The sequence below is a fragment of the Chaetodon auriga genome, chromosome 3 (genome assembly GCF_051107435.1).
Source record: "Chaetodon auriga isolate fChaAug3 chromosome 3, fChaAug3.hap1, whole genome shotgun sequence".
In the NCBI taxonomy this organism is placed as follows: domain Eukaryota; kingdom Metazoa; phylum Chordata; class Actinopteri; order Chaetodontiformes; family Chaetodontidae; genus Chaetodon; species Chaetodon auriga.
In genome coordinates this window covers 15,188,973-15,333,151 of record NC_135076.1, presented here as the reverse complement: position 1 = coordinate 15,333,151, position 144,179 = coordinate 15,188,973, and the positions used below count along the sequence as shown (strand labels likewise).

Sequence of the window (144,179 nt, the reverse complement as noted above, 5' to 3'; positions counted from 1 at the left end):
CCAACCACTTGCATCCATATTTTGGGGCCATCTCCGATCCTCTGCTGGGCAGACAGAGGAGATTCATCATTATTACTGCAGCGACAGGTCTATTACCTCCAGAGACTAAGAAAACAAGAGGAGAAACTTTGCAAAGAAGCCATTGTGGAAAACTCATTTAAGGAGTGTGCCAAACTTTTCACTTTCCTTGCCTTTACTGTGATGTAATGCCTTACGCAACACAGTGAGCTTATTAAAGCTTCTTCTGAGCTTTTCTCTTCTACAGGTGCACTCCATTATAATTTCTAACTGGGTTTGTGAGAACATTGGTGTTTATGTTATTTTTTTAAGACTATCCTTTCATATGTGCAATGGACAGAAAGATGGTGCTAAACCCAAAGGTTGGAAAACAAGGGTTTTCTATTTGAAACCACAGAACTGCTGGGAAATTGCACTCTGTGAAAGTCAATGAGTGAGTCATGCTTTCTTTTCTCCATATAAAAAATTGGAGTGCCCTTGAGCAAGTCATTTACCCCTCAATTGGTCCAGTGGAAATTTTCAGTATGGAGTATGGTTTTTCTTGGAAGATCAGAGGTATGTGTATCTGCATGAATGTGTTAGAGGAAAAACAAAGTGAGGGTATCTGAGGGTGGGCAACAGTCGTAACTGTGATGAAAAATGTAACTATTAAAATAGATGAGGACCAGAAACCAAACTGTTATCAAGCCTGATGCCACCTGATTACAAGCTTACCTATCACACCCCAAGAAAACCATAGAGCGATATCTGAAAGACCAACCAAGGTATTTTGATCTTTTATGGCATGCTCCACCTCGCTTTTCCAATTTCCTTTTTTCTATCCTTTGTTACCCTGTGAGTGTCATCACTTCCTTATCTTCCCAAATGGATGTGGGGGAAGCAAGAGTTCACATCATGTACCACACTGATATATTCCTTTCCATTCAGGGCCACTATCAGATAGAGCATAGCTACTACGGCAAAAGGTTGTTTTCCATTGTCTCCAAGATCACATTTAACTGCATTGTTTTCACATTATTTGGCTTTGAAGTTACAACTCTGATTCCAAAAAATAAAAAGAAACTGTGTCTGCTGACAACAGTTTTACCAACAGTCCCTGAGTCCATGTAGTAATATCCTTCATACAATCATGTGTTCACAAAGTGAGCTCCATCCTCGCTTGTGAGCGACTGAGCCTTTCCAGGATGCCCCTTTCATACCCAATCATGATACTATCACCTGTTACCAGTGAACCTGTAAATGTTCCAAACAGGTGTTTTTGGAGCATTCCACACTTGTTTGAAACATGTTACTGACATCAAATTTAGAGTAAGCAGATATTTACAAAAATCAGTGAAGTTGATGAGGTACTGTTTCCATTTGAGTATATGTTAAAAAAGATTAGCAAATGATCACGTTGTGTTTATGATTTACGCAGTGTCCAGACCTTTTCTGCAGAATTGGGGAATTGTTGGGTGAGCTGTAAGGTCTGCTGGTACTTTATTTCTTGGGTCAAGTAATTGATAAATGTTTCTCTTAAGTGATTCATGTTCCTACAAGAGTATGTTAGATTGATAAAGGTACATTAAGTTAATATCCGTGACTGGAAATGGGCACAAGCCGCAGCTGTTTGATATTAAAAAACACTATGTACTGAAAAGGGAACATTTTAATTCTTTTTCATTCAAAATGCCCCATCTTGTAGCAGGTTTTGGGCTCATTGTGTTCTTTTTTTCTTAAAGTTTAAAGGAGCTTTGGTTCAATCTCTTTTGGATTCTTGTTAACAGTATTGACACTAAAAAACTTTTGGCTTTGTTGTTGTTGTCGACACACTTACTGCCCCACTTGCAGTGCCACTAAGACACCATGCTGCCATATCAGCGCAAGTCCCAACAGGGAGGTGATAGGTGGCACACGGCTGCACAGACAAACCTGGGTAAATGCACTGCTGGGAGAGGATCGAACAGCTTGTCCCGGAAGGGGCCCAAGCACCTCTGTACTAAGATGGCTGCCTGCAGGAATCATCCACGTGTGAGATCTTGACTAAACGGGAGAATCTTGCCGTGTAATGTCCTATCTTTGACGGGGCGAGGGATGCATGACGCACACTGGCGAAGAAGATAAGTGCTCAAGATGGGAAAGAGGTGTGACCACAAGATAAGCCCAGGCAGAGGCTGAGGGAAGGGGAGAAGAACAGAAAAGAAGTGAGGTGGGGGGAGGCTGGGGGTGATAGACTGAACTCGACCAGAGTACAGCAGAGTTACTGTGCCCTAAATTTTGCCTGTCATCTGATTCAGCTTGCCAGTTTCTTCTGAATCTGAAGATGTTAAACTTCTTATCTGTGTTTGACAGTAATTTATCTTCAAGCCCCCTGACTGACTGTATCAGAGCTGTATTTCAGTCTGCATTATATGGGTGAATGGGTGAAAATCTTATAGCACATAAAATTCATGTAACTGATACTTAAGTGTAGGATCATTCTTCAGCTCAAGCACATCACGTAGATTAAACAAAACTCCCGCAGCATAGTAATTCAGCTATGAAGTCACTCTCCTCATTGAAGACTTTATCAGTTTCAGCCAGATTGGAACAGGCTGGCGTTCTTGGATCCAGGACTACAGTACCTTAAGGCCTTGATCTGAGAGCCATCTGTGCTTACTCCACTCATGAGGCAGTTGTGTGTTTCATAAGTCTTCCACAACCTCATAGCTTTATTTATGTGTCCCAGTGCATGCTGACAGAGGAGGCATGAAAACAGTACACACCAGCTGAACATTGTTACTGTGCTTTGCAGGCCAGAATACAGACAAAAGGGAACATGGTGAAATAAATCATGGAGAATACATTCCTTGGATCATTTAAGTCCCTTACCACGAGTTTCACATCAGGAATCTTGATGAGGTTTAAGACCTAATAAGAATATCTACTATTAATATCTTCAGTCCAGTTGATGAAATATAGATTAAGACAGTCATTTTCCAAATGAATGCCTGCCATCTGATATGAGCAAATTTACAGTAGCTATTAGGCTATGATAGGGCTGCTGATAAGTGTGCGCAAGAGAGGTCCTCTCGGGCAAATAGAATTTGACATGCAGCAATTTGATGAATTTACTCTTTGTGGTTCGTGTCAAAGCCTTGTCAACTTTGCGTTCAGAATAGCAAATAGGCGGTGACTTGATATCAGTCAGTGTTGCATCCACTCAGAAACTGGTTCAGTGTACAGCAGTGCTGCTTTTTGTGCTCATTTGTATTGCCTGTAATTTGTTTAGTTTTGTTTATTGCTGGTATTTGCATAATTATGTTCTCTGTGAAGCACTTTGCAGCTTTGCCTAGATAAGTACTCAGTGGAACAAGTATTCAGATTCTTTGATTAAATGTGAGTACTAATATAATGATTTTAAAAAAAAAAAATCAGCACAGAAGCATAAGCAGCAAAATGTAGTCAAAGTATCAGAAGTGAAAGTAGCCGTTCTGCAGAAAAATGTCTTCTGAGAGTAATATATTATTATATATGACATTCACAGACTTTTAATACTGATGCATCAATATGTCAGCACCATTTTACTGTTGCAGCTTGTCAAGATGGAGCTAGTTTTAACTACTGTTGGGGAGTTTAATTTAGTGGTTCCCAACCTAAGGGTGGGGGCCCGACAGAGGTAGTAGGAAAGAAGAAACAAAACAATGTTCTGTTAGACATATTTGTATTTTTTCTCTTGTGTTTGCTTTTTTATATGAAATACTAGATAAGTTCATCTACTTCAAACAAATGAAACCACCTGGGAAATTTAGAGGGTTTTCTCTTTGATGGGATTGCTAACAATTCACAAACATCTGAAATGAGCCTGGAGGCTTCAACCAGACACTGATTTTTTTTTAATAATGGACCACAAGCCAAAAGGGTTGGGTACCATTAGTTGAATCTTTTAAAATGTGTGTTTCATAAATTTCTCATATAACTGCAATGTAAAATCTCAACTTGGAAAGTATCTAGTAACTATAGCTGTTAAATCAATATTGTGAAATAAAATATTTCACATTGAATTGTAGAGAAGTGGAGTTATAAAGTAGCATAAAATGTAAATACTGATGATAGCATGCCAAAAATGTTATATACTATAATATATAGAGAGGATACTCATACAAAACTACAGAGAGTAAAAATGTTGCTTTCAGTCAGTGGCACATCTTGACATGTTGTTTTGCATGAGGTCACATATTTAAGCAAATAAGCTAAAGAGTTCTCTTGCTGTCAGTGGAGTATCTTATAGAGTTGCATCTGGTGATGGTGTCTTATGCTAACACAAAACACTGGGGTTCCAGGCTTCAGTGGACTTGTGAAAATGTGTGTAAAGTCCATACAAGCACATACACTATTACATTATCTTAATCTGATAGGGCCACATTGTCACAGTGTGAAATGTCAACAGTGAGGGTTAAGTGTCTGAGTATTTTTATCTCGTCATCCTGCTCCTGCATGTGGGAGGTGACAGCTATCGTGGTGGCCTGCCATAGGCTTTCACTTAGCTGTAGCTTTAATCAATGCTGAGTGCAGCTCTCTGTTGTGGCAATGAGGGAGACCGTCTGGAGAGTCAGCTTTAGCCAGCATTCAGACTGGAGCAACTGTGTTGAACAGAAAACACCCTTGCATGTGGATGGAATCAGAGATGAGCAGAGCAGGACCACACAAGAGACTTTCAGACACTTAGACAAAAGTGCATGAGAATCAAGGCACACAACATTAAAGTCAATTTGATGGACTGAGAAAAAGCTTTTTATTTAATATGTAAAATCTGAGAATATTTGTTTTGTACAAGCTAGAAACTGGATGTGCTTCCAATGAAAGAATTGCAGTGTGAATTAAATACTATAATTAAACAAATTGCTTTAGTAAATACCACTGACCTGATGTCATCATATACAGTATGATGATATGAGTATCATACTCATATGACAATAGTAATAATAATAGTAGTAAATATATGCTTATTCTGAATGTGATGCAACAAGTTGGGACAGGAGCAACTAAAGACTGGTAAAGATGTGGAATGCTCCAAAAACACCTGTTTGGAACATTCCACAGGTAAACAGGTTCATTGGTAACAGGTGATAGTATCATGATTGGGTATGAAAGGGGCATCCTGGAAAGGTTCAGCTGTTTATAAGCAAGGATGGAGGGAGGTTCACCACTTTGTGAACACATGATTGTGTGAAGGGTTATAAATTATTGCATTCTGTTTTACACGGTGTCCCAATTTTTAAGGAATTCCAGTTGCAGAGAAAAAATACTGTGAAGGAACGACAGGTGGTTTTAAAATGATGGTCAGGACTATATATGTTTAATAAAAATGAATGTGCTTTTTTTTAGGTTCACATAATCTAAAATTTCAGCCTCGCTGTGCACTCACAGAATAGAAATCAGGGCACTGTGAGATATCCCAGTGACGCACGGAGGAAGCGAGTGGTGAAGTGATAAATTGGGGTACCTGAGTGTATCTGTTCCTTGTTTCTCCAACAACTGCCGCCAGTCATGAGTGATACAAATTACTTTCTGCTACAAATTAGTTCTGTTTGCACGTCACACCCTGGAGTTATGTCCATGTCTTGTACTTCTGTATTTTTTTTCTTCTTGTCTCGCTTCATTTTTCTCTGTCACCTGTTGCAGCCAATTATCGATATTGGCTGTGTTGTTGTCTGTATCCCTGCCAGGGTCGTGACGTGTTGTTGCAGTCGTACAAGAGAAGTAATTAATTAATGACAACTCCACACAGGACAGAGGTGCGAATACTGATGGATTTGAGCTTGTCTGTGAAGACTGGCTACTTTCTGCTGACTCATCCAGAGAAAGGTTAACATTAAATTTCCCATCCATCATCCTTCTCTGAGGGACAGAGATGGTGTAATTTTATGCTGTAAAATCTAGCTACATTGAATTTTTGCTGTGAAATCATAGCACTTGCATATTCATGCTCCTGGTAGCAGTAAAAGTGCCAACAGCCTCAAACAATTCATTTATCTGCTTGGTTACAGACAGCAAGTTGTTTAGTCCAAGTCTGGTCCAGGTCTGTTTATATTCTGCATCTGATTCCTCAAGTTTTTTTGTTTTGTCTTGGTTTTGTTTTTTTTTTTTTAGTATTAAGAGGTCATCATGGTCAAGATGGTCTTGTTGGTAATGATAATCAAGTTGGCGATGACTGAACTCACAACTATTTGTGACATTTCACACTTTTTCTGGCATTTCTGCTTTATTTTGATAGCAATAGCTGGACAGAGACAGGAAAGGCAGGGAAGAGCTTCTGGATGATGTGCAACAAGGGGCCCAGGCTGGAGTCGTACCCAGGCTGCTGCAGCAAGGACTAAGCCTTACTACATGGTATGCACTGCACCAGGTGAGCTACCAGGGCGCCTGACTGAGAGGAGTCAGGCAAGAGGACAAGAGCTCTAGAGATCAGAATCTAGCCAATGAAAAATAACATCAGTGAGGAGAATGAAGAAACAAATTGCAGTAGAAAGAGGAAAAATGAAAAACATGCAGGGTCAGAGAGAGGTGGAGGCAAGAAAGATGGAAAAAAGAAGAGGACAATTGCAATGCAGAAACCAGGATGGAAAGCACCAAGCCAATGAAGGTGAAACATATTGAATAAATAAAACAGGATAAAAAGGGGAGAACAGGATGGAACGCAGTATGTTGATGTGAAAGGAAAAAGAAAAGTAGTAAATGGAGAAAAGAACAAAAAAGTAGGAAAACAAAAGTAAAATACAGCTTATAGACAGCAAGAAAGAGATGAAGGAAGTGCGTCTGTGACAGGTGGCAAAGACAGAACAATAGAGCACGAAAAGAGATGAAAGAGAATACGTACTGGACGAAAAAAGGAGATCAGACGCAGAGAACGAGAGAGATGGAAGTACATGGGACAAGTAGCAAAGGACGAAAATGACAGAAGATAGGAAAGCGCAAGAGAAAGGCTGAGAGAAGGAGAAAAATAGAGGGGGTTTGTTCTGTTTGTCCTGACTCTGAGCCGCCTGCTAAGCAGATGATGATAAATGAGGCGGTGGGGAGGCCGGCTCCCCGCTCTGTTCGCCGGATGGAGAGCCGCACATGAGTCTTTTCTCCCTAATTACCTCTCACTTACCATTAGCACTGCCACAGCCACTCAGTTCCACCATCAGTTCCCTGCCCCGCCCGGCACACCATCTGCCATTGGTCCCCAGTAACCAAGCGTCTACAAGTGACTCCGCTGATTGGTTGTCTCCGCTCGGTTCACGCTCATAGACACAATGTGTGTGTAGACTTGCACGCACAGAAGGATGCACATTCATGGGGTCGCACGGTGTCTTTCATTGGGTCCACAGAGTTAAGAGAAATGGGAGGAAATTAAATGTTCTAAGCCTATTAGGAGATGCTCAACATCTGGCTATTACAGAGTCAGGTAAACTTTATTTAATTTTCTTATCATATTACACTTCACTGCACCAGTCAAAATAAGTCCCTGTGTCCTTGGTTGCTGGGTAACCCCGTTCTGAATCTAATGAATCACGATGGCTACTTAAGCGCTGATTCATGAGTCCAGTGTCAAATGTCATTCATCTTTTCTGTTTACAGCTGAGATTAACTGGAGGAGAAGGAGCTTTGCATTAAAATATCAGTCAAATCAATCAAATTTTCACTCAGCGTATAATAAACTGAGTCTTCCCAGAATGATGGATGCAGCTCGCTGTGCTTCACAGTTAGTGCCGGACTTCCATCCATCCGCCTTTTACTGTATAGTTTTTAATCATGCCTGCCACCTCTCTCTCCCAGTTTGCTAGGTCTTATTTTGCATAATCATGAGCAGGTCCGGGTGAACTCTGGTGTGGCTTATTTGTGATGCAATTTTAACAGGAAATATTATGTAAGACCCTTCTCTTCCATCCTGTTACTTATCTGTTATTATTAATGAGATATGAGGTCCAGTTGTTCTCATAATCAGTTATTTCTTAGCAAGTTCTTTGTGGCCACCAGAGAATATAAATTGACATATAAGAAGCAGCAATGCTCTGATTGACTTAGTGTGAATGGAATTACATTTCCCCCATGGATCTGGGATGATAATGCAGGATGAGTCACCGAAACAGTCTGATGAACGAGTTACCTGTCAGTCCCTATGGTGTCATGTTTCCTCCTCTTCGTTCTAACTATTTCTGTAGTTTGAACATGAAACCCACTAGAACTAAAAAGGCAATGATGTATCAATATATTCTTGGTCCAAACCAACTGAATTGAATCTCAGGTGTGAAAGCAACTTTAAAATCTCCCTTCAAAGGAAGTGTAGAAAGTGCAAGGTTTGATTATTTTATGTCCAACACACTTTGAGGTGTGATACAAGTTTCTGAAAAGGTAAAATCACGGAACAAAGTGAATCATTTGTTAGTATTGAGATACAGCTCCTCAGTCATGACAATTCTAGATTGAAGCAGATTAAATAATTTGAAGGGATTCAACATTGTCAAAGTTTATCAATGTCACAAATTGAAGACTGAAGCACATCGAGCATTATTAACATGTGACGCAGTACGTCAATGGCATTGCACAAATCTTCCCCAGTGACCAATTGTGACACCTGCTATTTGCCTCTGCTAACTCTTTCCCTCCAATGACATGAAAAATCTTCTTTCCTCTCCCAGATTGAGAGCCCCATGGACATTTTTCCCCCAAAGCTTCTCCCATCTTGGTACGGTTGTTATTGATTGAGGCAGAGGAGTCTGGACAGTCAGTAATTAAACGGAACGACTGGTGGGTGTAAAATTAGCCTTTGTGTCATTAGACTAGAACGACAGAGTGGGTAAAAGAACAAGTGCAGCCGAGATGACTGATGACTGAAGGCCAATTAAAAGGCAGAGAGAAGCAGGGATGAGAAGAACGGCTGAAGATGTGGCAGAGAAGCATATGGATTTGTCTTGGATAATGAACTCTTCAACTGCCATCGATCTGCTGGGTAAGAGACGGTGGATCAAGGATCCACTTTGAAGGAGCTCAGGGGAATCAGCAGATAGTTTGCCTTAGATCTCCAGATGAATTTGTAAACATTAAATTGGTTTCCTTTTAACACTGGGAAATTGTTCTTTTCAAGATAATCCAAACCACTCTATTAAGCGCAACAGACTTTCTTGACGTCTCAGACGTCTTAATTGAAGAATCTCTGGAGTCAAGATCATTAACATTGTTGAGGGTGTTCATCTCCACTTTTTGATGAATGGTGTGACCTTCAAGTGATCAGAAGAGTGCCTTACGCATTAGCACCACAAGCCCAAAGTTTTGTTCTTCTTAAAGTAACAGGAGTGACACTTTAGAGGACAAAATACATGTTTACAGCAACTTCAAGTTGGCAGACTTGGGCCTGTTCATCAAGTGTTATCAAGCTTTTAAAGGCATATTTCAGTATCTTATAATGCCAGACATGCTGTCCACGTTTTGGGTAATAACACTGCACTCACCTATTGTAGAGACATGAAAGCTCCTCTGGAAAAAACTTAAGAAGAAGCCCCATTTGACTGACTTTTATGCAGTTATAACAACATCCAGTCAACCATTTCTCGCTTCATTAAGACTCTAACTTTGTTTGACATCGTTGTTTTCTGATGTAAACTTAATGATGCTGTGCATACGCATTAACATAGCGGTGGAACCCGGAAGTTGGTCTGAAGTATGAGAGACAGCTGTAACAAATTAAAGCAGTAATAACATAAAACTTACTTTTCTTTTGACCTCGAATTAACTGCTTTTCAAATCTTAACTGCCTTTATGGGATATGACTTTCCTTGGACTCAATGGACCGTTGTAAAGCTCACTGTTGGTGTGCTACAGTGGTGGTGGTAGGTATAGTATTCGCAAGCTTTTCAACAGACCAGCGAGTCCAAGTAAAGACAAATCCCATACAAGCAGTTCAGATATTGACTGATATCATCCTCATCAAAACTACAACAACAGTGTTCCCCTTGTAAAACAACAGAATGTTTCTTCAGGCCAGCAGTCATTACATTTCTCTCGTTTAGGACCAAAGTAACGCTTTTTTGGTGAGAAACATAATAGATGAATTACATTTTGATTCTCTGTATATTCAAGTGTTTTTAGCATGAAATTTCATAAAATGAATGTGAAGGCCATTATTAGGCTACAGTAAACATATGGTAGAATCCATGTAGATGAATTGTCATCAAATAACAGAACAATGATGTGAATTATTTGTTTTCTTTTAAAGAGTTTGCATATCTACCACATGCAGTGGGTCATAAATATAAAATGAAGCATTTAATAGAGGAACAAATTCCAGCCCTGTATTTCTTTTCCTTTGAAAATGAGTAACACATGAGGTGCATTTCTGTAATACCCATGGTTAGGTGTTTGTAACATTTCAGTAAAGTCCCTTGTAAGCCTCCATTCAACAAAAGGAGCTCTCTGAAAAGGCCATGACATCAGCTCTGTTTGCGGGCTAATCTCTGGAACCAATACTTCTCCCTGGCATGGCTTCTTACCTTGGCTAGTTTGAATTAAATCAAGATTTGAGGTAAGGGGAAAGAAGAAAAAGTAGCTCTGAATGGAAATGAATTGCATCTCTGTTTGTTACAAGCTCTCTCTGATTTCATGTAATGGATCTGATAGTTTGTCACATTTACTGGATTTGACACAACATCTTGAGACTGGCCAGCCGTGATTCATTTAAAAAGTGGAGAAACATGCCGATGTGCAGTTTCATGCGTGTTACATATTCTGAGTCCCGATAATGGAGGCTGACAATGCCGTTAATGGAATCTGGGACTCTGTGTGAGGGCGTGACCTTGGGATTGGTAATACTAACAACTGACAGTTAAATTATCACATTTAACCAAATGCTTTGTGTCAATAAGATTGAATGTAAGTTCATCCTTGGTGAACTGACAATCTGTGCAAGTTCTGCTCCATCAAAGTCAGTCAAACAATCTTGAAGTGCAGTCCCGGGCGTCCACCTTGGATTCAAACAGACTGAATGATCGAATTCCGGTGTAGAGGTTACCATCAAAGGCAGAATGTCCTATGTTGTGACTGTACACAGGAATATACAGAATAAGGTTAAGTCTTGGAGACAGTGCTGGCTGATCGAGAAGCACAGACATCCATACATGCATTAATATGCAACAAGCTGATAATGAATTCTTTGCCAGGCTTTGACGCTCAGCTAGTGAATGATATGCAGCTATACGTGATAGACAGGAGAAGACGCTTGAAAAGTCCTTGCAGTGAAATGATTTAAGTGTCACGCTGGTTGTGAATCTTAAAGAACCTTTGACCTATGTTTCTGTAGAATACCCTCCAGTTAAAAAGAAGATATAGCACTCAGCCAAGACACAAGTACTGCAGATATCTACCCTGGAAAATACTGTAACCAGGAGTCACAGCAGAAAATACTCTAAGGCATCCCCTATTGTTATATATAGTACCATTTCAAATGACTACACCATCGTAAAGCATACACTAATGTTAGCTAGCTGGTCTTCACAATCTCAACTACATCTGTCCACTCAGTAAAGCTGCAGCAGACATGTGGTTTAAGCTTTCTAATATAAATTTAATTGAAAAAAACTCATAGTGAAAGATCCATACAAAAATCATTATATGTATTGTATTAAGAAACATTCAAGACCAGTACATCATTCTGCTGTTCTGCCCAATGTTGGGTAGTTTGGGGTTACTACTAAATATCTATCACAGAAAACTATGGGCCCAAAACTTCCACTTTACTCTAAAAATAATGCACATTTTAAATACTGAACAGATAGTATCTGTTAGCCAAACTGGCTAAACTGGCCAACCTGCTGGGCCCCAAAGCTGCTTTTTGATGCTACTGTCCATTTTTTGAAGAATACACATGTCAATCTTAAATATCTTGTTGAAAACTACATTTTTAATATGTTGTATGTAATATTAACTGACATTTGGTTTGCTATATGTATTTCTGCCATATGTATTTGTTAAGAAGCCATATCTACTAATTATGTGTGTTTTTTCAAGACCATTGTTTGTCAAACCTTTAATTAAATTGTGTTACGCTGCACTTCTTGCTTGCATTATATTTTCTCAAGGGCTCTTTGAGGATAAGTCACACTTTAATTCAAATAAGATTGGGTAGTAGGGCTGCCTCTCTACCACACAACGGTTGCATCAACTTAAATTTAATGCACTTTTCACAGTCTAAACTGTCTTGGTGCTCTCAGAGCCCCTTATCTAATACGATTTATCAGCAATGCACCACATGTGGCCTGAAAATTACAAGCTGGGAAGCCAGAAAATGTTTCTCATCAGTCCTTTCAAGTCATAAGTTGACTGACATTCTCGAGAACAACTAATGTTCGGGTGTCCCACTCGAACTTTGGCATCTCTCAATCACAAAAGCAGCTCAGGCAGCAGCGGGGAGTAGCATTTGGAGGAAAATGTGTAAATTGTTTCCGTACGTGTTGTGAAATAACCTTTGTTCCGTCTAGAAGTATCGATGGAAAGCTCCTTAAATGTTACCATGGAAACAAGAAAGTACCTTTTTCACTGTGTCAATTTTCTTTGATCAATTAATTCCTCACCAAACATTTTTTTTATCTTAAGGTTCAAAAAGTTTCTTTGTCCAGGTCTTAAATGCTTCTTTAGATTTGTGGTGAACAGGTAGGCGTTTGGTATTGCCCAACAGCAGGGTCAAAGCGGTCAGCGGATCAAACCTGTGACATTTTGTTTACATTCTAAAAAATAAATGTCAGTGAAAACACAACTACATGCATATACTCACGTGTAGAGATCCTGTCACCTCCACTGTCCTCATAATCTGAATCCTTAAATAAACCCAGCGCCCAAGGCTCTGAGGCTCATTAATATTGCAGCTCCGTCGGTATTCATTATGAATGTGAACAAGTGTGAAGACTCAGAACGGGCTGCAAAACAGCACAAGGCTATGGCTGTAACAATGCAGGTCACACAGATAATCAGCATGCCCCGCCAACCTCAGCTTAACTGACAGGCTCGCACTTGGCACTGCACAGAAAAACCTTGACAGATTTCTCCATTCTCTATAACGTGTAAGTAAAATACCTGTTAGCATAGCAGATGAATCAGGGAGAATGTTGCTAATCATTTTTTATGTCACCTGCTACAATACGGTGAATTTTAAAAAATGTAAATTGACGTTTGCATGAGACATTATGTAGGTACGGACAGTGCAAAGTATGATAGATTTTTCAGCTTCAGTGTCAAATAAGAAACATTAGTTACTCAATTAGGAGCTTCCTAAATGATATTAAATGTCAAGGTGTTTGTATCTATCTACTCTCTATTTAACTGTACAACTGCACAAACAGGGGGACCGCTCAGAGCTCCTGGAATGTCTCTTTATAAATAATTCACCTTTTTCCATTAAAATGTCCTGTGACATCTGTGACGCCTGACCTGGCTCTGGATCTGGTGGCAGTGGAGTGCCCCAAGGTGCTGAACCAGGTCCTCTCACACTTGCCCCTCGTTGATGTCAACTTGTGAGTCTGACAACTTTGGTTAAGTGCTTCCTGATTTAGATCCACCGGAGGGTGGGGGGAGAAAAGAGACATAAAACTGCTGTAGCTTGTGACTGTGAAAGGAGGAATACCATTTTAAAGGAGTAGTCAGATTTTTGGTGGTTTGCATCTCCATAACAGTTAGCCTGACTCTCTCAAGTGTTAAAACAGCTATTTACCAGCGCTATCGTAGCCTATCTTGTTTCTTTAATCCAGGTGAATCTTTTTACTTTGAAGGGCCCAGTGCTCACAGTCTTAATGCTAAGCTAACCTACTTGCCTGCTGGCTCTAGCTTCATACTTTGTGCCGAGGAGCGCATTTCACAAAATGTCAACGCACATAAAAGACTTATTATAGTTTAAATAAAACGTTGAAACTGATCCTTCACTCTGTCATGTCCTGTCACAGCATCCTGTCTCAACAGCAAACATCCAATTAAAGGAACAAGATTCTCTCATATTGCACACATCAGCAGTGTTGTGGTTAAAGCGAAGTGACATGTCACTGTTTCCACTGTTTCTCCTCTACTGTCATCCTCACTTTTACTTTTCTTACAAGCTATTTCTGAGCCTCAGCCTGTCTCGCATTTGAATATTCAGCAAACAGACGCACACACGGGCATGCCCATACACAATCTCCTCCAGTCTTTCGCCTTTTCTCTCACCTTCTTCCAACACTGACACACACACACACACACACACACACACAACTTCCTCTGCTTCTGTCACTATCTCTCCCTCCAGCACACATACACACAAACATACGCGCACACACACTCACCTCCATTCTCTGGTGGAGAAATGACTGTATCTGTGCTGCCAGGTGTGCTCTCAGCGGTGGCTGTGACCCCAGACAGAGATCTGCTCTCTGCTGCGCCATGGGGGATACAACGACAAAGCTGCTCCAAACATTTATTTTCTCATCTGTCCTCTCCACTGCAACTGTTATCACCTTTGTCAACTTTTCATGGATGGGAACAATGTACTGTTGACAGCCATTTTCCTGTTTTAGCACTTTAGTTTCACAGACTTCCGTAAGTTTGCAGGCTTTCTTGCAAACTTGCAGCAGTGGTATGTGTATACTGTACTGTACAGTGTACAGCTTATGAGGTTTTTATAATACAATTATGAGGTTCAGCTCATTGGTTAGCTGTCCAGCCCGCAACTTTACTGTTTTGCTTCACTCACCACTCTCATCGTTTTTCAGCCACAGCAGGCAACTGTTGTCAGAGAAAGAGCTCTAAAATCTCATTGTACACTACATGCTCTGCATCAGACACAGTTAGGGACTAGCTAGTGATGATGATGGAGCATTTAGCAACTAAAGAGCCAGATATTTCCCCAGGAGTTGGTTGGGACCAAAAACAGAGCTACAAGACAAGAGTATAAGCAGCTGTTTGCTGACACTAACACTAAATCAAGTCGTCACCAAATGGCGCCGATATCTCAATGTTTCGTTCACAACATGTTTCCAGTGCCCCAAGTGGCAAAAAATATGTCAATGCAGATTTAAATGTCATGAATAGAGAAATTGAATACTGTGTAACTGATGAATGTTCAGTACATGTTTTGTGTTTTCATAAAATGTATTCTACAGGCTGAAATAGTAAGGCATAGCTTTGCTTATGGCCTGTGGATCAGACTACAGTGGAAGTAAAGTAGAAATGGTAACTGAAGCCGCCTTTCAAACCCCCTGGGGACAAAATTGCAGCAAATATGGCATCTTTTTTCTAGCAACTTAAGAAAAATCTATTGTTGTAACTCCATTTAATTGTATTTGATGGCATTGCTCTCCAGGAGTCTGTAGCAAACATATTGCAAATAGTTTGTATGGTGAACTTTGCCAACTTGTATTGACTTCCTGAGGAGCCGTGCTGAGGACCCTTGGAAGAGAGTCAGTTACATCAGTTGATGTAGAACAGACAGCTCTGTAATTTTGTCCATGGCAGTGTGAACAATAGAAATACAAGTACAAAATTCAATCAGCTGTAAACATGACAACTGTATCAAACCACATCTTCAACTGACCTTCAGTCCAGTCCAAACCAAAAACTGATCCAGAAACAACATTTGAAGGTATTTATCTTACAGGGTGGAGACAGACGGACATCCAAACAGCATCAAACTTCATGTGAAAAATCTAATACAAAGCTGTTTCAAGTAAAGTGCAGAAAATCATTAAATGGTTTATCCAGTTTTTCTTGTCACACAGTAATTTTGAATTTTTAACATCAGTTCTGAAGTCAAATTTATACTGTTGTGAATCCTTCGTAGAGCGATAAAAATATACACTGAAGGAAAAGTGCAATTACTCCCATAAAGAATGAAAAAGGAAAAAGAAAACACACCTGGTTAATAAATAAGCTAATAAATTACTGAAAGTACAAGTTACTTTCCATCACAATATTTTTTGAATGTGTGGGTCAGTGCAAAATAATGAAAAAACAGCACTTGTCAATGACTTATGAAAAACGTTAACCACATTGAGGCTGAAGTGGGCCTTAACCCTAAACCCAACCTTACCTAACCCATAACCCTATCGTCAGTCTTCATCCTAAAATTTTATGATATACATAGTGGGGACCTGTATTTTGTCCCCACAAGTAAGGTGAGTCCCCACACGTGACCGTGTAAACAGATTTTTGTCCCCGCAATGTGATAAATACATGGGCATACACACACACACACACACACACACACACACACACACACACACACACACATTAGGTTTTCATCACTTTTGGTGACATTACATAGACTTACATTAATTTCCTGGAGAGTTAATCTAACCATAACCACAACCACTACCTACCTAACCCTAACCTTAATCCAAGTCTTTGATCTGAATGATTGACATTGTGGGGACCTGCATTTTGTCCCCACAATTACCACCAATTACTACAATTACTACAGGATAAGTCAATGTCATTGTCATATCAAAGATTACCTGTAATGCGTTATTAACCACCCTTGTAAACCACTTCATAATCCTCTGATCTTATGTTCATAAAATATGATAACACTAATAACAATAGTAGTACTTGTTTTCCCTCTGGGAATAAGCTTGGAAGTGTAGGGGAGATAATACAATGCTTGTATCAAAGATAGCGATGTATATCACAGCAGATACAAATCTGATGGTGCCGTATTTCCATTTCACCTTTCAAACATCAAAAGCTTTATTTTCTTCAAGCAGAAAAAGTGTAAAGGAAAGTCCCCACTGTAGCTTACATGCAGGGAGCTGATGCATCAATAAACAGTGCTACTGGCAGATCTCTCTCTATGCAACAGGTGTCTTTTACTACAGATTTGCCCACTGAATAATTCATCGGGCTCTTCCACCTTTAAAAAGACGCCCTATCTTATTCATTATTAAGGTGCTTTTCACTGTGTTGGGAGGCACCTTCAATTATTCAACAACAATATAGAACCTAGCAAGGGGTTAATAGGGCTTTTGCTGGCTGTGAGCGGTAGGGGAGGTGAAATGGGCGGTGGAGGTGGTGATGTGGGGGGGGGTGGGAAAGATTTATGATACAGGTCTAGAGTGGCGAGGTGAGAGATTGTGGCACCGGGGAATAGAGCTGTGAGACTGAGAGAGAGATCGAGGCGGAAAACGGTTTGTGATGATGGAGAAGCATCGGGAGAACCACACCGCAACTGACATGAGATATAGGCGAGGTCGTGTGTGTTTGTAGCGAAAGAAGGAGAGAAAAAAAAAAAAACCTCCGAATGTCAAAATATTTGGCTGTGTGACCTGAAGCTTAATGTTGCATGTTCAGCTGGACTCGTGGGTGATCCCTGCACGATCCCGATCCCTGTTTCTGTCTTTGTTAGTTTAGACTGTCCTAATAAGGTTCCCTTTTCTTTATTTGATCACCTGTTGTCTGTTAGATCACATGACTGCCCAGGCCGTTTGACTGACAGATGATCACTCGGAACCTGGGTACCACTTCACAACCACTGTTCAATCAAGTGATTTTCATCTGTTCAAGTATACTCTCACAAAATTCTTGAGACTAGTTAAACAGCATTGTCATGATGTCTCATGAGACTTAAAAAGAGTAAATTGCCTCTCAAGGCATAATTGTAGAGCAGCGGAAGAATCGGTGTAATTTAATGCAATTGCATGGTAATATAATAATCCCAAAAGGTGGAGACACAGAAGAGGAATTTGCTACGATGTGTGAATAATCTAAGATGTAAAACATCAGAACAAAGCAGGAAGACACTCTTGATTTGTGTTGAATAATGCTTAAATAATCTCCCCTGTTATAGCACTCAGGGTCTTCAGCAACAAGTAATGCAATATTCAAAACGCAGTCACTCCCAAAATATCTCCTGTGGAAAAAAGGAGGCAGAAAAAAGAACTGATCTCAGAGTTCATTTCAGTTTGCGTGTTCAACAAATTGCAAAGTGTCCCGACAAATTAGATCATTTAGTGAAAAACGCAGATCTCAAAGAAAAGGTATGAGTCTGCGTGGTTGGCCAGGAACACAGAAGACTTTCCTCACCACAAAAAACCTTCCTTGTAGTTTGAGTACTTCTCTCAAGATACCCCCTTTAGGTTTAAAATAACTTGGCTTCCGATAACAAAATGTTCTGGTTTCAAACAAATCCCTGTCCCTGTGGCCCTCAGCTCTGGCTTACTCTGTTGTCTCTGTTATCTCCTTCTTCGTGGCACTCATCACCTACTTCTTTCCTGCACAGCCAAGAGGTGAGAAAGGTGCTCTTGCCCAGGGCTCAGGCACTACATTTACCTGACAATATCGACTGATGTAGGTTATTCAGTACACATTCAGGACTAGACATAAAATGTGGATTCTGAGGGAGCAAATTTAAGGCAGTGGCTTTTTCAAACTTTTTCTAATTCGAACGAAATGTTTTATTCATGGTTTTATTCATTTTTGAAAGACGGGAACATAGTTTTGTTTTGTTTTTGAGTTATACAGTATATTAATCATGTAGCTTTTACCTCTGAAATAGCACATAAGTGACAAATATATTTCCCTCTAAAGGGGAAACATTAAAAGGAGTTGACAATCAAACTTAATTTGTATAGAACTTTGGTGGGATTCAAAGTGCTTTAATAATAAGATGCATAAAATCAATGGGAAACTAATGCAGACAAAGAAAAGAAAGAAAACACTTCTGCTCCACCAAACCTGACTCATATAAATTATGCTTACATACGTTTACTAACATTTGCATTCATATTTACATCGTGCTGACAAACATAATCACTGCCTGGTTAATGTTCAGAATCAACGTTACTTTGAGTGAATGAAAGACGACATTTTATGCAAGGTGCTGGAGCTGCAGGGAGGTGGTTGGGTTGGATGGTGGTCAGACAGAGTGTAGCAATGTCACACCAGAATCTAGGGTTTGCATCCAGACTGTGGTCAGGTTTAGCCAACAAAAGCCATTTGGTTCAGGTTAGGGAAAGGTAGTGATGACTGCTGATCTTTCCCTTACATTAACCAAGTGCTGTCAGTGCCTCAACATAACCATAGAAAAGATGAATATTGTTGCAGTTACTACAAGTGGATTATTCATTGCAAGACTGCCTATTGTGGTGTCTTACCAGGTGTGTTAATTTACATTTCCTCATAATGATAATAAAAAAAAAATGACCGGCATTACTTTTCCTTCAAAACATATTTGCTGTTTTTAATTAGTTGACTCGTAATTTCTAGGACACAGGGCTCGCTATACATATGTAGAAAAAGATAAACAATAAACGTGAACATAAATAAAATAATAAAAGTGTCATAATAAAAGCACAAAAAAAAAAAATATTAAAAAAAAACTATTAAGAAATAGATAAAAGGCCATTAAAACGAGCGCTTTTCCACCAAAATTATAGCCTGCTGAGGAATGAATAAGCTTTGGAGGAAAGACCTGAAATAGAGTTAACAGCCTGGTTCACTCTGAACGTACAACTTGTTACTGTTTAGATAATAATCTTATATAAGTTACCTAAACAGAGGGATACAGTGTCTCATTCAAGAACACTTTAACAGGTCACATGGCTGATCACATGCACATGTTCGCCTGTTTCTAGCATTGAACTCGTGACCTTTCTGTTACAGGACGATCTTTCTATCCACTGCACCAACCTGAACATGTGTTGCAGCGTCTCAGTTTGTTCCTGTCCGTTACCTTTCTGCAGGATCTAAGTGGTTGAAAACAGCCATCACATCCAGCTCCGCCGACCATTAATTCATTACATTAATCTGCACAGTCCACCCTGTAATTGATCAAAAGCTATCATTTTGCAATGTTATCGTTATCATCACTAATTGATTTGATGATCCATGCCTCCCATAAATAATGTAATAGATGGGAGATTAAGAATTTAACTGTCCATTGCCATTAATGTGATCAAGATGTAATAAATGAATGAGCTACATTTCATTTAATTTAATCAAACTCAATTTTATGCAGGCCAGTTTCAGCCCATATATCCTGCCAGCACACAGATATTAAATACTTGAGGTTGAATGATGTGGAAAGTTTTGAAATATCTTTTTGATAGACTTAAGTTTAGGACACTATATGGTCCCTCCATAGAAAATATGAATTCATCTGAGTAGTTTTTAAATAAATGAATATCTTTTAAAACACAGAGGTTGAGCACCATTATCCCTTTCGTCAGACAAATATACTTATTCTAATGTGATGTGATGACTTTATTTTGGAAAAAAAAAAAAAAAAAAAAGCTGTAATCACATATTGCCTTTTGATTTACAAGTAATTTAGAATAAAAGCACCATTTTAAGTACATACATATAGAAACCTGCTGAAGTGGTCAACCAAATCTCTCCCACTCTCTCTCTCTAATGCAATTAGAAATGCTGCAGCTCCCCCTATTGGCCTGGATAAGGTGGGAGATTTTAGCAGATCAAAGTTATGCAACTTTATCAAACACAGCTCTGTAATGTAACGGACACCGCAGCCAGGAAACCAGCCCTGACCAGCATTTGACACGTATGAAGTGTTTATCCATGATCTGTGCACTGCGCTTTGCCTAAACGGTACAGTCAGCGGAGCCGTGCCGGACATGTCATTAAGGCTTTCGTGAGTGTAATTAAGCATGCCTAATCTAAAATGTCATCAATAAGTGCCTCATTCTACAGTGCATCAGAGCTTATTCGCTTTTTCCTATGTGGGGAAATTATATCAATTTACTGAGATCAAACAGCAGCGGAAATCCTTCAGGCTGGAGTGTAATTACTGGTTTATTGAGACAAAAGCACCCTTTCTGCCTTAACAGTGGAATCTCAAGTGCTCTGCTCTTGAGCTCCCTTTGTCCGACTGTGCCTGTGACGCACATTCAAGATGTTCAGCGTGTTTCTTCCCCCGTGAAAACTGAGAGGTTGATGCCTCTCGCTTGACAGCTGGAGAGCAATAGACAGAGCTTGAGTGGCTCTCTGTCTTTTGGGCCTTTCCTCCTGATTTTGGAAAGCCCAGAAGAGTGCCACTCTTCATCTCATGCTACTTTCACAGCGAAGCCCCAACTGCCCCAGTTTGTCACTCGCATGTGATCGTGGTCTGATGTTTCCTAATCAGCGTGAACGGGAGAACAAGAGTTGTATCTAGACAGATGTTTCAGCTGAGTGAAACTTTAAAAGACTCATACCGTATGCAAAACTTCTAGGTACAAAGACAGATGTGATGTCATTTGTTAGTCTTCCCATGCGTCTTTTCTGCGACTTCGCACAGATATTGGATGATAGTCACATCGCTGAGTAAATAGAAATCAAAAAGAAAATAAAAGAAAGCAGCAGTTTGGAGTCGAGCACAAAGGCCTGCAGTGTGTGAACACAGCCTAAAATAATCAAAACTCTGAATTGATTCCCTCCTCCCTCCCCTCCCTCGCTTCTCCTTGTTGCTGAAAAAGCAGATTGAAATCCTTGATAGCGCCATACATCTGTCTGTCTGAATGTATATCTGTCAGCACGGAGAAAGGAGAAATGGAAATATGTCTGTGTACCATGGAGGAGGAGGAGGAGGAGGAGGAGGGCGTGTGGGGCTGGGTGGGTTGGGGTTGCCGGTAAGTAAAGTTTGCCCCAGGTGACAGTTTGCACAAACTCCCATGAAGTTCTGTGCTGAGAGAGTTGCATGCTGGGCCGCGCAGAAACAATGGACTAATTAAGGCGAGGCACTCGACGCAGGGTTCATTGCAAGTCCTTGGATCTCGGCTGGACGGCAGAATGAGCGGGGAGGGAGGGTGTTTTTTCTCCTGATTAAATTCAGATCAAGGGAGCTGACACAATCTGGCTTTGGTTCTGGCTTAATGAATGGCTCCAATTATTTTAGCTGCAGGTTCTATCTGCTTTGACTGCAGTGTACACACACACACGCACACACACACACACACGCACACACACACTTACATGGTGTTTGGCACCTGTGTAACTCAGTGGATGCATGGCACTATCGAAACCAAATCTCACGTTAAAGAGCCACAGTTATAAACTGCCCAACAAAAGGTATTACTATTGTCTTTTTCCACATTGTCCAAGCTTCCCTATGCCATACTGAAACACAGCACATGTATGCATTTCTAAAATGTCACATGCGTGTTGCTAAATTGAGCAAATAAAGCCCAAGACTCCATCTATGCCAACCATATCAAGAGGTAAGATGGGTTTGGAGAGTAAACAGGCGCATATGGTAAGACTTTAGGAATATTAAGCTTTCTTATGTGGCGTAGGTGTGGGAAAGGAGAGAGACAGAGTGTCGGAAAATCAAATTAACCAGGATCTGAATTCAAAAATAGGGAAAACATTAATGCACGGTTTTACCAACAAAGTCTCCCAGTGTAATTTTGTGTGCCTATTTTAATATCAGGCACAAAAATTAATGTACCGTAACTGTGCACGATATTCCACAAATTGAGGGAAACGGGAGACAGAGCTCACGTAACTCAAACGGGCAGATTGGCGCTGGACACTGATGCGGTCTGCTCGGAAATAGCAGGCATACTTTGACTTACCACGCACACACACACACACACATACACACATAAAATGTACCTCTTTATGTTCCAGCAAGGTGCAAAGGCTCTAAAAGGTTAAATAAAAAGAATTGTACGTTGAGTTTGTTAAAATTTATCTTTTTTTATTCAATCTAAAGTGATAAATTTTAGTCTAAAAAGTACGGTGTTCATGTTTTGTTCCAACTGTAGCACACGCTTGTTACCTCGCTAGCAAGGACGTAAGGTAAAGCTGGATACAATTCAGAGCCAAAAGCAGGCTCAAAATAAGAATGAATGCGATCCAAAGCAACCGTTGGAATTTCTTCTGGGCCATTCAGCCGAGCACAATGTGGTAAAAATCACAAAAAGAAGTTTGCTTTCAAAGGACTGCACAAGGGCTTGTCTTTGCTTTGGGATTTCATTCAATATCGCAGCCTTAATAGATGAGCGTGGGATGAGTCATGCTTTCTCAGCATCACGCTACGAAACGGGTTTGCTCTGCATTTAGTGAAGTGGAAGCATGTGCACCTCACAGTTCTATCTATAAGGGTGTCTGGCTACTACTTTACTTTCTCATATCAAACATTTTGTGTGATTTCAACAGTTTTTAAGAAATCATGTATGTTCCAGCATGGAGAGTTTCACCAGTCACAGATATGATGTTATCACAATGATGCTCAGAACAGTGAAAGGACAATATGATGTAAAACACAGTATATGCAGCACTAACATTGCATCAAAGCACCAGAGAGTCAATTTTATGCATCCGAACTTTTTGGTTAGAAGTGAAAATGTTTGAAATGTTTTATTGAATGAATAATTTATTTTTTTTTACACTTTATGAAAGAGGCACACTTATCTGCCTTTCCTGGTTTTTAGCTTTGGATTGAGGGATTTTATATTACCACATTTTCTGCCAAAATATGCAACTTTACTTGTCATAAATATACATTTATTATAATTATAGTCAAGCGTACTGAAACACTCCTCAAACGATCACTATCTCTCCTCTCTCTGCCACGGCTTTGTCGGGTTGTCGGGTTCTAACTGCATTCCTTAATAATTACATCTTTATTGGATATAAACAAATGTTACGATCCCAAACGTGTGAGTTTATTATTGATTGTAGTTTCATCTCCAGCTGGCACTCCTGAAGCAGCCTGCTGTATAGAAGCAGACTGCAGCCATGCTGGCTACCCGCCAGGTAAAGCTCCAGTGAAAAGAGTGTGAACTTTAGCGGTTCAACTATATCACTTCTTTGACGCTGTTGAAACGTAAGCTAAAATAAAAGCCTCTATGATTCGATGAGACTGATGAGGGCGGCCAAGATTCCTAAGTAAAACCACATTGGTCTGATTAGCTTAGAACACAAAGCGGGGCTGAATTGAGATGAGCTCCTCCTGCCTCCTAATTGAAACCTGCTTGATCAACACCTCTTTGCTCAAATGAGTGAAATCCTCTCCACAAAATGAAACTCATCCTCTAACTAAGAAAGTGGCCGTCCCCACACAGAGAGCTTGACTCGTCACATTTTGCGTCATTCTGGCGTCCTTAAACATAAAGCATCACAGGCAGATGTTGATGCAATCTGTAGCCGACAACACAATTAGCCTGTCCTTACACTCACTCAGCGTCTTTGTTAAACTGGTATTTCCCTTTTTCACACATAATAAGCAGCACTTAACAAATGAACTGTATGTCTCCAGTGTGAGGAAACTTAATTCTTAATTACACTGAGTGTGATCTGCCCACTGGAGGACTTAATGTGGCTGTTGAATGAGAAGCTATTATGATTAAGTGTTTTATTTGTCTTGCACTTTTTAACAATAGCTATTACTTTCTGCACGCAGACAGACAAATGATCAATCCATCCTCAAAAACTCAATCCATCACTGTTGTTTACTGACAGTTCATTTTTGGGTTTTAAGATTGTTTGTTCCAACTTGGCAGTGACAGCTGTACGCCGGCTTGACGAAGACTGGGAAACAAACACACGCCATCATCTGTCTGTCTGTCTGTCTGTCTGTCTGCATGCCTGGACTGTGAGGTTCCTCACAAGTGACAGGTTTCTGTACAGCAATCTGCCTCGTCTGCTGATTTGAATCAGGCTGTTGTTTTGTGCGTGTGTGTGAAACTAAATGTGCAAGCACTGCAAGTTTGTGTGTGCATATGGCAATCTGTGTGCATGTTTATGTGGAATGTGAGCGTGTGTGTGCATATGTCCAGCAGATTGAGTTTTAGTTAAACATTTTCAGATGCTGGCAACAGAAATAAGAACGTGGCTTTTGTGGCCAGAAAAAACACGACTTGGCTAACTAAAAAAAACTTGAGTGGCAGAGAAGAAACTACTTTATGGGCAGGAAGGGAGACGTCATCCCCAATAATTTCATATACTGTAAATCATTTGTCCCCCTCAATTAGGTCTATCAAACGTCCAGGACGAAGACAACTCCCCTCAGAGTGAGAGCGAGAACCAGATCTGAGAGAGGGAGACTTCGCAGTCAGCGGTTCACATGTCACATCCGTTCACACTTATGACAAACAGTGGTGACACACACGCAAACAAGACTAGCTCAGCTAGTCGGTCGTCTCACTTGCTGAGGTCAGCCAATACCCATGATGCATTTTGCTTTTTCAAATTACATAACCCCAGACACCGTTTCAATACTCGTTTACATCTACCAAATGTCTGACTGTGACGATACAACATAGCGTACAGGCAGGAATGTAGCAGTTGCCGCCCGCTGGTGGTCAGGAGAATTAATAACTCTCATCACTGCAGTGATAATGCGTGCAATGATAAAAAATATCTGACGGTTGCCTTGTCCCACACTGCGCCACAGCAACACTAAAATAATAAAGCTGTTTGCATTAATTAGAGAACTGGAGCAGACATCAAAAGCAATGCAAATGTTCCTTTCCGTAGTTACTAATTACTTTTATATGCAGTAATTGTTAAAGTAATTCAGTTACTTTTGGGAGAGGCACCTGGAAACTTAACCAATGACTGATTGTTGGAAACATTTTGCCTTCATATGTTAGTTAATCAACCAATCTGCAGTTTAAATCTTACTTTGGAGAATGTTGTTTGGTTGCCCAGAAATGAATGCATGTGCCCACATGATAAACAAAATCTCTTCCTATTTAATAGTATTGATGCATCTGTCTGGCTGTCTCAGGAGGTTTGAGGAGGAGAACTGCATTGCACTATGATTTTATTGAAAGTCACAGTCACAACATCAATTTTAATGTATTAGTCAATATACAGTATATCCCAAGCACAATACATTTAATGTGTTATAATGTGTGTCTACAAACCGCAGTGCAAATTATGCTGGCATCAGTAAATATATGTACAGTATAAACTTGAAAAGGCAAGACAGTCAGACAGAGAGAGAGAGAGAGAGAGAGAGAGAGAGGTGGGCCATCTTGCTCTGTAGTGACAGTTATATTTCCTTCCTAAATTGATTTTACACATTCTCCATCTGTCTGTCCTGGTTGCAGGAGAGCTGCCACTGAATGATCCGCATTTTCTCCAGTTCATCTCCTGCTGGTATTACTATACTACACCACTATTTAGTTAGCCTATATCTATATTTAATCTGGTGTATTTTTTAGGTCAGAAAATCCCATTTTCTACCGTCATTGTCAGTAAGCTAAACCTTGTTTGCCTGCAATTAAGTTTCTCAATTATTCTGGCTATGTGGGCGTGACATAGTTCAGTATAGTGGTCACACAACAGGGAAGTCACTGCAAGAGAAGAGTTGAGGAAAATGATGAATAAATACAATCTGTTCTCACTCCCAGCTTGTCAATACAGACAATATTTTCTCTTGCCCCCTACTCACAGAGGCACACAAGGGACCCTTTAGCATCTGTATGCGATGCCTGCCAGAAAACTGTTCGAACACATGGTTAATGGTTGCAGTTTGGTTAATGTTACATATGTGACATAAGTTATATACGTTACATAAGTTGACTTGCGTACGTAAATCTGGAAGTCACAAATGACTTTGTCCTGTCAGTCTCAACAGTTGGAATAGCCCCTACATGTATATTAGTACTTCACACAGTTATGCTTTCTTAGCTAGCTGTTAGCCTGTGTGAAAACAATGGCCATACAGATGCTATAGGTGTACATTGTGGGTCTGTATGAGAGACAGAGGGACGTGTCATAATGTCAGTGCTTGATGCTCTGAGAATGAGAATTGACGAAGATGAATAAAAATACTTAAATTGTGCACATGGTTTTCTCTGCAGGGGGAATTGTAATAGGTGCTTAATAAATTGATTTTGGCCCAGATGCTCCACAGTTCTGCAAGTGGTCCGACTGTCTATTTAGAAGTCATCCTGGGTGGTGAATTAAATCACTTGTTAAAACAGCAGGTTGTACTAAGTGAGGATATATTATTAATGTTTTTTTCATTCATCTACACAGCTTTAATAAATAATGAATGAACAATCAATAAAGCTGTTAGTTACAACTTTAATTTAATATAAGTGAACTCTTCCGCTCCTCTACACACTGGATACATGGTCAATCACATGCTATTGATACAACATTTCGAAGAGCTTTAACATAGACATCTGCTGAAGTAGTCTGATAGCCAGAAAATCTGGGGCTCTGTGGTTCTGTCCACTGAGGTTAGACTCAACCTGTGAGATTACTTTTTGCCTTCAGAGCAAAGTGTGTGTGTGTGTGTGTGTGTGTGCGTGTGTGTGTGTGTGTGTGTGTAAGTGTCCATGGGTTTTGAGAGAGTCAGAAGTGAAGCTGCTGAATAATGATCACAGCTCACAGATGACAGGCACTGCAGAGAGGAATCTGTGACCTTTCCGGCTTTTCTATATCAAAAATGTTTAGGAAGAGAACAGCTGTCTCTTCCGATCTGACTCTCCAATATGAATAACAAACATTATGGTTCCCCAGTGTCATCAGATAGCTTTGCTGGGAGTGCTGTGTGTAGCTGGGCGGTGGCAGCTTGGCAGTGTATCCCTTCATCAATTTGAGTTTTCTTGTTCTCCCACTTCCCTAGACAAAACAATTGAAGCGCTGTTGTCGTCGCCACATATTCTTTGCATTATGGGTAAGACGATACACACTGCAACCTGCTCAAAGCCAGGAGGTGCTGCATGGGTGCCGTCTTCTGAAGCTAAATGAAACATTTAGCCAAGGGACATGGACTCCTAGAAGGCAGCAAAAGCAGACAGTGTATGAAATGCTGCAGAGGGAGTGGAGGGAAGGTGGGAAAAAAGCGTTCAAACATTTCATGTAGTAAGTGGTGCCATCTTCTATGGCCAAACAACTCAATCAGCAATCTGTCGGGACATTTAGGAAATGGGATACTCCTTCAGTGATGACTGCAGGCATTCATTTCCTCTGTGATGGAGTGATATCAACCAATCCTCAGCTTTTATTTACCTTCGGCACTCCATCTCAAATTTAATATCATGTACTTCCACGTCTGCCCAGGCTAGTTTTTAATCAAAGGTCAGAGTTCTGTCATTAGAAGTCTATCATGGAAGAACAACCTGTTCTCATTCCCAGATCGTCAAATACCGACGCTTTGTCACAGCGTCTCATACAGAAGCACATTGTTCCATTCAAAGTCCGAATGAGGCGCACTGGAAGTTCAACTAACTCCAGTGTAAACCCATCCTCTGCAATGTTTAGACACTTAGAGCTACTGCTGCCATTCACTTCAATATGATGCTATAAGTTGCTGTGAGCCTCAGTCCCATTGGAGAACCATGGACCCATCGCCTGCAAGCGACCTCAACCCTTAACTCTAACCATAACCTGCCTTTGCTCTAAATTGCATCAAATCGAGTACCAATGGCCACATAAACAAGATGAGGACATTTGGTTGTCCTATTAACACCCATTCCAAACAAGTTTCAGACACTGTGTAAAACATAAATTAAGTAGAACGTGATCATTTGCCATTTCTGACATAAACTCAATTGAAAACAGTACAAAGAGAATATATTTAATATTTTACATCATCATTTCATTGATTTTTGTAAATATATGTTTATTCTGAATTTGATGCAGCAATGCATTTCAAACAAGTTGAGACAGGAGCAACTAAAGACTGGGAAAGATGTGGAATGATCCAAAAACACCTGTTTGGAACATTCCACAGGTAAACAGGTTGATTGGTAACAGGTGAGAGTATTATGATTAGGTATGAAAGGGGCATCCTGGAAAGGCTCAGTCGTTCACAAGCGAGGATGGACTTCACCACTTTGTGAACACAATTGTATGAATGATATTAACACATGGGCTCAGGAAAACCACAGTTTGCAAACGCAGTTAGTTTGCATGTGATTGCATTCTGTTCTGTCTGACTGTCTGTGTGTCTTCGTGTGTAGGCATGTGTGTGTATGTGTGTGTGAAGGGAGCAACTCCATGAACAGAGACAAAATCTGGTTTTATAGCAGGTATTGCAAAATGAACTGGCTTTGTCTCCATAGCAACGGTGGCTGAGGATCGTGAGCCTTCCACTATCCTAAACTGACGAAAATAAAAAAAAACTTTGTCCGAATCAAATAAGAAATAATTAAAAGCCACAGCCACAACATGAACCGATCGTATCGTTGAATTATCAAGAACAATTTGATGTTTTTGTGTTGCTAAAAGTTGACAGCATCATTAAAAGAAAATCTTAACATGGGAACCGACTGTGAGGAAAATACTTCTGGGCGGCAGTCCTCGGTTCTCCAATGGGACCGATGCTCACAGTGCCTTATAGCACCACGGTCGGCTTAATATTGTGAACGGATGAAAAGAAAGCCCTGTGTGTCTCATACGGATGCTTAAGTGTACCTTGTCCCTCTGTATGAGACATCTGTGACAAAGCATCAGTATCTGATGACCTGCGAATGAGAACATGCTGTGTTGGTGTTGCAGCCTCTGCCATTGAGGAGCCTATGGATTGTAAATGGGGTGCCGCACACTGTGGGAGCTGCTGCCATACAGATAGATTATGCTTGTCACTGCTGATCTTCGTGGAATGGCTGGCGATTACCAGAATGATCTCTGGCCGCATACAAATTCACGTTATATAAGCAGAGCCCAGGTGGACAATCGGCATGAGATAGATATTTGATTGAGACAAGTAGTGTGTAGCGTAGGCTACATTGTGAAAGACAGATGGCAACATGGACTGTAGTGAAGTGCTTGCGAATACACATGCACACACACTCACAAACTGAGACACATGCATGACACACCCATGTGCGTCCACTCACACACACGGTACACACATGGAGTCCCAAAGCAGATAAAGCCATCAGTGGAATTAATATCTGTGTGCTGTAGTGCATTGGGCCAAAGCCCTAACCGTAAACACATCACTCAAAGTGTAGCCAACCGGCCAAGGGATCAACCCAAGGGTTGGGAAGGAGGGGAAACGATTAAAGTGTGTGTTGCAGCTGAGCAGCACTAAAACACTAAGACAATAAGCTCAGAGAAACAGAGGTATGGTGAATATCTCCTTCCTTGGTTGTGACAGTTTTTTTTTTTAAACTGCTATATGAGTAAATGTGATTTCTATTAAATCTGCAATACAGAAATGGATAAGGAAAAATAACAATGAATTGATCGTTCTAACAAGTGTTGGCCTGTGCAGCCAAGGTCTGAAATAGCATGTTTCTCTGAACCACAGACCTCCATTTTGTACCAAAACAATTAAAAGCACATAAATGAGCCACGCGGTTCACACAAGCATACCAAATGTGTATCAATCCGTGGCTGAAAATAGTCCCTCAATTACTCTTTAAAATGTGGTGTTCCCTTAAAACTACTAGCCATTTTAGGCTTTTTTTTAGCATTTTTTTTTTTAAAGGAAAGTATGTCAATTTGTGACTTGTTTTTAAAGTGTTACATCTTTAAGAACAACACATAGCTACTAATAAGGTTTGTTGCCAATAACAAAAAAAAAAATCTATCATATCAGCAGCCTTATCCTATATCACTACAGTGAAACAAGCAGTTTTCTTGCACTGAGCTCTTAAATCGTACCACAGCAAAGATGTCTGCCTAGAGATCCTTTCACTCTTCTGCATGCAATCCAGCTTCTTTTAGGTCTTGGTGCAAGATTAAACTGCCTTTGTTCAATGGAAGATGTCTTGCTTGATTACGTCCCATATGAAATATCTGTATCCACAGAGAGGAGAGGTTATCATGTTGAGCTGATAAGAAAGCGGCGATGCCACTTCAAAGAGACCAAACCGATCTCTTTTTTTTTTCCTCTTGTGGTTAAAGATCCTGTCCCATAACTGCAGCTTTTAAAAATTTTGAGAAATTACAATTAGTGGGAAGATTTTATTGACTTACTATAGTTCATTTTATCCAACTTTTGCCTATCAACTTACTGAAAGGGTGGGGGCCATGGCTGGAAAAGACAGCAAGGGTGGATTGTGGGAAGGGAAAGAGGCGCAGTGGACAGGGGTGGGAGCAGAGAGGAGGAGCTGGGGACTGTATGGGAAGTTAGAGCGGTCAATCACCCAGACCTGGGCCTTGGCTGAGTGGGAGGTGGTGATGGACCAGCGTAGGTTCCCGTTATCAAGAAAAAGGGCACAGAGGGGACAAGCTTAGACGGGCAGGCGATGAGTGAACCCCGGCTGGACTGAAATAGATAAATAATTCCGGTGAATTTTTAAGGGGAATAAAGAGAGCGACAGAAAGGGAGAGGAGGGCTCCACTGTTCGGGGTCCAACATCAAACAGGACCCGGGCTGAGGAGACCTATTGTGTGTTATAGAGAGAAAGAGCAAGAATGAAAGAGAGGCTGTGAACGTGAGAGAGAGACTGTGGGTTTAGTACAGAGCACGGGAGATGGAGGATATCACAACAGTTTTAGGGGATACAAGACGAGGGTGAAAGATAATTGAATGGAACAGGGACAGCCTTTGTTGTCTCATTCTTCACGGCCGCTTTGTAAGCTTGATTACTCAATCTCTGCAACCAAAGGGAATGAGTTTACAAGGCCTTCTGTCGAGCTAAGTACACACAGGTCTGCCATATGTCTTAAAGTAATATAGAAAGCCAGGATCAAGGCACAATATAACCGGGATAGAAGACACATTTACAACTAATACATGGATCGAATCTAAGACTCGCAGAAAAAAAGATCAATGTAGTGATTTGAGGCTGAACTGTAGCTCAATATCATCCACCTTTTATTAGATACAAGGAGCAAAGAAAATCAGAGAAGGCATTTCATCCCCTTTGAGCACTTAGGGTTTTAAGCCACACTTTGAATCAGTACGTCAGTGAGGTTACCCAGCTACAGCCTCCTCTGGCAGCCATTTTGAAGCAGCAGGAGGGAAAGGTTGTGGACTTACTGTAGGCCGATACAAAACATCTGACACAGAGCTGACATTGTCACCACCGCTCTTTGACCTTTAGGGAAATACCTCACTTGACCAATTAGGATCTTCCACTTTATCTGTACAGCCAATAAGAGCCCACAGTTACAGGAAGGGCCTTGTTCTCTTCTTTTGTTTGAAAATTTAGCCAATTGCAACTGATTGTGCAGATGCCTGATGCTTTATATTGGCAATGAAATTTAAAAAAAAAAAAAAAAAAAAAAAAAAAAAAGAGGAAATGCTGTTTCAGTTGCCTTTGGAAGCACTTAGATGTACCATGACCTGGATGAATGACAATCTTCACAGACGTTTCAGTGGGTAGTTTACAGGCAAATCAAGGAATTATATGTAAATAGGGATATTACATTTTAACCAAAAATATTATGAATATATATTATTTCTAAATAAATAAATAAATAAACTTCTTCTTCAGCGTGTTCACACTTTTATTACTCAATGCCAGAAGCTGTCACAGTGATTCAGACTGCTGAGGATAAAACTTGAGTGTTACCTCTCAAAAGATACCAAAACTATTGATGCACTCTAAATGGTTTCAGGCCAACTTTCACTTTACTTTGAGTATGCCTTGAATAGGCATTTTAGGCTGATTTTACAGGAATGGAGGCTAAAGCACTCGAAAATCATCAAAAGAAAATATTAATTAATGCGTTTTTCCATCCACTGTCGTTATGTGAAAGTTTGGAGTTTGACATATTGAGATAAATAGTTGTTGGTGCTAAATCTCCAGCTGGGTGTCATTAAATTATTGCAATGGAGGAAGGCGCCATGAGCTAATGTAATTAAAAGTAAAACCAGTAAAACCGCAAAGAATTAAAAAATGTGAAAAACATGATGGTAATGTGGCATTTCTGTTTGTTTCATGAATTAAGTTGAACAAGATTAAAATCTCATCGTTCTGATGTTTTTGTCTGTTGCATTTTTTGCTCTTTTTAGTGCAGCAGAGGCTTTAATGACGTTTAGGTCACATTCTCCATGTATATCATGATTTATTCATTCAATCTCTTTCCATCACATTTTGTTTGTTTCGACACATGAACCTTCCAGCCAAGCCTAAAAACTCATTGCAGCTTTTACTTGTTTTCTGTGCAAATTGTAAATTAACATTAAAACTGGTGGAACTTCTGTTACGGTATGTGCGGCAATAAGCACGGCCAGGACCCAGGTTGCAGAGACAGAGTAATGATGTTTATTCAAAAACAAAGTGCAAACAAAAGAACAACGAAAAACACCGCTAGGGGAAAAGGCCATGGAGGCAGGGAAGCACTCGGAGTAGACAATAAACTAAACGAACTCGAGAAGGCACTGGAGCTGGAAGCGAGGAAGGAGACAAGGCACGCAACGTGGCGAGACACGTGTGAGCAGACAAAGAAATCTTCCGGCACTGAGCAGGTGGAGGAGCTGGCTGAAGTAGCCAGTGACTGACGAGCCAATGATGCTCAGGTGTGTCTCAGAAGTGGCCAGGAGATCGGCCCCGCCCCCTTCCACGCTCCAGCACTGCAGAGGAGGAGAGCGAGAGGAGAAGGGCAAACAGAGGGGGGGGGGGGGGGGGACACAGGCAGGGCGAGAGACAAACACTACACAAAACAATTCACAAGAAGCGAGACCACCACGACTTCAAAGACCAACTGTTGCCTTCAGTCTTTTCTAGAAGTGCACAGCTTTGCACCTCCACACCTGTCTGAATACAAGCATCCGAGGCTTTGGCTAAATCATATGACGTTGAGGTTCAATACCCAGCCTTGCTGTTTAGACTGCATGTGTGTATCAGTACATGCAGCAAACATTGCAGTGAATGTACCTCCCTTTAGTACTGATGACATATTCATGCTTCCTTTTAGATAAGGCTGACAAAGCACCTTTGTAGACATAAAAAAATACTGTACTAGCTTTTTTTCCCCCTGTTTCTTGCAGTTTGGAGTGTCACACTTAAAAATCCAGACAAAATTAAAGCATCTGTACAAGCACCATCATATGAGGAAGTGTCATGTGTGGGCTGACAACTGCTTCAGAAATTCACAGTGATTCTTAAGAACTGCCGAGAGAACGAAGGGGAAGCACAAGTTAATTATACACAAGAGCAGTTGAAAAAGACAAAAAAGTTGGGTTTGAAGGAGATTGCCTTTCCTTGCCATGTCTGAATCAGCTCCTTGTGAAACCAAAAAACATGGAAGCACAGCAGTTTCTTGTCAAACAATAAAAGATCTTCAACGTGCTAAAGCATGACAAGTTTCTGGCACTGGCCGCCCACTTACTCGCCTCCTGAAAAATGTGTGAACTCCACTGAATCACAGAGAAAAAAGTATGTGAAAGTCTAAGCACACAATCCATGCACGCACACGAGCAGTGTTGAACAGTGTTGTGCAGCACAAACACATGTCGAGAAACATTAAAAGTGATAAATTTTAATGTCCTTCATATCTAATCTGGGAAATGTTCTACACAGACAGTCTATCACTTCAACTTTCCTTTAAAAAAGTGATGATAGTAGGTCTGCACAGTGTTCCAACTGCTGCCTCCTGACACCCATCTGTAAGCGCTCACACACACACACACACACACACACACACACACACACACAGAGAGAGAGAGAGAGAGAGAGTAGATTGCCTCTCACACACCTACTCATACTTAAAGAAACTCCCTATATGTGCACACTTAAGTAACAAAACCCTTCCCACTGAAATGCATAGACATTTGAAAACCCCACACTTCACACACACACACACACACTCCATCCCTCTCTCTCTCTCCCTGTCTCTCCCTCTTCTCATCTCTCTCTCTCTTCCTGTCTCTCTCTCTCTTTCTCATGCTTCACCCAGGACGTCCGGATGAGCCTCTCTAACTCCTCAATACAGAAATGTCCCCTTCTCCCTTCACTTCTTTTCATGTCTCTGTTTGCCTGCTGCAGTGGGGTGGGAGCTAACTGCCAATAAAAGAGCAGGCTGTTTCTGGTTTCACAAAAAAAAAAAGGGACCAATCCATTCTGTGTTGAGTGGTTTGTTTTTCCCCCTCTCTGTGTACTTTGCTCCAGTTTTGGCCTCTTTTAATGCGGTCTTAATAAGATAGAGGGAATGATTTAATAGAATTCATTACCCAAAGCTGCCAGTTGCTGCTTGGCCGTCCAGCACAAATGTTTTCTGCACACACAGCAGTGGGATGTTGAAGTCTATAAAAGTCTATAAAAGCCTAAACAGAGATATAGTGTGTGGGGGGGTTTAATGACTATAGTCAAGTCAACATGTTCATTCAATTAGAAAGATTAATTTTCTCCAGCATGCAGCTGACGGCCTTGATTTGCAGTGTTGATTTGAACAAGCATGGACTAGAGATAGCAGCGGTCAGACGTGGGAAAGAACATGCAGAAACCTCCGTTGTTCAAAAATCAAGTTCGTCCTTTAATATTTTTATTGGAATAAAATATTTTTTTCTTTATAAAAAAAAGTGCATCAAAGATCGTCTTTCAACACCTGTAAATGCAAAACACACAAAAGCATTTACCATAAATTCATACTTTAAATTCATACTTTGGGAAAAAGGGCCATCTGTGCATCTGCTCTTGGAATCAAAACAGACACTATGGGATAACGCATACTCATACTCAACTCCAAATGTTGTTATACTCAAGGCTCTTCCTCCACCAAACACTGAACTCCTAAAAGTTCTGTGAATATTTGATAGGCGCAGGAGGCTTTTTTTTTTTTTCTTTTTTTTTAAACCATCATTTCATTGTTAAATCTTTCAGTATAGCCTATATAAATATTTATTTTCACTATATTGGGCTCATGAATAATTCAGGTAGGATAGAAGAAGGCTCTCAGGGGCTATGGTTGTTGTTATTGTTACCTTTTTGTTTGCTGTTATGGCACTCCTCTTGGCCCCAAGCTATACCCTCTCTTCTTACAGCAGTCCACTTCTTAACTGGCTTGTTTTGTTCAGAGGAAATCACTGTAGGCCCTTTTGTTTTCTCGTGATGAGTTTGTGTTCATTGTGTGTGTGTGTGTGTGTGTGTGTGTGTGTGTGTGTTTGCGTGTGCGTGCAGAGACCGGTGGAAACTGAACAGAAATGAGAGCAGCAGCCATTATAGTGTAGCTGGTTGCAAACATGGAGGTTTCCTGAGGTGTGTGATGGTGGTCAGTAACAGCCTTTTTTTCATTGGGCTTTTATTCTGTAATGCTCTTTTTTTCTGAATTCAAACCCTGCTATTTCGCAAAGGGAAGCTGTTGTTTCTGGTAAACAAAACTACGAGTCTACAGCCACTCTAGCAGCTCTGTGAGGTTGTACTTAGGCCCAGTGTGGTGTTTTGAGCTGAATGCTAACATAAGCATGCTAACATACTCACAATGGCAATGCTGAGATGCTGAAGTTCAGCAGGTAATTTCAAATTTATTATATCAAGTCATCTGGAATATCTGTACAAAACTGTGTGCCTATGCATCAAGTAGATGTTGTTCTGATGGCGCTGGGCGAAAAATCATGGGATCATCAAAATCACTAGGATTCATCATTTGGGCATCATGAATATTTGTACTAAATTTAATGCAATAACTGTTGAGATGTTTCGCTCTGGGACAGAGAGGTGGACCAACCCACCCATGACGCTGTCATACAAAGAGCCATGCCTCTAGGTGGTTAAAACTGTAGTGACGTGGGATACTTCTTTGTTTTTGTTGTTACTGTCCTAGCTTTCAATTAAGTACTTTACCAGCGTTTACTAAATCAAAAGGATAAATAAAAGAAAACATGCTGGCACTGCAACACCATAAAAGGCCTGCTTAACCCAGAGGGAAATAGTTCCAAATAAGCCATTTTAAATTCATTACACTCTGCTGATCACAGGTTTCTATTTGCAATTCAGACGGGGCTTATGAGTTTAACCCGCCAGCCTTCCATCACACCACAAGGGCCTGAACAATTGGCCAGATAAGCAATGCAACAAATACACAAAAGCAGTAAAAAGCTGTCTAAGGAAAAGCTCCATCAGATTAAGGTTAAGACGTCAGAGTTTCCCCTGCCTGCCGTCCTTGGCCTCTCACAGCTCAAATGCAGGTGGTATGGAGACAGGAGGGCTGCTGGGTCAGCAATCGGCACTCGCTGGTAAACACACTCGGGGGGGGGGGGGAAGGCAAGCAAAGGTACATTTTGAGAATTAAAGAGTGAGTGGTAAAGAGAAAAAGGGCAAGACAGGTGGGAAGCGCAGTGGGAGAGGAGAGGAGAAGGTGAAGAGGAGAATCTGCAGGAGCAGAAGCGAGATGAGCGACTAATGAGTCAGCATTTTGTTTAATTGGAGGAGTTTGAGAGCTTCACGGAATACAGACGTGTTAGTCAGACTGTCAGTGCAGCTGTGTGTACAGACAGAATGCAAAGCAAATTTTAGAGAAGGTGCAACTGCATAGAATTTGGAAAGATGCATTAGGCGCAGGTTCATTCCAGGTGGCACAAACAGAAGCAAAGACACAATTGAAAATGTTGAAAGAATTATGTTATGATGATGTTTTAGTTCAGTAGATTAGGGCATGTGGAGAAAAAGACTGAATGTTCAGAAGTCATGAATGGATGGTGGGTTGTAATGAGTAACTGATGCAACATAACCCACCAAACAGATGCCAGGAGAGCAAACATGGAGATTTTTGCAGAGGGTTGTACCTCTCTGAGGTTTGGGAACTTCGCCATCCACCCTTTTATTCTTAGAATAAAACTTCAGCTGTCTACATCAAGAGAAGAGTGTGAAACCAAAGTCAGAAAGAGGCCTCCAAGTCCTGCAGCTACAGGTGAGTCTAACCCGTTTCCCCTCCAGCCAGAGAAATTTAATTCACACACAAGGGACAAACAGAAAATCCTCACGTCAAACTCGCACCACACAGGGCCAAGCTCTCAGAATGTGGACAAGTTAGGAGGCTTGACCACTTTAAAAGTTCTCACAGTAGCCTAAAGTTTTGCTGCACAACATTTTTTTAAAGCAGAAAAACTGCACTTACCTTAACTTTACAAGACTACTTAATTAACCCAGACAAGCGGAAAAATTAGGAAGCTTTGAAGAAAAGAATTGGAGGAGAATTTTGGAGTCGGCCCAGGTGAAGGTGTCAGACACGCTAACAGTTGGTGTGTGTGTGTGTGTGTTCGTTAGCATCTACAGCTAATGTCCAATCAAGCTGGAGCATTGGCTGTTTGTGGCACAAAAGGACTACAAAAAGACTCCAGTGGTAAAATTTATGCAAAACACACAAAAATGGTTTGGTTTGACTTGAACAGAGGCAGATTTGAGTTTTAGTTGTACTAAAATTTCTCAGAGATTAAAGAAATGCCCTCAGTTGTACACCTAAATGGGTTTTTTCCAAGTTTTGATGAAATCCAGTGAAAAGCATAGAAATATGGACTCATATTATAGAGCCTAACACTCTCTCTGCTAGCTTGAACACCACAGTCTCAAGGTTACATGTTGCTGATTCTCCAGATTAAATATAGAGGTCTCGAACTATTCTCCAACTGCACACCTTCAGCTTTGACTATCAGCATTACATCTCTAACCCACATTATTGGCAGTGGCCCTGCCTCTATTGGCCCCTCAGTCTGCACCATCAGACCAGAGCCACAGGGGAAGGAAGGTGTGGTGTTCACCTGACAGTCAACTTCAAAAGTATAGATCCTCATGTCTTAAATTTTCCCACAGGCACCAGCAGCGGAGAAAATGCTTGGCCAGTCATTGCTCAAATGTCTGAGTGTCAGTGAATCCACGTGAGTTAGTTTCATCCCTCAGTGCTCACTGGCTCTATTCTTTTACTCCACCACCAACAAAAGAAAAAGAATCTCCCCTTAGTCAAAAATTGATTCATCAAGACAGGAGACAGTAGTGGATACCTACACAAAGATGCGCTTGCATCAAGGTGATATACCAGTCCAAACACATCACGGAGGCTACATTCAAGTGTCAGTCATATTTAAAGTGAAACTCTTTTTTGTTAATTCTGGCAGAAAGTTTGTCTGAATCACTCGATTAGTGATTTGATTGTAGACGTATTAACTGTAGACAGGTTATCTGAAAGATGAACCTTCACAGACTCCGTGTCTATTCGTTTTGTACTGTTGAAGTCCCACACTGCTGTGGAATAATCAATAATATGAACAAAGCTCCTCCTGTGAGGCCTTTTTTCTACTTGGAAGAAAAGTCAGTGTTCCTGAGTGCCTGTGAGGTCTGTGTAGCCGGACCACCTAGAGTTGACCCACACTGCATGCAGTCAACTTTAATCTTTTACTACTACCGACACATAAAGATAAAGAATATGTCTCCAGTCTAAAATGGCGTGTTCACGATGGAAGATTTAAGGTGTTTTACCCTCCCTGCTGAGCCTCAGAGTCAAATGTCTGCTTCCTTGATCTCCTTCAACTGGTTTATAGGCCTTTTTTTATTGCTTCCACAAATTGTTTCCCCACAGGTTATCTGGTCAAAGATGTTCATGCATAAAACCATCCTCTCTTCATCTTTATTCATTGGCTGTTTTGCTATTTGGTTGCCTTGTGAAGGCAGTAAATGCCTCTTGAAAGAAGACTTCTTTTTTTTTAACGAAGATTCTGCTAGCTGATGGATTGGGAAGCTGTGGCAATTTAGGCTTCAAAGAAACAAGCTTTTCACTAAAAAAGATGTCAGACGGTATCCCAAAGAAAATTTGGGAGAGGAATGTTTAAGAAAAACATATTTCAGTCTTTGACTAGAGGAACTACCAATGCAGCCTCTTTAGAAATACACTAAACTAAACTAAATTAAACCTTACATACAGGGGTTTTTCTTTCACAGAGACTGCCTGTGATGTTTTAAGTGGATCTTCCGTGGATGAATAAAAGTGAAAGCAAATGAATTTATTCATAACCCTTTTATTCTACCATGTGCTTTGCTGGCTTGACCCTTCAGCCCTAGAGGTGGAGACCAAAGAGAGAAAAAATGATATGAAGATGAGTCAAAAAATCAAATATATTCAACACACACACTCACCCTCTTTCTGCCTCTGTGCCACTTAATCACGCACACACATACACTCGCTCGCACAATCTCTGTGTAGCCTCCATCCATCTAAGGCCTGAGTCCCAGCCTTCGCTAGAGGTCACCACCCAAACAACAAACCATGTTGAGGAATTAAAGGTCGGAGGCCTGAGTCACTTCCAGCTTGGCCTATAAAAGCTGTGGTCACTTCCTGAGAGTAAAGCTTTGAGATCTGAAGTATTTTCTTTTCTTTTCTTTTTTCTTTTAGGTCACCAGAGACACACAGAAATACACTCCACATAGATCTCATTCAACCGTCAAACTACTGTCTCCTGGCTGTATTTACGCTTGTGTAATTACCACAGCCAGATGACAAGTCGCTGACAGATGGCAGATAGATGGGCTGTGCCCTTGAGTTTGGACTGCGCCCACATGGCCTGTTCATCAAAAACGTAATAATACTAGAGGTGGATGGTGCAGTGTCACACATATGGATTCCCAACCCAAGGACGCAGGAGCGCTGGAGGTCTCTTCAGAAACTGGGTGACTATTACACACTCGGCACCAAAGAAAAATGCAAGTTTGAATGTTCAAATTATTTCCTTCCCCTGGAGAAATATACTGCCATAAATGCCATAAATACACTAGCACATAAGTGTTTTTGACAGCAAGTTCCCTCTTCTGGGAGCAGTTCAGTTAATGCTTGTTGGGTGAGAAAATGGAGGATTTTTCAGATGTTGCTGCCATCAATCCACAGCATACTTTTCATCTGAGAGAAGAGATGGGGGCAGCCATAACGTTATGTCATCTGTCAATAAAATACTTTCTTGCTCCCACGGCAGCCATGCAGCGCCATCCGGTTTTGAGCAGATTGAAATGTGTATCATCTTACCCATAATACAACAAATATATGGGGATAAATATGCCCCTTCAGCTGTTTTGAGTGAAACAGAGGATAACAACCAATATCACATGCACATATAGCAATTTTTGAATGATTGAGTTTCAGACACATACTGCAATAGTCAGATTTGACTCACGTAGCCTTCAGTAACCCGCCCCATTTCACTGCAGGAACTAGGTCATAAACCCTTCATAATTCTGTCACTGCTGTATTATTACAGCTGCTACGGCCACTCGCAGCCGAGCCAGGAAGACAGTTGACGTCGGCGTTCGGGAACAACAAAAGAGCGCATCAGAAATTGCGAAGCGCCGTGCCAAAAAGCTTCACCATCTCATCACCATCTGTTTTGCCTCGGCATAACTTTCATTCTCAAGCCTGAAGACTGGAGGCTCTCACTCGAGGTTGCCTAGCTGCTGCTGCTTTGTGATGCGACAAACATCAAGCAAGTTTCCTCTGAAATATGCACATAACTCATCTGCAGCTGCCAACGCTGTGTCAACAGTCAGTGGAGGAACACGGAACAAATCACAACATAGCAACAGGGCAATTTCAGGTATTTAGCTATCCAAATCACCTGACAGTGGTGCTGCCACATTGGCCCTCAGCTTTTAAATTACTGTCAACATATGTAAGTATAATGCAATTTAAGAGGTTAGAAAAAATACACTGACATTGCTTTAGCTATAGTCAATATATCATTAAGTGGGCAACATAGGAGATCCGTCAAGCATGGCAATGCACAACACTGAGCAACTAATTTGTGATTTGCTATGTTACATAGATAAAGACTAAATCAGCCATTTGGTTATATTACCCCTGGAGGCCACGGCAATGAAAAGTTTACGAGCACACATTATTTTGTCCCTCATTATTTGCAGGCAATCACAACAAAATATTTACTGGTGGGCTTTTAATTTCCTGCCTGGTTTCAGAAACAGTCGACTAAAAGTTTAGACATTCTAATTTGTTACTTGTTATTAATTCGGGGCTCAGGCCTGTTGCACTGTTTCTGTTCTCAGAGACGCACGATATTCTGTATTATATGCTGAGATATTGGAATGACAGGTAATTCATTTTATGAGAAAAAGTTGTGTCTTCTTGCAAATCTATCACGAGATCCCAGCAAAGAACACTGAGTTTCATCATGTAGAGATAGTTAGCATAGGACATGCCGTCATTCAGTGTATGTGTGTGTGTGTGTGTGTGTGTGTGTGTGTGTGTGTGTGTGTGTGTGTGTGTTCAGCGCAGGCCTCTGTACCCGTCATCCCGTCTCCAGAAGGATTTAATCTAGTCCCTCAGGCCTTGTGCTCAAAGGCAGTGACTGACAACTGGCAGGGGGTGTGAGACATATGCATGATACGGTGTACTGTAAGTGTGTGTGTGAGTGTCTGTGCGTGTGTGTGTGTTGCTGCCTGCATATACCTCCTCCACAAATGTGTGTGTTTCTGCATAGTTTTAAACACTACCTGATTTATTGTGCCTGCATATTGTGTCATTGTGTTTGTACTTTATGTATGAGCATTAATCCATGCATGAATGTGAGTATGAATGTACATGTGCCAATGCAAATATGTGTGTGTGTGTGCCAATGTATTGTTGTGGGGACAGTCACGTGTGGGGACTCACCTTACTTGTGGGGACAAAATACAGGTCCCCACAATTTAAATCATTACATTTTAGGGTGAAGACTGAGGATAGGGTTATGGGTTAGATTAAGTAAGGTTAGATTAGGGTTAGGAACAGGCAAATAGTGGTCATGGTTAGGGTTAGGGTAAGTCTCCAGAAAATGAATGTAAGTCTATGGAATGTCCCCACAAGTGATGCAAACCCCACGTGTGTGTGTGTGCGTGTGTGTGTGTGTGTGTGTGTGTGTGTTTGGCTTCCAGCAGTAGTGCATTTTCTCTTCACTTATTTTCAGTGTGCCTGCATAGCTATATTATTACTCTTGAGTGCAAGTCCTCCCTTGTGTATGCCATGTGTGTTTTACAACTGTAGCAGTTGTGTGTGCGTGTGTGAAAGGAGACGCCTGAAAAGTCAGCTCATATGGAAGTTCAGTTTTTACTAAGAGTGAAACTCTTGAAAAAGCCAGTAAGTAAGTAAATCTTGAGTTAAGTTTTGTCAGATTTGGGTGTGCTATTTAAAATTATCAGTATCTTATTTAGCTCTAATTTGCCGTAACTTAATTCGCTGCCTTTGGATCAAAACCTTGTGTATTGTTTCATAAAAATACATTTGCAAATATGACAAGTTGAAGTGTCAGATCAGTCTCTAAGCATGGCTGCTACACACTGTACTCAAACAGGTTCTTTATATGAAATCACTCCCTTCATCCGCTAAGCTACAGCACAGTTTACATTAGCTGAATATGCTTGTCACTACAAGCCTGAATAAGGATTGACATTTCATGTAAAGGCCTCACTGTTAATTATAACAGTGCACAGCTGCAGGTTAGTGTTGGCAAAAAGTGAGTTATCAAGCAATGGGGCTGTGAATGGTCGCACTGTGTGAACAGCGGTCTCGTATGTCAATCTACAGGGGGGCTACTGTTGCACTGCTAAGCCTTGTCATTGTTACAGTTGCTACTGTTGGATAGGGGACACACTTACAGTGCTGGGAGCTGGTGTGTGTGTGCGTGTGACAGAGACTGTGTGTGTGCAATATGTATCTTAATGTATTACAGGTAGAATCATTTGAGTATTTATGTGTGCATGTTCTCACATAAATGCACGTGCTTGCTCGCACAAGCACACAAGCGGGTCTTTACCTTGTGCAAATGTTCATTTCGTTGTCCTCAGTCATCTGTGTGTTTTCTATTGTAAGACTGTGTCAGTGTGTTTTGGCAGAATTTCAGACCCTGTGCCGACAACAACAGGACCCCCAGTTTCAGAGCCAAGTCACACAGTGCCCCCTAATTCCCCATAATCCACCCTGTCTCCAGGCAGGTGATCCTTGTGTGTGTGTGTGTGTGTGTGTGTGTGTGTGTGTGTGTGTGTGTGTATGTGTCTTTGTCCCAAGCCCCGCTCTGGTGACATCAGCAAACTGTGGCTAACCTCACAATGCTTTGGAAACTCATTTTCCCATCAGCTTGTCACTCCTCACTGTAACCAGTAGGCTAAGCCTGTCACAGCCCCGGTTAAGCCTTATCATGTGCTGCGTCTCTCACTGGGGGGTACTCGGCTATTAAATATCAAAACAAGGCCACTTTGGTATTGCCATCAGTCATTGTGTCAGCTACTTGTGTATTACTAGTTTAGCATTGCTATATAGAGGCTTGAAGTGCCATTGTAAATCTACAGTAGCATCAACTGTAATTGCCTAGTGGCCACAGTGTCTAACTTCATAGCATGTTTTTCACATTTTTGCCGTCTTTGCCTTTGTTGAGTTATAGCTGAACTGACAGGTAGTTGTTAGCAATGCAGATATATGCAAACTGTCTAGCGAAGTTTGCAATGTAACAACGTAGTGTTGTCAAATGTCAGAAATGTTTAAGGTCATATTCAGAGTGTCAACCTCTTCTGCATTGCAATTAATTATCCAGCAAAGGATTGTGTTGGCCATTCAAATAGGTGGATGCATCCCTGGTAGATTGCTTAGTATTATTGTAGATTCTATGTGCAGCGTTTTAGCATCTGATGATCTTTTTAACACACGGCTATTCTTTGGCCTGAATGCCCACTTAGGCTATGAGCTAAAAATCTACACACCTTGATCAGGTGGAATAAACTAATGAGAGTTAATGCGTTAATTTGTGAGCTTTAAAAGGAGCTGCTAAGCAGAATTTTGTTAACATTTGGTGAGATGCAACCTACCAGTTTCCTCCTGCCTCCAGTCTTTATGTTAAGCCAGTAAACCATCTCCTGGTTCAAGCCACATATTTAGCTTACAGACAGAAGAGCATCAATCTTCTCATCTAACTCTGAGCAAGAAAGCATAAAAGTGAATTTCTCGAAATGTCGCAGTATTTCTCTAATAAAGCCACAGAAAGCCACGCTCCATTCTGTTAAAATAGACAGCCATTATTCAGTATCAGTATTTTGTCAAGCGGAACTCCAGCACAGCTGCCAGAGGATGTGTTACATTACCTGAAAGTTCCTTCTTGCAAAAATAATTCCAGATGTGTATGGGAGCGGCTGAACCTCATGGCAGCACACATTCATGGATGCACCCAGACAAATACATGCACTCAGACATATGTTCAAACCCCAGAAAGCTCTCACAGGCATCTGCTCAGGTACACACTCTTGGACTCACACGGACACGCAGGACGTCATCACCACCACAGACTTTAACATGCCCACTGCATTTGTCAATCATCCAGTCAGTTATACCAGGTGTCAATCATCTTCCTCACTGACCAGCCATCACGTCGTGCAGTCAGAGTGAGCACCGGCCCCCCTGCTGCTCTCCAGTGTGAACTCCTCACCCCAACCATAATGCACTTGGCCTCCTTCCAACCTTCCTTCAGCCTCCCAGCTTTTACCTTTCTCTCTCTATTCACAACACCCACATTTATGGACTCAAACAGATCCATCACTCAGAGTACTCCATGTACCCTCTACCCCCTTTTACACCCCCCTCCCCATCCTTGTTTAGGCTCTTATCCAACTATTCCTGGTATTTACCCTGACTGACAGTATTTAATAATGTGTTCAAGAATAAAAGGGCATTATTAAAAGGGTGAAGGGAGGAGGGAGGCTGCTAAAAGGCCAGCTTTTAGGGCGGCCAGGTGAGGAAGCGTTCTGTATGATGGGCACTCGTTTGCGGGTGCAAATGGGTCGTGCCGGCGGTAATGTATGCTGCCATGGATGTGTGGATGTTTAATTAAAAACAAGGCATGCAGGAAGGTGTAATAGTTTGTCCAATCATTAGACAACAATTATCTCAATAAAACCTCCCCAGCGTGCTCTGTCTGACGAGTTCGACACTGATAATGCATAGAGTAATGAGCACGCTCCAACGGTAATTTGGTGTGTAATTCTACGTGAAGTTAGCGTTAACTGAACATCACAAAAGGCATTACCGGCACGTCTAGGAATGCGTGCTGCGCGGTCGATCCTGGCCAATGATAAGGCACCATCTGTTACCCATGAGTGGAACTGGTGGGCTGTCCATGCACACAGATGCATAGACACACCAGTCTTGTTACTTAGCCTAGATTATGAAAGGGTTTTGGTGTTGTAGTCTGGTTGGTTTTCTTTCTGTTATTGTAACGTCTTTGGGTGACAGACGCTGCCCTTTCTTCCTCTCTTTGGTTTCTACCAGGGATTACAAGACGTAAAGGGGGGTGAAGGGCTGTCTATAAACTCCCGTCTCCGGTCTCTTTCTTCTATGGGGGGGGGGGGCCATAACTGCAATTCCCTTCTCTTACATCAAGTTTTAATTTGATTGGATGTGCCAGCAGGGGAGTGGGAGAGACTTGAATTTGGAAAGACGAGGGGACAAGTGAAAAAAAAAGAGATCACGTTGTATCAGTTTTTCCTCATGCTGTGTACAGGCCCTGGTTGTTGTGTTTGGAAGAGGTTCAGAGTGCGAGAGGGCTGCCATGGGGCACAGAGCAAGGATAAGGTGACTCCAGCTTAGCAAAACGGTCACAGGATTGTATTTCCACAAAAAGCTTTTAAAAAGCGGCATAATAATCTTTCTGACCTCACTACGGTTTAATTAAAGAGCAAGCGAGATGAACATCAGTCAAAACAAATGGAAGTGATACATTCTGAATGTCACCCCCCCCCCCCCCCCCCCCATGAAGAGTGCAGCAGTGAAATTGTCCCTTCCAATCAAAGTTCCTGATTTGTATTGTTGTGTTATCTGATGGTAGGTCAGAATGAAAGGCTGTCTACAAATACCTGGCCAATACCGGTCTGGGGCAAGTTGCTGTTGGACGTAACCATATACTTCATATCTGTACTCACTGGTGCTATTTTAGGTTGATTGCTTGCCAAATATGAGGATGGAAATGAAATATGAAAACAAATTAGGTTTTTTTTCTTCAGCAAGAGTGCTCCTCTATGCAATCTCTAGTAGGTAGTGAGAATATGAGGTGGTGCACAGACATTATGCCCGCTTGAATAGCTGATATTGCATTACTGAAAGGCCACATTAAACATGTAAACCAACAGTCATTTTTACTCTCCGTCTTTGACTTCTATACAATGGCAAAGGAGCATTTCTGAAAGCAGAACAAGAAAATCAGACAAAAGATTCATAGGCTGTACTGATATATCCCAATAAAGTGAGAGGGCAGTACTTTGATCATAGGATGGCTTTAGCTCAACTTGACGAGAGCGCAGTGTGCAGATTTGGTTTGAATCTTTTTTGGATGTTTGCACTCTCCACTCTGTTTGTCCAACAAGTTTTCTTTTCGCTAGATTTTACATCCCTTAACAAGCACATGTCAGTCCATCTCGGCACCAGCTCACCTGAAACTCACCTCCAAGTCTTCTCCCATTACATGGAACTTCTCCAACTTCTCCTCCCCAAGGTGGTTGTCGCCATCATCTCGTGACAGAGGAACGATAAGTGGGAGGTGGAGGAGAAAAACCTGTCAGGAGGTTGGTAGAGAAGCAGCAGGAGGGTGACACAGACAGTGTCAGTGGGGAAACAGCAGTGAAGAGCCAGGCAAGCAGGAAGAGGAGTACGGAGTTGTGGGAGGCCACCAGGAGAGCACCGGCAGGGGGTGTAACGACGGAAGTCTGAGATGAGTTCGAGATAGTGGCTTCGTAACTGGAAAGCTGTCAGTTCTGCTCCAACCAGCTCAAAAGATCTGCAGAGTGAATAAGTCACACAGTCTGCTCTCATGAACGAATATTAAGTTATTTATGACTGGTACCAGCAAGTATGACTTGCAGCAGTGGTAGAGCTTTTCATGACCTGCGTAGGTCTCTGACACAACGTAGCCTCTCCCTTGACCTTGATATAATAGTTCATGGCAACACAATAGTTTCACAATTTAACAATACAGAGACATGTGCGAGTAAATTATATTTCTAACCTATCAGAATGCAAAGATATCACAACTTGAGATAAATGTCTTGGACTGGTCACAAACTCACATGGTACCATTTGCTAAGTCACTGCATCTGACCAGTAATTCTCATTAGTATGGATAAATAATATTCCTTGGTCCTATATCCTTTATAGAACATATACTGTGGTCATAGAAAAATCTTTGGGAAAGGCATCGGGTCTTCCCTTGATAGTTTTGTTTTTTTTTGGTTTTTTTTTTAAAGCTTTGGTGGTACTGTGATTCTCAAAGGTACAACAGGGTTGCTGTGTATCCAGCCTTTCCCCTCAAGGCTCTTGCTGTAAACAAATGTGTTCTTGCTGATCTTGTCAGGTTAAATAAGGGGTTAAGCAAAAGAGGGGTGGTGCTGAAGCTGCCAAGTGTTTGACGTCGGAGAGCTGTCGGACTACTGGCAGGAAACCCCTTGTGGCTGCTGTCTCATATCCAATGGCAGCCTCCCAAGTGTTTGCTGCTGGCGAAGTCTGTGTGTTATGGTGGGCATGCGATCGCTCCACTAGCTTAATGGCCACAAACCATCCTTTAACCACTGACAACCTGCTACGTCCTTTTTTCTCTGGGTCAGGGATGTCCCTTGGGGATGGAGGACATGTTATGTGGGCATGCAGGTGTCCCCACTCTTTTCTTGTTCTGTTTTTTTTTTTTTTTTTTCATTTTGTTTTCCTTGTTACTGCCATCATCAGCACAGAACATTGAAGTCCACCCAACCCCCACCTCTGACCCCCCCCCACAGTCTGCCAACTCATGTCACTGCGATAAAGTCGAAACAAACTGGGGTGCCTTACCAAGACAAACTCAGTGGTGTAGCCAATCATAAAATTCCTCCTTCATTAAACAAAAACTCACAGAAAACAGGCTGCTCACTGACTGCATTAGCAGTTACAAGTATGTGTCTGAATTTATATTTTTTGGGTGAGTTTGTGCATGTGAGTTTTGGTGTCTGGGGGCCACAAAGGCAGAAAATATGGCAGGCAGACCCCGTTCCCTAATCCCCTTGTCTGCCCTGCCTCCCTTAACCTCAGCCTTCTCTCCACGCTGGTCGGTTCTTTCCGTCACACTGCAGACGGCTCAGCTGTCCTGCTTCTTCACTGTCAAGGTGCTAACAAACCATGAAAGGTGTCAATATGGAGGTCCTCTGATCAGAGTTTGGCTTGCACATGAAAGCTGTCATAGATGTTTGTGCTCGGAGCTTGTCTGGCCCAGAGCACTGTGCGTGATGGCAGGCCTACGACTGTGAGAAGAAACTGGTGGTGGGCCAAACGGCTCGACACACTCGGGTTCTCAGCGACCCGCTCTCTGTACAGATGTGAGCAATGCTTTGGCTCCAGCCAGCACGGTGCTGATCCAAACCTGTGAATCTGATACCAATTAGTGGCAGCCTAATCATGTGCCTCCCGGTCCTGGCTTTTGTTAGGAAATGAAATAAAGAGATGGAGAAAAGTGAGGGAGAGAGCCAAGGAGGCGGGGGGTAAAAAAAAAAAAAGTCCAGAGTGGAGCAAGAAAAGAGGGGCCAAAGGATTGTTTAGAGAAGTGATCTGGCAACAAAAGGCTTAAAAGGTCTCAATTCAATCTATGAGAAAAATGTTCGTAAGGTTTCATCTGTAGGGATAAGACACAGTGGACGAACCTGAAACATGGGACGTACAAGACGCTGGGTTTGCTGCACTGCTGGCCACATGTTTGCATGATTAACCACACCCAAAAACTCACCAAACACACCACTCACTTGCGAGGAATGCAGATGCAAAAACACGGCCCAAGACGAAGTCGCTCACACACATATAGATGCATTATGGTCACCGCTCTCCTCTCCAGGTGGAGGGCTGGCATTTAACCAGTCAGCAATGCCCCGCTGAGCTCCCAGCAGATTTGCAGTTCATCACAGGGTCATATCTCTCTCACTCTTTCTCTCTATTCATTCATTACTCTGCCCTTAACAGCAGCATGTCGCAAAACAAGGTAAGATACTGCCCCCTAGTGGAGCACATCTGTCACATAACAAATAGCCCCAGTCGGCCCTGAAGATCTTTTCAGCTAATTTGATCCAATAACCTCTCTTTGAACCCTGTGTCATGCAGAGTTCATGGTGTCTGCGTGAACAGCTAAGCTTCTTTTTATTCTGTCTAAAAATAAAGCTTAGACACATGTCTGATACACTACATGAGTTGAGAGCTTTTGTTTGTTAGTTTCGAGCATCCGATTCACTGGGGATGATTCAGTAACAGCGCTCTCAGGCTCATCTGCTCCAGGATCGGTCCACTGTATGGAATAAATGAAAAGACTATTCCGTATAATTTGAATACTTGTACTTCTCTGAAGGAACAGTTGTAAGATCTATCCTCCAACCTCCATAGTGTAATTTATGATCCATGTGAATCCTGATTTATTCACCTAATAAGAAAATGATATGTATATGTATCTGTTTTGTACATGCAGAGGCATTGTATTGGCCTACATTACACGGGAGAGTAATTTATAATGTTATTATTATTATTATTATTGTTGTTGTTGTTGTTGTTGTTGTTATTAGAAATGTTTAAAAAATAGAATAAATGAAAATTAAAAGAATCACCAACATAATGAATGCATGACAGTGAATCTAAAAAAAGCTTTTGAAAAAGGAACGCAAAAAGAAAAAGGGTTTCTATTTAGAAAAAATTTGGTAGCAAACGTGTCTCCACTGACTTTAAACTCCTCAAAAGCTCATTATGTCAAAGTGAAGTTTTCAGCTCGTATAACGCACCTAGACAAAGTGAACTTACTCTAAATGAATGTACTTAAAGACCTAATATTTGATTTAATGTGTTTTGATCGGTGGCTCTTTGAACCTGTATCACTGCGATGTCGCTGCAATGCTGAATCTTGTGAATCTTCACATCTGCACAGTAAATTTTCACTTGAGTATTCATAAAGAAACCTTGAACTTTGTCCCTCAACACACACACACACACACACACACACACACATAGATAGATATAGATATAGATATATAGATATATAGATATAGATATGGATATATATAGATATATGTAATTAAATAAAAACGATACATATATTACACTCAAAGTCATGCACCATCTTACCATGTCTTAAGCAGCTTCTTCTCCCTCTAAATCCCTTTAGGCAGCTTTCATCAGCAAACCTAGACATCAGATTTTCTGCTGGCTCTCAATCAATGTACATTTTAAAATCCATCAGGGCCAACAGCAGACTCACAGCAGCATGATTTCTAACAAATGTCTTCAGGGATGTGACTTTTGAGGATTTTCATTTATTTATTTATTTATTTTTCTTATTAGATATTCATTAGCCCCATAATCTTTTAAACCATAAGAAGGAAACTGTCTTTTGAAGGAGCAGGTTTGCATTTTGATTTTCATTAATATTTGGAATCCTTGAACGTAAGAAAAAAAATGTCTGTTATTTGCTCTTACATTATTTGGGTTTATTATAATCACTTTAAAGTAAAGCAAATTGAGTTTCCTTATAATGAAAGGTGCTATATGAATAAAAAATGTCTTGCCCCACCTTAAATATACCCTCATATCTCTGCATAATGCCATGACACTGTCATGCATAATAGTGTTCATTTAAGGAAAAATTCACAAGCTCATATGAAAATAAAAAAAGAAAAGAAAACTTTTTTCCGTTCAACATTATTTTTTTCAACTTTGCTCATTAAACATTATTGAGCCACCTTAATTTATAGGATGAGCACCTGATAAATAAATAAATAGATAAATTCATAAATTGTTCAGTATCTTATGGTTTCAATTTGAAACGACAGAAATCATTGGAGAGAAATGAAAACATTATTTAATCCAAATATACTAAAACGGAAAATAGTGAAATAACAAGAGAACAAAAGCATCTTGATGTTTACAAATGAGCCAAACTGTGATCTGAAACAGTTCATCTAAGACTGTCGTCATGAGTGAGCTGACCCAGAAAACAAAAATTTCCGTCTGTATTTTGGAATTTGCAGGAACAAGTGTTTTTTGCAGTACTTTGTTTCCCAGCTTCTCTGTATTACTTCTGCTCTGTGGCACATCAGGAGAACCACTGGGCCTATTTGTCAATGTTTATCATTGTTTTCCCACTCCTGACATACACACATGACCGCCAGCAACATGGACGTGATGAGAGGGAGTGGAGGGGAGACGCTGATGAGCATGCTCACTACTAGCAAAGACATATGATGCACGGGAAAGGCACACAGCTATTTAGAGAGAGAAAGGAAAATGGGCCATTGCCTCTCGGCGGCCTCCCTGACAGCATTTTCACATAACAACTGGTCTGCTTTCGTGGACACTCTTATCTTAATGAGGCCCAATCCTTTGTTTAGCCCACAGTGGATCCACAGATAGGATTGTTTTTAAATAGGTCCCCCCACCCCAACACACACACACACACACTCCTGGTGAACCTCTGTTGGCTCGCTGCCTGCGTTGCATCAAGGCAAGGCAGACCGGCTTCAGTGTCTGAACTACTGTGACATGATACATCAGTGTCAAAGTTGTCATCTATTCTGGGACGAAGAGCCTGTTAGAAAACATCTCTCTACTTTTCTTGAGGGATTGACAAAGAGATTTGGCATAACTGTCCCCCTCAGCCATCTTGATACATATTCAGGAAAAGGAGGCAAGACGGTACGCTGAATATGGCGTGGAAAACCCATTGAGCCGGTTCTCTGGGCCGCTTGTGATGTTCCACGTTAAGAGGAGATTGTCAGATGTTATGTCTGTCTGTTTTTCCGGGTGGGGAAAAGTCGGCGACAGCACGGTTGAGGATCAAGAGCTCAGTGAACGGAGTACAGAATGGCAGAGGTCAAGAAAAGGTTACAGAAGCTTTGCTTACTTTTATTGTGACTCAGGGGGCCTGGAGGACTTCCTCACTGGGGGCACAAAGACACGTTAAACTAGGGCACCAAGTCAGCTATTAAAGGCACATCAACCTCACTCTGCATACTGTAAGTCACCACTTCCACCTTGACCCTGCTGCCCACTGATCCCAGACCTTCACAGACTGCCTTTGTCTCTATTCTGCTAGCTGGTGGCCATTTGCCCACAACGGCCTGACCGCCCCGGCGAAAACGGGGGATGAAGAGTTCATTCAGTGTGTGGCATTTGAGGCCTTTTCACCCTGTGTTTCTACTAACACTCTCTGAAGGCAGGCAGCATCGGTACCAGAAGCCTCGTCCTCCTCCTCCCCTAAGTGAAATGTTGACTCTGAGACACATCATGTGCAAAAAAAACCACCAGGTAAACTCTAAGGAACAGCGTTTCTCATAGTATCGCGAGTGAATACATAAATATCTTGATGCGAGAGCGTACAGAGACAGAAATGTGTGAAGAGCCTCTGAAACACTGTTCAGCCACCCAGTGAGACTATAGTGGTGACAGGTTGTCCTGTTCGGGGCTGCTGGACTCAGGGTGGGAACACTTGACTTTCTGTCTGCAGGACTGGAATCAAGAATCTTTTTCAAATATTTGAGCCAATATTTGAGTGAATTGCAGTAGTGACAGAGTATAAAGCATGGTGGGTAATTACATCTTATACATTCACTGCCACTGTAGGGGAATTGGATTATGTACACTTGGGCTGGTAAGACACTAACACAGCATTAAGACACTGCACAATACTGGATCATGGCAACCAAATTCCATGGTAATCAAACTAGAAAAGCACAAAAGGACTAAACATAACTATTTATTTAAATATGATGTAATACAGTACAAAACACTCTACATGAATATTAAAAGTCATCGAAACATGCCTTATTTGAGGATGGATTTTATTCTCTTTGAGTAAAGTTAATTCATCAAGTTAACGGTAGAATATGCAAATATTGTGTATAATAGAATACAAAATGTGTCACAATTTATTTTCAATTGTGCAGTAAGTGTCAAAATTGTACTCAGGAATGTCACCAGTCATAGAAATAAATGTTAAATCATTTTTTAGCTACTACAGCTAATAATGTATGTGAGATGTCTTAAAAATAATAAATAATAATAAAATAGTATGCATTAAAACATTTCAATTTAATAATGTATGTTGGTGTATATTATTATATAATTGACATTATTATTTAGAATTTTGCGAGAGTGGACGATGTTGCTTTCTTCCAACATTTTTGTTTAATTACAATTTTATTTGTCTTGATATTAAAATGAACGCAATCTGATACCAGTGAGAGAAACATTATGTCAAAGTCACAGAGCACAAACACACTTCTTAAAGTACATCCAAACTCACCTGCACAAAATGTACAATATAGACATGTACAATATTTAAATATGAGAAGTAATGCAAAAGTATGCAAAGCAAATATGCTGAAGTACTAAAAAAAATGCACAAAAATGAAAAATAAAGTCGAACATGACCGGGTCAGAAGAAATTACATTGTTCTATACAGGGGACTGAGTCAGAACAAAATATTCCCATTAAGTCAGCAGGCTCATGAGACAAAGGATAGTTAAATTTTTCATTTAAAAAATTCATTAAAAATATTAATTTTGCACTCCATCGAGAGACACCTGAACTTTGAGTTTTAAATCATTTTGCTGTGGCTCCTATAAGAGGAAAGAGAACCTCGAAACATTTCTGCCAGCAGTAATTCAGTCTGACCTAAGGGACAGATAACCAAAGCAGCTCCGGAGGCAATGAAAAGTCATTTCAACCAATGATTTTAAAGATATAAAAGCCCCTATAATCTGCATACAGACCCAGAAGGAACCAGTAAATGTCTACACAGAGTACGGACAAGAAGATACATGAGAGCCCAAGGTAAAACCAAGAGTGACTGTTTTACAGTATGTGATAAACATACTCTGTCGTACCTGAGTAAAACTAAGACATTATGAAGGAACACCGAGCTCACAGTGCAGATTGTTAACCACAGTGCATTAAATAAGAAAGCAAATAAAGGCAAATTGGTTAAACGAAAACCACACAGAGTCCAGATGGTGTGCATTCAAACTTAACCCAATGCAAATTTGAAAGTTATTATGTGAGACTAATACTGAGTGAAAAATGTGACACTATATTTGAGTGAGAGAAAATTTTTTTTTTTTTTTTTAAGAATAAACACCTGTTGTATTGTAAGACAATAAACACAAGATAATTTCTTAATTTATGTTGCGTCATGATGAAGGTACTGCTTGAATTGGATTTCAAAGGCAATGATAAGCTTAGTGAGTAATACTTTTGCTGTGATAACTGGCTGTTTGCTTCACAGATAAATCTAACTCACTTGCTTTGGTTGTGAAACCAGAAACTTCATGACAGTTAGTTAGATGACTCACTTCACTGAGTTTGTGCTTTCGCCTGGTTTCCCTCCTTTTTGTTGACATGACGAAAAGACATGAAATATTTGCAGAAGTGCTCAGAAAGAAAGCGTTGTGTGTGTATGGTTTCAGAGTGGAATGGATTTCTCCAGGAGTGTGTCAGGGATATTAAAAATGCACTCTGAATTAAAGCGGCTCTTCAGAGAGGTTCGGCACAGTGCAGCCAGGGTGAGTCAGAGGTGTTCCTCAAGGCTCCACTCTTGGTCCTTTGCACTTATGAAAAAGTAGTCTGAAAAATTGTATTTTTGCCATCATTAAAAAGCCTATATATGCAATAATACATTTGAACTGAGTTAACAGCATAGGTGTAATTTAATGAGGAGGTTACTTTAATTCCCTGTATAAGATGTTGCATAGCTTGAAGTTAAAGCTCAATTCTAAGTTGTTGTTTTTTTTTTTGTATTAGCACTGAGTCTAATGACTACATGTAATGCTGTTTTTTTTTTTTAATTTATTAGCTATTTAATATTTCTAAATACAAATATTTATCTGCTCTGTAAGAGAAGTACATTTGATTTTAATATGCAATTCCACACAAAGGCTGCAGCTACCACTGCAGTAGCTGTCCTTAGTATTTTGTTTCTCCTAATTTGGGACCTGTTGCTCAGTTTCTATTTTAAAATCCAAAATTCAGTATAGTGCATTTTTTAAATTCAGATTCCAATATTTTTTACACGAGTGTGAGAACAATTTGGCAGGTTTTATGGCAAGAAATATGAAGAAACACATAAATTAATAAATATTTAATAAATCTTCCCATCGGAATATCATTGGGATGTTTTTAGACCATCATGTAGAGACAATATGGGAAATACAACAGCTTTTAAATGAATGAAAAACTGTATACAAAACATTTATGATGGTTTACATAATTTCTAGGGCTCTTAAAAAATTTCTGAAAATATCTGCTGGACTCACATGGCCTAAGTATTTTTCAAATCCTAATTACAGCCCTGATCAAAATGAGATTGTGCCAAACGATTTACAAATAACCAGATCGTTCCAGCCGTGTTTGAGTACATTCAGAGGTAACAGCACAGGATAAACTTTGCTGTCACTTTGATGTCATAGGCCTTTTCCTGACCCGTCACACACATGCTTAGTTTGTTTTCCGAGACAGTTTCTATCTTTTTAATATTTCAACAATTGTTAAATCGTGTATTCAAACAGGTCCACCCGGAGAGACAGCATTTTTCAAGCTGAGGTCTTAGAAATGGGGTAAACTACCTTTGACAGAGGGACAGACGATTTAAAGTAGAGAGGACAGGCAACACAGAGACGTAACGCATGAATCACAGATAAGAGCCAAACAGTGGAACAAGAGTTGGAAAAACAATCTGCATTAGAGCAGCCGTGTTGTGACAGTCTGGCACATAAACAAGAATGAACTCACAGATCACCAAACCAAATGAGACTTCAGGAGAAGAATGACTAAGTTGTCAAAGTGTCTTGTAATCCGTCCTTGTTTGTTTGCACCCCAAACCACTGCGGAGACAGAAACAGTATAAACCATGAAAACCGGAGAAAAAGATTAAGTTGGGAAGAGTGAAATGGAGAGTGGGGGGGAACCGTGGATGGATTATTAAATCCAGGAGGGTTAGGGCATTCGTCAGTGGTACATTTTTTGTGAAAGTTAAGAGAAAGGTTAGTGAGGGGCCACAGCAGGGTGGCGTTATGCTGTGTTATTGTGTGCCATTTGTCTTGGCACTGCTCCGGTGTGACCGCAGTGTCTCAGCACCACGTGAGGGCAACACTCAGGCTGTAGCTTTCTTTAATTTGGTGGGACATTAATTGGCTTGACGGCGTAGTTTTGCATGTAAGGCCGGTCAGTCTGATTGCATCGCTCTTTGTCGGCTATGTCACAGGATGTCCGGCACCCTCACACCTCACCGTAGCCATGCAAAGACAGACAGGTCACAGGTGAAAGCCATGAGTGCACAGCTGAGAAAGAACAAGCAAGGAGGAGGAAGAGGAGAAGGGTGGAAAAGGAGTGAAGAAGTGGGGAGTCCCATGGCTGGGTCAGGAGTTCACAATTGGAGTTTTGTCACCTGCACGCAATCTTCGTCAGGAGCAGCAAGACTAGAGCTGTACTGCCCCCCTTGCTCACCCTCCATTCTGTCTCCTTCTACCTCCCCATAATTGGATTTAATGAGCGATTTAACAACACAGCACAGCCCCGATCAAACCAAACTGCTACTGTCCGCCGCGCTTAATCCTGGGTCACTGCTTCGTAATGCTAGCACGTCCCAGGACTCTCCTTTCTGCGAGATTCCTCCAGCCTCCTTGCTGGCTCCTGCCTCACACAGCCTCTCCTTCACACCCCCCCTCCACCCTCCTGTCTGAAACTCTTAATGTCTTCCCCGTCTACCCCAGAACAGGCTGCGAAACCCCCCGTCCAAAAACAGCTCACAAGACTGGTCGCATTTGGAGAAGGATGTCCTTGACTGTTCATTGTTGAGCTCAGGGTGTGATCATACTTACAGGTCGAAAGGAATGTGATCTCTGGCAACTTCAGCCCAGCGGGTTAGAGCTGCTAATAAAAAAAAAAAAAAGTTTAGCACAACATGAAGGATTAACTTGGTTGGAGAAATACTGGACACAAATGCACACGACACAGTATTTCCCCTAAGTGGACTTTTTGTACTACAGCATTTACATTTTAGATTTCAGCCATTTAGTACCAAGTCAACATATCACAGCTGAGTGGTAGTAGTTTGACTTTTTACTTAAAGGACCACGAGCGGTTGTGCATGTTTTAGCTCCTTAACTTTGCTAACTTTACATACTTGCAGACAGTTTTGTGAAACTGTGCTATCTACTTTCAGTAGATACAGACCACTGATACGGCACAACCATCACTCATACATGTGGTGAAAGCAGTTTTTACTCATTAAAATTTACCGTATTCATTTCACACAATCAAAAAGGTCAGCTTGTGAAACATGCTCAGCATTCGACTGTTTATGATTACCGGCTGAGGAGGATTACTCTCTCAGTGGGATGATGAAAGATTTTGGAGTTCAACAAGGGAGCTAGGAAGCATCCACACATTGCAAGTAAGACAGTGGTGACCTCCACAAAGCAGTGGTTCAGTTGAGAGAGATTTGTCACTGCACGTTGGCAAAGCTGCTTCTCAACTTATAATGCCAAAAGCAGCTTAATTATTAGGTCAAAGGAGAAATGACCAGGAGCGGGGAGAGGGGAGGGCCTGTGGGGGTTGTTGCAGGGTTCACTGTGTTATTATCTCTGCATTTGTTTGGGGGTGTCATTGCAAATGCACAAAGGTATTATTTTCTTACCGCTTCCTAATGCATAACAACAACCCCACCGTGTAGACATCAGTGCTGCCACGGAGGAGTTCTTTACACCTCTCTTTTTTTAGACAATAACAGGTTTAGTACATATAAGATGGTGTCTTTTTGTTTTGCTTTTGGCACACATATCATAAATAGATTGTATATAAATAGACTGTGTAAGTGCAACTAGATTGTACATGCACAGATGAAAACATTGTTTTTAACTGCTCTAAAATGCAAATGCATCATGGTTAAATCCACAGCTCTTATCAGAGCTGCTATTCTACGTTCCTCTACAATCCACATATACAGCTTCGCATTGAAACTCTGTGCTCCTAAACCTACAGTCAGTGTCATCATATGCCGAACAAGTGGGCCTTTAATTTTAAACAGGACTGGACCAAAACTTCACAAGGCAATATTATTTTTATGTTCTTCTATATATAATCTACATATATATAGTCGATTTTTTTTTTGTATCACTTTTATTGCCTATTTGTTCTTTTTGTACCTCTCCTTTTTTATTCTTGCTGTCTGTAACACGTTAAATTTCCCCGGCGTGGGATCAATAAAGTGCATCTTATCTCACAATTTTTAAACCAATATGATAATAAATATAATAACAGAAACGGATGGAGAACAATACGCTGGCTGCAGCTAGCAGACTGGTCGCATTTGTTCACACTCCTGATAAACACAGCTGCACAGAGGAGCTGTGGGTTAATCAGGGAGAACATGTCACTGGGTCATTCAGCCGTTTAACTTCACATGACCATGGACATGGCGTACTTAACCACACGACTGTGTTCAGTATCCGTTGTGAGCGATTATTTATTATTCATTAGTTTAAACAGTGAGCAGTTGACCGCGCTCTCCAAACTTGAGATTAAAATTGCATCCGCGTCATAAATGTAAACCTGTATTTGATTTAGGAGTATATGAAATATTCATTCATTCAAGCACAGCAGAGCTTGTGGATTAAACATCATTATGTAAAAACACAGCAGACGATATTCTATTCTCAGTATTTTTACATTAAGCTGCAGTTCAAACACACAAGATGAAATCCTGCCAGGCAACACGCCTGATGGTTTCCTGCCAGCTCGGTCCAGTAATATGCCATATCCAAAATATCATAGCTGGCGTTACTGTTGACATATGGTCTAACATGACCTTTCAAACTGAGCCAATGGCCATGATGCGTTTCTAGGTGCAGAACTAGATTTGCAAACACATCGTGATGTGCAAACAGTAATAATTTCAAGCTCATCTGCGAGGAGTCACACAAAGGCCACCAAACTGAGGAGCATATAATAAGAGCATTATCCACACACAGCAATGATTTAATGAGGAGGGTTTTATAATAAGCCCATGCTAATATAAACAGTTCAAATGTTATCTGACAAGGATTTTCATTACATTTAATTATTTAACGCTGCATAAACAAATATGCCACAATAATTATGGCTACAATAGTTTTACAAGTAAAGGCAGCATCTGAACATGTGTAGGTCTGCTGTGCCTTGGGGACATGAAGGAAATATGAATTTATGGACTAAAGACAACAGTGTATGCATTTCCATATGTCCCATCTTTAAACTATGCTCCAGTTCATACCGCGCAACAAACATCTACACTGTGATAATCTCACTGTAGCAGTTAGAACTGAATCTTTAATGTCCTCTGTTGCCGTAGAGCTCTGCAGAAGTCCATCACAGGGGCACTGAAAGTCTCACCAATTTCTGCTTTACTGCTGGAGTCTATATCTTAACTGACATGCTGTTTTCACTGCGCTAAAACAGAGGAAGATATTTGTGTGCATATATCTGCTCCTCCTGTGCAATCGTTGCTAGAAGCTTCAAACCGCCTTAATCTCTCTGCCACCTCTTTTTATATTCTGTTTTCACTCATCTCCCTTTTTGCTGGCTCCTGTTCTCATCCACCCTCCCCAAGTTTGCCCAATTCCCCCTCGGTTCAGCGGCAGGGCACTGGGTCACGGCACTGGCTTGATTTTCACACTGTTCCCTCTACTGAACGCCACATCAAGTTAATCAGGGTTAACAATTGCGGCGGTGCCTTGCTGAGCAGGGCTCCCATCGGCTTAGCGTGGCCTGGCTCTGGTCATACAGATGGGCTTGTAATCTCTGATCTGGGAGCAGAGGGGACAGATGAGGGTGGAGGTACATCGTGGCCGTGTGGGGTGGGTGATGGTGGTGGTAAGAACACAAGGTGCAGACTACTAGACTACTAAACATGCCTCACCAATGTGTGGCATTGAGGACTAAAGATTCACTGAGATGCAACAAAAGGGAGAATAGGGCTACGACGACAAGCAAGAAATCAGTTTTCCTGTAATTGAGTTTGGCTACATGAAAGAGAAAAGGTGTCAAATGTGACAGAAGTATCCTTAATCCAAATTCCTGTGCCGCCCCGTTCTCATCGACCACACAGGTCAAGACTTGAAAGAGCCAGTGTGCGATGTCGAGGGTCAAAAAGACCACCAGATTTACAAATCCAGAGTAAGTGCATGATGTTGTAAGATCAAGGAGAGAGGGAAGAACGTTGATCGAGGAGAACTTCCAGTGCTGAGGGTGACTGAAGCGTGACCCCATTTGGCAAAACAGAACTCTCTGTGCAATAGCATCTGGCTAGCTTGCACAACACAGCCCGGGGAGCCCCGGCTATAGGCTACCAAGACTCGATTATTCATTCAGTCAGAAGAAGTGTTACACAACCGTGCTGTTCTGATTGGACCAACGAAGAAGAAGAAAAATCCTCTGCATGTCACACAGCCTTAGGTGACAGAAACAGAGCTCGATTTTGTGTAGGAGTTCCATTTCCTACAGCAACCAAACAAAACTAGACTCTCCAGATGACCTTTTAAACTATATAAACTAGGCTAAAGTCTAAGTTTGGCGTGAGATTGTGTTGCAGTCTTTGTCATGGCAGGCTTTCAGTCACATCCGTCTATATGCCACGACTCAAGCACTCTGCTTCTCCCTTTTTTACCCCATAACTTGTCTTGCTCTCGAGATGTCGCACCTCTTTGGAGTGACACATGTATTATTAACACAAGATTCAAGTGCTACCCATGCAGGGACACTCAGACTTTCACAGGTTTCTGTCGGTGCCACCATTTTGATTTAAACGTAGCTCGAGCAGTTTTTGCGCAAACACTAAGAATCTGTGACACCGATGCACAAACTAAATATTTCATACGCTTGACAGCTCAAAAGCGGCAACGTTCTGGCCTGAGAGCACTTCTATCCATTTATTACCCATCCCAACGAGCTTCGCGAAAGTCTCAGAATGACCAAGTTGAAGGTATTATTCTTGAACTTCTAAGTTGTTGCATGGATGGGGAGAGGGTCTTTTAAACTGCACATGAAAGGTCAAGAAAAAGGTGCTGCAGCGCGGCTTTGTCCACATTCCCGTGTGTAAAATATGTATGCTGAGCTAAGCTGCAATGTTCCACAAGCCAAAGCGTCGCAGTGCATCATCCGAATTCAGCCCTACGCTGCTCAGTGCAGGGAGGATCACTGGTCTGTGAGGGTCAATCAGTGATCAAGCCCGGGGAATGAGACTGAAAAAACAAGAAAAAAAACAATTAAGCCCCACTGAACTCCACCTGCCCTCGCTGCCCTCTTGAGTCGAGGAAAACACGGTTCACCAAAAGTTCACACGTCCATTATCGTCGTTGAATTTGGCCGATAAGCCTCGGAACCTTTCCCTGTGATTGGCAGGGAGGAGGAGGGAGCTCACCAAACTTACCCCGACAGCCACTGCTGATATGACACACGACGTGTTCTGCGCTTCTGACCCTGATACGCGGGGTCGCTGTTCGGTCAGACTGCCGCTGCAGGCTCTGTGTGTGTGTGTGTGTGTGAGAGATGGGGGGGGCAACCCAAGTTTTGAAAAAAAAAAAAAGCAAAACCCCAAAATATCTCTGTTACTGGCCCTGTGTCATAACATTTCTGAGCCTTCCCCGCCCGACATCAAAACGGGTTCAACCAGAGTTCACATCTAAGGCCACACCCCCTCGCCACCACGTCAGCAGGCAGACGACGTGTCGTCACGAGCGACAAAGACCTCAACTATGCGCCCTACTTTCAGGTTCTGGCAGGTCGCAGCGACCCCAAGTGGGGCGATGTCCACTTTAACCATGAGCACTTCAGGTTCCGAACAGCAGGTTCGGAAATGTGCTGCTTCCCGCGTCACTTGTGTAGAAACTTGTTTTACTTTAAAATCATCCGCGAGCTGAAAATTCATTCAATAAAATTCTTATGAGTGACAATATTTTTTTCTATGTATGAATCTTGTAAATTTTGTTTATTTGTCACTAACCAAATGCTGAATAACATGAATAGATTTTTTGTTATATTTCATATACGATGCAGCATGATAATTTGAAATATTATTACAAGACATACAAAAGCCATTATCAGTCTGCATTGCACAAACATGAGTAATAATTTATTCAAGAAAATCTGATTATTACTGAATCATGATGGAAAAAAATAAAGGTAAATATCAATATTTCTTTGAACAGATGTTCCTGATTTTTGTTCATACTTAATTTTTTTTTTTTTTTAGCAGTAATTATTTCTATAGAATTTCTAAAATGATTATTTCATTTTTGGACTATTTTATTTACCTTGATGCATACATTTATCCATTTAACAACATCCGTAATAAATTACTAAAAATATACATCAGTAAAATGATAATTCGCCTGTGCATTAAATGTCGTGTTAAATACAACATCATGTATGAGGGAAATGAAAAAAGCATTTATACATTTTCAAAGCCCCGGTTATAATTATACGATCCCTTTACCCTGAGTTTGCTTTTTTAAAATTTCGTACTAAAATAACATTTTTTAATTATATGTAAATAGTAATTGTCATTAATATTTACATCATACATAATTAATATATAATTAATATTTTATGAAAAAATACATCATGGGAAATTGTGATTGCAGATGTTTATTTGACTTTTATCAAACTACATTTTTTGTTTATGTTCCCTGAAATTAAACAGTAACAGACTTAATGTTCTAATACATTACATGATGAAAGATTATTTTATTAGATTAACATTAAAAACATTATATGAAAAAAATCATAAATAATATGAATGTATAAAACAACTGTGAGAATAATGTCAGTCTTAATGATACAAGACTCATAGTGATTTATATTTATTTCATCAAAGAAAAAAACTAAATAAAGAAGAACAGGGAAGGGGAAAAGGGGGAAGTAAATGCGATAATACGCTCTAAATCTCTTCTCTTTGTTTCAGTTTGCCACCCTCTCTAAGTTCACAACATGTAATAAACTAATAAATGAAATTAAAGAAACACATAAAAATAAACTCCGACTGATTTTTTCTTGCAAACTATGGAATTCTGTTAAAGCATTGCGAGAGCAGTATTTTTGCTCTCCTTACTGTGCACACAGTCTCTCCAAAAAACAATGAAACACAAGTCCATGAAGAACAGTGAAGCTTTACCTTTTCTGCATTAAAACAGAATTCAACACAAGTTAATGTACATGTTAGGTGCCCTCAAAAAATGCAATAAATAAATGCATATAATAAATAAGAAATAAATAATCTTATATTTCAAACAAAGTTTATGTGTTCGTGAGTATAAAACCTGAACAAAGTATGAAGAGGAACGGAACATACATGCTGTGCGTTCGCTCTACCGCCACCTAAAACCAAACAACCTCAAGACTATTTTTTTAAGAACAGCCACAAAAGCTGTGTTTCCCCTGAACGTGCATTTGTAATAGTGCACCTGACCTTACGGAGGTATCTGACCGACTGAGGTCACTCACCCAACGTTTGGTTCTGCAGCAACGACGAGGATACACTTCAGTACACAGACTAAGAGCGCCCACCAGTGTTGAAAAGAGGCACTCCATCAGCATCAACCATTTAGGATTCATGCCGCTCTGCTTTTTTTTAAAGCAGGAAACTCATTCTATCATTCATCAGCCTCAACACGAGGAAAGTTTAACAGCCCACTTCAATCAGGCTTTGACAGATAACCAGTTTGTTTTAATGAATTCCAATATTTGTAGAACCAATTGACTGATGGTCATTTTAGGGGACATTAGATATCGTTGGCTCAGAATCATCCATTTCCCAAAAACGACAAGTATTTAGTGTTTCCCTGAGAAATTTATTACTTTGGTTTCAAATGCCTTTGAAACAGCATTTTCACTGAGTTACACTTAAAACCTACATTAATTAAATTCTTTTGTGTTAGTGTTGGTAGTTCTATTAGACACATTGCCTGAATGGTGGAAGCCACTCTGAAAGAATTCATTCAAAAAGCTCAACATTTGAATGAATGAATACAACTCGCAAGGAAAGTAAAAACATAACGTTACTGCAAAGATTGTGCCGTTGAAGGAGCAGCTTTCATTATATCAGACACAGATGACAGAGCTCTGGACAGGAGAGGTGGATGCCCGGCATGTCCGTTAATGGAACAGCTAGTGTTATAGTGCATATGCTGAAACACCTGATGCACCTACTTTAGCTGGAAGTCAGTGCAGAACACAAGAGGACAGAAAGGATTTTCATCCAAAGCTTGCACATTCAGTGTGGGCAGGATTCTAGACTTCCATGGGAATCAGAATCAGAATACCCTGTCGCAGCACAGACACTGGGGGAGCGTGCACGCAGCCACATTTGAGTGCCTCGCAACTGCGACAAGGGAGGGAGGGGGGTGGGAGCCACGAAGGTGTTGAGTTGGAGGGTGTGTGCGTGTCATATGTGTCTTCGTGTGTGTGTATGTGTAAGCCCGTGTACTTCATCTCCACTCAGTCCAACCCATTGTCTCTGCCGTCTGATGACTGATGACGAAGACACAGCCGTAGCCGTGGAGACGACCTCGGAGAGTTCTGATCCAGAAACAAAGTTCACAGGAGTAGGGGGGTGATGGGGGAGGAGATAGGGCCGGAGCATCTTGTCTGCATAACATCCAGGAGAGTGGAGAGACACCGGCCTTGGGAAGGCCGGCTATCTCAGGGAGCCAATGAAGATAACAATTGTTCTGGGGCAGGCGGACACTGCAAATTTTCCGTCTGCCTTTGAGTCTCTCTGAGTCTCCCAGTGTACAGTGTAATACACGTATACACCATATCAGTACTTTGATCAGCCTCTGCACAGAATGCTGACAAGTCCAAGCACTCAGGAGGTGGCGAGGTGTGTGCTCTTGGTGTGTGTTATCACCCTGCAAGCTGGTCCCAGTGCAGAGAATGAGACTGTGGAGGGACTGCCAGGTGCAGGCCAGGAAATCTCCCACTGTGCACTGGCAGAAGGGGAAGAAAATACAGGATGAAATGGTGGTAGACAAGGCTGCTATTTACAGTCTGGAAGTCATCTGATCATGCAAACCAATAACTAATTTTGCATGGGAACGTATCAACTTCCCAAAATCCCACAGGCCATGTTGATTGTTACTGGCTCAGACTGCACATTCATGCGAGAGCAGACGTGGTCTAACATGAATACAATACAGCACTTATTGCAAGCGGATCAAAACATCTGCTAAATAAATGTCATGTAATATTTACGCAAAATATGCTACTTGTAGAAACTACCTTCTTGTATTGCATCGACCATTTGCTGGATTAGCCACAGTTGTTCGAGTCGTCCACTTCCTCCTCTGTGGCAGGTGCAACCAGCCGGTCGTACGAGAACGCCAGCATCATCTGCATTAGACGATATTAGATAAGATAAGCTGATTAGCGAAGAAGCTCTGAGAGGCTGATTCTCCTTCACTTTTAGTGATCTCAGATCTCTCTTTTTTCAGTTCAGTTCAGTTCAAAGGAGCCGTTGCCATGGGAAACAGGTGTTTACATTGCCAAAGGAAGGGACATAAACAGAAGAAATGGAAAATAGTAAAAGAAAAAATGTAGATTTGCAGTTCAGAAGTCTTTCTCTCACACACACCCACACACACACACACACACACACACACACACACACACACACAAAGTTGAGTGTCTCCAACAGGATCTCTCATAAATCTGGAATAAATATTAAAAAGATAAAACCAGATATCTGTTTTTTAGTCTGCCATTATCAGTGGGCCCTGACCTTTTTCCATTACATAGATTTATAGATTTCAGCAGCGCTAAACTGACATTCGCTCAAAGCACTTTTCTTCGCTCAGTTGCAAAGTGAATCCTGAAAAACGGCCGGTATTTCAAAGTTTCAAGGCTCGCTGCTGTGAACCCCGGCACCCTGCTTCAGAGCTGTCAGCGATGCACAACAGCATGTCCTTCGCAATGAAAATAATGAAAGAAAGAAGAGAGGCGGCTGTGGAGGGACGTTCCTGCTGGACCCAATTTGGACAAAAGAAGTGCGAGGTGGACTTCGTTTCACCTGTTTGGGAGCGCACATGCCGACTCCTCCTCGCAGACGCACGCTCTGATTTTGTTTTCCTTCTTTCTCAGTGGTTGTGGAAACATTTGGTTGCTGGACTGTGGTTTGCCCGTGCTTCATTACAGGCATTACAAGCATTTTGTTATGCTTGTTTGTTCCCTAATGCAAGAGGAGCTGCTGGCTATAAGATGTCAACTTGCATCTCTTCTTCTGAACTTTAAAGCCTTTTCTTTGGTTTAAGTTGTTTCTTATTTGTTCTCATTAGACTCCCACTGCTGAAAAACTCTCATTGTTTGCTCCACTGTCAAATTATGGAGCCTGATTTTTGCCATTGCAAGTGTTGTGTCTTCTGTACAGGGATAATGAGGGTAGATCAAAGAGTAATTGCTATTTTTATTCATGGTATAAAGAGGGTGTGGTGATTAATCGTTATGTTCTCAGCCAGTCACATTACTGATGCCTCCTACATGGAAATCAGTAACCTACTATAGAGAGGAATTCAGGAAAAGTAACATACACGAGGCATCATGAGTCAAAATTTACCGTATTTTCCTATCTCTTAGTTTAGTTTGAAAAAAATATGTTTTAAACATTTATTTTTTTCATTTAACAAAACAAAAACTGAACTTTTTGTGCATCTGTGTTAAATAAGGAATACTAACTATACTAACTATAAAATAAACTTGAGGTTAAAGGAGTTTTTATTATATTTGATGCAAAAATATGTAAAAAGATTTGATGTAAAGTTTTGATAAACTACTTGGCACGTTTTGACTCCTCATGATATGGACACAACATGGTACAACAAAAGTATTGAGGTTCCACTAAATTAGATTTGATTAGAGTCGTGGAACAACAATCAAGTCAAAACTGGAAGAGAAAAAGTCTGTTTTAGCCTCATGTGGTTCCATAAATTGCCAATCACAAACAAGAGTTCATCTTCCCTTGAATGGACATTTCCTCATTTCCTTTTGCCTACCGTCAGCAGTGCCAGCAGTGCAATCATCACTCCCATCATGATGTACAAGTTGTCGATCAGGCCACCAGCCCACAGAGGGCCCAGGATGGTAGCTAGACCTCCCACTGAGCGACGCACTCCCTGGCTGAAACCTGCAATACAAGCAAGACAAAGATTAAAGGACTGAAAACAGAAAACATCACAGCTTACAGGACACGGAAGAGTTAGGTGTCTACAACGTGCAGTCCATGGACTCAAACTACCACACAGCCTGCGCTATGAGCTAAAGGAAAAAAGAACAAATACCATCCAACATGCAATTCTCCTTTCCACTAGATGTCACTGTCTCTCACCTTGTGTTTTCTCAGCAGTAACTTTGGAGAAGAGGGAAACATGAGCCACAGCTACGAAAGGCAAACCCAAAACCTGCAGAAACACCCCGATGATGAACTCAGTCAGCTGCCACGGAAAGCCACCTGCAGACAACACCAAAGCACTCAATGAATAAGTATGATACAGCCCCGTCCTCTTGAAAATGCCTCTATCCTTTAGCTTGCTTGCCATAGACTTTAGATCTGCTGCATATATGAGTGTGTTTACCACATTTGAGGATGTCCTACACTTAGCATAATCATCATCAAACTGCCTCTTTGTGGAAGATCAGGGCTTTTGTGGCTGATGAAGATCTGTGTGCACAAAACAAAAGCGAGGACTTTCTTCTTTGCAATCTGACCTAGTGGCTTGGCCAGGAAGACGAGGCACCAGACGCAAGAGATGTTGCAGATGGCCAGGCCGATGGCCAGGATTGCTCGCTCGGCAATACGTCGGCTCAGCCAGCGCACAAACAGGAAGCCAGCGATCACCTCCACACCGCAGAGACAGTACATGATGCTGTTCTCCAGCTCCCCATAGCTGAAGTACTTCTGGGTCAGTGGGGTCACCATGGTCTGGGGAGGGAAAGCAGGGAGATGATGGCACAGTGCATCAGTGCCTATGTTAAACATTTTGTCTCAAAATCCTGAAAACACTAACTGTGTCTGCCAGTAGGATGTCATAATTCCTATCCCCTAACTGAAGAAATTTAACAAGAGCTTGGCTTTTTATTCAATCATGTGTATGTGTGTGTTTCTGTCTGCGTGTTTTTCCTGCACCTCCAGAGCCGTCTGATTGAAGAGGGTGATGAACTGAGCAGCAAGCAGCACAACCACCTCTTCTCTCAGGAACTCTACAGAGACAGAGAGACAGTCAAAAGACAGACGGACTTCACAGTGGACTCATCGCCGTAGAGAGTCACTGACATCTCCCTCCGTGAGTTGATAGCCATGTGATCTTTGAACAACCCCAATTATCACATCAATCAATGTAATCAAGTGCTACTTTCTGCCTTTTACCAGTGGTTCATATTAACCATAAACAAATATGACCACAGGATCAATTTAGCAATTCAAGCATTAATAGAATTTTGGTTTACACAAGTGTTTGTTTAGGTGATCACATCTTACTGAAAACCAGGGAGCATATTCAAATTCAAGCACATTCCTAACCTTGACAGTTAAAATGAAGCACTTTCCAAACTTTCAAGACTTTGTATGAACCCTGTACAACTTAAAACAGGCTAGAGGATGACAACAAGAAATTCATAACCAACTATAATACGGACACATGCACTGTCAACCACCTACCTTGGGATATGCTGAAATTTCTAAAGGAGCTGGAAGACTCATGGGAGTCTGGTGGCACGGGAGTGGGAGGAGGGGAGATGTGATTCAGCGTGGCATTCGAGGCAGCAGGAGAGCGGCACGTGGGTGGGCTGAATGCCACCACTGAGCCGTAGGATCCCACCAGCTCCTGGGAACCCATTAGCGGCTTTTCCTCGTCATTGTCCTCTTCCTCAGGCCCTTCCTCATTCTTCTCCTCCCTGCTCTGGCTTGCCAAACTCTCCTTGGCCTTCCCCCTCTCTAGAGGTGGCAGGTCCCAGTACATGAAGACCACCGCCAGTTGAAGGAGAATCCACAGAAGGCACATGAACAACTGCAGGAGGTTGAAAAAGAGTGTTACAGCATTTCTTTGGAGGGAAAAATGTGTTGCAAAGTTGAAACAACTTAATGTGCAACATAATTTGGTCCTTACCCCCGGTGCAGTATATTTATTGACGACAAATGGACCCAGGTGGAAATCACACAGTCTCAAGAAGATGTTAAATGCTGGACCTGTGCCAAACACAGTGTTGAAATATGTATTTTAACCATATGTCACCCCCAAACCATGGCGACTCATTGTTCATTGTTTTGATAAGGAGCAAATGAGTCTCAAAAGCAACCACAAACCATACAAGCTTTTTGTTTTTGCTTATTATATGTATTTAGTTATTCATCATTAATTAATATTTGCAAATCTCCAAATCTCCATGCTATTTCCTGTGTAACAAATACAAATAAGCAGCAGGCAGCCTCTTGTATTTGTCATCAGAAACCAGCGGAGCACTGACCAATCAGAAGGCCAGCTTGTCGACATGCCATGACAGCAGCAAATACAGTGGCGCGGTCATCTGGGACGGTGCTTCTGGTCAGGAAGCCAAAGATAGACGAGCCAGCGCCTGTGCCGATGCCTGAGAAACATACATATTTCATGAGTAAATCACAGCACGGGCACATTGAGGATGGATGCTCTGGAGGGGATGTACATCAATATTGTGGTATGTCATATCATATTCCTAAAACACACGAGGCCAGAGCTGAAGTGATATAATCTACTATCATGGGTAAAAGATTCAAAACATTATCAGTGAGCTGAAATCTGGGGATTTGTGGCTGCTATTGGGCACAGTCTCGTCAGGTGGGTGTACCTTTACAAAATCATCCCGCCAAGCTATACTGATATGTCGGATGTATTCTGCTGGCCATCTGCCAAATGAACAATAAGTTGCACTGTCGCTTTGTGCAGACTCACCAGCCACCAGTCTGCTTGACAGTAAGAGCCACTTGGAGAAGCCCATAAAGTACATGAAATTACCTGGAGAGAGAAAAGGAGTAGAACAATAAAGTGAAACACATGCATTAACACGACACGAGAAGCTGAGCATGTAGTTTTACTGAGGTTCAAAATATGAGCGGACTCACCAATTATCTCAAAAAGGTTGGCAAACAAGATGATCTTCTTGGTAGCCCCTGCTCGGTCGGACCAGTGGCCAAACAGCGGTCCTGACAGCAGGCCAGTCAAGCTAAACGCTGACAGGGCCAAACCCAGAAAGTAAGGTGCCGCATCTAAAGTCTGCAGGTACCTCCATATTGTGGGCAATATTACAGCTGGGAAGACAGAAGATAAGCAGCTATTAGTTTTTATATGAGTCTTGTACAATTTCTTCGGACGATCTTCTATAATGTTAGACTTCAGAGTCTGATTTGTATGCAGCTAAATATCGACACAACTTTTGATGTTTCAAGTTCCAAGTTCAGCTTTCAAATACCTTATTCTCATAATTACACACAGAGAGAGGGAGAGACTAAATATCACATGAATAATGATGTTTGAATATCTTTACTGCATGAGTATTTGTAATCATGGTTAATTCCTATTGTGCTTGATGAAGTATAGAAAGTATCAACAGGACAGAGAGGTGAGATAATACTGCCTCAAGGTATGAACAGCTTCTCTCATTGCACACATTAAACACTAACCTTTGTTGGCTTTTTTGCCTTTATTTATCGAAGGGAGTTTCACTGAGAGCAATGCTCTCTTTTTCAGCAACGTTGTTCCATTCTGTCTTACTCTGAGCACGGTCATAGGTGTGATAACGCTTTGTCTTGTCCCTCTATGTCAGAGTGGACCTACAGAATTGCAATTATATATACGTGTCTTCCAAATCTACTGTACCAACATAGTCTACCTCAGTGATGCTGAGTCGTCTGTGTTATAAGCCCCACGTGGAGCAAATGGGCCATACTGTGGCTTTGTTGGGCTATTTGTACATAAGCATCATCACCCAAGCTGCACCCCCACACTGTACACAGTCTGCATAAAGACCCTGATTTCATTCCATATATTTATTAGTTCATCATCGCTCATGTTGCGTGTTGCATTTAATGTAGACGCAGAAACATGGTGAGATCAGGGTGAAACATGAGATTACAAGATGTCTGCACAGTGTGTTTTAATTCCAGATGCAAGTTAAAATGTCTTCCATGTCAGTGCTGGCAATGCCACGAGAGCTGCCTGACCACACTGCAAGCTTCCTGTCTGTCAATGCCTGCAGCCTTATTATCATACGGGCAAAGGATAGTGCTGACCCAGTGCCATCCTAATTCAATTCTGGAGTGAGAAGGAACACAATAAAGCCTGCTCTTAGAAAAGTCCAGAGAGGAGATGACTGCTCAGGATTTTTTGTCATCACGGGGAAATGCTGTGGCATTATCAGCCTGACAGAGACATCTGTATGTGGAAGGGAGAAGACTGTATGCTAGAAAATCTTGCTTCTTTGTCACAGCTTTTAGAACGTTACAGACACAGTGAGCAGTGGTGGAAGAAGTATTCAGATCCCTTATTTACGTAAAAGTACTAATATCACAATGTAAAAAGGCAACCTTTCACGAGCTCGGAAAAACAATCATGTTTTCAGCTAAGCGATGCATTTACCTGCTAATCCAAGAGGGCTTTTTAAAACGTGTTATCTTAAGAAGAAGGAAAATTTCCTCAAGCCATAAAGAAACAGTTAATGCCTCATTCTTCCAGAAAAATTGATGGTTGGGATGGATGGGAAGGGCATCAAAAAATGTCATCTGGAAAGTAACTAAAGCTGTCAGGAAAAGGTAGTAGAGTAAAAAGTACAATGTTTGATGAAGTTGAGCAGAAGTAAGAAGAAAGTTGCATGAAACTGAAATACTCAAGTAAAAGTCTCTTGACTTTGCACTGAATTACAGAATGTATACTCATGTACACCAATACAATGAAACAATCAACAGAGGTGTGGATGTAACTCTTCAGGAATCTTTAAGGAGTGTCGTTGTGGTGTGGCTCTATTGTATTACATTGCATTGTAAGTTTCCATTTCACCTGTATGTAGTGTTTACTGCAGGGGTGTTTTCCTTCACTGCACTGTTACTGAGTGACCAGTGTACATTCTGAGATTCAGACATCAGTTTTATTATTCAGTATTGCAAACCTAATTGCAAACATGGATCAGGTGGGATCTGTGTAAGGGCCTGAACAATGTGCTAACCCCAGCCAGGCTTCAGTTACATAGCTGAACAAGTTAACATTTAGGTTAGGTTAGATAAAAATCAACCAGCATGACAATGGAAGAGTTAAATGTTAATTTACTGTGAGGCTCCACTGAGGGAATTTGGTCTTTAGTATATCTGGAATCCTGACTGCAGCCGTGGACAGCCTGCTCTATTTCTGTGTCCCATTCTTGACAGTCTTTTTCAGGAGTTGGAACACATAAAGGCGAGAGGCCACAATAATAAGCAAAATCTTATCTTACCATATTCCACACCGCTCAGAAGAAATATAAGGCCAATAGTGACGAATGTCAGCTTCCTCTTCCGTCGATTATCCATCGTGTTTGGCTGCTACGATCCCCTCTCTATGCTCTCAGCATACATGTTCATTCTTCTCAACGAAAGAAAAAACCTCATCTGGCATAATCCCGAGAGCAGCGCTTCCAATTAAAGCAGAATGCGGACTCATATCACCGCGCCCGTCTGCAGCCTGCGCTTCGCAAAGCGCTGCGAATAGAAATACATGTTGTTAAACGAGTCCTCAGTGACTGTGCAGGGAGTCACTTCACGCACGTACTGAACCTCCTGAACAGGTAATGCTCGCAAGACCATCCCCGACCTTCGCAGCCCTTCTCGGGATGCTCCTGCGCAGTATAATCCTGCCTACATCACTTCCGGCGGACTAACGCACACCTTGGCACAGAGCAGCCCCTCTCCACCAGCGCGCATTGGCGTATGCGTTCAGATGCATGACCATTTAATAATAACAGAAGTTTGTATCTTCTTGTAGTCGCAGAATATGGCACAGGACAACAAACCTGCTCCAGGATGGCTCAGTCACCGCAGGATTTATTCTGTCCCCAGTTTTAATGCAAGTTTCTTCTGTTGTCCGGATGATGATTTGCATTCAGGGTGTTATTGGACAAAATACCACCAGCGGAAAAATTATTTACATGACAATGACATGACTTAACCTGACCATTCCGCTGGTGGCTATGTGAGCAAATAATCCACAGTATCTATTGGCGGTGGTGTGTCTCTGACACATCTCTGACTGAGTCCCGTGATGGTGAAAATGTCGTTTCTACCCTGACAGGAGTATTCTGCTGCAAAACACGCAGTTTTGGGACAGGATCTGCAGCTGCATTATTGCCATTGGCTTTCAACATAAAACACAAAAATCAACAATTGAAATCTAATCTAGTGTGAATTTCCCTTGGGGATGAATAAAGTCTCTATCTATCTATCTATCTATATCATTTCCTCTTGGACTTCCAACATACATATGCCTATGAGAACTTGCTGATGTTTTCTTTCTTTTTTAATGTTATTTTGCTGAGGCTACAAGCTTATTTTATTGCAAATGTAGTGAATCAGGAGTCTGTGTGAGTCATTTGCAGAGTTTCTCCCCATCCTGTGACATCCATTACTACTGACATTGAGAAGCCTGTGCTGCACACAAAAGCTGCCTCTTCACCCTTAATTCAATTTTCTGTCTCCAGAGTGTCCATATTTTAGTTTTCTGGGATACAAATATAGAACTGTTGCCTATGGCATGCTGGGTAATAAAGTCCCATCCGTGTGCTGGGGGGGTGGGGGGATATGTTCATGTATGCACTGTAGGAGAAAAAACAAAAAACGTCTGAGAATCATTTTGTATAAAAGAAATCTTTATTTACAGTTTGCCAGCAGATGTGGTTTGAAGCAGTTCTTAAGTGTCACAGTCTTTAGTCTGTGGTCCATCTCCTTAGAGGAAACATTTCTTTACCGCCAGAATGAAAAATGTTTTCTTAAGTGTCCATGTGTTCTGCCTGTGAGCTGCTCCTGTGCTCCACACTCGGGAATGTGAATGTTTTCAGTATACAGCTCAGCATGACTGTGACTGTGGCAGAGGAAGAACCAGGGGGAGCAGAGTCGGGTTTTAGAAGGCCAGTTTCTTCATCAGGAGGTAGACCCTGGAGTCCACCTCAAAACCGTGAAGGTTGTTTGCGTCTCCCTGTAGCCTCATGAGGAGGCCGCCGTAAGACACATAGGCAGAGCTGAAAGAAGGGGCACATCCATGTTACTTGATTAAAGCCAACAAACGTTAGAGATTTCAAAGTAACACAAAATGCTGACATGATGATAATGACACATCTCTGTCTCTCTAACACACACACAGAGTTTTGTTGGGCATGACTTCCCATTAATGACATGGTGACAACTTGCTGAAAGTAGTGGATTCATCTGGTGACACGACGACTTACTGGATTTTCTTATACATAGTGATTAAATAAAAAAACTAACTCCAAAGTTTCATTTAAATCGAGTAACATGACTCACAGGCGTGTGGCTGCTTCCGTTGAAGTCTCGTCACCCTCAATCTTGTAAACCTTCCCATACATCACATAATCAAACTGGTCTGCCCTGGAAATGTAAACAAAGTTAAACGAGAGCACAAAAGTTGTCTGCTAAATAGCAATTGGTGGATGCATGGTAATGTCACATACATCAATGTATGAAGCGCAAATGTCTTACCTGGATGGCCGGTCGTCCTGAGGATTGTACTCTCCATCATCTGGTGTTCCGTCTTCGTATAACGTGCTGGCAATAACCAGTCTGAACTTGTCACCTTGATTAAAATGGACACATGCAAACAAAGTGGGTTTCTATTGTGCACTTGGACACCTTGGGTAAGTGATTTATCTTAGTGATTTTATCTTTACCTTTAGCTTAAGGCGCATTTGTATATAGAGAACATAAAGGAAACTGCTTTGCATTTGCTGTTTAGCTTTACACTGCACACTTACACCTGAGAGTTCAAATAGATATCAAATACAAAGGCTGCAAGCCAGAGTGCTCAAACAATTATGTGACCATCCAGTCAAAAATATGAATGATTTCATTTAAGAAGTACAAATTTACCCTGTTAACATATGGAAATATAACTGATTTGTTCTGACTGAGCTGAAATTAGACAAAAGACATCCATGAAGTGACTTCCAGTCTTTAACCTAAAATACACAGAAAGACAAAAAGGTTGCTCCTTACCAAGATCGACGGGATAGATCTGAATGTTCACGTCCAAGATGAGGTCCATCTTAAAAGATTCACTTTCGCAATGTAGACGAGATACTGCAACAAACAATCAGTCACAGCAGAGTCTGGATCAGTTCATCTGCAGTTTTACAGCTGAAGGACACTAAATGAAAATGACACTGGGTGCATGATAGTAGCCAAATGTAAATAAAGACAAAGAAAAGGGGAAAATTTTTAGTCATTTTTAGTTTAAAAAAAAAAAAAAAAGACTAAGGTGTTTGCTGGTTGATCCCCTGATGAAATTACATGCAGAGTAATAGAGACCAGAGACTAATATAATATACAAGCCTTTGGCTGTTGGCTGGTGTTATAACTTCCCAGCTTCTTTAGCCTTGTTTTGTAACGACATTTCACACACCTCTGTCAAACTTCTTGCCATCAGGATCGATGTCTTTTACGTCAAAGATATCCTCAAACAGAATTCCAGCCATCTCTGTCCTGGTCTATGAACCTGGAAAGTGAAAAGATAAAATTAAATCAAAATTAAATACCAGGTAACATGATGTAACACCCGTCATATTTATATAAATAGAAATATTGTGCTAAAAATACAAACAATCATGGTATAGATCATTGCTTTTTTTTACTGTCAGCATTTCTGTAACTGACCACAAATACATGATGAGGCCCCTCTGAATCTATGGGGCACCCTGGTAAATACACGTTAATCAGCAGAGACAGACAGAGACTTAATGGAAAACGTTTAAGTGCAATGAAAAACTAGTTGTAAATGCAATTTTTAATGGGGTTTATGATTTAAGGTATTGTGATGCTTGCTCAAAAGCTGCCCTGTCTAAGACAACCTGTGCAAGTCAACCAGCTACCTCAATCTAGAAGGTGCCAAAAGTCAAAGCAAAAAAAAAAAAGTTAAAGTCAAAATGTTTGCTTGACTTATCATTCAACATTTTAGACCCCTCTGCCCAGTTCATATCGATGTCTCGAGGCTCAAACAATAACGGTATCGCAAAAATGACCACTACTTGGGATTTTTAATGAAACTGTATTTAATCTAAAATAAATCCTAGCTTTCATAGTGAATGTTTAGTGTATCTGAGGACCAGGACCACACACTTCCTCCTGACAGAGCCACACAGTGCAATATAAAATGAGATACAGCTACATCACAACAGCTGTAACTCACACTGACGAAGATGAATCCCATTCAATGGAGTCAACGTGGAACATGATGAACTCTGGCTTATATGTAAAACTCAAAAATGTGTTGGTTATTAAATTACTGCCACTCAGCGTTGTTCCCGGGCAGAGCCGGTTAGCGTTAGCCAGAGTTAGAAGGTCTAAAAGTTAACTAAAACTTTAGCAGTGTCTCCAATCCAGGCTAACTGTTAGCTTTAGCATGTTGAGCACACACTTGCCGAAACTTACCTCAAATAAGATAAAGTTCCTCTACTGTGCCCAAAATGCAGTTGCAGTCTCGGTTTCTCTCTGTGGAGATGAGTGTTTAAAGTGTGCACTTAGACTGGATATTTTATTCGAGCAGAAATTCATTCATTACTAAGGGAAACAGACAAGACTACCGCGAAGGAAAAATGTGCTCGACCCTTGACACACAAACTACTTCCGGTTGCAAAGACAAATTTAATTGGTAGTTATTGCAGAACATCTTTGGTGCTGTCACTGCTGACATTGTGCGAATAATTATTGTCTGTGTCTGACAAAATAAGCAATGTTGTGAAAAAAGTTCACTGTAGAGCTATCTGTCGTTAGTGTAACGTTAAAAAGAATTAGTGTTTATACGTTGTTTATCAGCTAAATAAAGCACGTTTTCACCGGAGACCCCGCAGCGTTAACCATTTTAGATAAAAAAAAAAAAAAAAAAAAGCACAATAGTCTCTTGTTAGTTTCTCTGAGTAGAACAAAATGGGATGTTTTTACTAAGAGTTTACAATTACAGTGGTGTCACTATTTACGACATTTACCTCTACTTTCCAGCCTGCATACCCTAACCATTTGGTTGCTAGGTGTTTTAGCGTCCTGTTTGTGTACGGTTGCTAGCTAACGGATAGCTAACTAATGTTAGCCTAAGTCAAGTCTGTCAGCCTTGTCGAAAATGGATTGTACAAGTTTCAGTTGCGGATGAACACATTGAAATCGACCCTAGCCTGTAAGTAAATGATGCGCGAATAAGGTGAGAATTATGCTTAGGTCTTCTCTTCAGATAACGTTGGCTGATTAGCTTGTCAGCTAGCACTAGCTTGCCACATTTTAGCCGTGCTGATGTCGCTGAAGTTGTCTTATGGACATTATGTTAAATTTCAAAAGCAGAAATAACTTGATTTCTCTGTTCTCGCTGTGGTTTGAAATACCACTAACATGAGATGCCTGTGTTATTTGGTTAAGAATATCACTATCAGTTACATAAAAACCTTTGTATTGTAGCTTTACATTAATGTACGTTATTCTAAGAATTGAGATAGAAATACAAAGATTCTGAAATCTGTTGCACCTTAGTTAAACGAAAGCGCTTTGTAATGACGATATTAATATCTCTGTTATGACATTTAATAGTGCCATGTATTGTCCTATACTTACAGGCTGTGCAGAATGCTTGCAGGAAGTCCAGACGTTATTTAATGAAAGCAGAAATCTTGGGTGCTTTAAAGGTTTTGGGCACTCACATGAGTTCCAGGGAGGCAGCCAAGATGGGGGACATCTTGGCAACTGAAGCCGATCTACTTGGGATGATCAAGGAGGTAACCAATTAAAGATTTGAGAGGGCACACAGAGCAGTATGAGATAAGATAAGATAAGATAAGATAGGACTTTACTGATCCCATACCGGGGAAATTTAGCAGGTAGTATGCAAACCAGAATGAGCACCAATACCATTTCATTACAATAAAACAAGATACACACCCTTCCTTTAGTGAACTTTGCTTGGTGGAGCATGATATTCTAAAGACATTCGTCAAGCCACTAGTTGTGCAGTTTGTTTAAGCTGTGCTTTTTTGTCTCTTGTAGTACCTTAAGTTTGAGGACTTTGCGGAGACTGTTCACAGTTTTGATAAGGATTGCAGAAACAAAGGCAAGCTCGTCTCAAAGCCTCAAGGAAGTTCTCTCAGAGACTCGAAGATTTGTGTCATTCAGGTAATTGATACACGTCTCATAACTTGTTATTTTTGCAGGTTTGTTGATTATTTGTGGCAAGTGGGGAAGAGCAGTGAAAAGTGGATATTTGTCTACATATGGTTAATCATTGTTATGCAGTTGCTGCAACATGGAAATATCAGCCAATGTTTTAAATATTAGTGTTATGACTTACTGTTTTTCTCGTTCTCACTCTTCTTTAACTTTTCTAGAAAGACCTCCTGAGCTCTTTTGATGACGGAGACCACAAAGTGTTCTTCGAGCTGTGGGCGGACAACGTTCCCTCTGAGGTAAAAGACACAGACGCTGAGGCCCAGAGCCTGGAGTTCTACCTTCACATCCACTTCACCATCTACCCACTGAGGAGGTACCCTGGTCGACACGTATGTAGATCCAAGGTTTTTTTGAGTTTGTTTGTCCTTTTAACAAGAGTTTTATTTTTTTATATTATCTCAAAACAAAATCAAACTATGTCTTGCAGCTCCACTCTTCCCTGTAGCTGAAAATCACAATGTGCTATTTTCAGAATGCCCACTAAGCTGTGCTACAGGCTTTTACTCAGCGGGCTATCTGCAACGGTGTTGTTGCGCCATACAAGAACTCTTTTCTAACTTCTTTAACACACCTCCCGCTGTGTAGATCATTTTACTTTGAGTGTTTTTGTATATAAAGTTATTCAGTTTTCAGTGGTGGTAGCAGGCTAAGAGACAGAATCGTATAATTGAAGAGAATGTGTGCATGCAACAGAAGAAGGGTTTTGAATTACGTAATGGACTTCACTGACATTTTGTTATTGACTTGAAATAAATCAGTTGACTGGAAAACCCGACTCTGTCTCCAGGACCGAGCTGAGTTTGAAGAGAGGATTTCTTACTTCAAGCAGTACCTGGAGACTCGGGGAGCAGCACTGAGCCAGACCACAAAGTTTCTGCCTTACTATGCCTTGCCTTTCGTTCCAAACCCCACTGTCCACCCCTCCTTCAAAGATCTTTTCCAGGTACTGTTGATTATTGGCAACTATAATTACATATGCAAAATTATTGTCCAGTGCCACCTTCCAAATAAACGAAGCCATATTCTCTTCCAACCTCATTATGTGTATTTAGGATTCCTGGATACCACAGTTGAAAGATAAGCTGGAGCAGTTTCTGTCAGTGACACTGAAGCCGTCCAACACCCCGAGGCTTCTGAATTTATATGTATCCTTTATCATGATTTGCTCACATCATTGCTAAGAAAACCACCAGAATACAGATGAGTGACTTTGTATTTTTGTTTCAATGCCATTGCTGTTCTTAGTGGCGTGAAATGAGATGCAAATCTAACAGGGTTTTATGCAAATCTAACAGTGTGAAAAGGTTCCTGTATTACAGATGGCATGCACTGCCACCACAGATGAATAGTTGTAGAGGAAAAAGAACTTTTATCTATGACTTGCTCAATTCAACCTCTTACACTGCCATTGAATTGGATATTTGGCAGTGGTGTCCCACTAAATGGCCCGTGGTTAACTGTGTTCATACAGCACCTGACAGCCCTCACAGAGGTGGATTGCATAACGTTAAGTAAAAGTTGCCTCTCGGAATTGGCTTTAAAATAATAAATCAGCTAGTGGGGAAAACACAACTAAATCTACGGAGGAACAAGTCGGGGATTTAACAGAGGCCAAGTACAGAGTGATTTCCATTCCGCCTTCTGGCCGAGCTGCACATTTAAATCTCAGCTAAAAAGCCTTTCTGTCTGTGACTAAAGAATTCATTAACAGTCAGACTGTTGCCCACACCTGGTCGTTTCATATCCTGCAAACAAACCCTGCCTGATTTGCGTTTATAATTTGCTGCATTTGAATGTCAAGACCAAATCTGACACAAACTCACCTGAATCCCTTCAGAGTAGAAGGGCAAGTAAAGTATTGTTGCTTCTGCTGGAAACCCAGTGAATTTTCCTCTCTGCACATTCACAAAACTAAACCTTACCCCTACTGGCAGACGATCAAAGCAAACAGATTAATATCGCAACTATCATCTCAAGGGCTGATCAGATAAATCTTCATTGTGTGCATATAAAACACAAAGGAGGTTATCTAGTAAATACTGTAATCTCTTAATGTGCAAACAGTTCTATGGGCAGCACTTGTAGCAGCTGACACGTGAAATGAAAATACATGAAATATGACTGTTGGTCAAGTGGCCTGGCTACGTAAATGCACGTAAATGAACTGAATGCCAGCTGTGTTCGCCCACACAAGGGTTTGCTGAAAGGGCTCTATCCCTCCCTTTAAAGCAAACTAGTATTGATCCTATATCAGAACTTAAATCGCGTCAAACAATAAAGCCGATTATCTTAATCATATACAAATGTTTTCTTTGACAATAGCACCCGGCTTAGAACAGGATACATGGCATACTGCATGTTTGTCTAATGTCCTGTCAAAGTAAGCATGGCGTTACATCGTCATATGCGCTTTCGTTGTATGTGTTCTCTGTGTTAGAGCACTGGATAAGGGAGCAAATGCAGTAGGAATTTTTGATTAGTGCTCAGTTGTGTTCTAGTGTGTATTCTTTAACAGGCACCATGCAGAATGAGGGAGGAAGGAGTACTAAAGGTAGAGACCTCTCTCCTATAATTTACCTTTTGCAGTGTATTGCATTTATTATATCTGTCAAATTATATTTATCAAGTGAAAATACACCCCACTGCAGACTTCCTATATGACAACTTGTGTTTGTCAGTGTCAGTTACTCAGTGATTTCTTGAGTAGGTGGTGTAATTTCAGGCTTTCATTTCACTCTTGAGTCCATCCTCTGGACAGGAATAAAGACTTCTCACCCGACTGTGATGCAAAATTCCAGTTTTTCCTGGCAAAAACACAAATAACAAAATCCTGTTTCACTTTCACGATTTAATCACCAATTAATTGGTGTCATTCATAATATGTTGGCTTATTTAACTGCAATAAAATCGTTAATGGCGTGAAAGTGACAGCCACAGTAATTCAACTGACAGTGGCCTTGCGTTGATCAAGGATGTTACTCAGCACTCCTTTAAAGAGAGAACTATCATCTCAAATTCTGTCTCCTAACCTTATAGTTACACAGATTATCATTCATGATAAAAATGTTGCTTTTTTGTTTGTGTTTGTTTTCTGCAACCTTTGACTGCGTGCCTGCACAGAGGCCATACAGCAGTTACAGCTCCAGCTGGCCGAGTCAGACCGCCGCGTTGCCAGCTACGTGCGGAAGTTCCACAAGATGCAGGCCGACTACCACAACCTGATTGGAATCACTGCTGAGCTGGTTGACTCGTTGGAGGCCACCGTCAGCGGAAAAATGGTAGGGCAGCTTGACTGTGGGCCAAACAAACACACCTTCTAACACAAGGCCTACAGTACACACAGAAAGAGACGCACACACGCGCAGGCACAAATGAGCTGATGAGCGGTTTAATTAGGCTGTTACTCACACATGTAAAGGTCACAGTTGTATATGCATACACACAAAAATCCTTCTATGCACATAGTGTAGTTTTAAAATGCACACACATGCTACTAGGTGACACAGCTGCTAGGTGACACAGGGGCACAAAAATGGCAACCCTGCTCTTCCTCCCTCTGTCCATACACAGTATCTGCTGTGTTTTTGCAGATCTCCCCTGAGTACTTGCAGAGTGTGTGTATTCGCCTGTTCAGCAGCCAATTGAGGCAGAGCGTGGTGCAGAGCGCAGACTTCACCAGACCTGGCACTGTGAGTGAGAGCACACACGCTTCTCTCTTCTACCGCTTTCCTCTTCACACCTCATTGGTAGACGAATAACAAAACACAAGGCCTCAATGTAAGATGATTTTAGTGCAAGCACGGAAAGTGGACGGACTATTGATAAGAGCCTAGCAGAGAAAACTTCTCTCGGGGCCTTGCGTCACACATGTTGGTCCAGTTGACTCTGTGTTTGAGAAGGGTTTTTGAAAGATGTTTGAAAAAGGAGGGTTTATTCTGTGGTTTGTATCCTGGAAGTAGGTGCTGGATCCTGGTGTTGCATTAATCTACACGCATGTGGAAAGCTTGCTGAAAAGTTAAACATACATGACACAACTCTGAATGCAGGGAATGAACAATTTCAAACACAAGTCACAGTGGCTCACTCAATCTGAAGTTCATCAATAATTTGGACACTTGACTTTATTTTACTTATTTATTAAGATATAATTGTTTTTAATGAAACAGCAAATGGTTTCTTAGTGTAGTTGCCTTCGTTTGATAGCTCTTCTAGAGTGATTGAACCTAAACTGTGTGCACCTAAAACCTTGACAGTCCTGCTTATTGTCAGTGGCCTTCATCTGGTTTGTTGAATTCTTGTTTCTTTCAGTTTTGAACTGAACAACTTCTTTCTGTGTGTTTGTGTTTTTGCGTGTGTGTGATGCTTTTGTCCACAAAGGGATATTACTCTATGAGTCCCTATGATGATGGCTATGTAAGTTTCATATGTTTTCATCTTTACTTCCTGTCATCGCTCAGGTCCCCACTACTCATCTTGCTTGTGCCTCACCGTTTCTCTTCCTCCTCCTCCTCCTCCTCCTCCTTGCCCTCCTCCTTGTCTCCTTGTCTTTATCTCTGCATCCCCTTATTTTACTACTGATTTACATTTCTCGGCCCGTCTTTGTACTCAGTCTATATTCCCTATCGTTTTCCTCTAGTTCCTACTCGATTGCCCCAGTGTAACAGGATGTTTGACCTCATTTGTTGTAAGAATGGCCTCTTTTGTCAGACCACTTGTAAAGCCAAACAAGCATTTTTTCAGGGCGTACCTCATCATTAAAGTTGTTTGTAGGCATTGTTCATCCTCTCAGCGCTCCTTATTGGCTACTAACCTTCTTTTTTTTTTAAGGGAAATGCTGTCAGTTTCAGTTTTCTCCCCTTAACATTTGTTGAACAGTGCAATTTTTGAAAGAATTTAGACAAGCCACCGTCACATGACAAGAATGGCCAACACAAGGCGCTTACATGTAAGGGCACTCCTCTCTTGTTCAGGATGTCAGGCAGGGTAGGTTAAATTACAGTAGTTTGAAAAGAGGTAACCAGAACACTTTATACAATTGTGACAGTTCTTAACACCATTAATAGCAGGTACTCGAGTTAAACATAAGATATTACATCTTCAGATCACTTTCATGGGTTGAAAACAGCCACAGCCAAATTTCCCACTCTGATTGCCAGAAGCTGTTGGACAATAGTGAACATACCTGGTAACCTGGATAAAATATTAGTCTCAGCTGTAACTGAGACCTGAGAGACCATATCTGCCTTCACATAAACAAGCAACTGTTCATCTCCTTGCAACATAAATCCATAATTGACCCTAATTATCGAAGTCTTTATGCCTTCGCAACATTGCAGTGGCTCTCACAGATTTCCTTTTGCTACTCCGCTGTGGTTTAACTTGCCGCAGGGAGAAAACGTGGATGACACCGTGGAGCAGAGCAGTCTGCTTGCACAATAACATCAACAATAGATGGCCTGCAGTTGTAGTCCCCGTGGCCATAAACAAGTAAATGGTGAGAAGACATGCTAAAGAGGTGAATAGAAGAAAGGTATCTGTTATGTAAACTGTGTATTGTGCGAGAATCCAGGTCAAGCCTTTGCTTTGTGTCGCTGAAATCAGAGAATTAATGTGCCCTTAAAATCAAAGGTTGTATTGACCTTCTAGAAATGACTTGTGTAGTGAGGTGTATTTTTTCCTTCTGCCATTGTTGCAGATAAATCATTTTCTTTGACCTCAGTATTTTCTTCACTTTGTTGGACGTCGCTCTCGATCAGACTGGAGTCCAGGCACCCCAGTGTCAAATGTCCCAGGGACACATGTCCTATTGCCCTTCAGCGTTCTTCGCGGCAACTGAAATGTTTAGAGAGGAAGGAATTTGGGAAGGAATTCAAGTATCAATGTTCCCCTCCACTTCCTTATTACCTACTGCACACCAAAGGAAGAAAATGGCCAGACCACCTGATACCTCGGAGGACACGGATCACTGCCCCGACCCTACACTGCTCCCGCTACAGCCCTAACCACCCAGGCTTCAGATTGGATTTCAGGCCTTAAAATTCCCATCTCCTCTGAATAGTAGAAAACACCAGTAATTAGTTCTTTCGCCCTTCCTCCACACCCACACCGCCACCACAATGATATACGATTACTCCATTCAGAAGCCTCCATTTCCTTTTCTCCAACTCAACAACATGCAGGACTGAGCTGTAACAAACGAAAGGACGGCCGTTTCACACTAACCTGCCCTTTCTGGTACCTTTTAGTTGGTGAATTATTTTTATGTCTTTTTCACTGACTGCATGGGCGACGTAGCCAAACAGAGCTGCACTGTATGTCTGGGGACTCGGCATGCACCACAGGCATGATGCATGCACGTCCAAAAAACACTAATGGCTCATTTAGATGGTATCTAACCAAATAGTAAGGATGATAAACGATGAACAGTCGCATGGGTTATGTGTTCCACACTATAAAATAAGAATGAGATAAAATGTAGCCTGAAATATTTCTCCCAATTTTGCTCTCACTTACAGGCCTCCTCGATGTTACGAGCCTCCATTGCGCCGCAGTAAGTCTTAAATTTACAAGGCCGTCTGCTAATCTATGTAGTTTGATAAGTGCCATGATAAAACATGTCTGACATGACTTTTTTCTTCATCTCCAGGAGATCCAAGGAGGTGCCAATGCTGCCCTCACTGGACTATGAGAAGCTAAAGAAAGACCTGGTGGAAGGCCCTGACAGACTCAGGTCCCTGCTGCTTCAGGCGCTGCGCTGGGTGAGTATTCATTTTCTACAGTGTATTGACAATCTCTGACTCCTCTTATGCCATGTGTCATTTTTATTTGTCTGTTCGTGGCGTTTTTTTCAGAGACTGACTCGCTCCCTCCCTGGTGAACAGAGAGACACAGTGCTTCAGGCCTATATCATTAACGATCTGCTGGAGCGATACAGCACTAAACAGGTGGGACCATAGGACTGCTTTGTAATTGCACTGTGACGTGTTTTGACACTATATAGCAATTACTATGGCCGAATTCTCCCTGAATGTCTCCTGATGTGAACTGAAATGACAGTGATTTTGTTGTTCCCAACCTATATTTCATGTAACCACCAGAGCTGAAGTAAAAAATAACTTCTTGTCTATTGGCCTCAATGCCTAATTAATCCCCAGGCTCTAATTTCGGCCAGGCCTGAGCTGGCGAATTGGCACCTTTGATGGCACACGATATTTGTTTCTCACCTGCCAATGACTTCATGTTGCGAAGTGGGTGAAGAGCATATACTGTACACAAACTGGACATTTCATATGTCAATTGTGTGCTTCTGAGATATTTGCTAAAATAAATTACATGTAGTCCCTTTTAACCTTTCCATCCCCTACATATGGCAAGGCAAAGCTCTTTCCATTGATCAGAAAAATCTGTAAAAGCAAAAAAGTGCCAGAAACAATTCCGTCAACTAGAGATACGGTATTTCTATTATTTTAGTAAAACTCTAAAAACTCTTTTTGGTTAATGCTTATCAGAGGTGAGTGCTGAAATGATCATCATATGGCTTTAACATCTGTGTAAGTACGTAATTTGAATTATTTGAACAATTTAATTTGAATCTGCTGGAGGCTTCTTATGGCGTCTTCCCAGCCTCAGATTGAGTAGCAGTCTCTTGAGCAATTTATTTAACAAAGGGCCTGAGCAGGAAACATTATATTCCACATTTCAACCTCTCAACAGGTTTTCAGAGGCCTCACTGCCTCATGTCTTTCTTACCTCTTTATTGTGTTTTTGTTCTTTTCTTCTTTTATTTTCCTTTCACTTTGCCTTCACCGAACCTTTAGCTTCAGGGCGCCATGGTACAGACAATCCCTTTCTAGAGGAGTGACTAATCCTCACCTCACACCTGAGCTCTTTGTCTTTGTACTTGCCACGGTGCTCCTCTAAATGACACCATTTACTGTAGAGAGCCATAATAGTAGTAGAAGGGTATCAATTTCTTGTAATCAAATCACAAACATAAATGTCCTGTGTTTGATCGGGCCAGTTCCATAAAGCTGTGAGGGTGGGTTTTTAAGATCTCACCTTCGCCCCCATGCTGACTTTACTTCAGGGTATTCTGTCTTTCACGTGCTTACCTGACATAGCAGAGGAGTCACTAGCATTTATCAGCAATACCTTTGAGGCCAGCTCAGGAGTTTGGAAGTTTTGTGCAAATGGCCAATAAAATGTTCCTGTTTGTTCCTGAAAGCATTCGATATTTTAAACCAGCCTACATTTTCTGTTTTTGTAGAATACCATGCTTCATTTAATGAGATCCAAGAACGAGATCGTCCGCCAGTACATGGCTCGTCTCATCAATGCCTTCGCTTCTCTTGCAGAGGGTAAGTGCTCAGCTGGCATTACATTTGGTTAAGCATCATTATTTCTTTGTAAGAGAGTATCATAATTGTCTGGCTGGATGCATTTGAAGACACAGATTCATGGAAGACCTTTTATCATAACTTTCCATTCAGGTTTGAAACCGCTAATGATCCTCTGTAGCAGTGTGCCAGTAACTATGGAGGACATGAATGAACACAACATTCTGCTGTGTTGTCCTCATAAGTTGTAACAAAGAATTTATTGGCAAAGTTATGGTTTTTCATTGCTGAAGCTTGTCAGTTAGATTAAAAATCAGCCATTTTGATTGAAAATCGCCCAGTGAGGCCTATTTCTTGCCTTTTGATGTCAATTCCATGTCATGTTAACGCTTGCAGGTCGGGTTTACCTCTCCCAAATCCCCATTCTGCTGAAACTTCTGACAGAGGCACTCAGGACAGAGGAAAAAGACTCCCTGACCAGAGAGAATGTGCTCGTGGCCCTGCAGAAACTCAGCCTGAGGTAAATCTTTTTTGAAGTCTAACACAATCTAGATTTAAATATATTTTCAATTGAATGTACATGATCGGAAACTACATAGAGCAACCAATCAGGAAACTGATATTCTCATTTTCCCATAGGTCAATATGGCAGTATTTATAGTGTAAAAGAGAACAAAAACTATGACCTCAAAATTTGCATTTCCCATTATTTCAGCTCATATTTATGGATGGCCTACACTCCTAATAAAACTACATTAATATGGACAAGGAACTTTTTCTCTTTTGATTTTAGTCCAAACAAACTTCACTGCATTTTTAACTTCTTTTTTTCCCCTTGGATATCATCCAGGACTCCTGTGCTGTCAAGGAACACAAATATTTAAGTTCAAGCTGCTTTTAATCCATCATTTATCATCGTGTCTCGCCAGGAGGAGCCAGCAGACTGCCATGATAGCAGACGATCTGATTGGCTGGCTGGTGGATGAGCTGCAGGATTCAGACTGCCTGAGCGACTACACCCTGGAGTACTCTGCAGCTCTGCTCATGAACCTGTGCCTGCGAACGAAAGGTAAAGACGAGGCACAGGTAGATAGATACAGAGCAGAGGCACAGTGGAAGAATTGTAGAAATGATGCAGCCCTTTTGAGATTTATACATATGAGCAGATTGTGTGCAAAATACCAAACAGGGTATCAGAGAAGCATTTGAAATCAATACTGAGTGAGTTACTGTGCTTTAGAAAGGGCCCATAATTTGTTTGAATATAAGTGTACAATAATATAACGCACTGCTACCAGAGCCTGACACGCTTCTCTGGCAGCTGTGAAGTAGGACGACAGTGAGATGCACCGCTGACAGCGCCACTCCCTTGTGCTGCTGTTTGAATTTTACTGGAACTGCTTGCTTAAATTATTGTTTGTACAGCAGTATGTTATAACTTCCAGTAGGAAGCTGGTTTCACTTGGTTTACCATTAACAGTCCTATGCATACTCAGCAAGGTGTGTTTGAATACAAGTCTATAAATATGTTGATTCACGCATCATGCTTTATTTTTGAGCTTGATGAAGGCAATAAGCTGAAAGCATTTGGGAATAAAGTCTAGTGTACGGAAGGGAAGTTGTGCAACTCAATTTTGACACACATTTAAATCAAAAACCCACAATTGTAGTCGAGTGTACTGCTCTGTATATCTAGCCCGCACTTCAATACTGTGTCGACTTCAAGGGCTTATTGACACGTAGCCAAGAAAAATATGGTGGAAAATTTGAACGTATTAATAGTCCATGATGTCAGCATAAATCAATTTGACCTCTTTCAAAACCGCACAGATTCCCTGTCTAACTTCATTCCTGTTGGCGTATTTGACTTTGGCCAGGGTAAAGGCCAGCCTCTTCTGAACACACTGCTCTCTGGTGCACGCTCCATATTATTTCCTCTTACATCATATGCGGAGTGTATCTTTGTTCTTGTCACATGTCACGCACTGTGACCAAAGATGCATTCCCAGGGCCAGCTTTTTATGGAATACCACAGTAAGACACTGCACTGTTAGTGGTTAACTATTAATTAAACATTAATCTAACTGAAACATCATCTTATCTTAAAGTACTTGTAAAGTCACATTGTAGGCTATGTGTATGCTCACGTGTCTGTGTGTGTGTGTGTGTGTGTGTGTGTGTGCGTGTGTGTGTGTGCAATGGATGGCTGTCTTTGTGCAGGAAAAAGGAAGTGTGCAGAAAATGCTAAGCATGTGCTAAAGGTTCTAACTGACCTCCTCGGACACGAGAACCACGAGGTGATACACACATCCGTCAACACTTGCTCACAGATGTTACATGCACGATGCATTTAATGCCCACACAGAACACATTCTGAGAGGTCGAACAACATGGACGCAGCATCCATTACGTATTAACGCAGAGTACCACAAAAAGAAACATCTGGCAGAGCTAAAGTACAACTTAAAACCAAACGGCAATGTTGATCTGTTGAAGACAACACCTCTGTAGCCCAGGCAGACATCATCCAGGCCTGCCATATAGTTTATGATGCTTCCTCAAAGTCTTGATAAAGATCAACCACGGCATTTGGCCGTCTATAAAGCATGAACTGGCCGAGCTTCACCAATTTTATGACAGGTTGTCAGTCATGTTGGAGGGCCATTAATACAAGCTGTTGTAGTCTCACCACTGCTAGGATTTTTTTGTCTTATCACATTGTGCATCCATAAGAAATATACTGATACTTGGATCCACTGCTGAAGCATTCCTTCTTCTTGGTTTCCATGCTTCCTTGCTGTAGAGTGTTCATACAAGCTGTTGCTATTAGGCCTGAGATCATAAAGACAGACTCTGTGTGTTTGTGTGTGTGCGTGTGTGTCTCTTTCCTCAGATTCGGCCATATGTGAATGGAGCCCTGTACAGTATCCTGTGTATTCCCTCTGTGAGACAGGAAGCCAAAGAGATGGTGAGATAGCAGAAATGTCTTCAACTGCTTGGAGGAAACAGACACAGTTTGTGTTTTCACTCTGCATGTGTGTCTTTATGTCACCACACAGCCAGCATTTGAAGGGGAGAGAACAGGTGCCTAGTCACATGACACAGTCACTGTACCCAGAGACTGATGAGCTGGTGGGTTGTGTTGGAAGGCTAATTGTTCCTCATGCAGTGAAATTTTGGGTATGGGTACGACTAGGCCGTCCAATCGAATAAAATCTAATATTTATCCAGATGCCTCAGACATGAGTGATCTATTAACATAAAAACAGTATATTAACATCCGCATGGCTTAAACTTAGCACTTTTGAGCCATGCCAAGCCTTTGAACAGCGAGTCATTCTGAAGCTAACTTTCAGCTGTAAAGTTATGCGCATACACTGGTGTTAACATGACAGTTTCCCCCCCACATGTGTGCAGAGTGTAGAGGAGATTCTCGGCTGCTACAGCAAGGAGGAGAACCCAGACCTCAACAGACAGATAGAGTTCATCATTAAGCAGCTAAACTCAGGTTGGTGAAGACAGATCTGACCGTACATGTGTTGTACTCTAAGAATGCGTATTCATACAGGATGCACTGCCTGTATATGTACAAACATGTGGCACGTGACAAGATTATTTAACACATGAGACGTGTCTTCACATGTGTTAAACAATAGCAGTTATTTGTTTTTTGAGGTACTTGATGAAACCAAATCCGTTGTTTTTAGGTTTTAGAATTTAAACTGTGTGTGTCTTTGAAATTATATTCCAAACTGAAGCTGGAAGTGTTGTTTATTGGAAAATGTATTGACTTGTTTATAATCCTTCTGCTGTGGCTGTGCAACACCCAGCTGATGAAGAGGGGCCAGAGTCAGATGACGAAGAGGAAGAGGATGACAATGATGTACGTCCTCTCCTCAAACACATTGATAAGTTAATGCTTTTCACCATCATATAATATACCCACGCACGCATGAATTCAGCACAGCTATAGGAATATGTGAACAAAAACAGGTCACAATCAAGTGAGGGTGAGAGGAGGCCAGAAAAGGACACCTCATATTTGACACCTTTCCCAAACCCGTAGATGGCAATCTCTGCATGACACAGATATTGGGTGTCTCCCACCTGTTTTTGTGCATTTGCATATGTTTAAGGGGGGGGTTGATGGGCACGGTAGATTGGGTTCTGTGGGAAAATGGGTTATCAAGATAAGGTATATGGTAGTAGTAAGTGGCTGGTCTCCAAGGTACGTGTGTGTATATGTAAGCGTACGGTATGTGTGTCCCACTCTTCCGCTCGTAGTCGCATAAGAATTCCTCAGGTGTGAGTGCTCTTATTGCATTGCCTCTGGTCTGAGATGTGGTGTCTTTTTAGCTGCTATCCATTTACTATGGCTGTAAGGGTGACCTGATATATGTTAGCCAGTGTAGACTACACTGGTCTGTTGTTGGTGCCAAGTATTGTGTTAATGTTTAACCCATTTCATAAATGTTACTGCGAACGATCAAATTTGAAATATATTGAAGTAAATTAGGCACCACCTAAGTAAACAGTAGTCGACACACGTCAGAGACTTATATGTAACCATGTTGTGTAAGGCCACATTGTTAGATGAGCTTAATGTCTTTCATGGTTGCTTTGATGTATTCATCAAAAAGTCAGCTGTCAAGTCTGCTCCACCTCCAGAGGCCGGCCACACTCGGTATCCACTGCGGATGTCATAACAATCCTGCTGACGGTGAATGTGAGCAAAGCTGCCGGGCCTCATAACATCCCTGGTCGTGTCCTCAGAACATGTGCCAACCAGCTAGCTGATGTCATTACTGACAATCTTAACGTGTTACTGTCACAGTCACCCAATAAAACCGGAATTACTGACACTGCATGCTGAGGTAGCCTTTTGTGGCCATATTCCAGATGTTTCTGAAGTACACCTTATGTCCGACTTTTTCATTGGATTTACTATGACCGTCTTATCTGACAGGAGGATTTAATGGAGACAGACCTTGACAAAGATGAGGTCCTCCAACCACAGCCCAGGGAACTATCTGGGGAGAGTCTGCTCACCACGGAGTACCTGGGAGTAAGATCAAAACACACACTCGCTACTCTCTTCACTATGTTTAAGTTAAATGAACATGTTTGCTAAGCAGACATAAAAAGCTCAAAAAAGGCATCTAGTTTCTTAAGTTCTGGCAGTCAGCGACAGAGACACCTGCACACACACAATTATTGAGGTTTGCTGGTTGTGTGTTCTACACAGCTCCACCTACTTCAAGCTGCAGCAGCTAAAGGAAATAATACCTTTGACGAGGGGAGGTGACAATGTTGGTGCCATGAGTGCACACGGACATTAGACACCTTATGAATTGTAACTTTGTAAGAGTTTTTGTTGTTGTGCTACTAAATGTCAGGTGGCTACAGAGGCCACAGAAAAAAAATATTCCAGATACATAAAATGGATATAAATTCTCTCTGTTCTCTAGATTATGACCAACATGGCAAAAGTGAAGAGGAAGTCAACCCCTCTGCCCCAGCCAAGCGTTGATGAGCCCCTGCAACGACCAGTAACACCAAGTTGCCATCGTAATGTCAGCGCGGTGTAAGTTTAATACACACACACACACACACACACACACACACAGTGTCAGACAGTCCAAATTGTAGTTCACCCTTAAAATGACACTTCTAATTCAGGGTGTCTGAGTGTCACACTGACAGTATGTGTGCAGGATAAAGTTAGGTTTATAATGTGTAAAGCACCAGGGAATTTTACATTTAGATACAGACTCCTGACACCTAGCTTTTTTTCCCTCAACGTGGACCAGTTTACAACAGCACAGACAGCTTGTAGTCTGACCAATAGGTAAATTTTAATTGTGCTGCCCCCTTTGTCCAAACACAAGTTTCTCCAGCCATTAAGAGCAGTGGAGCAGGTCAAAGAAAGAATGGGTTCAGGTACATTTTACCGTTAATCACCGCAATGACTGAATTGTTCATGTAAATGAATGAGACAACAGAAGGAGACTGGAACTGGAACCGCTTAGTCCTGAAAGGCAGATCATTGTCAGCGCAAACTGTAAGCTAGACCAGAGAGATAAAAGAACAAGTATTATTTTAGAGTAATGGATATGACAGCTGTGAGGGATTGGTGTCCTTCGCATGACCTGGCCCCAGAGATAAGAGAGCGGCAACTCACCGCAAGTAAGTGATACACTTTTTTTTTTTTTTTTACATAATAACTGAAACCCGTGATAATGATCATTTTAATTTATTTGAACAGTGACATGTAGATATTTACTCAGGGTTTTGTAATATTACCAATTATGTCATCAAGCTGTTTATGATGTGCTATAAAAAAATGCTTATCAAAGTCCTAATGCAAGTTCTTACAAAGCCGGCTGTTTGTGTTTGTGTCATATGCAGGGATTATCGATCCGGCAGTCAGGGGGTCGAGGGTAGCGGGGACAGGGAATACCCTCTGAGGAGACAGAAGAGCGAGGAAGGAAGTCTGCCTCCTTCCCGACACAACTCGCGACCTCCTACACGCTCTGGCAGTCGGCCCAGCACTGCTGACTCCCTGCGTCACAGCATCAGTGAGTGCATGTTATTTACCTTCCAAATGTCATTACCCGTACGTAAATACATGTGACAGCAGTTAAATAGTACATCTTTAACTATGTCAAAAGGCTGTGGCTCTTCATCAGATCTTTGCTGTCAGATTACCCATACTTAATACACTTTGTGTGTGCTGAAAATCAGCTGCATATTTGTGGGACAGTTTCATTTCCCTTCCACCTGCTGCTCGTTGTTTAGTTTTTATGACATGCATTTGATGTGATGCCCAGTGTCCACTAGGCAAGGAAATTCCTGCAACGTCCTTAGAAAGCAAATGGGATAAAGACTCAGCAAAATGGACACCAAATGGCTAATGACATATTTTGGCTTTCCATACTGACTAATGTCAGCATGACACCAGATTGTGCTCACAGTGACCATAAATGTGAGAAAGCGCTGTTTTGTTGTTTTTATTTAAGGTTTGAGTTTAACTTAAATTTGCTCATCTTTATCACCTACAAACACACGCTCAGACTCAGAGTGTGGGCGGTTGTCCCAGGAGTCCGAGTTGGACAGGCCATATGAAGGGCGGGCCAGAAAAGGACCTTCCCAGGAGGAACACAATGGACACTCTGCCAGGTACCTGACACACAAATATTAGCTGCAAACACACACACACACATAAAACAAGACTTTCTGTTTCAATTAAGGTTGCTGCAAATAAAGGCTGAATCTTTATGAGCTCAACAAGTTGCTTTATTTGATATTTGATTATATTGATTTAGATTTGGTTGAGACCTCACACAAACAAAGAGAGGCATTGCTAAACTAATAAGACAAAACAGACATGAATGGAGAAATATCCAGTATATTCCCATGGTATTTGTCCTGAGCACATGTTGCACAATAGTGCTTATTATACACAAAACCTGGATGAGTGCATCATTTTGGACTGTCTACCAGAGCAGCTAGACTGTCCTTCCAATAATCAGCCAATGGCAGACAACTGGAGAAATCCTCTTGGAGGCAGAGATACTGCCACTACCCAGTGGTTTCCTCCAGAAACACAGAAGTTAGAAACTGTAAAGCTGTTCAGTCAACATTCAAAACTTGAGCCAGAAGGGAGCAAGAAAATACTGTCATAGCTACCAGCCTGAGTGTGTAAGCTGCTACAAAAATGGCTGTGAGCTTAGATGACGTGCCAGGCATTGGCACGGGAAGATTTATAGCAGAGCCACATCCTGGTGATCATTGTCAGACGAAGCTGGGGGGGGCGGGTTGGATACAGTGTTTTAGAGCAGCTGGCTTGATAACTGTGTGCTCTGCCACAACCATGATGGTCTCTGCCTTTGTTGGCCAACACCTATGAAACGATCGACTGGAAAATCATTCCATGTTTCAAGTTCAGTGTCACAAGCATTTCAGTTCAATGAAAAACTACCTCCAGATGACACATAACATGAAATGTAAAATAAAATCATGGAAGTACTCCAGCAGCAGCATGCTCCTGCAAACATTGTGAATCAATGTCACTTCTGTGGAGGAGACGGGGCCTGTCTTGACTGCAGACTGCTGGTTCAGTTGCTGAAAGAAGGTGGATGCAAATTTTCAGTTCAACGCTCAACAGGAGTGGGCAAGTCTGTAAGTGGTTAGAGGGTGAGGCCTGTGCGAAATAAAACCAAGCCATTCTTATGCAGCGCCATATTTTTCCTGTCTGTCTGCCACAGACTGGCTTTCGTTCTCTTAGAACCAATGAATGCAGTCAGGGTGAGCAGCGGGTTGTGAAAATAACAAGTCTTCGGTGCATTTAGTCAGCTGTTCATTTCAGTTCCTTTTATGAGGTAGTTGCTACTAGAGTAAGGCTGTTAAGTAATGAGGCAAAAAAAAAACAAAAAAAAACGATCTAAGTCAGCTCAGAGTAAACTTCTGAGATGTGTGTCAGTGTATTTGTGTGTCTGTGAAGAGATTTGGCAAGAGTATTGATCTACACCGATCTGTGACTCAGCACTGCCAAGCTGGTCTGTGAGGCTGTGACATGCGTTGAAACGAGCAGAGCCACAAAGAGACCTATTCAGTGAAACCTCCCCTGCCTCTCCTCTCCTTTAAATCCCAGAGGAACTTGACTCCTGAATCCCACCAAGAGTAATGAGTCCCAGGAAACTGCCTCAGTTATCCCTGCTCCCTTCTCCCAGTAACGTAAAACACCAGTTCATTTCACACCAGTTCAGAGACGAGACTTTTATAGTGAGGGGATATTTCAGGACGCAGTCATTGAAAGCTGAATAGAATCTTAGCAACACAGAAACTTGGCAAATATCAGATGAGAAGATATATATTTTTGTCTTTGTAGTTTTTTTTTCTTTTTTTTTTTTTTTTGTTACATTCATTTACACAAGGTGATGCCTGTGAGGCCAGCCAGACTGTTTTCCATCGAGACATCAAAGTTAAAGTCCTCCTCGAGTCGCTGACTTTGTGGAAAGGATTGTAGGGACTGACTGACCATGTTTGCAACATGTTTGGGCTGAACAAGCAAGTTTATGGAAGCTGGGAGAGGCCCAACAAATGGTTTGTAACATTCAGGTACCCTGGATGATATTAGCAATGTTGGGGCCAAAGTCACTGCTCTGAGTAGGAATGTAAGAATGAGCTGACTGAAATCCATCCATCTATTATGGTATAGGATTGCCTGGCAGGATGTAGGTAATCTGGCTCCTGTCTGCTAAGGAAACTGGCAGAGTTTGGGTTGTCACTGTGTGACTGGACGCCATGTGATCCTCAGTGTTTCTCACACTCAGAGACATCACTACAAATTGGCCTCTTTGTGGTTTTCACAATACTATAAGCCTGTTGGCCAACCCTGGAGCTCCCGACTCTACTACTACTCTATTTTATAAATGTTTGCCTTATTTTATCCATTTGCATTTTGTGTTTGATTGTGCATGTGAGACTAAAACTCGATTTGATTTTAGGTTGATCAGAAAGTAAACATGCAGGGAAGATAACGATAAACTAACAGTGATTGAAGCAGCGCCCAGGCAGGTAAAACCTGTCTGCACTTCGAAGTTCCAAAGAAAGAATCTGAACCATGGAAACAAACGCTGGTTTAAATAATGATTTTGGCAGACTCAAGTACAAACAACAATCGCTGAAGAAGAAACACTAGACTCTGGAACCGTGCCTAAGATCTGTTTTAATGACTCAAATGTGTAACTTGATCCTTAATCTGAATTAGACAATTAAAATCTGCTTTACTGGCCAAATATGTGTACACATGCACGGCCTTTGACTCTGTTCTTTTCCATTGCTCTCAATGTACTTACGCAGGGCTAGAAATAACAGCTGGGCACACGGACAACAAAGCAGAACAAATAAAGGTAAAGAATAGACAAGACTGTTATGTAATATGTGTGTAAAACTGAAGACACACTGCCTGTCATTTTGAAAGTCTTACTTATGATATTAAATGTGTTTTATAGTATCAAAAGCTGCAATTTCGAGGTTGAAAAATGACTAGAAACACAAAAAACATAAAATTGCATTACATATGAAGTTGGCACCTAAGAGTCTGTATGGAGTGGATGACCCGACTGATAGCTGTCCCTGCTGGGTATCTTGTAAGTACTGATAAAATAGTCTGGCACACTGCCACCAGAAATAGAGGCTATCGACTGAAACAAGTGAAATGGATGCTATCAAGTGTCGGGGGCAAGAGGCTACTGCAAGGTCGATGCCGTACCCCAAGACAGCCATGATTTCTGTGAAACCTTCTATGAAATGAGATCTGTTCATGGCTGTGATGCCTCACAGCTGCTGAGCAGCTCATCAGATAAAAGGATGACCTCTCTGAATTATCCTTGTAGCCGTAAGCAAGTTACAAACAAGAGTAGCGATGATAAAAAGAAAATAAAAGACAATCAATATAGGAAGCTTTTTGTCTTGTCTCAAAAGGTTGACTTGGTAAATGTAGCCTTAACATAAATTATGTAGATGTTCTGTACCCAGTTTCAACTGTTAACTTTTGTCTTGCATGTTTTATTTTTGAGATTTTTCATAAGCCGAGACCTTCTCTGTATCATGATGTTCAGTAGTGATTTAGTGGGAGTGATTTTTTTATTCAAATGTATTACCGCTACGAAGAAAAACTGACAGTATATTCATTTGTCTTCTTTTTTTGTCGTCAGTGGTGATTACATCCCTGCATTTGCAAGCCTGCCCAAGATCCCCCGTACACCTGACACAGCAGCCGGCCAGAGCAATGCTCACCAGGGTCGAGGCCTGACTCTGGCACCCCAGTTTTCCCAGTCGGAGCCACAGCAGAGCAGCCGGCCAGGCTCTGCCAGCTCCACAGGAGGAGGGGGACGACAGAGTGGAAGTAAGCATGACCCCCCCCCCCCCCCCCAGTCAGCGTTGGCTTGACTGCAGGTGGCTCAGTAGAAATGGTATATTTAAATCTATACTGGTTGACACACCTGAGTCATCACATCACTCAATCATTGCCATCACGTTAAACAAAATATAGACATGGATCAGTAGCATAAGCCCTTTGGTGACAGTAACTGGGGGTGGCTTTTGTCTTCCTGTAAGTCTTCCATGCTCAGAACTGAACAGTGTATTGAATCGTCAACTGGCCAGTGTTGTAAATGTTTGCATGGGCAGTTTTCCATTTACGCTCAAACTCTCGGCGTCATGTCATTCTTCTTCACCTCTCACCTATTGTTTATCCATCAATTATCTTCATGTTCTCACTCCTTACAAACAGGTCTTACCAGAACTGTTCATTGTGACGTTCTGAAAACAGGATGAGAAATACACAAACATGCAAACACGGCAATTGGAACTCACTGTCAGATGACAAATCATGCCCCCCTTTCCCTCTTAAGATGCACGCAGGAATTTCAGCAGGTTAACAATGATGAAATGTGACATGACTCGTTTCGAAGCTTCGGCAGAAGAGTTTATGCGGTTGCCAGTGATGACACTCAAGTATCAGTTGCTTAACAGTAGTTTAAACAGTCACACAAATTTTTTATTCAGTCACAGTTTGGTAGGCTTTGAGTTTTCTAAAGCTGAGATATTGTTTTTCTTTTATTACTTTTCTGTGATATTTGAACATTGTGTTTTAAATCAGCTCAGCCCTTCATGTCTTTTTGACTCCCCAAGGACTACCACGAGTAAGGACAGGTGATTGTGTTGCCGTATGCAGTATGTGTGTATGTGTGAGAGAGTAAAAGTGACTGTAGCCATCACTCGTTTCCGTCGTACAAATGCATAAACATTATCTTCCACCAAAAAGAGTGAAAAAACATGTCTTTGACCAACAGTGAAACAGTGATGTGGTAACTCAGTCCCTCCCCACCACAGCCACATATTTATATGCTGTCAGCTTCACATCTTAAACATAGAAGTTGAGTCACTGCAGAGACGATGGCCTGATCAGTTGCTCTGGTGCTCTTAGTTGGGTGATAACAATCTGTCCATGCTCTTATGCATCGTAATTGCATTTGATGAGTGAATACCTCCGGCTCTTACTCTGGATGTCCTTACCATAAAGCCTGTAAAAGGGCCTAATGGTTTGTCAAAGCCACCACATCCTCTTGTGTGTGTGTGTTGTACTTTTGAGGCCTGGTCCAAGTGTCAGACATCTATCAACTCATAAGGAAGTCACTTAATCTTAGTTCCACTTAAGGGCCAATAAGAAGCGCGCATGGCGAACAAAATAAGTCCACTTTCACTGTGAGCAGCTTTAGCTTTTAATGGTTCGTTCGCTTTGAGTTCTTGCTTTTAGCTTTTCTTGAACCACTTTCTTTTTAATTTATTTTCCCTTGAATACAGCCTCTGCTGACTGTCAGGCATTATTATGCCTAATATTTGCTGTTCGGAGGAGTCTGGCTTCAAGGAAGGAACGCCAACCACACGCTGAGACAGGATCCCCTTTAGGCTCGCTTTTGGTAAACACATCCATTGTAAGTGACAGAGCACTCCTTTGGCTGAGGAAAGACAGAGGAGCTGTTTTTGTAGCTGACCACCCACTCAGCCAGCACAAACGAGGAGGGGAGCCGCCGCTGCCTCGCCATGTCGAGAGGATGGAAAAAACGGCATTATCCGACCCGAGTCGACTTCGACAATGCTGACATCACCTGATGAGAGATCCCTGTTATGTTGCCATGCAGCTACAGAAAGTGTAGGAAGTGCAGCAGTGTGTCTTAGGAATGTCCGTATGGCTGTGGAAGAAAAACGTGATGAAGAAATTGATTGATTTGTTTTTTCTCACCGGTCGGAAAGAAAAGAACATAACAGAAGTACGTGGTTGGAAGTTACATCAAGTCTGTCTCAGCTGCAGTTAAAACATGTTCAAATGTCCCGACATTGAACATGTGAGGAACATACAGACACCCTCCTGCTAGTAGTGGACAGACAGTAGTGGACAGACAGTAGTGTCAGACGTGTCTTGATGGGGTAAAACATTAGATATATTACCTGTATACTGTTTTCTATTGAGTATATGTAAAAAAGCATTCTGTTTTATTCATGTTTTACAGAACAAAGATCCAGGGTCATAAGTTGGAGGCCTGTCCAGGTCCAATATGTAGCATGTCAAGAGATCTTTATTTATTTATTTTCTTTTTGTTGATTATTTAAAGTCTAACAGTCTTCTACCATCTCTTCTTCTCCTCTTCATCGCCCCACCTACCCCACATCCCTCCCTCTTCTCTCTCCTCCTTCAGGCAGCCAGTCGAAGAGGAGGTGAAGAGGGGGCTGTCACCATCGAGTAGCACTATCTCCCCGGGAGCATCAGGCTTCCTGTAACATCATACCCCCAGGTTGTGATCAGGGTCAGGGCAACAGAGATGGTTGAGAATCAGCGGCAGCAGCAGGAGGAGGGGCTGGAACAATGTGAAGGATTGTGGCTCTGTCTTTTTTTTCCCTTTCTACTTCAGCACAGACTCCTTCTGTAACATGATATGAGGTCAGACAATAGTCACAACCCCCAGGTGATAGTGTGAGGCCCATAAATATGGGCAGCATCCTCTAGTCATGACAAAATTTGCTTGAAACAAGCTTAGATGGGGAAGTACAGGAGAAAATGTTTGTTTCCTTTCTCTGTATACAGACAGGCTTTACTAGTTTTCTGATACAGTATAAGCACATTCCTTTGCATTTATTTCACATCAGCAGGGATAAAGAGTCCCAGAGACGCCTCCTTTTGTTGATCAATCCTCAATATCTGCGCTTACATCTCAACACGAGTGGTCAGACTTAAGCTTGCCTACTTTGAACTACATGTAAACTGTAGATTTAGGAAACCTGACATGACGCGGCATAGATGTGAGACGTTGTGTGATTATCACAAAGTTTAATTCTTTCAATATGAGGCATGGCTGGGACTTTTTTTGGCTTTGAATTGGTTGCACAGGTATTTAAAAAAAACCTTCTGAATGTCATTCTGTACTGTATATATTGATTTTTGACCCAGGTGGAAAATACCCGTCCTGATAAATAAATAACTGTACCAGCTTTATTTAGAATGTAAAACATTATCTCATATCGGAGTAGCTGCTCTTGTTTAATTTAAGGACATGTTTACAAAGACAGACACAGGTTTTGATGAGTTGGCAGGCTGGTGCATGTTTGAAAGGAATATAAAGAACTGCTTATTGCTATTAATATACACTACCATCCATACAACTTGAATTTGTGTGAACGTCTTAAATCCAGCGTTGGTTGCATTGTGCATTTGCACAGTTTTCCAGGTGTTGTGATGTACAGTTATTTCTGTCAACTGCTACATTTTTGTTGAAATGCAATTTGATAGTATTTGATTTTGATACTTTTTAAGTGGTTTTAAATAAATGTGTGACATCTCACCTATTTTTTTGTCTTTGAAATCTATATTCCTCACCCCATTAACTTCTTTACAGTCGTTGAACGTCTCCCTTTGATGACCCTGCCTCTGTGTTGAATCATAAATCACCTCCCCTTACATAAATGCTGCCAGCGAGTATTTGGCGTATTGTGCTCACACAATGCTGTGTGCTTGACTCTGCTGCTCTGTGCAAAGAAAACAGTCTTTGTGTTCAACTCATCAAGATGTCACAAAGCAGGAAGATTTCTGCTCATATCATCTTGTAAATTGAAGGATATGTCACATTCGCCAACTCACCTGACAGCTGACACCCTTACAAAAAATCTGGTGAGTCTGCTGAAAGTCCCCATGAATAAATAGCATTAACTAGACTAAACTAGCATTAGCCGTTTACTCCAGCACTGTGTTAATCCATTGGTTTCTTTGACCTGAAGTTGGCACCAAGTTTAATTTGTTGTCACTCATCACGGATGGATGGATTGATAAATAGATCGTTATGTCCTCCAAAATTAAAAACAAATTATTTGAAAGATGCAGATTTGTTTGTTAATTTGCTGTTAATTCATTTAAAACATCAATTATCGCCACTTTAATAACTGTCAACAAAATAGATCGTATCCCATGAATATTTGCGTGTATTATCGGACCATAGGAAGCCTGCATCAGTGGCAGCTCATTGGGATCCTTTCAACAATACACAGCAAACACTCTTTAAAATTATTGCCAATAATCATAGCGCAAACGCTCCTCTTTTCATGTGAGCTACTGTTTATGCGGCTGCAAAGCAGATTTCTTGCAGAGCTCCGCACTAATTCCTCCACTGAGCCCAGTTTCAAAGCATGAAGTGCAGTTACATACATTAACAGTCTGTACCAATCCTTTCCTGTTCCCATGGCCTGGATGGAACAGGTTTGAAACACTTACTGTATCACCTGACAAGACATCCCCCTTTGAGGCTGCTAGCCCAGCAGTTCAAGTTTTACAGGTAAACAGGTGATTGGCAAAGTTCCCAAATTCTTACAAAATCTAAAACAATGCATCATACATTTAGTAAGATGCTGAGTTGTACCTTGCCAAGGTGAGGTATAACCCTACATCTTGACTATCTCCACGTGTCTTGCATCAGTGCTGACCGTCCAATGAGCCTCTTTCATGGCAGACACCGACATGTCACACAGTCAGATAAGCACAGGTGTATGTAAGAAATGACTAATGGCTGAATCCTGTTTAGCTGCTTCAGTTTCAGGATCCTGTTGTCATGTTATCATGCATGCCAACTGTGAAACTAGAATAGAACAGGGGCATCATTAATTTAATTCGGAACACCCGTGCTTGTCCTTCTATGACAAGTCAAAATGTCTGCTGTGACTTAATCTACCCTAGTTTACCACACTAAAAGACTTACTGAGTTTTATGTGTTTAACACCCAAAAATACTCATTGCCACCTAGTCAGGACATGACTTCATAACACAGGGACGGTCATGAACTCCCCTCTGATATATAAAGGCTTCAGGAGTGATACAGCAAGTTTTAGCAGGGCAAGTCTTACTCCCACATGTGGTCCCCCAAGGGGTGACATATTCAGCAATTAAAACTGTGGATACTGGCAGTGAGCAAGCAGCACAATGTGAGGAAACAGGCCACACATGACAGACTGACGCACTTGAGGCCAGGTGGCTGTGTAACCCTGAGCTTGAGCCACGCTGGTACTGTCCAGCTGTAACGGCGACGGAGAGGAAGCTGCTGCTTTCTATCAAAACAAAAGTGTGGATAAGGACTGGAGGATGGGCCTTGCAGATATGGAAAAATAGCAAACCATCAGTTTGGCTTTTATCACAATGAAGGGACTCGGGCTGGTTTCATGACTGTCTGGGTGTTTACAACACCAAGCGAAGGAAAATACATTTCACCTTCAGGGTTTGGCAGTTCCTGTTTTAAAAGGCTGTATCATGAGAAGGTGTAAAGCTGCACAAGGCTGAATTATCAACCAGGCAAGGTGGGCAAACAAAAGCCCTGAGAGCTTAACCTGATGTGCCAGATGGTTTGTTGAAACTGCACTTGGCAAGTGATTGGATGAACCGCCTATCATCATCTATCACAGGCTAAATTCAATCATCAGATCAACGAACGATTTGACGAGAAAAGCCGTTCTTTGCGCTTCTATAACTGATGCTATAGCAGCAGCTATGCTAACCTCTTCAGGAGTCATGTAATATGAACCTTTTTACTTGTGAAAAAGTAGTTTCGTTGATATAGTTAAGCTGGAAAGTAGTTTATGACCTCGCTCTCGATTGTCTTGTTACCTATGTTGAGTAGACTCTCTGCATGCTTGTATCTCGACAGTTAATCTGCTAGGAGAATCTTAGCAGAACAGTGGGAATAATGTCCACAACTACAAACATAAGACCCAGTTCCTGACGGACGTTTTTTTTTTTTCTCCTGAAGACACTCAAATCTCCAACAACAGGAGCATCCTCTACCGGAGAGCCCTGACTGTCATTGGGATCACTGGCACCCCTTTCAGATGCGTTTATCAGTAGACAGCCATGTGCTCGACTGATAAAAGGTGACGCCAATCAAGAAGAGACAGCGTTTTAGTTCTCTGTCTCCTGAACGTCCTGTTTCCTCCTGACTGGTCCTTTTGAACAGATAGGCAGAAGTGACCCGCACAACTGCCCTTTTATCATAAACACTTGAAAGTGTGTGTCTTTCCTTTCAGGCCATGTTTGGCACTTTTGGTAGGCACGCCACCCTAAGGATAAGAAGAAGAAAAAAACCCCTACATCACTACATACTGACAGAAGGATTCTCGTCAGAGCTTTTGGAAATTTTCATAAGCAGTGTATTGTTAAAGGTTAAAGAGGCCGCTCATCAAACAGACTAAACACCGAAGCTTATTTGGAATTCACTTTTTACATTTTCGACCTTCTCAGGAATGTCCTCACAAACTAGCCATTAACCTTTAGCGTGAATGCACCTCCACTTTTTTCTGTGTGTACACTAGAGCAAATCCAAACTGTGGGTTACCATGTTTTGTGGGACGCAGTAAATGCCGGTCTACAGCTATTGATTCTTGAACAGGATGACAGCTGCATCAGTTTAAAAGCAAGCTTTCCTCTGGGTTTTCTGCACGCACCAAGGGTGACGTATCTGTGGACAATGCCAGTGTTTCTCGAATTGAGCTTGGCACTTGATTTGTTACAGTGACAACAGCATTTGCTAATCTCAACTCAAGGGCGGCTTATTTGCTCGTTCTTGGGCTTTTTGGCCATATCACATGGTGTGCCGTGTTGTCAAGGAACTGTAGCTGTAATATGCTAATCATACAATGAGCATGCCATCAAATACCATCATGTAAATCATTAATATCATTAATCATTAATGTGGTGACTTTGCCTGTGGAACACTTACATTAACCAGTAATGCATTTGAAACAAAACAGGAACGTGTGTCAGCACTGCCAAAGCTTAACCAGAGATTGCACAGCAAAAACAGCAAAGCATGACGAAAATAGATTTTTCAGCGCTAAGGAGTAGTTCAGATTGTCCTTTGTAGCTAGGTGCTGGTGACCTTATCAGAGTGTTTGCTAACCCCGCAGGGGCCTCTGGGTGGTTGGAGAGGGCGCAGGTGTTTACCTATAGCCACAGCTGACAGGGGCATTCATAACATAGCTTGATCACACTACCTTTGTTCTAGCAGCCTTTTCAGAGGGGAACATCCTCGGTTGACATCTGAGTGGAAAAGAAAGAGGGGGGAAGAAAAAGATCCCCTGAAGGCAACTTCTCTTCCCCAGCACTGAATTCTTTCATGGTGACTGAGGAGTTAGTAGCCAGGGCCCCTCACTCATCCAACGGGGGGGGGGGGGGGACATGGATTTTCTGAGGCTTGTTCATTCCAGTCAGACAGTTGACAAGAGTTGGACAGTCTAAAGGTAACCCTTTCCCAAGTCCCTCAGGTGTGTTGTTAAACCCAACAAGAGATTAGCACCGACTTCCTCTCATCCAAAAATAGCAGGACGGGTTTCCATTTTTCATTAACTAGCCATTTTTCTTACCGCTGCAACCCTCCAATTCCCCAGTTCACCTTTGCCTCCTGAATATTACATAAACTGGGATGAAGGGTGAAAGGGAGCTATTGAGTGGGAAATTATTAGTGTCACTCAGTGATAATTTCGGACAGTGTGCGATGAAGGTGGTGAGTCATTGTGTCGCCCATGCTGTTGGAAGCAAAGATGTTGCAACCATTTACCAGGACGCAGGTGCTTGTTTATCATAAAACTGAGCAGTTTCTTCAGTCCTTGGATTCTGGAGCTTTATGTAATTATTAATCCATCTTGGCCTTGATCTTTGGACCTTTGTTTTGAGAATTACTTTTGTCGGAGGTGAAAAACAGTGAAGGATTATTGTTATTATCATCGCATTTTACACTCCAATCGTGTTGCCTCTTCCTTTTTTCTTCTTTGGCTGTTTTAGGACATTTAGTGATCTCTGCTGTAATTTTTAGTTTATGTCAAATATGTGGACACCATTCAAGGGATGTTAGATGTGTCTACAGTACTTTTGTATGTGAGGGTGAAGCCAACTTAAGTCATCTAATCTCACGCATTACATGGTTTTAATTATCAATTCAGTTAAAGCAGTATTGATTGTTTTTCAGCAGAACAAGGTGTGAACACACTGATACATTATTACCTCGGAATGGAAAGTTCTTCTCTGCAACAAGGCAGATGAAAGGGGCAAGAGTGAACCGAGACAGTAAAACTATAAAGCCAAAGCAATGATGTGAAAGGAGATGAAGCACTCCATGGAGGACAGGGAACTGCTACAAGTGTGACTTTATCATGTTAGTTACTGTATCATTGCCTTCTATGTGTAGCTTCTCTTTCTTTAATCATGAATTCCTGCACTGAGACAGATTCTAACCCATCTGCCTTGGCTGTAAAGCACTTTGGGTCAACTCATGCTGTTTTTAGATGTGCTGTATAAATAAACTGACTTGACTTAACAAGCAATCCCCTTCACATACAAGCAGTGCTGCGATCCATTGTTAATGCTGAAGCATTGACGGGTGCAGCTTTGATATTGCTGTTTGCAGCTGAAAACTGTAGTTTCATGAAGCATATTTTTCAAGGAGCTGGTTTATAGAAAATTTTAAGTGAAACATAAAAAAGGAACAAAATCGGAGTTGCAAGGTCATATCCTGACACCAACAGCATGCTACAATGAGTCACTGTGCTCGCAGGACTCAGCTTTCCTTACTGGCGTATGCCTCTGTTAGGCATCAAACGCCGCCTTTCCAGCCAAGGGACAGATGAGGTACTGTGGTGTCCATCACCACCTCACTCGTCTACAACACTTGCAGTGCCTGAATCCACAGAGAGGGGAGAAAAAAAAAGCAAAACGGGAAAAAACACCGCCAGCAGGCAACAGGATGCACATGGCCCTGAGAAGGATGGCTGGCTGGATCCAGGAAATGGAGAGAGAAGGAGAGGAAGGAGAGATTTTGGATCACAGCTGTGGTCGGATTGAAAAATTCCTGTTTTGAAGCACAGAGAGAGATTTTGTTGTTCTTTCCCCAGACCATAAAGAGGCGGAAGAGCACAGCAAAGGTTAAGTGAGGTTGTGGCGGTGACAGCTGTGCAAAGAGCATTTCAGCTAACAGCAGCCCTCATTTTGTTTCATGGCTGAGAGACCGTAAGACTGACAGTCAAATCAAGTTCTTTCATGTCGGTGACATTCATTTCATACCCATGTCTCATCTTTTGCCGATACAGTATGATTTTGTTCCACTTCAGAGAACATAAAACTAACTGACTCTCTATCAATTTCCAGTAAGTCCAGAAATGACCTGTGAGTCATGCTGCAGGAATGCAGTCATCTGAAGAGTTCACCTGTGTTTATCACCACTCTTAGCCAGTCCATATCAATGTTACTGTCATATGCAGTTCTTTGTAATACAATGGCTGTTCAGGCTGGGGAGCTGATAAAAAAAAAAATCTGTTTGCACTGTGACCACTGACTAATACCAGGACCTCTTGCTTGATGTCAGTTACACACCAGGAAGTCCAATGTATGGGCTGAAAAATATTACTAATAGTTTATTGAATCATTGCTGTTCTGTTAGTTATTTAGGCTGTAACTGGAGGCCAGCATTGCAAGCCAAAGGTTTATACAAACCTAAGAAATTTCCACATCCTCAAGTTTTCAGCGTGTAAATATAAAGAAGACTTACTTCCTCCTTGTTATAAATACTCTATATTTGTTTTAAAATTGTCTTCCTATTTAATAAAACATTTCTTTACAGGGCTTTTGATTTAAGGTAGTGTGGTCACTTCATATATTTACCTTGTCAAGCACAAAGTCTCACGATGTAGGACGCTAACACATGGAAAACCAAAGAAACACGACACAAATTATATTTATTTCATAAAAAAAAAAAAGGAAAATGTATCCAGTCCGCCTCCCTTTGGAGAGTGATTCTGGGTGTCAAACATGTAAGCAAACAGTTGCCGGCTTATACATCCACAACATTAATATTCATTTGGATTTCAGTTTTCTGACTCCCAGATGAATGTCAGTCATCAAGTATTTAGTCTCCTTTGTGCTCTGTTTTGGTCTCCACCCTCTGTCTGTCTGCTGAGTACAGCGATATTTTAATGGAAATGGGTTGGTGGCTTGGAGAACGTGTCAAACTTGACCATGTACAGTGCTACGCTGTGTGGAATACAACAATTCTGAAGTTGCAGTGGCACTGGTGTTGGATTATTTAGCAATCGAAGCATAACTGTGTCGTGGGAGTGTGTAGTCATAGTGACAAGTAACAATAGGGGTAGAGACATGGGTGATTGAGTGCAGAAATTATAACACAATGTAATAATAGCAGTTCCCTGTTATCTGTAAGACAAATATTGCAGTTTTATTGTCTTTGTGTTGTGAATCTGAGATATAATATATCTCTAGGCGTGTAAATGATTTAACAGAAGTGGGGATTGGATATTAACAAAAATGTTTCGGCTCTTCAGAAGGTCTTTCTGCGGCTCTGGCATTATCTATGAAGAGAAGAAAGGTCCTCAATGTAATCATTTTTGTTGATGTTGAATTAGACAAGTCATGTATCAAGTCAAGTATGTGTGCACATACAAGGAATTTGACTTCAATCTAAACCTTAACTTCTCTGTAGCAGCAAGGTGCATTTTTAACAGGGGTGGAAGGAATCTAGGACAGTTTGCTCAGGTACTGTACTTAAGCACAAATACATTTAAATTTCACTTGGATATTTCAATTTTCTGTCTCGTCATACTTCTACGCCACCACATTCAAGGGGAAATATTGTACTCCACTTCATTTTGTCTGACAGCTGTGGTATTACTTTGCAGTAGATTTCCCATAAAAACATCATCAGCTTCTAAAATATGGTACATTGGTAAATGTGTGTATAAAATAAAGTACCCAGTAATATATAAAACTCTTGAAATTAGCCCAGTCTCAGTATGTTACAGGAACATTAGACACCCACAGCAACTGCTCTGCTCTTCCAACATGTTTTCATCCCAGGGACGCACAAAGCCTGCCCGCCCCAAAGCCTTTCTGACACATAATTGATGATGTGAAATGGCCATACTTTAGTTACGTTTGGGCATCAAATCTACTTGGTTAGGTTTAGGATTAGGATTAAAGTTAGATTGTTCACACAGAACTTTCACTCAGTGTTTGCTTGACTCATCCATCCACCCAACCTTTTTCCATCTGTGGACTTTCTCACTCTTTCATCACGTTGCTTTGAGCATGACGCCCTGTGAACGAGACAGGGCTGAAATAAAAAGTGCTTTTGACACTTTAAGTATGTTCTAGCTGATAATAACTCTGCATTTGTAATTGGGTATTCTTAATTTCATAATAATAATTCTTCACCATAATTACATGTATGTCCCTGCTATATGGGAAGGCTTCCACAAACCTTGGCTACAGGCCTGACTTCCCATCTTTTTTTTCTTTTACTTTCTTTTTTTTTTTTTTTGTTTGTTTGTTTTTTTGGAAGATTAAAACCTTACCTCCAGATTAGAAAATGTACACACGTCAGATCTCCAACATAATAGCGTGAATAATGGCAGTAAAACAACAAAAGGCCTAATTGTTTGGTCATTCCATCCCACAGACCAACACGATGGAAGAAATAAAAGAAATGCGATGTTTACCTTGTCTCAGGGGTCATTGTTAACCCGTGATGGAGTATTAGGCTTGTGGAGAGAGTGTGTGTACACGACGGGCGGACTCTTTCTTGCCTGTTCATTCATCATCCGTCCTGAGAGCATGCGGTCTGCGTAAGTGCAGCCGAGCCTTTAAAAGCGCATCTCGGCGCAGCGGAGAGCGCAGTGTTTCAGAGGCGCCGCTCTCTCTGCGCACATCTGCGCCTCTCGCCTGTCTCACAACACCAAGAGGCGGCTTTGATAGAAAGGATTATTTTATCACTTTGCCCAAAAGCCGACTAGACATAAACCCAAGACATTCCACTTTTCTGGTCTCGACAGTCGGCATTTTTCTCCTTTTGTATCGGTTTATTGCCTCCATCAATCTTCACAGATCGACTAAAGCATCAGAAAAAAAGTAAGTGGCTTCTTCTTCTTCTTCTTTTTTTAACATCTAATCATTTTTGATTAGATTCATTATTTTACACGGTGTTTATTTGACTCGCCCTGTTTTCATTGAATTTTACGGCGTCGTACTTTCCATCAGTGGCACAACTCAACATCTTAAAACTCTGAAAGTCTCTCATCAAGGCTTTTCATTTAAAAACGCTTTCAATGCTGAAGTGATTTGTGTTATAGATTATATGTGTTCGTTTGAGAAGAAACGCGGGCAAGAAGGAATAGATTGGGATTAATGAGGCGTTTAAAGCACGTGAGAGAATTGTGATTTTCAGCCCAACTTCAAGGTGATACTGTGAGAGTTATGTTGGTATTTTTATAGCAGCTGCCAATATGTGTGATGTTTGCAACTGTGAGACATATTTCAACAACAGAGAAAGAAATAGTCTGACATTTCTGACACCCTTTTACCTCCAGTTTGACTGCTGGGTCAAATTGACCCGAACAGTATCTATGTGATATAAACATGCAGGGGGTGGTTGCAAATATGTGATGAACCATTTTTATTTTATATGTTGATTACACGAATTAAGGCAAGCAGAAGAAGTTTCATACTGAAAAAATACTTTTAACTATTTTTCCTAGATCTTCAAACTTTAAAACGGGCCAATTTGACCCGTAACATAACAGGAGGGTTAAGATTCTCATCGGTGGATTTTCATTATGAATAAGTGAGATTGTTCAATTTAAAGATTGAATTTCAATAAAATGGCCTTTTTTTTTTTTTTTTTTTTTTAAATGTTAAATAGCGCACTGACTGAGCCAACTTCCAAAACTTGTTATGACTTAGATTGTTTGTGGTTGGGAGAACAGATGGGGGGGGGGGGGGGGTCCACATGGGAGTGTCCGTGGGGCCGTGGATGTGACGAGCCCTGGCATGACAAGTTCTTCACTTTCCATGTACATTCCACACGTTCCTCCAGAAGTGGCACTGCTTCATTAGAAAGTGGCTTTAAACTAAGGAGAGAGCATACAGTATCTCTGAGCTGTTTTAGAGGGAAAAACAATGGTTAACTGCTAAACAACCGGGATTTACATTTAAGATCACCATTTGTGTTTTTATGTAACATATTATGGTGTGCATGCAAACATTAGTTACAGAGAAAGCACACAGTGATTATAGTATGAGGACATCCATCCCTTAGGGTGTTCTTTGCTTCGCTGGCTGCACATTAAACAGCTAATATACCTCATGTTGGAACCTATTATGGTGACAATCTGGCCGTCTTTGCTTTATGAAAGAGCAAGAAATCCTGCTCTAATGTTGGTATGTGAACATGTAGTTTAAACCCAATGAGTGATCATTTATCAATTTTTTGTGTGCATCTATGCCCATATCTTTATCGTTTCATTGCTACATTCCTAAAATGTTTTAATCATGGTTCAATGTTTTAAAGCACTTTGTAACATTGTTTTGAAAAATGTGGCATCAAGTTTATTATTATACCTAGTTAGTAGTTTTAAACTGATTAGAATTCCAGATTCATGCTCTTCATACTTCTAGATTCATGCTCTTCGTGCTCCTAGACCTATCACAGAAAAATCTATCAGAAGCTATTTGAGTTAGATTTTGTCTCTGACTGCCATTTGTGATCTTTGTCTGTGCCCAGGATGAACAACAGAGATCGCTGGCGGGTGTACAAGAGGGTGAGTGTCATGTTTTTCCTGGCTGTGGTGACGCTGACTGTTGTCCAGAGAGGGAGCAACAACATGGCGGCTCCCTTTGAACTCGAGAGCCAGGCTCACATGGATGCCTCTGAGGGTGTGGAGGCTGGAGCTCCTCTGGGAGAGAAGATTGACTCATACCTGGGGTTGAAGCACTTCTGGAAAATTGCCAAGCACAAGCAGGTGCCTAGAGCTCTGGCCACCTCACAGGAGTCCAGAATCACCGAGGACAGCAGAACCTGGGATATAACAAGCTCCAACTGTACTGCCAACCTCAACCTCTCAAGTCAGGACTGGTTTGTGGGCCTGGAGCCGACTTTCCAGCAGTTCTTGCTCTATCGGCACTGCCGATGGTTTCCCATGATCCTCAACCACCCGGAGAAGTGCAGAGGGGACATACATTTGCTCATGATAATAAAATCTGTGGCCACCCAGCATGACCGCAGGGAGGTCATCCGAAAAACCTGGGGCAAAGAGCAGGTGGTTGACGGCAAGAGGATTAAGACCCTTTTCCTTCTTGGTCAGCCCTCCAATGAGGCAGAGAGAGTGAACCATCAGAAGCTGGTGGAGTACGAGAACCACATCTATGGGGATATTCTCCAGTGGGACTTCTTAGACAGCTTCTTCAACCTTACGCTTAAAGAGACTCACTTCCTTAAGTGGTTCCACACTTACTGCCCCAATGTACAGTACATCTTCAAGGGGGACGATGACGTCTTTGTCAGCATCCAGAACATTTTTGAGTTTCTAGAAAGCAGCAAGCAGGCAACAGACCTGTTTGTGGGGGATGTGATTTTCAAGGCCAAGCCAATTCGTAAAAAGGAAAACAAATACTACATCCCCCAGACGCTGTATAATAAGACATACTACCCCCCATATGCAGGTGGAGGGGGTTTTCTGATGCATGGGAACCTGGCGAGGAAGCTTCATGTGGTGGCAGACACTCTGGAGCTCTACCCCATCGATGATGTCTTCTTGGGCATGTGTCTAGAGGTGCTTCAGGTCACTCCTATAAAACACAACGCCTTTAAGACGTTTGGCTTGGTGAGAAATAAGAAAAGTAAGATGAACAGAGAACCCTGTTTCTTTAAAAGCATGATTGTGGTGCACAAGCTGCTCCCCACGGACCTCATGCACATGTGGAATCTGGTCAACAGTAACCTGGTCTGCTCACAGAAAGTGGAGATCCTATAGCTTGATGGGTAACACCAAGTAAGGACAGCACCAGCAAGCTGAGCTCCACCCCGTTGGAAAGTAGTGTAATGCGTGAGAGTTGAAAGCAAACTTTCCAATAAACTCTCCTTTATGTGGAGAGGGAGCGTGGTCAATGTTTGAATTTGTTGTTTCTGAGCAGTAATGCAATTTTGCAATATTTGGAGGAGTTTCCTCAAAAGTTCAGTAAATTATATAGAGTTTTTCAAAGCTGACTTAGAATTCTGTATTTATATTGGCATTGTGAAGGACTGACACTGTCAGCAGACAAGGACCAAAGTTGAGCTGCTACGTTAATGGCCGCGCAAAGTAGCACAGTTGCTGTTGCATGCAGCACTTTCAGAAAGGTCGGAGGGAAATCACATTTGGATTAGTTTGATCTTGAAAATAGCAGGGCAGATAGTGCTAGTGTGTGCCATGGAGGCTTGGGTTATGACAGCCATTGCACATTCTGTGCAGCTTGTAGTTATGTTAGCATTTTGGGTTTGTACTAAGTGTTAACCATTGCCTTCACTGGGACCAGTATGGCATGCTGCAGTGGTGTCAAATGGCTTCAAGTAAGAGAAAGAATACACTCTCTCTACCTCAGTGATTTGGTCCAAAAACTGTTTCATCATCGGTCACCTTTTCTGCTTAAAGTGTAACCATGATACCATAATCATCATATGCAGTACATGTTCCAACAGTAAGATTTTAATCACTTTCTGTACTGTAGGGGTCCTTGCACTCATTTTCTTTCTTTCTTTCTTTTTTCTTTGGACTGACTTGATCTGGACACCTACTACTTCTATACTACTGGAAACTTTGAAAGAAAATGTCTAGAATTTTTACTTGTGTGCTGTCTGTGGATTTGAATGTGCTGATATACTTGATATGAATATGGTAGAGGGTTTACAATGACACTGTGAACTAAAACTGTTGCTGGTACGAGCATGTTAATTTAATCGCCACCCAACTAAAGGGGGCAACTGTGGGATTCTTTTATTTAATGCATCAGATAAGGTTATTACTGGAATCTTTGATAATTATAAAGCTGAATGTTGTGGGTGTAGTGGGTGATGGTTGTGTCTAGGTGGTGTAAATATATGTAAAAAATCAGAATGTACATAGATTGTCATTTGTAAATAAACATCTTGACAAGACTGGGAAAATTTGTCCAAGATTGGCTGTTTTTGTGTTTGGCCTTATCGGCGCCCAACATCTATGTGAAAAACCGTATCAAGTCACCCAACAATAGTGTCCAGTGTTGACATGCAGGTATTAGTTACACAACCAAACAGTACAGTAAACATAAGTGCTCAGTTGGTCATGAAGGTCATAATGCTGTACTCATTTTACCAATGTTGAGCGACAACTGTGTTGCTCTGTTTTCTCTATAACAGAGCCTGCGTGCAATAAGACGTCAAAGAACTTGTGTTATCCATACATACATTTGAATGAAAAAGACAGCTGCATTATATAACCTTTACAGAACACGAAGTTTGGTACAAGAAAGAGTCTCAAAAGAATTCTGACGCAACTTTTTCCAGTAATCTTTTGTTATATGGGAAACATACCTGCGCACTGTTCTGTGTTAGTTTTAAAAAAAGCAATGATGCATGCTCCTGACGCAGCATGACATTTCACACTGTTTATGTTAAGCAACCCTGTCAAATATTTGTTTGTTTGGTTTTTTTTTCACCGAGCAGAATGGCTGAGGCTGACCCTGCCAGTTAACAGTGAAGATATTGTTGAGAGCTTTAAGTTGGCCGAAAAAGACAAAGAGGACTTCGCCAAACAAAACAAATACCTTCCTGCTGTTCTGGACAATTTCTTTCAGCGCAGAGACAAAGACAAAGCCGTACAGAAACTGGATCTTCTCTATATTGTGTTTCATGAGGTGTACACTTGCCAATACAGAAGCGTAGCTTAAGAAGGTTTACCTCTTTCAACGCTGCTCTTTGTTAAACACAATGTACAAGTGATGTGGAGTCAAACTTATGAAGAAAATGAGCTCTCTTTTAATGGTGTTGTATATCTGCTATGACCTGACAATATTGTCTGGGAATCAGTTTCTGTTGAGGTCTAACATTGCAGAGACTGTTAAAACCAAAGGGAACAAGGGAAAGAAGCAATAGTAAGCAATTGTGAACTTAAAGATGCTTTGTAAGCCCATTGATCAAATTTCCTCTGTTGTTTAAGGTCCTGGGGGTCCAGATTGCGACACTGGGGTGTGAATGGGGGGAGACAAGTAATTTATAGGTGGGAGTGAATTCTTCTCCGGCAGCTCAACGTGGAAAGAAGCACTAGCTGAGTGAGTGAGTGAGTCTGTGGAAAGGACTTCCTGCCCAGGTAGTGAGTGACAGCAGTGCCAGCAAACAGTGAGTGTAGTTAAACTCATAACGGAAGAAGTGACGACTTGTCTTTAATCTGCTGGTCTCAGGTCTCTTTTGCAAAGCAGATTTGATGCCAATGAGATGACCTGATTAAATATAGGCAATGTGTCCCCTGACTTTTCCTCTAGTGCAGCCACGATTTTGTAATTGTGCTTTTGAGGGAAGTGAAATATTGGCTGCATTGCTGCAAGCTGAGTTTAATAACTCCCTCGATTTTTCATCCAGCACCATCATCAGGTCAAAATTTCTATTTGTCCAATGCTTTGATTTATGCTAAATACCTGTAACATGAATGGCATTCCCATCAGCCTCTGCTATACTTTAAAGTTTAGCATGCTAACGAACTATAACATAAATATGGTTAACTGTTAGCATTGTCCTTGTGAGCATGTTAGTATTGTGATTATGGGCATGTTAGCATGCTGATGTCAGCATTTAGCTCAAAGCACTGCTGCGCCTACGTGCAGCCTCACAGGGCGAGTATAGCTCGTCTATAGGAGAATGTTAATCTTATTTATTACATAGAACTACAATAGAAATATTGGTCTCACATTCTTAACACAGTCTTGTGTGCCAGGCATCTTAGATGAATGAGTTAATAAAGATAGTATCCAGATAACTGAACATGAAAAAGTTGATATCTAAGTCAAGACTTGTAAATCTTACATGAATTATACAAAAACAAAACAAAAATATTACCCTAGAGACATGTAAATGGCTCTCACTTAACTCATCATTTTGGGATGTCTTTAAGGTTGAAAATAAATGTGAAAATAAGTCATGGTCTGTAATTCATTACGAACTTCCTGCAGTTTGAGTAGTTCCTGAGTAATCACATTAGGATGCACGCATAAGTTCTGATGTGTGTGTGGGTGAAGGTGCATGAGACACAAAGAGCGGTTACTGGATTGAAGAAAAAAAAAAAAAAGAGGAAGATGAGTCATGTCTCCTGCACTTCCTCAAAGCTCTGGTTAGAACACCTGCAAGAAGAGAGGAACCTAAAACCCAAAGACATGCCAGTAAAGAAGAACTACATTAAAGGACGGGAGGTACCATTATTGCTCTGCTGTTAAGTAACAGGTTAATTCTGAATTGTTTCTGGCTGAAGTGACTGAAAAAAACTAAATGGATTTGTGGCAGGAGGGATTTACTTATCAAACTCTTGCGAAAATTTACTGTCATCTAGTGTAAATGTCCCACTCCAGTGATATTTGACTGTATGCGGGTACACGCCCAGCTTTCCAACCTGCCTGCGGACCAGGAGCCGCATATTTGCTGACACTAATTGGAGGAAGCTTTTGATGTCAGCATGGTCAATGGGTCGGCGGGCGGGCGCTGCAAGCTTTCACACGAGCCCTCCATTTTCTTCAAAGGCCTCTGGAACACCATCATCGGCACGGCAAAAGATGGGAATGCTGTTGCTTGGGCTAAAATTAAAAAGAACATTCCTCAACCTGCAGGCAGCCTGAATTTTGTCCTGTGTGGAAACAAATGGCCACCTTGAGGATAGGACACATGCGAGCATATGAAAACACATTGTTCCTTAGTGGTTGATCGCTTAGAAACACATGGACTGATGAAACAAATGATCATCATAAAGATCAGAAGAGAGATAAGAGGGAATAAGAGGTGAAGCAGGAACTGAGATCAGTCATTATGAATGAATAACAAGGTTGTATCCAATGCAGTACAATGCTGGAGATAAACATAGTATTACCAAGGTATAGTGTGACTGATACCAGTTGTTTATATAAAGCCACAGCCAACAGCTGGTTGGCTTAGTTAGCTTAGAGAACAACACATTTCAGTTCTGCAGAGGGTGGCAGGACTATTTTTTGATATGATAGAAAATGAGGCTACATAAGTCTGTTTTTAGTTCATTTCAGTTCAAACACGAGCATTTGCTCGCTATCTGATTTATGACGTCGAAAATGGTCAAAGTGTTTGCATAAGGGTGTAGCCTCCAAGCAGCAATGGAGACTTCCACGTTCTCTGGCCCTGAAGAAAACAAACATGTTGCATGTATGTTCTCCTCTGTTACATGGACCTACATCCAGGAAGTGTAAAGACGATTCACTCGTTTTTGCATCCCCACTCAAGGACAGTGTAGTCCCTGACTCCCCGTGGCACACTAGAAAAGAGGCCAAGGCAACGCCACTTCAGCATCCGTGCTATAGGACACCAAGCACTTAACAAAGATCCATTGTGATGAGGACTCTGAGTTGTATTCTCATTTAAAGAAGGCTCTATTTAGATCAGCCGCTAAACAAATGAGCTAAAATATCAGTCTCTGTCCTCTCTCCTTCACAATGCCTTGTTAAACCAGCGTCACTCTATCAAAACAGTTCCATGCTTGTGGATATTTATTAGTCAAAAAATGTCAGCACCACCCCTGCAAGAGCTTCCTCTTTTAAGGCCGAAACCAAAAATACCCACATCACACTGGAGTATGGCTAGACTTCCGTCTCTGCTCTATAGGGGCTGCATGTGCATTTGATCAGCTGGATACTCATGCTGGCCCTCTGCTGTATCTGTCGGACGACTGTGTTGACAAGGAAAACACAAAACAAACAGCAGGAAAGTACTCAGGGTGCACTCAGAGGTGGAAAAGAAAGCACAACAGGTCATTCTAGACGGCTGACATAACGCCACAGAGAGAGGCTAGCACGACCTCTGTCACCGTTCGAGGCGGGGGGCAACAAATCCCTAAATGGAGGTATTCAGCGGTGCCATCATCAGTGCCTCCCGCCCAGGCACCTTCAGAAACAAAGATGCCTGTTCAGCTACCAGGACATACTGCTGTCCCCTGTCTGGCTGTGTCATAGAGAAAGACCTGTCCAGCAGCCCAGGGTCACTGTCACGTCCTGTTGCCTGTACACACTTATGTATCCTTTTTCATTTAATTGTCTGTGCATGATTGCTGTGTGTGTTTAGCTTCTTCTTGTACATCTGTTCTTGGCACTGTAAGTATGCTGGCAGCTACTGGAAAACCTCAGTCAGCATACTAGAACACTAAGGCTGATACTGCACCTCATTTTTAAAGGTGCTGGTAAGGCTTGTTGGCCAGTACTGCAACCACAATCATTTTCAGCATGTGCTGAGATTTGCCTTTCAAGACTCTGTTCAGGAACAACAACTCACAAAAGTCACAAAGACAAAAATGGTGTAGTCTCTACAGGTACTCAATTTGTTTCATAAGAAGTTCAAATCTCCAGTGTCTTCCTCTTGTGTAGTTTGCAGAAGCACAGAGCTAACCAGTACAATTTACGGTGAGTAAGTGAAGTGCATAAAATGTGAGAGCCCCTTGCATGCTGGCTGATATTAGAGTCACACTTCATGTTCTGCAAATTTCCAAGGCAGTCAGTTCAATACCAGCACTGTGAACAGCCTGAATCACTTTTAGAGTGGTTTTTGCCTTATGTCAGAGTGACATGCAAGACTCTAGCCATCATATCCGTCATTGCCCAATTCAGCATGACCTGCATGCAAGTATGGATAACACTTCCCTTGGTCTCTGGTGTCTTTACACAAACAGACTGCCACCTGGTGGAAAAGGTTTATAATACAGCTATATTCAGATGACCTAAAAGTAGTATAGCATTATGAATCACAATGGTGAAATAAGGTCATGTCAGTTGAGATTCTTCACAAATTTTGTACTGCATTAGATGTAGTCTCTGCATTACCAACCCAGTGAATGTATCACTTGGCAACTGCACACTGGACCCCGCCAATGACTTATTCAATGCTTCAGATTGACACGCGTACAATGAAGACATATTTAAAAATCACCACCTACAGGATTTTATTTAGTCACGTGAAAATCTCCAGATTTTCTGATGGGAAAAAAATTAGTCAATGCACTACAAATATTTTATGTTACATACATACGGTTTTTCATCCTCTGTGACTCTGACAGACTGTGCCCCACCAAACGAACATGACAGATCATCGTTGCCATTATTTCTCAACATCCAACTCTAGAGCACTGACTCAAATCTTCTATCAAAATATGCTTTGCACATTACAGTAAAACTTGGCACCTAAAGCAAACTAAACAAACAAAATAAAAACAGAAAACATATGGATACAGGTGTATGTTTTGTTTTTACAAAAGGTAAAATGAAATCATACAAACTTTAAATTTACACAATGTATCTGACAAAGACAAGCGTATTTTTCACAGCAAACTCGTTTGCCAGACCCATTCCATTTTACTCCTTCGGAAAAGCAAGTAAGCTAATGAGGGCAAGAGGTGCAGGTTTGCATTAGGGACATTCAGTACTAACACGTAGCACTTCAGCTCAGAAGGTCAAACGTACCGGTCTGGCACAGACGGGTGGGGGAGGTTTCAGGGGTCTAAATAAAGGGCTAAAATGCCCATTAACAGTTAAATATATATCAGTGACGCTTTCTGGAATGTCCAAAAGCTCTGAGAAGTGATGAAACCAGAGTCCATTCAAAAAGTAAAAGAGACTAAGGATTTAGTCATCAAACTTGATTTTCTTCCCCTGGGGTTTGACTCCAAATCCACCTCCACCTCTTCCACCTGAAAGAGAACAAAGAAACCTTGTTTACCGGCCAGCATCATCAAGCTCAACTAACAGTATCCAGAACGCTGTGCTTCGAGGACAAAAGTATAATCCAGTGCAAGCAGAGAAATAAATCTAATGCCATGAGCGTACAGTGAAGCTGGTTGACATCAGCCCCTTAAGTTTTGGCATTTTCTGATTTTAACAATGACATTCTGGCTGATATTGCCCTCCAGACAGCTGGCTTCCTTTTCCCTCTAAGCCAACAAATTTCCTTTACCTCCAAAGCCACCACGACCTCGTCCACCTCCGCGAGGGCCTCCCCTTCCTCCTCCTCTGCCGCCACCACCGCGACCGCCGAATCCTCCGAAACCACCACGGCCTCCTCTGCCGCCGCCTCGACCGCCGAAGCCTCCGAATCCACCACCGCCGCGACCTCCACGGAAGCCGCCTTCACCCTTGGGCTTGGCGTAGTCCAGGGTCACCTTGTAGCCATCGATCTCGCCGTCATCCATGGCTTCCTTGGCTGCCTTGCAGTCTTCCTCGTTGTCGAAGTCCACAAAGCCAAAGCTGAGAGGAGAAGGCAGAGGAAAAGGCAAAGTTATACTTCACTCGAGGGAACGGACACTCCGAACTGATCTTAGTCTCAGCAACAGCAGGTGATCAGATCAATCTAGAAATCAGATCAAATTACAGAACTAATTTAATCTCCTAATCTAGTGTTGATTTTGTCTATCAGACATGGGCGACTCCCACCAAGGCAGCAGCTGTTAAACTGAGTTTGCTTTACTTCTCATGCAAATCCGTACACTGTCACTGCTGGACAGACTGCTGCTCACGACAAGAGTGAACCGCCAGAGGGAACATTTCCAACCCCACAAACTCACCCTTTCGATGACCCCGTTTCTCTGTCTGTGACTATCCTAGCTGCTGCAGCGCCCTCAAACGCATCCTTAAGGGTCTGATCTGTTGTGTCCTCAGAGAGACCCTTGACGAAGAGGGTTTTTGTTGGACCTGAGAGAGAGAGAGAGAGAGAGAGAAGCTGTCATCAAAACTTTTCCTTTTACGGCTTGTTTTAGATTTTATCCGCCTTAACGATTGTCATCTGGACTAACTAGTGGTTCGTCAGGCTAAAACCTCATGCACAGGCCAGATCAGGACTTGACTATCTTTGATTCTTCACAGAGTTTCAGGAGGTCAAGTTTTCATCACATCAGGCCCTAGTATGCATGAATCCTTAAGACAATTAGGGCTAAAGTTCAAAACACAGACCACTGTTCAGCTTGACACAGGTTAAGTTTGGAGGCCTACCTGAGTTTCCTCTGCCCCCTTCTCCCCTGCCGCTGCTCTGGCTGTACTCCAGTCGGATTGACCGGCCTTCAATGTCTGTGTTGTTGAGGTTGTCCAAGGCTTCCTTTGCATCCTCTGTGCTCTCAAACTCTACAAAAGCAAAGCTAATGAAAGATGCAAAAGATTAGGAAACCTGGTAAATTGGAAAACAACAATTTTCCAACAAGACATTTCTGCCTGTCGCACAGCTGACACCAGCAGCACCCATGAGTCGAGTGAGCTCAACATATCAAGTGCGTTACTCTGCTTCTCGTGCGAATCCATGCAGAATCATGGTCATGATAAAGAGGAGCTCATGAGAAGGTGTAGCACTTTGAGATTTGATGTGTTTTAAGGATGTCAAAATAATGACAATCCATAGAAAGGCATTAATAGAGCGGTCACATGCCACACAGATCACTCACCCTTTAGGTCTGCCATCTCTCTGTGGAACCCTGATAGAGACAGCTTTCTCAAACGTGGATTGTAGGACTTCCTCGGTGGCACTGAAGGCCAGATTATTCACAACAAGTGTTTTGCTGGCTGCTCCTGATGCTACAGGGAGAGAAAGAAGAAAACAGACTCAAGGTATAGAAGCTGCAAGATGATTTAACTTAAAATAGTCCAGACATTTAAAGGTTAACAGTCTTGATAACATGCAAATAATTGACATGTTTCAATAAACACATTGGAGTGAATGATCAACCAGCACTGTCACCACTATGATAAAAGGTGTTGAGCAGCACACAAACACAAACTACAAAAGTAGCAATTAGCATTAGCATTGAGGGCCAACTATGCTCCTACAGGAGCAGCTTCTTAGACAAATCCCTCCATACTTTGCCCTGATCAGTTTCTCATAAACATTCTGCTATATTCACTGTGTGTAATTAACAACTGCATATAATCTACCACTTAATTATAAATGTTAACAATCAAATACTGGTTTCACAGCTTTACAAAACGTCCAAGGAGTTTTACCTGCCACCTTGGCCCCCTTCTGGCTCTTTTCTCCAACATAGTCGACCATGATGGACCTGCCCTGTACGTCAGCACCCTGCGCCTCCTCCAGCATCTTCTCTGCTTCAGCCTCAGTTTTGAACTCAATGTAGGCGATGCTGTCACAGAAGAAAAGAGATTACTCGTCTGGAACACGACTAGTACAATATCAATCACAATACTGGTCAGTTGTGTATGAATGGCAGGTTTGAGTACTAGCAAACAAAAACTAAAGACACCCGTATGCTACAAAATGGTAGATAACGTGTACATTTGCACCAAATTCCCTTCAACTACAGTGTCTGTAAGTCAGCTTCCTGCACTGTCCAGGATTCTCATCCAAGGTTTGCCCCCAGGGCTCACATGGAGCTCTGTTGCGTTTCTTGTATATGCTCCTCAGTGGTGTCATCTGGTCTACGAGAATAAGCTAACAATGACTTGTCTATTAGGTGCTGGCTTGTTCTTACCCTCTGTTTGAACCATTCTGGCCTTGAGGTAACCTGACATCAACTGCATCTTCAAAGAGTTCCTTCAGGTCATCAGCCGTTGCAGAGAAGGGAAGGTTTTTAACAAACAGTGTCCGTGCATCCCTCTCTGTGGGACAAATGTCAATGTCAGCATGGGTGTTTGGACCAACTTGTCATCAATCTTCAGATTTTTTTTTTCTTTAAACTTTGCTAGAAATGCACAGGTATATTTCGAGAAAATCTGCAGAGGAAAAACCTCTTTAGACTCCACCGAAAGGCATGATTGTAACAGCGTTTGAGGATAGAACCAGCAGACGATAAACACACCGGCACCGAAGACATAGCGCTGCATTTACTTTTCCTCCGTACATTACACACACGAGTACTTAACAACCACATGCATGCCAAGAAATGGAGGGACTGCAGTAATTTTACCATTTTCCCTCTCCGTGGGACAAATGTCAATGTCACGATGTCCCAGTTCCATTCTTTTCAGACAAAAACTTGTCCAGACACTCTGACAGAAATTACCTTTCTTGCCCTCCTGTGAGCTGTCTTTGCTTCGGGCCTTGTCCAACTTCAGCTCCTGACCCATGACCTTCTTGCCGTTGAGCTCCAGTGCCTTCTGCATGTCCTCCTCAGATGCAAAGTCAACATAGCCAAATTTCCTGTTGAGACAAGTCAACCATTAGACATTCCTGCTTCAAGACAGGAGAAGGTCCTGCAACTCACAGACACCAAGTTTAAAGAGCACTGTCTTGGGTTTCACCTATAGATCAATATCACTGTTTGGGGGAGATTCCTTGTAAAGTGCCCCATATGAAAAACATACCACATACAGACTAGTACTGATTGACAACATGTACAATTGAAGGGCCAAATATTTTTAAACTTCAAAACTTTAATTGATTGCTTACTTGGATCCACCTAACCGGACATCGGCAACTTCAAGGCTGTTCTTGGAGAAGAATTTCCTCAGGGACGATTTGATTTCTTCAAAGTCTTTACTGGAGTTCAAGTTACCAACAAATAAACAGAACCCTGGTAAAACAAAGAGAGAATTTCCATTTAATTTCCACCCATCAGTATTAAGTCCCTTGCTGATAATAAAAACTGACATGTGATTGATGGGGACAGTGCATCGATTCCTACCTTCGCCGTCTGTCTTTGCCTTCTTGGCGGGAGGTGTCTCCTTGCTCTCTGCCTTCCTCTTTGTAGCAGTCACCGGGGCTTCTGTAGAGACAGTATTGCATAGTCTTTAATTCAGACTGATTAGGCCAAGACGGGAAGAAAACATGTAGATTGTATTAAACTGTACTAAAGGCTTATCATCTATACCAGTGTTTCCCAACCTTTTTGAGCCACGGCACATATTTTACATGCTCTAAGGCTTAGAGCACCAGTCAGGTGAAATTGGATAATCTTCCACAGCACACCTGATGATTTCTCACAGCACACTTATGTGCCACGGCACAGTGGTTGGGAAACACTGATCTATACAACATGTTTCAGTCATTACCATTGATTTCAATTAAGAGAGCACTACTGTGCATGGAGTTTTCTTGTGGGAGCTGCATTACGACAGTGTGGAAGAAGCACAATACATGTCTGTTTATTCTGCCCTCAACAGATCTCCATTAATATGACAACTTTTCCACCTCAGCCACATTTTTAATACTCCATTTAAAATGTAAATAACATTTTATATGCATGTTTAACTAGGTGATTGGAAATCTACTGACACTGGAGAGTGACGTGCAAACGAAAAATATCCAATAGAGTTATTTGGCTAGTCTTGGCAGGTGGACCACATTAATCTTTTCCATCACCAAAACTCACCCTCTTCATCATCATCATCATCTTCGTCATCATCTTCATCATCGTCGTCGTCATCATCCTCCTCCTCAGACTCTTCCTTGGCCTTCACCATGCCTGCCTTCTTTGCTTTTGCAGCTGCTGGAGCAGGAGTGGTGTCCATCTCCTCTTCAGAGTCTGAAGAAGTGCAAACATTGTTAAGAGTAAAATCAGTCACGGTGACCAAACTCAAACCACTGACCATCTTCTGCTATTAACCTGCATCAGATCCATAAAAAGGTGACATCATACAAAAATCAGTATTAAGTCCCTTGTTGATCATCACGTGCACTTTGACTTAAGCTCATAAGCCTGCAACTCCACACAGATTTAGCACCACCAAAATAAATACAAAGATTTAGTCTAACCATCTTCGTCGTCATCATCGTCGTCCTCCTCTTCGTCGTCAGACTCCTCTTTGGCAGCCTTAGTTTTTGCAGCTTGTTTAGCCGGAGCAGCCTTCTTTGGAGGCGGGGCCTCTTCTTCTGATTCCTCGTCATCATCAGAGGACTCCTTTGCAGCTTGAGCTTTCACTGCAGGCTTGGCAGCTAGTTTAGCAGCAGGCTTGGCAGCTTTCTTGGGTGGTGGAGCCTCTTCTTCAGATTCGTCTAGACAATACAATGATGAATTTCAACAAAACATGCATGGTAACAATTCATTTTAAAGAACATCTGCAACGACAAAGATTCTTTTGAACCCACCGAAAGGCATGAATGTAACAGCGTTTGAGGATAGAACCGGCAGACGATAAAATACACACCGGTACCGAAGACATAGCGCTGCATTTGCTTTTCCTCCGTACATTACACACATGAGTACTTAACAACTACATGCATGCCAAGAAATGGAGGGTGTGTGTGGTAATCTGCTGTAGGTCTCACCATCATCATCGTCGTCATCATCGTCATCATCATCATCTGACTCCTCGGCTTTTGCAGGGACTGCCTTGGCTTTAGCCGGTGTTGCTTTTACGGGGGTCTTTTTTGGTGGGGGTGCCTCCTCTTCAGACTCCTCTGTTGATTTAACAGCATAAGATGTTTCAACACACATTTGTAAAACAACAACAACAAAAAAACACATTTAAGGGATTTGATATCTTGTATAATGTTATAACTTAACTGCCAGGAAAAAACAACTATGCATCCATCAAGACTGACCAATGCCTAATCCATTTGATAGGTCAGATCAGTGCATCACTACTTTCACGTGGTGAAATGATTTGTTCTATTCCAGTTAGCCACTTCCACTTAGGCATGTAAAATTTAATTGCTTACCTGAATCATCATCGTCGTCATCATCATCCTCACTTTCTGCTTTTTTGGCAGCAGCGCCATTTTTAACAGCTGGGGCAGCTTTGGCTGGTGTGGCTTTCTTCACTACCTTTGGTGGAGGAGTCTGCAATACAAAAGACAACACTTACACCTGTGAACCCCACAACCCACCAGCAGGCTTGAAAGTCATGCTTCTTCAAAATAAAAAAAAAAAAATAAAGAAAAGAAATAAGGGCCAAATGGACATTTATCCATTTATCAGACAAAAACTGTAAAACCAGAAATGATAGTTTCAAAGGTCTGACAGTCCTTTACCAAATCCTGTGCTGTGAACACTAAATATCACTTGATATTTCAGCAAGATTACTTCACATGCTGCATTTAAATTGTTGCCCAAAATACATAATTTGCACAAACTTGGTCCTGGTTAAAAAAAAAGTTGTTTGAGGTGCAACTGGAAAGTCTTAAATGACTACAGATCTACAGTCATATGACAAATGAGCATTTGCGCACATACGTTATATTAATTTTACATACATATATAAAAACTGTTTGAAACTGCTTGGGGTTCAGATGACTAAAATCTACCTTTTAAGACTATAACGAACTCAAATAATCCATACCTCTTCTTCCTCATCACTGCTGTCCTCTTCACTAGATTCCTCCTCCACTTCTTTGGGGGGTGGAGGGGCTTTTTTCTTCTGAACTGTTTGCTTGTTTGCTGCCTGTGAAAAAGGAGAATGAAATGCAATTAAAAAAATCTTTAATAAGAACAAGACAATGTCCACGATGTGGCTTGCTGCATACAGAGTAAAATGTATATTACCCCATGAGGTACTTCAAAGTTAAAAAACAACGGAGACCCCACCTCTATCAAAATGGATGATTTAATCATTATATCACTGACTTGCGTGGGTTAAACATGAGCCAAATTTAGAGATAAATGTCTGTCTGGGTGGTAATCTGGCGTTTTGGTTTTGGTTGATCACCTCGTGTGTCACTCAAACGAGGCGCACAACCCACGTGGAGCTCAGGTGGTCGGGCTGTTAGCATGCCGGCTAATTTTACCGTTGCAGATAAGCTTTTCAACGAATGCTCAGCATTATTAAGAACGTCGGCAGCAGAAAAAGGAGCAATACGCCATTGTTTCAGTTAACGCCATTTAGAAAAGATACACAATGAATCATAATTAACATTATGCTAATAACTGAACGGAAATGAGCTTCAGCTCTGCTGGCTGCTAACCGCTGCGCTAATGCTAACAATTACCAACTACACGTTAGCTGGCATAACTTGGTTTATACATTTCAGGTCTTTCAATGGTTATTAAATGTTGGTATTCGTTGGTAAGCTTGTGTGACGTGCCATTTAATTGATCTTTTCTTCTACGTATCTCTAAACTCCCTGCTTAAATCGCGAACGCGCATGAATGCCATCTTGAGTCGTCAGTTAGCGTTAGCAGGCCGGGCCAGAAAACCCGACCTGCAAGCAAACATGGCCGATCACAGCGGAGAACAAACATATTTAACGAGTGCAATTCCACCATGCTTTCTCGACTGAGCACACTCTCACAGAGACGGTTTAATTAATGTCCACAGAGCATAAATGTTAGCTTCAGCACACGAGCAGACATTTTCGACCGCTGTCAGTTTCGTTTTTCTCACAAACGCAGCAACTTCCAACGACAGGCAAAAGGCCTCATGCGTAAACACAGCTTCTTTCCACAAATGCACACACTTGAACGGTAAAATACACGTAATGTGGTCTTACCTTTGCTAACTTCACCATGGTGATGTTCTGTGTTTCTATGAAACACAAGAAACTGGACGTCTGGAGACAAGTAACAAAATAGCTAATGCACACACGTGGCTCAGCCTACTCTGTGGGACATTGGGCAGGAAAGACAGATGTGCCTAAGACGCGCTTGTTACTCTTCTTCTCTGCGCGTTCGCGTTGATCCGCCCACATGAATGTTTCCACCAATCACACATTGGCATATTTGCATCGTGTCCGCGCCTCGCCTACAGAGGCAGGCGATGTTACTTCACGGAAACAAGCCGTTATTTGTCTACGGTACTAGAAATAAATACATGAAATAAATGAATAATGACGTGGTAAAGTGTTTTTCTCTATGAACAATGTTTTGCTTCAGGAGACAGAAGTAGGAGTGTACATTCTCATTTTTTTCAAGAAACAATACTTGTATGTGAAACAATGAAATCTAAGTATTTTCACATGGCAGTCATTTAACTTCAAATGTTCAGAGAAACAGAAATTTTCAAACATTTCATAAATGCTCCACGTTGACACATTTGTTATATGGTCGCTCAGCACAATGCGCCTTTAAGTCCCATGCAGCTGTTTATTTGAACCACGTGGTTTAAGCCAGTTGCCATTCCTCATCAAGCACATGTGGTCCCGCACGCGGAACAACGCGCCACCAGTCCACCGTTGAGCAGTAAAGATAAACTTCGAGTAGCCTACTTTGCCAAATTTGAAGTACTAATTAGCTCTACTCCTTCCATTTTATGTTACTGCACTTATTCTTTGCTGCAATGACGAACAAATGAACTGTTTACTACATTTATTTTGCCATAAAGTTACCATTTACTCTGCAGATTAATATTTTACATATCAGCATAACACATGATACATAGGTTATATCAGTTTGCCTAAACTAACAATAAATTTGGTGAAATAGTTCCACCTCAACCAGCTAATACAATAAAATCTGATTTTACATGAATGCATCAGTAACATAATTCATTTACATTACACTGTCTGTAATGGGTACTTTTACTTTTGGTAGTTTAAAAACATTTTGCTGATAATAATAGATAATTATGTGTTTTGCTTCAGTAATTCTCCAAATGCAGGACCTTAATTTGGTAAGATCTTCATATGTTATTCCATCATTGATAGCAACTTGATAATAAATGCATTCTACAGAATGTAGTTCTGAAAAAAAAAAAAAAAAAAAAAAAAATCATTGGCAGAAAAAGGAAGTTCATTCATGACCTGAGCAACAGCACTTGACAAAACACCTCACCACAAGGTCTATTCAGGAGCTGCTCTGGAGCTTTTGATCAGATTACATCATTTCACTTTGAAACAGTCTACATATATTGTATGTGTGTGTAAAAAGGTGTCTGTCCAAGACTCAGCTGATTCTCATGGGACACCAACAGCACATTTGAGTAATTAACCCTCAACACCACACAGAGGCAGCATTGCGTTTTACATCCCTCACTTACCTCACAGTGGTAGAGGAAAGTGTTCCAATCCAACCAGCTTCATCTCTCTGTCACTGTGTGTTTTACTGGAGTCTCACAGCGAAATACGGCTATCCATAATTATAGAAGTGAGGGAGTTTTATTGGCTTCATTCATTCAGATTTTCAAATCAGCATTTACAACCATGATTTGGAGACATGCTATCAGCATCAGTCGGGTGTTTCAGTATTTCAGTTCCCTCATGTTTCAGTGTTTGTCCGATATAAAAATCAGTCCCTGTTTTAGGTGTTTGGATTGTATTCCAGCTGTTGATTTCACACAACGTCTGGTTTCCGAGTCCTGTCACCTTCACACGTTTAATCACTGTCTTCTTGATGTCTTTCAGGCAAACAAAATGAATGAACAAAGCGCTTCTCCTCCCCTTCCATTCACCCTGTCTGCACCTGTTATTCACTGCTGTTTTTCAGGGATGGATTAAACTTGGTGAATCCAACAAACAGGAGGCAGAGCGAGGGAAATAGATGCATCCCGGGATTTTAGGTCAGACGAGATTTCCTTTATCACAGGAACATGCACATTTATTTCTGGGCAACCACCCAAAATGGACCAGATTGAGATTTATACTCAGCTGTGAATTGTTGGTAAAAGCATACAGTGGTAAATCTTTGGTCGTGTTTCTTAAAATGTCAATATTTTTGCCAGTGTTTGCATCATTGCTAATGGAGTTAAATACTAAAAACCATGTTTGCTGTTATGAGTCATTGACTGCAGTATTTCTACAAATTCTCAACAGGGCCAGCTTGTCATCATATATAGCTGGCACGTGGGGTGGACAAATTAACAGAAACACTTTCCTAGACTTAGATACTGGGCTATTTTTTCAAGAAGGAATATCTGACGTTCTTTGAGTTTTAAAGGAAACCAAGGATATATAATAACACACTCTACCTTTCACCTTACTATGAGTGTTCATATGCCAAAAATAACCACAAGAAATCTGTATAATGCATATTTCATACAATGCGCGCTGCTTCCTTTCCTTTCTCAGGTTTTTGTAACCGGTATTCCTGCAATTTGGACATCAACCATGTGTGTGTGTCACAGTTTGTGATCAGTCTGGACTGAACAACAGTATTATTTATGCTCTTGTCAATGAATACCTCATCATTTGTGGATGTGTGTTTATGTTTGTATGCTTATTTGAACCCCTGACATTCATTTGCTACCAGTCAGTGACCCCTTGACAAGACAGGGACATGTCTTTCATGATTAACTGCATTTTCATGAATAAAATCTTGTTTATAAAATCTCACTGCTCTAATGTGTGTATTTGTGTGTGTGTGTGTGTGTGTGTGTGTGTGTGTGTGTGTGTCTGTGTGCATGTGTCTGTGCGTATGTATTACTCACTTGCCCTACTTTTGGGGACAAAATGCAGGTTCCCATAGTGCAAATCATTAAATTTTAGGTTGAAGGCTGAGGTTAAGGTTAGGGTTAAGCACGTCTATGTAATGTCCCCAAAAGCGATGAAAACCCAAAGTGTGTGTGCGTGTGTGTGCCCCTGCGCAACAGGTGTCTTTGTTGTATCCCTTGTCTCTATGCTGCCCTCTAGTGTGAGAGTATATTAATGTAAGTGATCAGCGTTAAAGCACTTGGTCGAGCACTTCTTTGCACTCTGTCAATAATCATGTTTAGGCATATGAAATTATTTGGACTTGTGAGTTTACCACATGGTAGACCTTGTAACCCTGACTTGGGTTATACTAATTCAAATTTTTAGGTCTACAGATGAACACAGTGAGTCATCACGAAGAACAGCTTTGTAAAACACATTCAATACCAAGGTTTGACCCTTTTCCCAGGTAGAATGATCAGAGCATACAGATCCTCCTCCACAGCCTCTCTGACGCTCAACCCCGTTATGGGTGATTATAAGGCAAGACGATGGAACAACCTTTCTCAGAAACTTCAGCTCGCTAATTCATTATTATGTTTTCCTCATAAACACACTTTTATAGACTCGCTTTTATATATTTCCATCTTGCATTCTGGGGTTGTTTGTTTGCTTTTTGATGAATACCTCACATATTTCTGTCCTTTCTTGGACACTTTATTGTTTTCTTTTTATGCCTCTCACTTTGGAAACTCTCGGCTTTTAGATCTGTGCCATATAAATATAGATATTAACCTTCACCATTAAAGCCGTGAAAGAAAAAGCTTGACTTGGTTCCAGGTTCTAAGAGTTACTGCAACAAAACCTGAAATCTTACTGCTTCAGGAACCTCTTCATTTCCTCTGCCCCCTAAATCCACCAGCACCATGTCTTTTCTTCATATTTCACTGGATGCTAATACTCTGGATTACAGGGGCATCATGAACACCTCTGCTTTTTTGCTTTTGGCTTTGGCCCCTCTTACTTCTGTACAATTAGTGATTAACATGCTATTAACTTTATTCTGCTCACTTACTCTCAGTCACAGTGTGAATATAAAATGTAATGGTGCAATGCTTTGTTTCCATAATGTTTCTCTGTATTTACCTACATCTAGTAGACGCTACTCCTCAGGTTGGTGATTTTACTGTTACATGCACCGAACTGGTGTAGAAAGTTTTGCTACACCCTGCTGATGAAACCTTTTAAATTTCTGAACTGCATGGAAATTAACGGTGGTCAAGCTGACAAAAAGGCAGCCGTTTTCTCAGCTCCTGACAGGCTGATATACCACTTTTTCACCCGAAAATGTTCCTTAATGACCATATAACATCACATAAAACCCTGAGAGGATTCATGTAAGTGCACATGGAATGTTCTTTTTATCATTTTTGAAAACATTTACAACTATTTGAGACAAAAGAAAAAAGTTACAAACAGAATTGACCTGCAGTTTGCATCCATTTTCAAAATGTTACATAAATAAAACTCATATTTATAAATATCTCTTTTTTTTTTATAAACATATAAATAGTTTTTTTTTAAACATAAATACATTTATGCAGGAGAAGATGAAGTACATGAATGTACAGCAGCAGCAGCAGCAGCAGCAGCAGCAACAATATACAGCTTTGCGGTTTGTAGTTTTTACACCATTGTCCGCCATCTTGTGTGTTTGTATCTGCTGACCATTTGTATAGTATACACATATGTATATATACCTGCCTATATATATATATGTATATGTATATATATATATAGGAAGGTCTTGTAGCATTGTCATCTCAGTCTTTGTTTATGCTGGTCATGGTGACTTTCGTACCGAAAATCCGTCACTTGGTGCATTTTCCCTTTTGTTTTCCCCTCAGGTGAGAACAAACTGAACCTTCGTTATCCAAACCCATCGCCCAAAGATCTAGAGAAAGAGAGGAAACGGGAGAGGTAAGGTTAGACTGAGCACTCACAGACAACTCACTTCACCCAAGTTCATTTATTCGGTAATTTAGCTTTTTTTTAATCTAATGCGTATTGATCATTTTTACCCTACAGCCCCCATCATTCTGTGAATTGCCAAATTTCATCCTAAAGAACATGCGTCTAACACAGTCTTTATGACACACTGCAGCCCTTGAAAGGGAAAGACGGATGTCAGCTGATGAAAAACATCCACATTACTCACGTTAGTCACAAAATCACACTCCCCCATCAGGTTTTCACAGTTTGCCACAACCACAAAAAGGCCTCAAGCCTCAGGACTAATTGTGCGTCACCTAGCTTCCTCATTACTTTATGCGCCACCACAGCCCATTTGTTGTTTTTTGTTGTGATGACTTGTGTAAAGAGCCCGAGTTTCCCAGAAAGACCCTGGCCACCGCAGGGTGCTGCGTTTTTATAATGTGTGTGCATTAGCCTGTCTGCATCCCCTCTTCCCTCCTCCATCCCTCCACATCCTTCTTTTCTTGTTAAACTTGATATATATGCTACTTGTTTCTAGATGAAGCACATGGAATCATTCATGGTGATGTGCTTGAATAAGAGAGTGTTTCCCATACATCTGTCTGCATCAGTTTAAGTGGGCTTTCCTGCTGTCTACAGGCCGTTCCTGCAGGAGGGGGGAACACTGTTAGACTATATGTCGAGGTTTGATGATATATGGCAGCTGAGGACAATGAGCTGAATATGATTTCTTACATCAAGCTGACCTCTGACCCCGAGTTAGTACAACCATGCATGGTCATATCTCTCCACCTTCTGATATTACTGCCTCTAAGATTTGATTTTATTCTTAACTGGCCAAACTGCGGATGCAATGTGCACACTGTCCTGAGATGACCACCAAGAACAGCAATAATCTGACCTGAACATCTTTTCTTTGTTCTGTCTTTCTTACTCTCTCACTTTTTCTTTCCCTCTGTCCCACCCTTCCTTCCTTCCTTCCTTCCCTCCTTCCTCCCCTTTTCACACCTGTCCTTTCTGCAGCTATACACAGGACCCATTAAGGACCCTTGATGAAACTGTTTAGCTTGCTTTCATCCTCTTCTTCTTTAACACATTATTCTATGACACATTCCTCTTCCTTCTCCTGCGTTTCCCTCTTTCTTTCTTCATGTCATCTATTCTTTCATACTACTGTCCCTCCATTCTTTGGCAGTATCCTTCCATAAACTACACTCTTTGCTCTATTCATTGTTTTTTCTCCTCCTTCTTGCCTCTTTCCCTCATCTCCATCATCCATTCTTCCTTGTTGTCCTCCTGCTTCTGTTTACACACGGCAGTAGATTAGGTTACAGTGAACGTAAGTGTGAAGCGGGACTGTGACGTTGAAGAAAACTCACCATATCAGCCCTGGTCCAACCCTAGCAACCCATGCCGCTGATGGTCCCTATCCTGTCCATCTTGTGTCCGAAGCAGCCACTCCGCGACGTCGATCCACCTTTCTTGTTTCCGGATTTGTGTCTCCTGGGTGCGGGTTGGTCGTTAAGGAGACGAGCCCACATCCCTCTGGCCCGGGTGTCCATGCGTAAATCTCGCAGTAACCGTATCCGAGAGCGCACAGCGTCTAGCCGCCTCTCCCTCTCCTCCGACTCCAGAAACTCCGCCAGCTCCTCGCCCAGCAAACTTCTAAGAGACTGGAACACAGATTGAAAAACTAAATAAACGATGTCTCTTTTGGGCAAACACGTTGTGCAAAGAAACATGCTTTAAAAAGAAATTAAAGGCATGCTTGGTGCGTCTTTGAGCAGGGCATCCGTTTGCAGTGATACTTGGGGGAAACCTCAACTTGGCGCAAACCGAAGCTCATGCGCACTGGCCAAGGAGGAAAATGTAATCATTCTTGTGGCACGGCGCATTAGGATTAACTGAGCCGGACAGTGATCCTGTCTGATCAAAAAACAACGGTCGAATAGATCATAAGATGCTGCAGTTATTCGATCCAAACCTCAAAGGGGACGCTTAATTTCCAGTGAGGGTTCTGTATTTTCATTTTCGCTATGTGACAGTTCACTCTTCGTGATGACTTCAGTATAAAACAGGTGCCTGTAGTCCGCCCCTCTAGTCTGAACGCATACTGTGGCATCAACTTGCAGCTATCCTAAATTCTGGCCATCGAAGCCAATAACTACCTATTTGTGCGAAATTTTTAAATCTGAAGTCTCGGTGTTATTCCGTTGATTCTACAGACGTCTTCTATGCGTAATGGTGATTTTACGCACAAAAACGGTTTAGTTTGTTGTAGTTTCACTTTAGCAAACAATCGGAAAATATTAATTGGAAATTGACCCTGAATATCTTAATAGTGTAAAGTCGTTTCTTATATTTTTTAATAAACGTTTTTAATTCTAATGGCTCCTCCTAAAGGCTTTGGATTCCCCTTTTCTTTGGAGCGCTTGTCAAATGACCTCATAGAGCGCTTAAATGCTAAAACTGACAAATGCTGGGGAAAATACGATAGTTATGATGTCTTCAGCAGTTAAACATCATTAATATAAAACACCGTCACTTAATAAAACATGTTGGATGTTTGAGATTCAGTGTGGGGAAAAAAATGCCCTCGCTGAATTGTTAAGCATGACTGAAATGACGAAATCTGATGCGTAAAACAACAGTCTTGAGCGCCCGGACCACAGAACAGCTGTTCACTCCTGAGGCAACATTCAGCTTCCAACAGTTAATAGTGCGAAGCAAGCAAAGTGCTTTAATACTGAGACATAAGGATATAAGAGACTTCTTCTTACCTTCTGCTGCGCTTGAGATAAAGGTTTTGCACCCATCCTTACTGAAAGCAGGGTGACCATGAGTCCACAAGCTACCAAGTACGACAAGTTCATCTTGACAAGTCTGTATTCTTTAAGGGATTCCTCTGCGCTGAAGTTCAGAAAGAGGGACGGAAGCAGTAGCCAATCAGCTGTTAAACATAAGAGGCTTCAGTCCGTCCTTTACTCCAAAGCTCCTCAAGTGCTCCTCTAACTCTGTGTATTTGTCCTCAGCGCTTTATAGCCTGCCCATGGTGATGTCATGCCAACCTGCGTAATGGTCCTCCTTCCGCGCCAACTCCCCTGTTTTCTCTACCTGCCTCTGAGCACGTCATGCCAGGGATTAATTAAATGATACAAGCTCCGGTAATTGGGGCTTTGGAGGAAATGAGATAGCCGACGAGCTATCAAAAATGCTCAGTTTTTTAACTTTTAGACCTTTGGCTGAGATGCAGCAGCTGTAATCGAAGGTGGTTTCAAAGGCTGCGCGTTAAAAGCTGAAGAGCGACTTTGGCAGAGAAATGACCTCAAAGGTGCCAGCCGCCTGCCCTGCGAAACATCTTAACAAGTCATATATTATACTGTGAGTGTGAATGACATTTTTTTTTTTCACCGAAGAAGTGAAAATTCAAATTCTGCCACTGGAATTGGAGGATTGAACTTGTTTTCAGAGAAGTTCCAGGAATTGTCTACGATCAAATGTCATTTTCTCAATAAACACTTTCTTGAACGCACTTTAAACAAGAGAAAGGACCCTAGAAGTGGATATGCGTCCGTGCAGCTTCACAATTCATTTCTTTTAAAGAAAAGGTAGAGGTTAAATCTGAGACATCGACATTATCTCTGCGAAGAAACAGGGATGAACTTGATCTAATGAGTGTAACTCATGAGTGTAACTCATTAGATCAAAGCATGTGTGTAAAGAGGTTACTGGAAAACTGACCTTACGCAGAGCGATGACATCCACCACCACTCAAAGTTAAATGGATCTGACGGATTCTGATTCACATGAAGCAGGCAGTCTTATTATAAAAGAGCTGTTATTGTGTCTGGATGGGAATTACATTGTGCGCAAAAACTCATACATCATTAGTTCACATGTGAGTTGTGGCTTTGTTTTGTGGATCTTGGAGATATTTTACGGTGTGGGTTTCATTCAGACTTGTCGCATCGCAGAACCAAGCAGACACATGCTGAGGTTACTTGGAGGCGCAGCCCACATGATGAGTGTTGAGGTCGCCATAGATGTGTGTGTGTGTTTCTTTCCAGGCAGCCACCTGCCCACACTCCAAAAGGAGCTTCATTAACTCTCAGTTTCATAGACACTGACCTATATGAACAACAGTCACTATTGCAATGTCAATCCAGAATATATATTCCTGTATTATTCTTAAAACTTATTTGTCATATATATTGTATATTGTAGCTTTAGATCATTTCTTGGTGTCTTTACTGCACAATAAAGGTCCAGAACAGAACCTTTTAAAGCCCGGTGGTCTATAAATCTTTCTTAAATTCTCTTAGTGCTACATGAAGTCTTTGAAAAAGATTCTATGTTGCAAAAGGCTGAAGACCCCCCCTTACTTTACAGTGTGCTTTAAGGAATCTTTTTCATGACATCAGAAAGAGTCCTTCATTTAGGGTTACATGGAACATTTTCAGGGAAAAAAAGTAGCACCAAAGAAGTATAGTGATGGAACAATTTAATTTATAACCAGAGATGGTTTTACCACAGCAGAGCCACAAAGAATCAACCTTAAAGAGCCATTTCCTGATGCAGAAGTACTTGAGTGGATTGAATTAAACTTATTTGCAATGTTTAAAGCATCACTCATGGATGTCAAATTATTTTTTTTTATTTTACTCTATTTTAAAGTAGCCCCCCAAAATGATGCAGGAACTCATTCTAAATGCCTCAGTGCCTCATGTTAAAGTAAGTTACACTTGGCACATTACATGATCTGTGTCAAGGGAATGACCTAATATTGAAGTAAGCTGAACTGACTTAAGTCCACAGACAGGTTGTTTCACTGGTTCAAAGAAAAAAAAAGAAAAAAAAAAAGTGGATTTAAGGTGAAATAGAAAGTTGGTAAAAAAAAAAAAAGTGACATTTTTTGCAGTGTGGAGTGTTTCTGGAGAGGCCTTGGCCCTGTAGAGGAGAGCTGAATCTCAGGCAGCACCGTCTGTTTTGGAACACAGAGTGGCAGTATTTGCTGTGCCGAAAAGTGAATACACCTTACAGTCACATGTTTACTGGATCGATATCATCCTGCAAAAAGAAGTCAGCATTCACAGCAGATCAGGCAAATAAAATGTGATGAAAGAAAGCAAAGAAATCCCTTTTTTGTCTGTTTGACGCATCATGTTTTTCTTACTATTGGAGTTCTACCAGCCTTCAAACTTGCATCTGAAAAGTGTGTTGGATTAGTACTGAATTGCAAAGGAGATATTTGGATGATTGACAGCCGCAGTGTCAGCCATCATATCTGTCAGCCTTCACGACATACACTACTCTCTCTCTCTGCTTTCACAGCAGGGTTTGACTGATATGGACAATAGTCACTTACTGTGTGCAACAAAGCTGCCTGTGAGCAAAAACCTTCAAATATTGAGTGTATCATCCCACAACCTCACTCTGATGAATGCATGGAAGTATCTAAAGCAACACTTGGTATTGAAACTGAAAAATTAATTTCAGAGTTTAGTAAAATAAAAAAATTATGGCAAGTTTTAGTCTTTTTTTGCTGCAGTGATTCTCAGAACAGAACCTCTGGCTGAAGATGGCGTGCCAATACCCGATATTTACTGTAATAACAGGCTCATCACAAACATATTGCTCTCAACTCGACACACACACACAAACACACATTCAAAACAAAGACTACATCCTGTCTTTTAACCACCTGTACTGTAAGAGCTGCTATTCCCAGACGGGCCCTAAAACACTCCTCAGTCTTGATTGTAAGGGCAAATCTATCTATCTGCAAAAGTGCATTTTCTTGGTATGGGTCAAATCACGTCTTTTTGTCTCTCTCACACCCATATGTCATATTTTCTTCATAACTTTTTGCTCTCACGCCATCATCGGCTTGTAGCACTTGTGTTTCTGCACTGCACCAGTGTGGCATCTTCCTTGGAAATCTTTGATTAAGTTTGAGTTTTAGTGGTTGGCACTCTTTTCGTCTGCTTCTTCCATTCAGACACGGTGATAATCACTGCTCATACCAAGTATCCAGTTCATCTTCCATTCATTCCTGTATGCCCAGGAATAAACAGAAGAATTGCTAGGAAGAATTTTCCCAGGAAAGAGCAACCAGACACTGCAACAACAGACTCAAAACCTCTCGTGAACCGGGAAGCGCTATTGTGCTTTATCAATCAGTAACAGTGTGGACCAAACCAGATATTTAGTGATATGAAAACATTACAGTTATACTGTAAATGATTGTGCCATGATTCAAAAACTGCATTTATGTGTTAGTTCACGAACTGGGTCTGTAAGGACAAAAGAGTTCGCGTCAAACAGCAGATTAGAGGTGAATTTATTAATTCAGTGAATGTTTACGGAGCATGCAAACCCTAAGCTTTGTCCTCTTTTCACAGAGGCACAGTTTTCACACATTACCCTGCTTGGTGTGAGCAGTTTTCTACCTTTAGGCAGCTCCAGCAGCGGAGTATCAGAGGGCTTTGCCTTCCTCAAGCATACTTTTGACAGTCAGTGATGGACATTTTCAGTCATTCTTTGCCCAAATTTCCCAACTGACCTGGACTCTTAGCTAGAGGCTATTGTACTTTGTGATCTAAGCAGCAGCTGCCATCGAGATCTTTGTGGCTATTCTTATCTGCCAATGGCCGTTTTGAAGATAGGCATGAAACAAGTGATGTGATCTGTTTTTCAGTGTCTTCTCCGTGTTGATGAGGTATGAGTGTGACTGTTGTCTGCGCTAAACTAAATTAAACTAAAATCAACATGTGCTGGCCGCACATTTGCTTAATGAGAAAAAAAACATCTGAAAAGTTATTAAAAGACAACTGTTTCCTCAATCACCAACAACATGCAGCTCTCTGACATGAGTCATATATCCTTACTTCCGTGGCACACTCACTTTGGTGTAACACCGCAATGGCCCTACTTTGACTCACTCACCCGTTTGTTGTCACAGACACATAATTACTGTACATTCCATGAAACATTTTGGAGCACGATTTATCTGAAGCTTGCCTTTAGCCATTTGCAGAACCTGCTCTTGGAAGCCTGCTCCGCTTTTACGCTACGATATGCTGCTACAGTTTACCCCTGTATATTTAATATGCTTACTGATGCTCGTGCTGTATGCTTGTGGCGAGCTGGAAAAGTTGGACGCAAAAGGCCCGTGAAAAATTCTAATATGTTCAAGTGCAAGTTTCCAGACCTGCTTGCCCTGTCATCAAGATTTTGTCCAACAGTGACAAGTCTCCATGCTCGATTGCAGCTTTTTCTGGCAGTGTGGTGCCGCAACGCCAGCTATCATCAGGAGAGATGCTTTTATTTCCCGTGCTTAAGACGAAAGGAAGTCTCATTGAGTTCTTTCTATGAACCGTTTCAGCAGTTGCAGCTGGAAAGTCCCACTCATCCACCGAGGTACCTGGAGCAGAGGATGCCGCTTCATATCATAACTAATCCGCAGTCAGCTTCACTTTCACAACAACAACAGTGCGGAGCTGCTGAACTCTGCTGACCTTGTGTCCATGACGACTTCTCTGGTTTTATGCAGAACATTTTTCTCTGACTGCGAATTCCTTTATTTTGAATTTTAACAAGTGAGTGACACATTCTTCCTTAATGCCGCAAGTGTTGTGTCACAAGTTTGTCTTTTTTTGTATAGTTTAACAATGTTACACACTTTTCCCGATGACATCACGCGGGTTACTGAGAGCACCTATTTTGCTCTGTCCTTTTGTTCTCCCCCTTTTCTCGCTCTGCCTCTGCCGCAAATTCTTATCCGCTTAATTTTCAATAAATGTTTCAGCTTTCATGTGGCTGAGAAAAGTTTGACTGGTTTGCTTCAGGAGGCTATACAAACCAGCGGAGGGGCCATGTGTTGCAGTAGCCTTTGCAGTGAGTGTCTATGGGAGGATTGAGTGTCTTGGTTCCTCCTCTGGGGTTTGTGTAAGACAAACTACAAGGCTGTTACGGTCCTATAAATAACGGTTTTATTGTGTGGGGAATTTTAATGCTTTTTGCACAAGTGCTCTGAAGGCTTTCGCATGTGCCAGCAACAGGCCTGCCTTCAATGGACGGATACATAAGACTTGTGTATGTACACACATAATAGGGTCAAGAATTACCATTTTTTCTGGAGGTGGTTTTCACTTCTTGATCTGATGTTTTGTTGCATTACTTCAAGGCAAACTTCGAGGTTTGATGAACTAAGAAATCTTACATTTTCTTTGCTATTGGGAAAAAAATGTGCATATATTAGTATTTACACATGTATTACATGACCTAAAAATACAGATGAGGTTTCACAAAGTGAAAAAACTGGGACTGACTGGATTTCTCAGGTACAAAACTGGAGGTGTGAGCAGAGATCTTCATCTGCCGATCAGGATTTTTGCATGTCAGTATCATTCAGATTCAAACCATACTTTTTTTTGCATTATTTTAGCCTGGAAAGTGATGTGTACAAAGTGCTGTGCTTAATACACACAAATCTCTTTTGCACTGTTTTTCCTTTGGAAAGAGGAGAAAACACCTGTCATTTTCCTGTAGCCAGTCAAGAGAGCAGCTGACATATAGACTCCTGTGATACAACAGTGTGAGTTGGTGAATTTACAAATATACAAATATGAAGTTTATTTTGCAGAAATATTCAGAGTTTTGCACTTCACGTTACCTTGTTTACATTTGTAAATAATATAAAATGTGTGTTTAATATATGCACTATTTGTGCTCCAAACTTAATGCATTTTTCTCAATTGTTCTCTTTCAGTTTTGTATCTGTTGTCTGATTTAGGTTATGATACATCATACATCCCAACCCACCCCTCTTTCTGGCTGGCCTCAGACTCTGATGCCACTGCCTTCTCTGCAGTGAAGCGGTTCGTCTTCCCCTCAACTACTGACTCTGTATTAGTGGTTGCATTATTTTTTGCTAAGCTGGTGCTTTGTGTTGGGTAAGCCTTTTAAACAGCTGGCTGTATGGTGCCAACATTTTTTGTCGTTACAACATGTTAATTTACTTGTTCTTTGGTCAAAAATCACTGAAGTTTTTCTCAACCAGGATAATAAACTGCAAGAGGCACTAATAAAAGTCACTATCACACCACAAATGTGATTGCCAGGGATCCCCAACAGACAAATAAGGATGCCTGGAGATCGTTGGATCCTACTTTGGGAACAACTGCAATTCATATAACAGAGGAATCCCTGAAACCACAATACCACTTATGTGGTTTTATGGATCTGAAGAATACCAGTCAGTTATGTCACAAACACAGTTATGCAGGTGTGACAGCTTGACAGATGAATTTTCCTCCGAAATATTGTTCAGTGTTGGTCATGCATGAAGCCAATACAAAGGAAAAAGAAGCCACAAGTGGAATATAGTCATATGAACAATAGAGTTTTATTGCCTGTTTCAAAGCATGCACTTGTGTTTTTACTTTATTGTAATTCCATAACCAAAATATACTCATGATTTTTGAGCAGACGTCGAGATGACTAAAAAGCGGAAAAAGTTCAGTCATCTACAAGCACTTCAAATTGTCTGTGAGATTCACCATCAAACAGCCATAGTGATGCGTTTTAAAAACCCGTGAAGATGCCCAAAAAGGCGAAGTGAACAGCAATGCCTGCTCTGTGAGAAGATTTTAATTTAGGAAATGCTGCACTACTTTCAATGGCATGACACTGCTGACTGTTTAGCCTACTGTTCATATATTTAACTCTTACGCTCAAAATAATCCACAGATTGTTTCCTGTGTGTAATTTTTTGCTCTCATGGCATATTGCCTCAGTCTGAAAAACATTCCAATCTGGAGGCATGAGGAAAGAACATCTGAAAGACGCTCTTAGGTCAAAAGCTATTCTTGCACAGATATTTTGTTTTCTGGACCACAAGAGATGCTGTCTGGCTTTTATTTTACTGGGTTTGTGTTTAGCAGTTGAAATGACTGTAACTGCACATGCACAAATTGCTAACATCCGCAAATACTGGGCCAATGATATCAGTGTGACAGCATGTTTCTCCTCATGGCATCATTTTTTAAAAAAAATAGCTTGAATCATCATAATAATTATTCAGATTAAAAAAAAAAAAATCGAGCCCATTATTATTGATGTCACTGCCAATGTTATCATAACTATTAAAATCATAAAAGTGAATAATATCCAGACTGTTTTAAGAGCATTTACTCCAGTGTTCACAGTACTGGCGCACATACTTGGCGGCAGAAATGTTTTTCTAAGCCACTCTAACACTGGTGTGTCACTTGTGTTTTTCAAGCCATGTGGAAAAGCGCGTGTTTGGGGTTTGGGTGGCACAAGCTGTGACAAAACCACATGGAAACATGGACATTTCATCGCAGATATATAATCTCAGATCAAGGTTCCAAATAATTTGCTTGACTGTAAATGAAGTGTCCTCGCGTAAGACAAATGTCACTGCACGAAAACACTGTAACACACTGTTTCCCTAATTATTTTTTTATTTGAGAACAGTATTTCCCCAATATCTAATTTATGAGTAATTGCTTTTAAAACTCACAGTGAGTCACGAGGATGTAAAATATGTCATTCATGGTTTTGCAAGTATTAACGGCCATTTTATCCGTGCTCAACAGAATCACATGTGCTCTTATACTCAATTGCACACCATTCCACTGAAACACAATCCTATAATCAGTGGTGTAGAGCAGGGTACATACATGTATACTCATAGACTATTATGCAGGACTCTGTTAAACAGTTCACCATCGCTGTGACTGAAATGCTGTTAATTTTAACCATTGTTGAGTACTGACAGAAAGATCTAAAACAAAGATAGAGAGAGGTAGAGGAGCCCCAAAATTTTGTGATGCACATGTGGGTTTATTCACTTCTTAAGCATCACTGACACATTTCCACACAGCATAATGTCATTAAAGGAGACAGCCTCGAGGCAGCCAACACACAGACGTGTGAATTACACAATTATTTGACCTACGACTGAAAAAGACTTCTTCTGTGAGACGAAATATTTTAAGTCACTCTTGTCGTAACGTCTGAGGACAAACTGCTTTCAGGGAGTGATGTAACCCAACATCAGCTGAAGTACAAATCCACAGCTGCAGACACTTCACGTGAGGTCACTACTTAGCTCTACTTGAAAAACAACGAGGAATGTGTGTCAGGACGACCACAAAGGAAATTCAAAGGCTTGGTAA

At 41.4% G+C, this 144,179-nt stretch overlaps 6 protein-coding genes and 3 non-coding genes across 13 annotated transcripts; 2 read left to right on the top strand and 7 right to left on the bottom strand.

Moving 5' to 3' along the window:
* Window positions 1–63,424: 63,424 nt before the first annotated feature.
* mfsd8l1 (major facilitator superfamily domain containing 8-like 1) lies at window positions 63,425–73,698 on the bottom strand. The gene is made up of 12 exons (XM_076727192.1): window positions 73,295–73,698; window positions 70,935–71,120; window positions 70,765–70,827; window positions 70,304–70,423; window positions 69,946–70,025; window positions 69,498–69,846; window positions 68,967–69,040; window positions 68,549–68,762; window positions 68,169–68,291; window positions 67,837–67,967; window positions 66,071–66,181; window positions 63,425–65,778 (listed from the first exon to the last, which is right to left on the bottom strand). Exons 1-11 carry the CDS (start codon window positions 73,368–73,370, stop codon window positions 66,101–66,103), a joined length of 1,497 nt encoding a protein of 498 aa, XP_076583307.1. The 5' UTR covers window positions 73,371–73,698; the 3' UTR covers window positions 63,425–65,778; window positions 66,071–66,100.
* A 989-nt stretch (window positions 73,699–74,687) lies between these two features.
* On the bottom strand, window positions 74,688–77,689 carry polr2h (RNA polymerase II, I and III subunit H). Its single transcript, XM_076726627.1, has 6 exons — window positions 77,493–77,689; window positions 76,468–76,560; window positions 76,062–76,145; window positions 75,549–75,642; window positions 75,354–75,437; window positions 74,688–75,070 (listed from the first exon to the last, which is right to left on the bottom strand). The coding sequence occupies exons 2-6, from the start codon at window positions 76,538–76,540 to the stop codon at window positions 74,953–74,955; spliced, it is 453 nt and encodes a 150-aa protein (XP_076582742.1). The 5' UTR covers window positions 76,541–76,560; window positions 77,493–77,689; the 3' UTR covers window positions 74,688–74,952.
* Window positions 77,690–78,086: 397 nt separating this feature from the next.
* armc9 (armadillo repeat containing 9) lies at window positions 78,087–102,012 on the top strand. Of its 4 annotated transcripts, XR_013077016.1 has the most exons (27): window positions 78,118–78,231; window positions 78,662–78,820; window positions 79,089–79,214; window positions 79,427–79,597; window positions 80,056–80,211; window positions 80,321–80,413; window positions 81,795–81,819; window positions 82,389–82,546; window positions 82,859–82,957; window positions 83,646–83,681; window positions 85,784–85,818; window positions 85,915–86,026; window positions 86,120–86,212; window positions 87,535–87,625; window positions 88,001–88,124; window positions 88,534–88,673; window positions 89,825–89,901; window positions 90,498–90,572; window positions 91,022–91,112; window positions 91,435–91,487; window positions 92,571–92,669; window positions 93,073–93,188; window positions 94,013–94,182; window positions 94,678–94,783; window positions 97,469–97,518; window positions 98,326–98,516; window positions 100,870–102,012. XR_013077016.1 is itself a non-coding variant. In XM_076726961.1 (26 exons), exons 2-26 carry the CDS (start codon window positions 78,701–78,703, stop codon window positions 100,890–100,892), a joined length of 2,580 nt encoding a protein of 859 aa, XP_076583076.1. In that variant the 5' UTR covers window positions 78,087–78,255; window positions 78,662–78,700; the 3' UTR covers window positions 100,893–102,012. The 4 variants fall into 4 exon arrangements, 3 of the variants coding, with proteins under 3 accessions (XP_076583076.1, XP_076583074.1, XP_076583075.1); XM_076726961.1 differs by lacking the exon at window positions 97,469–97,518 and having other exon boundaries at window positions 78,087–78,255; XM_076726959.1 differs by lacking the exon at window positions 97,469–97,518.
* Window positions 102,013–110,383: 8,371 nt separating this feature from the next.
* b3gnt7 (UDP-GlcNAc:betaGal beta-1,3-N-acetylglucosaminyltransferase 7) lies at window positions 110,384–114,672 on the top strand. Its single transcript, XM_076722292.1, has 2 exons — window positions 110,384–110,612; window positions 112,264–114,672. The coding sequence occupies exon 2, from the start codon at window positions 112,265–112,267 to the stop codon at window positions 113,510–113,512; it is 1,248 nt and encodes a 415-aa protein (XP_076578407.1). The 5' UTR covers window positions 110,384–110,612; window position 112,264; the 3' UTR covers window positions 113,513–114,672.
* Window positions 114,673–119,685: 5,013 nt separating this feature from the next.
* On the bottom strand, window positions 119,686–128,295 carry ncl (nucleolin). Of its 2 annotated transcripts, none has more exons than XM_076726295.1 (16): window positions 128,128–128,295; window positions 126,981–127,082; window positions 126,361–126,481; window positions 125,968–126,099; window positions 125,455–125,694; window positions 125,072–125,224; window positions 124,385–124,465; window positions 124,150–124,273; window positions 123,764–123,900; window positions 123,233–123,359; window positions 122,748–122,884; window positions 122,192–122,321; window positions 121,749–121,891; window positions 121,325–121,451; window positions 120,718–121,007; window positions 119,686–120,454 (listed from the first exon to the last, which is right to left on the bottom strand). In XM_076726295.1, the coding sequence occupies exons 1-16, from the start codon at window positions 128,143–128,145 to the stop codon at window positions 120,390–120,392; spliced, it is 2,127 nt and encodes a 708-aa protein (XP_076582410.1). In that variant the 5' UTR covers window positions 128,146–128,295; the 3' UTR covers window positions 119,686–120,389. The 2 variants fall into 2 exon arrangements, with proteins under 2 accessions (XP_076582410.1, XP_076582411.1); XM_076726296.1 differs by having other exon boundaries at window positions 124,385–124,462; window positions 128,128–128,281.
* On the bottom strand, window positions 123,514–123,650 carry LOC143318831 (small nucleolar RNA SNORA57). The gene has a single exon (XR_013077040.1). It is a non-coding gene; the product is annotated as a small nucleolar RNA SNORA57 (small nucleolar RNA).
* Window positions 125,306–125,379, bottom strand: LOC143318830 (small nucleolar RNA SNORD82). The gene has a single exon (XR_013077039.1). It is a non-coding gene; the product is annotated as a small nucleolar RNA SNORD82 (small nucleolar RNA).
* Window positions 125,798–125,937, bottom strand: LOC143318832 (small nucleolar RNA SNORA57). The gene has a single exon (XR_013077041.1). It is a non-coding gene; the product is annotated as a small nucleolar RNA SNORA57 (small nucleolar RNA).
* Window positions 128,296–132,379: 4,084 nt separating the features above from the next.
* nppc (natriuretic peptide C) lies at window positions 132,380–135,985 on the bottom strand. The gene is made up of 3 exons (XM_076727111.1): window positions 135,756–135,985; window positions 134,355–134,648; window positions 132,380–132,934 (listed from the first exon to the last, which is right to left on the bottom strand). The coding sequence occupies exons 1-2, from the start codon at window positions 135,846–135,848 to the stop codon at window positions 134,376–134,378; spliced, it is 366 nt and encodes a 121-aa protein (XP_076583226.1). The 5' UTR covers window positions 135,849–135,985; the 3' UTR covers window positions 132,380–132,934; window positions 134,355–134,375.
* Between the last annotated feature and the right edge of the window lie 8,194 nt (window positions 135,986–144,179).

What these genes read in the sequence shown, in the direction of transcription:
- mfsd8l1 (XM_076727192.1), bottom strand. Translation starts at nt 73,370, where the DNA reads ATGGATAATCGACGGAAGAGGAAGCTGACATTCGTCACTATTGGCCTT. An exon ending in GTCAAGCAGACTGGTGGCTG is followed by an intron (nt 70,424 to 70,764) that starts GTGAGTCTGCAC and finishes TATGTTTCTCAG; the next exon opens with GCATCGGCACAGGCGCTGGC. An exon ending in ACAAGCTGGCCTTCTGATTG is followed by an intron (nt 70,026 to 70,303) that starts GTCAGTGCTCCG and finishes TGTTTGGCACAG; the next exon opens with GTCCAGCATTTAACATCTTC.
- polr2h (XM_076726627.1), bottom strand. Translation starts at nt 76,540, where the DNA reads ATGGCTGGAATTCTGTTTGAGGATATCTTTGACGTAAAAGACATCGAT. An exon ending in GATCTATCCCGTCGATCTTG is followed by an intron (nt 75,643 to 76,061) that starts GTAAGGAGCAAC and finishes ATTTTAATCAAG; the next exon opens with GTGACAAGTTCAGACTGGTT. An exon ending in CAGGACGACCGGCCATCCAG is followed by an intron (nt 75,438 to 75,548) that starts GTAAGACATTTG and finishes TTACATTTCCAG; the next exon opens with GGCAGACCAGTTTGATTATG.
- armc9 (XM_076726961.1), top strand. Translation starts at nt 78,701, where the DNA reads ATGAAAGCAGAAATCTTGGGTGCTTTAAAGGTTTTGGGCACTCACATG. An exon ending in CATTAAGCAGCTAAACTCAG is followed by an intron (nt 91,113 to 91,434) that starts GTTGGTGAAGAC and finishes TGCAACACCCAG; the next exon opens with CTGATGAAGAGGGGCCAGAG. An exon ending in CACAATGGACACTCTGCCAG is followed by an intron (nt 94,784 to 98,325) that starts GTACCTGACACA and finishes TTTTGTCGTCAG; the next exon opens with TGGTGATTACATCCCTGCAT.
- b3gnt7 (XM_076722292.1), top strand. Translation starts at nt 112,265, where the DNA reads ATGAACAACAGAGATCGCTGGCGGGTGTACAAGAGGGTGAGTGTCATG.
- ncl (XM_076726295.1), bottom strand. An exon ending in GGCAAAGACAGACGGCGAAG is followed by an intron (nt 124,274 to 124,384) that starts GTAGGAATCGAT and finishes TTGTTTTACCAG; the next exon opens with GGTTCTGTTTATTTGTTGGT. An exon ending in GAAACGGGGTCATCGAAAGG is followed by an intron (nt 121,008 to 121,324) that starts GTGAGTTTGTGG and finishes TTCTCCTCTCAG; the next exon opens with CTTTGGCTTTGTGGACTTCG.
- nppc (XM_076727111.1), bottom strand. Translation starts at nt 135,848, where the DNA reads ATGAACTTGTCGTACTTGGTAGCTTGTGGACTCATGGTCACCCTGCTT. An exon ending in TATCTCAAGCGCAGCAGAAG is followed by an intron (nt 134,649 to 135,755) that starts GTAAGAAGAAGT and finishes TCTGTGTTCCAG; the next exon opens with TCTCTTAGAAGTTTGCTGGG.